Source organism: Macaca mulatta, chromosome 10 (assembly GCF_049350105.2).
Source record: "Macaca mulatta isolate MMU2019108-1 chromosome 10, T2T-MMU8v2.0, whole genome shotgun sequence".
Classification (NCBI taxonomy): domain Eukaryota; kingdom Metazoa; phylum Chordata; class Mammalia; order Primates; family Cercopithecidae; genus Macaca; species Macaca mulatta.
Genome location: NC_133415.1, coordinates 5,861,914 through 6,000,926, shown reverse-complemented (window position 1 = coordinate 6,000,926; position 139,013 = coordinate 5,861,914). Strand labels below are relative to the sequence as shown.

Sequence of the window (139,013 nt, the reverse complement as noted above, 5' to 3'; positions counted from 1 at the left end):
AGCCCAGGAGTTTGAGACCAGCGTGGGCTACACAGTGAGACCCCTGTCTCTACAGAAACTAGAAAAATTAGCCAAGTGTGATGGTGCGTGCCTGTAGTCCAAGCTACTTGGGAGGCTGAGGTGGGAGGATCGCTGGAGACTGGGAGGTCAAGGCTGCAGTGAGCCTTGATTGCACCATGATTGCACTCCAGCCTGGGCAACAGAGTGAGATTCTGTCTAAAAAAAGAAGACATACCAGCATGTGGCTAAAACAGTGACGGAGACACCCACTCCACCTACAGAGGCTAAGGCCTGTCTCCAAACCTTTGCTCTTCTCTGCCTCAGATGCCTCTCCCCTCCCATCTCTGCCCACAGAACTCATTGTACTCTTCCCAGCTCAAGTTTCAGAATCTCCGCCAAGTTTTCCAAGGTCACCTCTTCCTGCCACATCCTCCTCCTCCTCTATCATAGCCAACACTTACCAAACAGTGCCAAGCACATGGCTAGAAGCTTCCTATGTGTTATCTAATTTAATGCTCCCAATACCAGCGTGAGAATGGTGTCATCATCCTTTTGTACACAGAAGCCATTGCAGCTCGGAGCAGGTAACTGGCTTCCCCAAGGTCATTCAGCCGGTGACAGATAGAGGCCATGTTCAAATACAGGTCTCTGAGGGCAAAGCTCATTCTTAAGCATTAGGACCCCTTGCTACCCGTGAGACAGTGGACATGGCCCCCAACATTGTCCCTTGGTGCTCTCTCTTGATCTTTTTCTTTTAGGGTTTGTTTTATATACTTGTCTCCACCCAAGAGACCAGGAGCTGAGTCTCTTGAGAGCCAGGACCTTGCCCCAGTTGCCCAGATGGCTGCGTGCTCTCCTCTCTTGTTCCTAGCCCTCACCCATGCTGCCCTTCCCTCCCTTCCCTGCCCACCTGGCAAACCTGCTGGGCTCCAGGCAAACACAAGCTCCTCCAAGGGCCCTCCCTGCTCCTTGCAGGTCACCTCTTCTCAGGGATCCCACAGTTCTCCATGGCACTGAAATGACTGGTATAGGAATCTGTCTCCCTGAGACCATGAGCTCCTCAAGGAAGCTAGGACTGACACCTCCATGTTTCCAGGGCCCAGCTCAGGACCTAGCACGGGTCTGTGTTCAGTGTTGGTTGAATGGATGAATAGAGTCCACCATGAATTGATCCCGAAGTGGACCTAGAGTTGGAGGGACTAGACTATTGATTTTGCAACTTATTAACTATGTGATCTCAGACAAATCCCTTCACCCATTTGGGCCTCAGTTTTCTCATCTGTAGAATAGGGATGATTTGAGGAAAAGAGAGGTTGAAGCACTTCATAAACTGAGTTGCTGCATAGTTGTGAGGTGAGATGATGGAGGTCCCCAAGCCCAGGCTCCAGGGAAGGACTTTGGCACCTGCTCCTTGCTAAACAAGCATGCAATTTTAAAGGCTCACAGCTATCACAGATTTTCCTAAAACATGCGTCAATACAAAAGATTGTGGAGTTCCTTTAGAAATACACTGTAACAGAGACTCCCTGCACTGATAATTTAGCTGAGCAAGTTTGCTCTGGTTGTACAGGCCCCAGGGACTCCTCCATACCTGCAGCTGGAACCCATGAATAAACTTTAGGCTTTAATTAGAACCATTTGTCCTTCCAATGAACGGCAGGTGGCTGGGCCAACTTAGAAAGAGATGCTCATTAGAGCAGTATGTGCCCTTTGATCCATCCGTCTGACTGCTGGGACTCTGTCCTAAAGAAATAATCCCAAATATGGAAAGGCTTATGAACAAATAAACCATCTTTGGAGTATTTCTTGTAACAGCAGAGAAACTGGAATCAACCGGAATATCCAATGGGGAATGAGTTGGTGATGTTTCCTCAACGTGATCAGACTTTATTGCCCACTGAGAAGAAATGGCTGGGAAGGCTTTGGAGCAACATAAAGTATGTTTATGAAAGAATGTTAAGTAAACAGATCAGGTTACAAAACTATGTACCCTGAGATGAACTATGCAAACTATGCATATAAATATTAGAAATAGGCCGGGTGCAGTGGCTCATGCCTGTAATCCCAGCACTTTGGGAGGACGAGGCGGGCGGATCACGAGGTCAGGAGTTTGAGACCAGCCTGACTAACATGGTAAAACCCCATCTCTACTAAAAATACAAAAATTAGCCGGGCATGGTGGTGGGCGCCTGTAGTCCCAGCTACTCAGGAGGCTGAGGCAGGAGAATCACTTGAACCCGGGAGGCAGAGGTTGCGTGAGCCGAGATCACGCTGCTGCACTCCAGCCTGGGCAACAGAGTGAGACTCCGTATAAAAAACAAAAACAAAAACAAACAAACAAAATATATGTATATGTTAGAAATAAATACACCACAATTCTAGTTGTATCTCTTGACAGGATGGGATTATGGGTAATTTTTGTCTCCACATTCCAATTTTTCTGCTATGTAGTTATGGTTAAAAGTTAATTATAGGCCAGGCACAGTGGCTTACGCCTGTAATCCCAACACTCTGGGAGGTCGAGGCGGGTGGATCACTTGAGCCCAGGAGTTCGAGACCAGCCTGACCAACATGGAGAAACACCATCTCTACTGAAAATGCAAAATTATCCAAGCATGGTGGCGCATGCCTATAATCCCAGCTACTCGGGAGGCTGAGGCAGGAGAATCGCTTAAACCAGAGAGGCAGAGGTTGTGGTGAGCTGAGATGGCACCATTGTACTGCAGCCTGGGCAACGAGAGCAAAACTTCATCTCAAAAAAGAAAAAAAAGTTCGTTATAAAATTTTAAAAATCAAAAACATAGACTGTCTCTAAAATAAAATCAAGACAAAACAAAAACAAAATAATTAAAAATAAAAAAGAAACAAAGAAAGGGCTAGTTTTCCACGGGCAGAAGTAAAACCTGACTTTGTAAAAATATATTCTGGAGAATCATTCGTATGGCCTGTTTTAGATTTCTTTTCTTTCTTTCTTTCCTTCCTTCCTTCCTTCCTTCCTTCCTTCCTTCCTTCCTTCCTCCCTCTCTCCTTTCTTTCTTTCCTTTTCTTTTCTTTCCTTTCCTTTTCTTTTCTTTTCTCTTCTCTTCTCTTCTCTTCTCTTTTTTCTTTTCTTTTTTCTTTTCTTTTCTTTTCTTTTCTTTTCTTTTCTTTTCTTTTTTTGAGACAGAGTCTGATTCTGCCACCCAGGCTGGAGTGCAGTGGTACAATCTCAACTCACTGTAACCTCCACCTCCCGGGTTCATGCCATTCTCCTGCCTCAGCCTCCCAAGTAGCTGGGACTACAGGCGCCCACCACCACGCCTGGCTAACTTTTTGTATTTTTAGTAGAGACGGGGTTTCACCATGTTAGCCAGGATGGTCTCGATCTCCTGACCTTTTGATCCGCCCGCCTCGGCCTCCTAAAGTGCTGGGATTACAGGCGTGAGCCACTGTGCCCGGCCCTAGATTTTTTTTTTCTTTAATGAAAAAGTAACACATGTACAGGGTAAAAAATATTCTTTGTGAAAGATATACAAACACCACTATCCTAATGAAAGTGCCTTTTTCTTCCAATATTTTATCTATATTTGTGTATACTTTTACAAAGTCTAGTGTAGACACAATTCAAAATTCTGGCTCGACATGGTGGCCCATGCTTGTAATCCCAGCACTTTGGGAGGACAAGGTGGGAGGATCCTTGAGCCCAGGAGTTCAAGACCAGCCTGGGCAACATAATGAGACCCTGTCTCTATAAAATACAAAAGAAAAAAAATAAATAAAAGCTGGGTATTGCGGCATGCATCTGTAGTCCCAGCTACTTGGGAGGCTGAGCTAGGACTGCTTGAGACTGGGAGGTTGAGGCTACCGTGAGCTGTGATGGCACCCCTGCACTCCAGCCTAGGCCACAGAAGGAGACCTTGTCTCAAAAAAAATTTTTTAACTTTAATTTTTATTTTATATAAAAAACAAATACCTTGGCTGTAACAATCTTCATATTTATAGATTTAAAGAGTTATAGGATACTCCATAGTAGAAATATATTTACTTCACTGTTCTTTGATATTATATATTAGTTGTTATGTTTCTATTTATGATTATGTTTCTTTTATATATCTCATGGAAATACATATGGTTGTACTCAATGCATATATAGTTGTACATAATTAATATGTAAAATTCATATGTAATATGAAAAATGAGATTTTTCCTTTATATTAACAATAACAAATTAGAAAATACGATACAAAAATATACTCCAATCAGAAAGAAAATAAAAATATTAAGTGCTTAGAACTGAAGAAGGTACCCACAACATGGATGAACCTTGAGGATATTGTGCTAAGTGCAGTAAGCCAGACACAGAAAGAAAAATATTGCATGATCTCACTTATATACGGAATTCAAAGAAGTTGCAGACATAGAAACAGAACAAAACTGTGCTTATCAGGGGCAGATAGGGCGGGCAGGAAATGGGGAGATGTAGGTCAATGGATACAAAATTATAAGATTTAATGTATAATGTGAGGATTATAGTTAATAGTATCAAACTAAATTCAGAGTTTTTCTAGAACAGGGGGATATAGTTTGGCTCTGTGTCCCCATCCAAATCTCATGGTGAATTGTAACCCCTGCATCAACTGTGTTGGAGGAGGGGCTTGGTGGGAGATGACTGAATCATGGGAATGGACTTCCCCTTGCTGTTCTCGTGATAGTGAGTGAGTTCTCATGAGATCTGGTTGTTTAAAAGTGTGTAGCACTTCTGCCTTCACTGTCTCTCTCCTGCCCCCTTGTGAAGATGTGCTTGCTTCCCCTTTGCCCTTCCTCCATGATTGTAAGTTTCCTGAGGCCTCCCCAGCCATGCCTCCTGTACAGCCTGTGGAACTGTGAGCAGATACAACCTGTTTTCTCTGTAAATTACCCAGTCTCAGGTAGTTGTTTATAGCAATACAGACATTGGGGACCCCTTGTATTAGTCTATTCTCACATTGTACTGGTCCATGGTCTGTTAGGAACCAGGTCATAGAGCAGGAACCTGAGCGGCAGGCAAGCTAACATTATCACCTGACCTCTGCCTCCTGTCAGATCAGTGGCAGCATTAGTCTCACAGGAGTGTGAATCATTTTGTGAACTGTGCCTGCGAGGGGTCTAGGTTGCACGCTTCTTCTGAGAATCTAATGATAAGTGTAAGGCACTTGAATAATCCTGAAACCACCTCCCCACCACCACTGCCCCTCGTCTGTGGAAAAATTGTCTTCCATGAAACCAGTCCCTGGTGCCAAAAAGGTAGGGGACCACTGTTCTAGGGAGTAGATTTTGGGAGCTCTTGCCACACACACACAACGGAAAACTTTGTGAGATGATGGCTATGTTGATTTGCTTGACTGTAGTAGCCATTTCACTATCTACAGGTATATCAAAACATCATATCATACACCTTAAGCATATACTATAAAAAATTTAAAAGGTGCAAGATCTAAATATATACAACAAAAAATAAAGAAAAAAGGTGCAAGATTTATACTTTAAAAAACTGCAAGATTTTAATAAACACATATAAAAGAAGACGTGAATAACAATAGCTAGAGCAACAACTTCGTCACTGATAGAAAGAATCAATATTGAAAAGATGTGGCTGGGTGTGGTGGTTCATTCCTATAATACGAGCACTTTGGGAGGCCCACGTGGGCAGATCACTTGAGGTCAGGAATTTGAGACCAGCCTGGCCAACATGGTGAAACTCTGCCTCTACTAAAAAAATAATAATAATACAAAAATTATCGAGGCATGGTGTCAGGCACCTGTAATCCCAGCTACTCAGGAGACAGGCAGGAGAGCTGCTTGAACCCGGGAGGCAGAGGTTGCAGTAAGCCAAGATCACACCACTGCACTCCAGCCTGGATGACAGAGTGAGACTCTGTCTCAAAAAAAAAAAGAAAGAAAAGATGCTATTTCAGTCAAATATCTTTGCCATGAACAGGAGGCATTGCCTTAAACGTCAAGGGAGATTGATGGAAGGATTTTATAGAGCAGGGGTCTCAAACTTGCCCACATCCCAAGATTACCTGGGGATGCCTGACAGCCAGCCCTGGAGATTCTGGCTTAATTGGTCAGGCTATGGCCTAAGTATCAGGATTTCTACAACTCCCTAAAGCCCATTAGAACAATGTGCACTATGGTCAGGAATCTCACAGAGTCCAATAATCAGATTAGCTGGGTCCAGGGATGGGGGTAGGGGCCGCAGAGGGTCATGTAAGAGAAGCCCTGTGGTCAGTGAGAAGGGTGCAGTTCTCAAACAAAAGGAAGTCATGGGCTGGGCACGAGTCCCAAAAGGTGCCCACCACATTCCATCCCTTGGCTATGCAGTCCAGACAAACACCCTTTTCCCTATATGTACAAACTCGCCTTGGTTTAATTCAACCCAACCATCTCACACACACCTTCCAAGTTCTTAACTTTCTCCTTACCAGAGGCAACCAAAGTCATGTTCAGCTATTCCATCCAGAGGCAATGAAATTGGGGCCACTCTTCTCAGTGTCCACCATATTTGGGGGTGTCTACCCCTCCTCTATTTCTGTAACAGTCCTAGTATCAATGACGACTCTTTTTTTTTTGAGATGAAATTTCACTCTTGTTGCCCAGACGGGAGTGCAATGGCACAATCTCAGCTCACCGCAACCTCCACCTCCAGGGTTTAAGTGATTCTCCTGCCTTAGCCTCCAGAGTAGCTGGGATTACAGGCAGGGGCCACCACACCCGGCTAATTTTGTATTTTTAGTAGAGACAGGGGTTTCTCCATGTTGATCAGGCTGGTCTCGAACTCTCAGCCTCAGGTGATCCACCTGCCTCAGCCTCCCAAAGTGCTGGGATTACAGGTGTGAGCTGCTGCGCCCAGCCAATCATGACTCTTAGTTGCAGATAATGGAAACCCACTCTGGCTGCTGGAAATAGGAAGAATTTGTTGACATGATATTTGGCAGCTCATAAAATCATCAGGAATACTGCAGATTGAGCCTAGAAGCTGGGCTTATACAGGGACATCTGGAATACAGACAGGGCCATAAAGTCAGTCAGATGATGGCATGGCCACCATACCACCATGCCACTGTCACTCCACGCCGGATGCCACAGGTCACTTTGCCATTAGTGCTGGCCCTGAAACCCACTTTCCCACTGCTGCTGCTACATCAGGTGACCAACAAAATGGCCTGGCTACCAGCCCTGTAAGGAGCCCTCATAAGATAAATAAGCAACCAGGAGGAAAGGGCCCCAGGTCAGGGAGGGCTCTAGGTGGGGAAGCACAGTGAACAATTGTTCTGAGAAATGGCTAATCACAAACAACCTGAGGGCACGATGACTTCAGTGAACACAATGACCTCTGTCTGCAGGTAGCCCCCTCCAGCAGGACTTCCTGAAACTTCCCTTCAGCCCCTGCCTCTTCGCAGACAGCCCCTTCTCTGCTGTACTGCCCGTTGCAACCTTGCAACGTATTTTCATACCTTCTCTCATAAATCTGCCTTTCTTTACTTACCACTGTCTTCATTAATTCCCTTACTGCCTGCAACACCGGTCCTTACTGCCTGCGACACCGGCCCTAGCCAGTGACTACTTGCAACATTTTGGTGGCCAGTATGGGGACTCTCTCTTCTTCCAGGGAACCCTCTCCCCTCTCTTTATTTCTTTTATTTCCCAACTCAGGACCCTCAATGGACTGCGTCTAAACACAAACACAACTGAAAGTCTGTAGCCAAGGCTGCACTGTGGTGAGACTGGAAGGTGTCCACGTGGAAGCCTCTGACTGCTGCTGCTTGATTGGGTGAGAGTTCAGAGTTTGCTTTCCTTTTTAGTATCCCAGTGGACAAACTCTAGTATCCCTCTGGCGATCGACTGCAACTGGCCAGGGCCACTCCCTGGTTTGGCCTGAAGGCCAGCGGGTGAACAGGTTTGGCTGCCTTGTGCAGAAGGGAGGAAGGGCCTCTCCTGTCCTTGCTGGTCGAAGGACCCCAATCCCTCTGTGTGTTGCAATTGACACACATGTTTTGGGGAACTCAAACCCTTTCTTTCTCTTTCTAAATTCTTCCATGACGACAGTCACACCTCCTGCTCTGGACATCTCCAAATCAGGTGATCTCACGTGGCCTCAGAGTTTCCACATTCCTGCCCCCTCTCCTGGGCTGGCACCAAGCTGAGTTCATCCATTACCCTTTTTTCCTCATACCTGGGCTGATCACTCTGCGTGACAAGGCACCAGAGCTGAGAGGTCCTTTCTAATAGGTGGGACACCCCTTTAGAAGGTGTACCCGAGTCCCTCAGTGGACATGAGTGGAACCCTCTTCCTCAGTGCTAAGCCCCAAAGCAAAGTGCAATTCGTGTCCCAGCAGATGTTACTCCCTGGCAGCTCCTTTTCCAGCCCCACCAAGGGACAGAACCCATCTATTCCTTCAGATTCTCCTCTGGGTTGCATCCTAGAACACAGACAAATGTAACCCTCAGACTCTCAAAAAGAAACACCTACTTTTCTTGTGTAATACAGCATGGCCCCTATGCAGGAAATCCTCAAATTAGCCTCCTCAGTCTTTTATAACGGAGAGCATAATAAGGAGGACAGGGCTAAGGAGAAAGAAAAACGCAGGGACAAGAGGCAGGCTCAACTGTTGGCTGCTTTACAAACCCCAACCTGGCTCCAGGTTGTCCCAAGGACACTCCTCCAGGTAACTGGCATCAGTGCAGAAGGCCAGGCCACTGGAAGGCAAACTGCCCCAATGGGACACATGGAAAAAAACCCCACACAGCTCGCCCACTCTGCTACAAGCCCAGCCATTGGAAATGGGACTGCCTGAGGAACTGAAGGGTCCCCAGGACAGAATCCCAGCTGTTGATGGCCTTAAGCTGAGGGGGTCTCTCTGCCCTGGCTGGCTTCCAAATCAAACATCATCATCAACAAAATAAAGCCAAGGGAAACTCTGAAGGCGGCAAGTAAAATTATAAATTTCCCTATTGCGTTCAAGAGCTGCTTATCATAAAGATGGCTCCTCTACCCCTTTCCGCAAATGTATACCTTTTACCGTATATAAGGTAAAAACCTGGAAAATTACTATCTAGACTTAGGCTTTTAGATTGAGTCACTCTTGGAACTGTGTACATCATTGAATGAAAAAGGTTAAGTTAAAAGAAGGATGCATAACAATAACATGACTAGTCTTAGAAAATTCTCTTGGGCAGTTAAAATCTTTCGCAAGCTTGAAAATGCCCTAAAGTCCTTCTGGAAAAAACAACAGCGGTCACCTTGTGCTGTAGGTCAGTTGCTAAGGCTTTGCCCTTTTCATAGCAGTAACCTGGAAATTCCTGGCTTTGGAAGTGAGTCCTTTGAGGTTTGATACTTGTGGAACTTTTGCCATTTATTGATTCTTTTCCCCTTCCATGGACAGCTTCTGATTTCCTGTCTTGTCGCTGAGTTACGTTTGGGATCATTCTAGATGCTGTAAATTGCTTACTGTCTCTTTGGAGACACCTTGTGCATCAGTGTTTAGGATATTGGGTTAGTTAAGACTTGTTAGTTTCAGGTAGGAGGTTACCTTTAGTAAAATATTCAAAAGCCAGAAATATTGGCCATTTGTCCTGGCTAAAAGATTTTAAAAGGATTTTTCTTTCGAGAGCTCTGTAGTCAGAAATCCACTTAATTAAAGCTGACATTTGGGCTGTATGCATACAGATATTGTTTATAAAGCCTCTGTTTTCCCTCTAAAAACTTCTCAGTTGATGGAATTTTGTCTTGTATTTCTGTCTGTGTATTTATATGTGCTGTATGTGTGATGTCTATATAAAAGATCTCTAATTGGCTTAAAGAAAAATAAGCACTTAAACATATTGTCAGAAAAATAGAAACTTTTGTTTCTTTGAGACGAAGTCTCGCTCTCTCATCCAGGCTGGAGTACAGTGGCGTGATCTCAGCTTACTGCAACCTCCGTCTCCCAGGTTCAAGCAATTCTCCTGCCTCAGCCTCCTAAGTAGCTGGGATTACAGGTGCCCGCCACCACACCTGGCTCATTTTTATATTTTTAGTAGAGACAAGGTTTCACCATGTTGGCCAGGCTGGTCTTGAACGCCTGACCTCAGGCAATCCACCCGCCTTGGCCTCCCAAAGTGCTGGGATTACAGGCGTGAGCCACCATGACCGGCCCAGAAAAATAGAAACTTTAATGCCTTTTAGGTCACATGACTCTTATCTTTAAAAAATAAAGATAGTCTGGGCTGGCGTGGTGGCTCACACCTGTAATTCCAGCACTTTGGGAGGCTGAGGTGGGTGGATCACCTGAGGTCAGCAGTTTGAGAGCAGCCTGGCCAACATGGTGAAATCCTGTCTCTACTAAAAATTTAAAAATTAGCCAGGCACTGTGGTGGGCTCCTGTAGTCCCAGCTTCTCAAGAGGCTGAGGCAGAAGAATCGCTTGAACCCAGGAGGTGGAAGTTGCAGTGAGCCGAGATTGCACCACTGCATTCCAACCTGAGCAACAGAGTGAGACTCCATCTCGAAAGGAAGGAAGGAAGGAAGGAAGGAAGGAAGGAAGGAAGGAAGGAAGGAAGGAAGGAAGGCAGGCAGGCAGGCAGGCAGGCAGGCAGGCAGGCAGGCAAGAAAGGAAAGAAAGGAAGAAAGAAAGAAAGTCTGAAGATTGTTGGTAAAGTAAAACAAAAATGTCTTCAAAGTTCACACATTTGAACTAAATTTGGCAGGTCAGGTACTGTTTGCCAGATACTTTAAGGCCATAAACTGCCCCTGCAACTTCTATTAATAATAATAGTTTGACTTGTCTGTTTACGGCCATTAGATTCTTTTTTTTTTTTTTTTTTTGAAACAGAGTCTTGCTCTGTCACCTAGGCTGCAGCGCAGTGGTGCGATCTCGGCTCACTGCAAGCTCTACCTCCTAGGTTCACGCCAGTCTCCTGCCTCAGCCTCCCGAGTAGCTGGGACTACAGGCACCCACCACCACGCCTGGCTAATTTTTTTGTATTTTTAGTAGAGATAAGGTTTCACCATGTTAGCCAGGATGGTCTCGATCTCCTGACCTCATGATCCGCCTGCCTGGGCCTCCCAAAGTGCTGGGATTCCAGGCGTGAGCCACCGTGCCTGGCCGTTTACAGCCATTAGATTCTAGGTAAGGCCTGGAGAAATATGGAGTTAGTCTGGTTCCCTGGCTAGGCTGAGAAGAGTCAGACATGATCTGCAGCTCCATCCTTGTCCTGAGCTCTGCATTCCTGACATGGTTAAAACTGCTTGCTAACCAGGTTTTTCACCAAAATTAAAAGTTGCTAAGAGTTAACACTGTAGCATGTACTTGAGACTACAAGTATTAGTCTGTTCTCAAGCTGCTAATAAAGACATACCCGAGATTGGGTAATTTATAAAGGAAAGAGGTTTACTGGACTCACAGTTCCACATGGCTGGGGAGGCCTCACAATCATGGCAGAAGGTGAAGGAGGAGCAATGGCACATCTTACATGGCAGCAGGCAAGAGAGAAAGAGAGCCAAGGAAAAGTGGAAACCCCTTATTAAAACCATCAGATCTTGTGAGACTTATTCACTATCACAAGAACAGTACGGGGGAAACTGCTCCCATGATTCAGTTATCTCCCACCAGGCCCCTCTCACAACACATGGGAATTATGGGAGCTACAATTCAAGATGAGATTTGGGTGGTGACACAGCCAAATGTATCACTACTGGAGGAACAGTTTAGGTGCAAATTAGAGAAGGAAAGTTGAATGTGTTTTGGGGTGGGAGGTTAGAAGGAGGCATGGGAATATGGTTTTTGTTAAAGCAGTGGTCCCCTCACCTTTTTGGCACCAGGGACTGGTTTTGTGGAAGACCATTTTTCCATAGACAGGGGGCTAGGGGAATGGTTTGGGGATGAAACTGTTCCACCTCAGATCATCAAGCGTTAGAGTCTCATAAGGAGTGCACAATCTAGATGCCCCGCATGCAGAGTTCATGATAGGGCTCAGGCTCCTATGTGAATCTGCCGCTGCCACTGATCTCACAAGAGGCAGGGCTCAGGCAGTAATGCTCGCTTGCCCGCCACTCACCTCCTGCTGTGTTGCCCAGTTTCTAACAGGCCACAGACCAGTACTGGTCCTTGGCCTGGAGGTTGGGACCTGGTGTTAAAGGGAATGTAATCTTGTCTAGCTCAGAGGGTTTTAAGGATTGGCCTAACCTAAAAGAGTCATGAGACAAAACTGAAGGTTTAAGCAAGTTGAAAAGGGTTTGTAAAGGGCTAATCTTGTAAAAAGTTCTGTGGCTATAAGGAAGTTGGCTAAGATATAAAAGGATTATTTAGTTTTTCCATAGGTTGAACATTGAAATAAAAGCACACCGATGTAGAGCTGGAATCTGGGCCCATGTGTCTGAATAATAGTTTTCTTAGGAAATTGATCTGTTTAACAGAAAACTGTAAAGAGTTATAAGAGGTTTATGGAAATGTTACCTTATGGTCAAACTAATTAAGACTGTATAGATTTGTTGATAAGGTTTTATTAATAATTGGATTTAATGTTAGTAATACAGTAATGCAAAGGTGAAATCAGGTTTTCTCTTTTAAACAAGACTTTCATATAATATTTAAAAATAATGAAAGATTTTTGTTTACCTTTTAATAAACAACAAGAAAAGGAGGGGAGAGGAGACAGATTCAGTTGGCCTCATGGTGTCTTTATTGCATCCTGTTTGGAAAGTTATGTGTCCCCTCTATCAGCAAATAAAGATTTTTGCATTTAAAACATTTTGGAGTTATCATTTTCTTTAAAGAAATGACTCATAGTGATTCTATAATAGTCTGCTTTTCGGAGCAACTCTCCTCCAAATCCTGTTGGATAATGGGAACAAGTGGCACTCCCTGACTCCAAAAGAAAAAATGTATATATCTTTATATTATTTAAGGGACCAATTGCCATTGTTCCACCAGTCCCTGGTAATATCTAAATACCTCACACCCCTTTCGGCCAAAAATATACTTTCCAGGATAGGTGCCTGCTTCATATTTACACAACCTCTGAGTTCATCTTTCCCTCTAGTAGTCCTATTTCTCCCAAGAAAGCTACCTAAATCTTGAACCAATAACTTCAACCCAGATAGTCCTGTCCCAAGGGTTAAAAATAGCCCGCATTTATTCAGACAAGCCCTAGGAAGAAATCTAACTGAGCAGTCTCTTGAGGGGGGATAACATCTACAGTGTGTAGATAACCTCCTTAATCTGTTGCCCCTTCACATAGAAATCACACAGCAACATGCAGTACAAACCTTAATTTCCTAATAAATTATAACATGGTCTACTCTGTGTGTGTGTGTGTGTGTGTGTGTGTGTCTGTGTCCTCACCCCCTTTTCTTATAATCCTCTTCCTATTGGACTAGGGAAGGCCCGCTCATATACCTCTGCAGAGACCCTGCCTCCAAATACAGGCACATGCTGAAGGACTAGGGTTAGGATTCTAACAGATGAATTTGCGGGGGACATAGTTCAGCTCCTAACACTAAGCAATCATTTGGCAGTGTGCTGTGTGGGCACGGTGTGGTGGTGAGAAATGGCTCAGGTCCCAGGCATGCCTGGGTTGCATCCTGTCCCTGCCATGCGTCCCCATGAAGCTGGCTGGTTCCTTTATGATCCTGCCTCCCTTGTTGTGAGACAGGAGAGCATGCGTCTCTCACGGCTGACTGTGTAAGTGAAATGAGACCGAAGGCCTGGCACACGCTAGGGCGTACAACACATGGAAATTAACATCCTTAGATAGAAGTGCAAGACGGGCCTCCAGCAGGAGCTGAGAGGGCAGCTGGCTTCTGCCAAATTTCTTTTCTTTCGTTTTTTTTTGAGATGGAGTCTCGCTCTGTCATCCAGGCTGGAGTGCAATGGTGTGATCTTGGCTCACTGCAACCTCCGCCTCTCTGGTGCAAGTGATTCTCCTGCCTCAGCCTCCAGAGTAACTGGGAATACAGGCATGTGCCAACACTCCAAATTAATTTTTTGTATTTTTAATACAGACAGGGTTTCACCATGTTGGTCAGGCTGGTCTTGAACTCCTGACCTCGTGTTCTGCCCGCCTTGGCCTCCCAAAGTGGTGTGAACCCCAGCACCCGGCCTAAATTCTTAACCCTCTTTGAAGCCTTTGGGATGGGACCACTCCCTACTGTCCACCCTTCCTGTGGCAGCCCCACCCACCTTTCAGCCCCTCCTCTGATCACCCTTATCCCCAACCTCTGCTGAACTACACCTCTACTTAACCCAACATCCTTCCTCTAGACCTGTACACAGGCTGCTGCCTTATCTGGGATGTTCGTCACCCTCCCTGAGGCCACTTCTCCTACTCCTGAATCTGTTTAACTCCTACTCATCCCGTAGACTGTGACAGTGCCAATGTCGGGTCCCTCCTCCAAAAAGCTTTTTTTATTGTTTTGAGACAGAGTCTCACTCTGTTGCCCAAGCTGGAGTGCAGTGGCATGATCTCGGCTCACTGCAGCCTCCGCCTCTTGGGTTCAAGTGATTCTCCCACCTCAGCCTCCTGAGTAGCTGGGATTATAGGTATGTGCAACCATGCTCAGCTAATATTTTTGCATTTTTAGTAGACACAGGGTTTCACTATATTGTCCAGGCTGGTGTCAAACTCCTGACCTCAAGTGATCCACCCACCTCAGCCTCCCAAAGTGCTGGGATTACAGGTGTATCTGGAAGGCCACACTGGGTACAGGGACTCTGCCACCTCTCTAAGCCAGTCTCCCCTGCTGTAATATGGAGAGAATGCCTATCTCAGCAGTGGCTGTCTTGTCACACATGGCTCTGACTCAAAACACATGGCATTGCCAGCTGCCAGGCATTGCCCTCTCCATTCATGCACCAACAAAAATGTACTGGGCATCAAAGATGCGCTCAGTAACCCAGGGCATAGCAGCAAACGGGGCTGGCACTGTCCCTGCCCTCAGGGAGCCCAAAGACTAATGGGCAGAGGAAGAAAATCGATACATTAGCAAAGAAATAAAGGAATGCGAAGGGGGTATGTGTCATAAAGAGGGGGTTGGGTGTAGGGCACCAAGGTGCAGGGACTTGTTCAGGATGATGGGCAGGAAAGGCTCTCTGCAGAGGCGGCATCTTGGCTGAGACTTGAAGGACAGGAAGGAGCCTGGGTGAGCAAAGAGGCAAGGAAGGGAGGTTGGAGCTTGGGTGCTCTAGGAGCCCTGCAAAGGCCGGGGGCTGCTGCACGTGTGCAAGAGACGTGAGGCTGAGGTGCGCCCGGAGGGGTGAGCAGAGACCAGGGCAGCTGCTCTTCTCTAAAAGCCAAGAGAGGGAGCAGACGGGGCGTAGCAGCAGCAGCACCATGTGCAAAAACCGATGGAGGCCTGTGCTCCAGAGGTTGGGAAGCGTCAAAGCTGTCTGTATCCTGACTCAGGGAAAAACAGTCCACGCGTGCCAATAATGATCTTTCAAACATTCGGAGGGCTATTTGTTATCAGGGGAGAGTGACCTGTTGTTCTGCTTCTCTGGGATGGAAAAAAGCTGGACTGTCACAGCAGGACATAACGAATGACTTCCTGCTTGGAGCAGATTCCTTGGGGTGTGTGTCATCTTGCCCAGGACCCAGGGATCAAAGGGTGGGGGGGCCTCCCTCGCCCCTAAATCCCCTAATGGAACTTTTCCAAAGACCAGTTTCATTTTTTGCAAACTACAAGCAAATTTGCTGCTCATCAAGTCTCTTGACTCTTACATAAAGACTCAGGAGAGCCGGGCAAGCTGGCTCACGCCTGTAATTCCAGCACTTTAGGAGGCCGAGGCGGGTGGATAACCCGAGATCAGGAGTTCAAGACCAGCCTGGCCAACATGGTGAAACCCCATTTCTACTAAAAATACAAAAATTAGCCAGGCTTGGTGGCGCACACCTGTAATCCCAGCTACTCAGGAGGCTGAGGCAGGAGAATTGCTTGAACCTAGAAGGTGGCGGCTGTGGTGAGCTGAGATTGCACCATTGCACTCCAGCCTACTAGGCAAGAGCGAAACTCCATCTCAAAAAAAAAAAAAAGACTCAGGAGAAAAATGATGATAATTTAATGCCAGAAACAACCATGTCTCTCCTAATGGTGGACTGTCTTTGGTCAGGAAACAAGAGCAGTATAATCATAATTTGATCATGATTTGAATTTTGCTTTGGTTGCCAAGAAACTCAGTGTCAGATTGAAGTGCAGTGACTATATATGTCTCTATGTTTTTGGCACAATTATTCCTCCCTGACTCAATTGTTTCCTGAAACAAAAATCAACAACAAAAATTTTTCACTAGTCAAACACACCATCCACTTTCTTTTAGTTTCCTTTAGTCTTTAGCCACATGAATACAGCTTTTATGTAGTCCTCACTGCACACTCACACTCAATTTGGTTTTCTATTTTTTCACATAATATTAGTTCAAAAATACCATATTTCTATTTGTGTATCCTATTCTGTCTTTTCAACAATGGCACAAATATCCCACTGAATCATGAAATATCGATAGGGTTGAATCCAACTGTACATACCATAAATGGGCTATTTTGTTGAACTCTGTTTTTTTCCTAGATTTTCACTGTTCTAAATAATTCTATTACAAAAATAAACGAGTAAAAGTTACAAAGGGAGCCATCAAGAGAGAAATAGAAACGGCTAATAAGCATATGAGAAGGGTTCAACCTCTCTGATGATTAAAAACATACTTTGAAAGAAGATAAGGCTTTCTTTTCCCTGTGGAAATAGCTCAGATTAAACAATGAAGTGACACAATGCTGGCTAGAAGTGGACAGACTCACAGCTGCTGTGTCTCTCTCTGGATTGTGAATTTGTCAGTTTCTTGGTGCAGCACTTACTCTTCTAGGCCGTCCCTGCTAGGAGCCACAGAGGTACAGCAGAACCTGGAGCACACAGGTTTCACGGCAGCATACTTTCTAACCCTGCAAAGTTTAAATGACCAAAATGTCCCCTAATAGGAGAGTGTGTGGTTAAGTAAATGTGTATGTGACTTTTAAACATATCCACTCACTGGATATGTAATGGAGATTTCTAATGAGACAGGGAAATGTTACAATGCTGTAATGTTTAGTGAAAAACAGAACCCGAGATACAGAGGGAGTCAGATGACCTCCATTCAAAGAGAGGTGCTGCCAACCTCCAGTTCTGAGACTCCTGGGTCAGAGACAGGGACTTTAATAGTTGAAGTAAAATAATAGCTGGAGTTTCAGCATGGAGTTCACACAAGTTCCCTGTGTCTTCCAAGGCCTAGGGTCAGTGTGGGGTGGGCGAGGCCAAGGGCCCATCATGGATGATGGATGCCTGCACACACGATGGGCTGCATTACACAGCAGAACACTGAGTTTGGGGAATTTACTGCTTTTACGGCAAACTTGTCCAGAGGGAGATGGTACCTCCTCCTTTGAGGTTGCTCGTTGCAAACACGACCCTGAGACACGGGTACGGAGCGACCAGGGCTTTGCATTTGGGGCATACTCAGCAAGAATGTGCAGGAACGCCCGTGCCCATGATAGATTCTTCTCCCAACACCTGGGTGTAGCTCACCTGGACTGCAAGAATCTCGGGCCTGTGATCTTCCAGTGGGCCTCTGGAAGCTGGATGTGCTGAGAACTGGAGAAGGGGGCCAAGAGTCACCCTGGATTCTGGGGTCTGAAGCATGCTTAGAAGCAGCCTGGTCCGCCTCCTGCATTTTGCAGATAGGGAAACTGAGGCCCAGAAAGGGACTTGCCCAGAGCCAGACAGTGAATGAGGAGGGGGTCAGGACTGGTGCTCCCCTGCTCTGGTCCTGAGGGCACATCACCAGCACCACCAGCACAGCAGCTGACAGGGATTGAATTACCGAGTGTTCTCTGTGGGGCTCATGTGATGGCAATCAGCATCTCCTTCAATTCTCACGACCGTGCAAAGTCCTAATCCTTGCCCCACGTGACAGGTGAGGAAACAAGATACCAAGAAGTCAAATGCTCAATGCCACAGAGCCAGAGAGTAGCGAGCTTGGATTGGGACCCAGGTGGTCCGGCCTCAGAGCCTGTCCCAGGCTGTCAGGACCTCTAGCTGGTCCTGGGGGAGAGGGGTCCGTGGTGGTGCCTACTTTCCTGACACCCAGTGCCTGACTTTCAAAGTCACCAGCCACAGGGACAAGAGGATGTGGAGAGGCCATGGAGGACAGGCCTGGGACGAGGACCAGAGTGAGCGCCTAAAAAGGGGGGGCTCCTCGGCCGGGCGCTGTGGCTCACGCCTGTAATCCTAGCACTTTGGGAGGCTGAGGTGGGCAGATCACAAGGTCAGGAGTTCGAGACTAGTTTAACCAACACAGTGAAACCCCGTCTCTACTAAAAGTACGAAAAATTAGCTGGGTGTGATGGTGTGTGCCTGTAATCCCGGCTACTCTGGAGGCTGAGGCAGGAGAATTGTGTGAACCCGGCAGACAGAGGTTGCAGTGAGCTGAGATCGCACCATTGCACTCTAGCCTGGGTGACAGTGTGAGACTCGTCTCAAAAAAAAAAAAAAAAAAAAAGGTTGGGGGCACGCCTCAGAACAGGAGTAAACTCTCGAAGCTTCGGGAAAGGCTTGGGGAGGACACGTTTCCATGTCCTCTCTCCTGGCTCCAGCCTCCCTCTCCAGCTATTGCAGGCTTGGCTCAGCCCTCCTCCTCCCAGCAGTCCCTCTGCCTGCCTAGGGGCAGTGTCAGTGCCTAGCTGAATGAAGGAGAGTCACTGTTTCCTCATCCCCACTCCCTTCTCGGCCACCCACAACACAGCCGCTCCTTCCCCATCCCCAGAAAGGGCCCCAGTCATCACATCACCAGGGGCCACCTGCTCCAACCTCATTGGGACTTCTCAGTCCTGGCTTCACTGAGCACTGGGCCACACTGGGTGGTCCCAGCCAGAATCACTTTTTTTTTTTTTTTTTTTTTGAGGTGGAGACTCACTGTGTCACCCAGGCTGGAGTGTAGTGGTGCAATCTTGGCTCACTGCAACCCCCGCCTTCAGGGTTCAAGCAACTCTCCTGCCTCAGTCTCCTGAGTAGCTGGGACTACAGGCACGCACCACCACGCCCAGCTGATTTTTGTATTTTTAGTGGAGATGGGGTTTCATCATATTGGCCAGGCTGGTCTTGAACTCCTGACCTCAAGTGATCCGCCCACCTCAGCCTCCAGAGTGTTGGGATTACAGGCGTGAGCCACTGCGCCCGGCCCAGAATCACTTTTTGATTCCTTCTTGGATATTGCCTTCTCCTGGTTTCCTCCTACCTCTCTGCCTGTTTCTACCACTCTTCTTTCTGGATCCCCCAGGTCCCCTGGCTCCCCCTTCCCCCTCCACCACCTTCTCTTAGTCATCTAGACTCCTTACAGGGCATCCCTAGTCTCTGAAGGCTTAAGCAAATTAAGTTAATACTAAAGTAGTAATGAGTGCCCAACCTGTTCCAACTCAGAAATGCCTCCTTTGGGCCATCTGCTGATGTGCTGTGTTTCCACACCCCACACCATCCAAAGTCAAAACGAACCAGGATCTCTGGTGCCTCCAAACCTTTGCAGAGACATCAGGAAAGCTGGCACCACCAAGGAAACCCTTCCACCCCTGCTCACCTTTCACTGGCCAGTCGCATGTCACCTCTTCCTGGGGGGCCTCCTTAACCTCAGAGGCAGTGAGCATGCCAGTCCCCTTGGTAAGCTTTCCTGGGCTCTCTGCAAACTTCGACTTGTAAGACGCCCTGTGGGGAGATGAGTTCTTGTCCTTTTGATTTTCATTTTAAAATTTAACATGTGGCCGGGCACGGTGACTCACGCCTGTAATCCCAGCACTTTGGGAGGACAAGACAGGTGGATCGCCTGAGGCTGGGAGTTCAAGACCAGCCTGACCAACATGGAGAAACCCCGTCTCTACTAAAATACAAAATTAGTTGGGCGTGGTGGTGCATGCCTGTAGTCCCAGCTACTTGGGAGGCTGAGGCAGGAGAATCACTTGAACCCGGGAGGTGGAAGTTGCAGTGGGCTGAGATCTTGCCACTGCACTCCAGCCTGGGCAACAAGAGCAAAACACCATCTCAAAAAAAAAAACAAAAACAAAAACAAAAAACCATGTATTCAGAAAAGGGCACATGCCATAAATGAACAGCTCAATACATTCTCACAAACTGAGCCCAACCTTGTAACCAATACCCAGAGTGCAAAAGCTGAACCTAACCAGCCTCTGAAAGGCCAGCATGCTCCCACTCCAGGGTCACCACTCTCCTCACTCTCCTGACCTCTGACTTGTTCTTGCCTTTTTTTTTTTTTTTTTTTTTTTGAGACGGAGTCTCACTCTGTCGCCCAGGCTGGAGTGCAGTGGTGAGATCTTGGCTCATTGCAACCTCCATCTCCTAGGTTCAAGCGATTCTCCTGCCTCAGCTTCCCGAGTAGCTGGGACTACAGGTGTGCACCACCATGCGTGGCTAATTTTTTTGTATTATTATTATTATTTTTTTTTAGTAGAGACAGGGTTTCACCATGTTGGCCAGGCTGGTTTCCAACTCCTGATCTCAGGCAATCCCCCACTTCATCCTCCCAAAGTGCTGGGATTACAGGTGTGAGCCACCACCACCGGCCTGTTCTTGCCTTTTATGTAAATTGAATCATGCAGAGAGTGTTCCTTTGTGGCAGACTCTATTACTCTGACTTATGTCTGTGAGATTTACCCGTTATGTGAGGTGTGGATCATTCATTCCTGTTCAGTTTGTCGTGCTCCTAACCCCGAATACTCCACGATATTCATCTGTTTTGATGACGTTGGGCTTCCCAATTGGAAGAATGATGAATGCGCCGCTATGGGCGTTCTCCTACAGATCTTTCTGTCTTTTGGAGCACACATTGTGTGCGTTTCTGCTGAGTGTAAGGCTGGGAGGGGCGTTGGTGGCTCAAGGGGGTCCATCGTGAACTCACAGGAACACCGCTTCGAGCTCGGTGGCATTCCTATGCGTCTCATCCCGTTCCTCCGCATCTTCACCTGCACCATTTTATTTTTCTTCTTTGGAAAATAAATCTACTTGTGGTTCCAAAGACTAACTCACCCTCAGTAACCCCCTCAGCCATGAATTCCACAAGAAGCAGCTCCCGCAGGCCCAGCGCCAAAGCTGCCTCCCCCTGCAGCCTCGGTGACTTCCCAGGTCTCTCCCTCAGGCTCTGGTGTCCCGGGTGAGCCCAGCACACGTTGGGATTTTGGTTGTCTGTTGGCCTGGCCCAACTGTCCCTGTCTCTGAGGGCAGAGCCGGGTCCCACCCCGGGACACGCCTGGGGTCACCGACCTACAGCCTCCGGGCCGAGGGTGCGGGCTTGGCGGTAGGGCCCACCCCTGTCCCCCCAGCAGCCGGGTCTCTACTTCAGGCCCAGGTCCCCGCTCCTACGCGCAGAGTCGGGAGGGGCTAACCTTTGATCCTGAGCCCGCCCATCGAGAGGGGGTGGGGGGAGGAGGGGATCAGGTTTCACGGAGAGTTGGGGGATAGGGCTGGGGGCATTCGGCCCGAAGGCTCCCCCTCTGTGCCCCATCCGGGGAAGTCTGGGGTCCAGGCCCTCGCCCCCAGTCGTGGGCGCGCGCCCCTCGCAGCCGGGTTGCGGGGAGGGAGGGTCCCGGAGGGCCGCGGCAGGGGGCGCCGGGGAGGGAGGACCAGGCGACCCGCGGCCCCGCCTCCGCCGCGCCCTCCTCCCGGGCGGGATAATTGAACGGCGCGGCCCTGGCCCAGCGTTGGCTGCCGAGGCTCGGCCGGAGCGTGGAGCCCGCGCCGCTGCCCCAGGACCGCGCCCGCGCCTTTGTCCGCCGCCGCCCGCCGCCCGCCGCCCGCCGCCCATGGAGCGCGCCGCGCCGTCGCGCCAGGTCCCGCTTCCGCTGCTGCTGCTCGGCGGCCTCGCGCTGCTGGCGGCCGGAGGTAGGGGCGTCCCGGGTCCGCCGACCCCACTTAGGGTCCCCACCCCCTCGGCCTCGCGCTCCCTGCGAGTTTCGGAACCACGGGGACTCGGAGTCCGTACGCTGCCCTGCGTGGCGCCCCCGGACAGTCACCGCCGAGGCCCCGGCGACAACCTCCCCTCCCCCACGGCCAGCTCCGGCCCTCATCTCCTACTCGGCCTGGGGACTTGTTTCAAAACCGGATTCCACCACCTCTCAAACACACCCTTCTACCCCAATCCTGGCAAATCCAGCCGTCTCCGGGGGCCCCACCCCGGGCCCTGGGGGTTCAGGGGCGCTGGCTGGGCTGGGGGCCCTCTGGCTGGGGGTTACCGAGCCCAGGGCGCCTTGCACTTGGCGCTGGAAGCTCCCTCGGGTATCTTTCCTCACTGCTTCCCGCCTCCTCCCCCAGGTAGGGGCTGTTGTACCCAGCTTTCGGATGTGAAAATTGAGCCTGTTGGGTGGGAAGCAGTCATTTCCCCAGGAGACACTGGCAGTCTTGGGATAGGGGCTGGAGAGGAAGACACGAGAAAGCCGGGGAGCAACCTGGAGGTTTTGGGGGCCATAGCTGGGAGGATCGAGGGGCTGCGGACCTGGCCACCTCCTCGCTGCCTCCCTTCTGGGACAGAGGACCCAAGGCAGTGGTTCTGCCGGGCGGTGCTCAGCGGGGACTGAGGACAGGTCACTTCCACCAGTGGCAAGGGGGATGGAGTTTCCAATAGCAGATCTGATCGATGGCCCAGACCTTAGGCCTCAACCCTGGGACTGACAGTTCCGGGACAGTGCCCACCCAGCCTGCGCTTTTCTCCCTGCTAACCCTCAAGGCCTGGTCCCTGGGGGGACCACCACGAGGTGCTGTGATCAGAGCAGCTGCTGGGTGGCAGAGCCATGACCTGTGACCTCTCTGCTGACCCATGGCTTCTCAGGGCCACTAGCCAGGCCCAGCACTCCTGGCGTCTTTGTTTCTCCGGGGGCCCGGTCCAGGGGAGTGCCCCAGACCACCCTCGGAATCCTGAGTCTTAATCCCTGGTTTAGTTGAGTTCCTTTTAACCTCTGGTGACCGCCTTTGTTAGTCAAAGGGTCACTTGTCCCGATCAGTGCTCACCGGGGGATTCCAGGAAGGGGGTTGAAAGGGGCTGGAGGGGGAGGGGAGGCGGGGAGCTGAGCTCTACACAGCTTTCTGGACTCGCTGCAGCAGAGCCCCGTGGAGCTCTGATTGTTCAGGCGGTGCTGGGCACGGCCTGGGCACCTCCTGGGGTTGGAGACGGTGTGGGGAGGCGCAGAGCTCAGTGTTGGCACCAGGAGCCTTCTCAGCCCCTGGGGTCTCCCTGGTGGCTCCTTAGAAGAGATGGAGCTTGATGCAAGGGGAGCGTGGGAAGAGGGCATTCCAGCAAGCAGCAGGCGGCCGGGTGGCTGCCAGCTGGAGGGAAAAGCCAGAGGGGCCCTGGGTGGTGGGCGGGTGGGACATCGGAGACCCCTGTTAGAAAAGGAAGGAGGCTCAGAGACCCCTGATTGTATAGATGAGGAAGCTGAGGGCCTGAGAGAAGGCGTGGTAAAACTCTCCCCGGCCCGCGAGTCTCTGCATTCTCTCTCACTGTTCTTTTCTGTCTACGGTTTGCGAACAATTTCTCCCTGTGCGTGTGTGACTGAATGAACACCCCAGGACTTGCGGGCCGGAGTGGCTCACTGCGCCGCTGATCCTTTTCCACAGAGAAGTTTGTAAGTGGAAGGGTTTCAAAAAGCCTCCTAATTGCACAGTTCGATAAAAACAGCTGGATGTCCCGTGGGCCTTTTGTTTCTTTTGGGAAGAAGTGTCTTTGAGTTTCAGCAAGTTTAATCAGGTACGGTTTGGGAAGGGGCTTTGAGAGACTGCCTGGCCCCTGTGTGCAGCTGTGAGGCCCCCGGAGCCCTGTATGTAAGGACACAAGTGGCACCACCCCTGCTCTCCGAGAGCTGTGGGGCTGCAGACGGTGAGCCTGTTAGCTGATCTGCAGAAACTCCTTTGGTGACGGCCACTTAAATGGAGAAGGGCGCTGATCTTTCTTGCCAAAGGGCCGAGAGGAGCCGCCTGTCTGTCCTGCGTCTGTCCGTCCCGTTGGGCTTTACTGAGAGCTGGGTGGGAGGGAGAGGAGAGGAGGAGGTGTTAGGAAAAGACGATTGTGTTTTCTCCAAAGCTTTCTTGGCCTCTGGCTGCGGCTGGGCAGCATTTCCAACTGATTAAAAGAAAGTTGGGAGGGAGAACAAAGACCAGGGAGGACTTGGCTTGAAAACATGTGGTCTGTGCCGCCACTCCTGGAAATTTCCCAGTCAGGAGGTGGGGTTCAGGGCACCCAATGCGTGAAGATGAGACTCTGTGCCCTGGGGGTCAGCTCTGGGGCCTCTCCTGCCACACCCACAGCTCTAGCTCACACCCTGCTCCTGGGCCCCGCTCCTGGCCCTGCTGAGGGACCCCAACTCAGGGCTGCATTTGCCACCCCTGCAGGTGTGTGGGGCAGGAGGAGGGGCACGCGGCTGACTCACGTTCAGGTGCTGGAGGCTCCACAGGCCTTGTGAGACTAGAAATCAGTTTGCATCAGAAAAAGCCACGATATGCTTTGGTGGTTTTCTCATTTGTAAAATGAAGAGAACAAAAACCTACTTCTTCGGTTGCCTTGAGGATTAAGAGAGAGAACCTAGGATGGTGTCTACCATGGCAGCTATATTATTATTATTTTATTTTTGAGACAGAGTTTCGCTCTTGTCGTCCAGGCTGGAGTACAATGCCATGATCTCGACTCACTGCGACCTCTGCCTCCCGGGTTCAAGCAATTCTCCTGCCTCAGCCTCCCCAGCAACTGGGATTACAGGCGCCCGCCACCACGCCCAGCTAATTTTTGTATTTTTAGTGGAGACAGCGTTTCACCATGTTGGCCAGGCTGGTCTCGAACTCCTGACCTCTGGTGATCCACCTGCCTCGGCCTCCCAAAGTGCTGGGATTACTGGCATGAGCCACCGTGCTGGCCAGCAGCTCTATTATTAATGTTAGCCATTATTCCTGTTGTCCCCTTCCCTAGGAAGTGTTGGCACCAGGTGCTTTCGCAGGCCTTGGGGGCTCCCTGGAAGCTCTTTGGAGGAGATGGGGCTAGATGTGAGGGGAGCACGGGAAGAGCATGATTCTGCCAACACCCCAGAATCATTCTCCCCAAGATGCCTCTGAATGTTCTACTACTGCTGAATTTCCCAGCCAGGCGCTGAGAAGAAGGCCCCATGGGGCTACAGGACTGGCAGCTGTCAGTGCCAAACCCGTGTCGGGAAAGGTGGTGTTCTTAGCCGTTCGGTCATTCATTCACAAAGGGAAAGCTCAGTGCTAGACACTGCTCTATGTCTTGTGGCTATGGCAGGAAAGGAGAGATACCTGGTCCCGCCCCCCGCCCCCCACCGCCCATGCAACTCACATTCCCTAGGAGATCCAGAAAAATGAACTGAGCCCTACTGGCAGAGTCAGGGAAGACTTCCTGGAGGAAGCGGCATGCAAACTGGGAACCTGAGGAGGAAAAGGCAGTGGCTAAGTCTGTGGGTGGGGCTGGGAGGATGGGGGAAAGGGTGTTCCTGGCAGGGGAAATGGCAGGGCCAAAGACCTGGAAGGAACAGAAAACATGAGACTTCCAGGGAAACCCCCTCCTTCTACCCCCTTCCAGTTCCTTCCAGTTCCACCAGTTCCTTCCAGCTCCTTCCAGTTCCTTCCAGCTCCTTCCAGTTCCACCCCCTCCTCACCACTGGGGGGACTGTGCTGTCTAGCGACTTCTCCAGCAGCTTCCCCGACCTGGTGAGACTTTAAAGCTGGGCTCTGAGCACTGGGCACCTGGGCAGGGCCGCTTTTCAGGTGAAGTTTATTAGAACAGTTCTAAGAAGGCGTGTAGTTATTTTGCCAGCATATTTTATACAACAAGATTTTCCTTTTGCAGAATAGCAAATCATAACAATTTGATGAATGAATCCTTTTGTAGGCCCCATATGGTTCCAGTTTCCTTGTAATGATCTCACATGTGGCCCCATAACTGAACAGGGTGGGAGTGGGGAACCATTGTGTCAACTTCCCTGGGATCGGAGACCCCCTCAGGCTGGAGGGGAGCTCAGGGCTGGCTAAGTCATCTGCCGCAAGTCACCCAAGTCACCCAGCGAGGAGCGGGGCTGGGGCTGGGCCTAAAGCTGGGCTGTGCCCCACCTCCTTTAACCCCACAGTGGTCCTAACTAGAGGCTAGGGTGGGAGGGAGCAGGACGCCCGTCACCCTAGCTGCTTACAGGTTATTTGCGGGTTACTACACTGTGCGGAGCCAACTTTAGAAGGGGGTTAGGAAGCTGTGTGTTGGTCCCAATTCTGAAAGTGCCTGAAGAGATCTCGATGACACCCACAAACTCTCTGCCTCTGTTTCCTTCACTATGAGATGTGAAGGTCCTCTGGGTAATTATTATAGGTGAAATGCTTTACATTTAGTAATGAATGTCGTCTTCTCAGCAGCCCTACGAAATAGGTGATCCAGCGTTGTTTTGAACCTGTTTTTATTTTTTTATTATTATTTTTGAGATGGGGTCTCACTCTGCTGGCCAGACTGGAGGGCAGTGGTGTGATCTCGGCTCACTGCAACCTCCACCTCCTGGATTCAAACCATTCTCCTGCCTCAGCCTCCTGAGTAGCTGGGACTACAGGCGTGCGCCACCACATCTGGCTAATTTTTGTATTTTTAGTAGAGATGGAGTTTCACCACGTTGGCCAGACTGGTCTCGAACTCCTGACCTCAAGTGATCTACCCGCCTCGGCCTCCCAAAGTATTGGGATTACAGGTGTGAGCCACTGCGCCTGGCCCTATTTTTCCTTTTGGATCCCGTCACCCACTGAGTGAAAAGGTCCTGTGAGTTTTGCTACCTAGGTATGAAGCCTGGCTTCTTGTTTTGGCCTAGAACTCCTCTGTGGACCCACACAGTGCCATTCCTGAGAGCCATTGATGCGTGTGGTGGGTTGAGGATGGAAACCCAACACCTGTACACCCAGCGTGGTCTCCCCACAGCATGGGGACTCGCCCCTTCATGCCCCACCCCTGCCCCAGATCACCTGTGTTACTTAGCTATGCCCTCACCCTAGCCCTGCAAAGGAGGTGCTGTCATTGTCCCCCTCATCAATGGGGCGACATGGAGGCCCAGAGAGTCCAGGTAGCAAGCCCGTGGGCGCACAGCTGCTAAGTGGCAGCACCAGGATTCGAGCTTGGGCAGCTTGGCCCTGATGCCATACCCCTCACCAGCACACTGGACAGCCTCATGTATCTGTTTTTTTTTTTTCTGAGATGTAATCTCGCACTGTCATGGGCGCGATCTCGGCTCACTGCAACCTCCGCCTCCCAGGTTCAAGCAATCCTCCTGCCTCAGCCTCCTGAGTAGCTGGGATTACAGGCGCCCGCCATCATGCCCAGCTAATTTTTTGTATTTTTAGTAGAGACGGGTTTTCAGTATGTTGGCCAGGGTGGTCCTGACCTCGTGATCTGCCCACCTCAGCCTCCCAAAGTGCTGGGATTACAGGTGTGAGCCACCACGCCCGGCCAGCCTCACGCACCTTTAGAAGACTTGAATCTTTAAGTCTAGTTCAGGGGGAAGCCTATTTCCTTTGGAGTGTGATGGTGGGGTGTGTGTGAGCTTTGGAGTCACAGCTGGATCTGAAGCCTGCTTTTGCAGAGGCTGCATGGCCTCGGGCAACTCGGTGATTCTCTCTTTGCCCCCTTTCATAGAATAGCTAGGATCACGTGAGCTCATTTGTGCATTCATTCATTCACAGACGTTTATTGAATGACTGCTCAGGGCAGGCATGGGGGCAGGATGCAGAATGAGACTGTCTGGCTTAGCCTCGTGGCACTAAGTACAGAGTTAATTATTTGTGCCAAGTGCTGGGCAGCTCAGGGTACAAAGAGACCATGCAAGAAAGAAAACATATATGTCCCATGTGCATACGTGTGTATGTGCATATGTGTGTGCATTGGCAGTAGTTAGGGAGGACTTCCTGGAGGAAGGGATCTTTGAGCCGGTGTGGCATGAACAAGCTGGCCTGAGGAGAGCAAGTGTCCTGAGACCCTCCAGCCTGTGACGCTCCAGGTTCCAAATGCCAGGTGCGTAGGATGCATGACAGGTGGCCAGAGCAGCGAGAGGAACACCGGGGGAGATGCGTCCTGGAAGCCCAGGAGGCCCTTGGAGCAGGGTGGGATGTTGCAGAAGGATGAGGGTGCCCCTCTGTACACTGGGCTGATGTAGGAAGTTGCTGCCTGGGCCAGAGCTGCCTGGAGGGAGCTGTGGGGAGAATGCTTCTCACTTTCCCAGAGAGGTGTCTTCTGCTCCTTCCCTCTTGCTGCCTTCTCCCGGCTGGTTCACCACCCAAGACCCCTGTCATCTCTGTGACAGATGCTGGGAGCAGGCTCAGCAGTGGACACAGGCAGGTCTTGTGTTGAGTATGGGGCCAGGAGCCCTAAGAGCAGGCTCCAGTTTGTCCTGCTTCCTCCTTCAGAGGCCAGGTGGCCTTGGAGAGGGCACACAAGTCTGTCCTCATCCTGGACCTGTAAGGGATGCAGGGACATAGGCCAATCTGGCTGGATCCCTGCTGGCTTCCCAGGCTTGGAGGGGCAGGGCGCAGGTGGGGGTTGGGAGTAGTCGCCCAGTCCTGTTTGGCTGGAACTTTCCATCAGAGTCTCTGTGGTTGACATCTCGTTGCATTTCAGGCTTTTTGGTACCTTGGTTCTGGACACCACGGAGGCCACTCCAACTCTTTGCTGTAGCTTTAGACAACGCTATGAGGCAGGTGGGGCGGGGGCATGATCCTTTTGGGTGGTGAGTCCAGGAGGCACAGGGAACAAAGCCTCAAGCTCTCATTCACTTTTCAAAACTCCTGATGCCCTCAGCTGCCTCTGAGTGTTTGAGCTTGAGCAGAGGAAATCAAGGAAATTGAGGCTGGCTTCTCATCACATGCCCTTTCTTCATCCCCAGCTATTCACGGAGCTTTGCAACTTTTAAAATATCCTCGTTTGCCCGATGAGGATATTAAAATAAAAAAATAGACACCTAATCAACCACCATCTCGTATCGAAACAACTTCATAGAGGTAGGGAACATTTTGATGCCCCGGATTTTGGAAGGACGCGGTCTCACAATAAAAGACAGCATTGTAGATGGAATCGGGCAGGCTTTGTAGAGGTCCCTGGGTCCTGCTTTGATTTCACCCTATTTTGTTGCAACCCAGTGGAAATTTTGTCAGAGCAATGCCTGTACACGGGGTGGGATTTGGGAAGCCTGCTCTTAACTGCAGGCGAAATCCTCCATTCCTCCATTTACCCTCCATCTGCAGAACTTTTCATATTCCCAAACTCCATTCCGTTTGTAAATGAAAAAACTGAGGCCCGGCCTTGCTCCAGGTGGGAAAACTCTCAGCCGTGAGATCAGAAGCAGATTCCAGGCCTCTGGGTTCCCAGCCCCCAGTCTCCCCTCTGTGACAATCTGCATGGTCAGCAACCTGGGTATTAAGATCCTAGTGGCTCACGGGCTTCCAGGAATGGGATCAGACATTGCCCAAAGCTTCTGCGATGTTTACAGCTAGCGGGCTGACGTTCTGGAAGCTTCCACCCAAGGAGTGGTACAGAATCTCTCTGAGCATCTGTATTCTTAGAAAGAGCACGTGGCCATATCCTTCCCAGGCGTCTAGGGCATGGTCCCTGCAGGCCATGTGACCTGTTTCTCTGCATGCCTTGGAACCTGGGGCATGCCACTGATCTATACCATAATCTTTATGGACGCTTAAGTCACCTGGAAAAAATGTAGTTTTAGCAGCTGTCCCAGGCAACAAACGGTATCTGAGGCCTGTGAACTGAGCCATCTCCGTCCAGTTACTCTGGCAGGCATGTCTCTCTCCTGAAGAGAGGTGGTGGACGTGGTGGCGTATTGGCCGTTGGGCACCGTGTCAGCCTGGAGGAGTGTGTGGTTCCTTTGAAAAAGAATGTTCTCCCTATCCTGGCGCGCGGTAACTTTTCCCTTTGTTTAATTGTGAAGCTTCTGTTTTTTCTTGTGGTCAGTGCGCTGATGTAAGCACTTTTCCTGGATTGTCTCATCAGTCTTCCCCCATGCTTTTTTTTTTTGAGACAGAGTTTCACTCTTGTTGCCCAGGCTGGAGTGCAATGGCACAATCTCAGCTCACTGCAACCTCAGCCTCCCGAGTAGCTGGGATTACAGGCATACGTCACCACGCCTGGCTAATTTTGTATTTTTAGTAGAGACGGGGTTTCTCCATGTTGGTCAGGCTGGTCTCAAATTCCCAACCTCAGGTGATCCTCCTGCCTCCTCTGGATCTGGAGGTTGCAGCTCACTGCAACCTCTGCCTCCCGGGTTCAAGTGATTCTCCTGCCTCAGCCTCCCTAGTAGCTGGGATTATAGGTGTGAGCCACCACGCCTGGCTTTTTTTTTTTTTTTTTTTTTTTTTTTTTGACAGTCTCACTCTCACCCAGTATGGAGTGCAGTGGTTCGATCTCGGCTTACTGCAACCTCTGCCTCCCGGGCTCAAGCGATTCTCTCGCCTCAGCCTCCTGAGTAGCTGGGATTTCAGGCGCCTGCCAGCTAATTTTTGTATTTTTAGTGGAGACAGCGTTTCACCATGTTGGCCAGGCTGGTCTCGAACTCCTGGCCTGAAGTGATGACTGCCCACTTCGGCCTCCCAAAGCTCTGGGATTACACGCGTGAGCCAGCGCTCCCGGCTTCTTCCCCCATTTTTACAGATGAAGGAAATGAGGCACCCTGAGTCTTAGTAAGGGAGAGAGCCAGATTCAAGGCTGAGCAGTTTTAACCTGCAGTGTTGCCTTCCCTGGGAACGTTCGAGTTGAAGGTTAACAAGATTTTGAGAGAGTTTGCTCTTGGTTTATATCTAATATTATGCTTTGGATCTAACTCACGTGGTCAGAGGCAGGGTCAGATTGAGACTGGTTGATTGAGACTCCTGAGAAACAACAGGAAATGGTCTGGGAGAGAAGATTCTAGGTCCCCTGAGGCCCTGCTTCTCTCTTGAGCCCCCACATCCCAGCGTGGAGTTTCCAGCGAGTGCCTGTTCGGCTTGGGTGGGTGTCCAGTGTGGGACTGGTCAGAGGTAATTTTTGGATCTCAGACCTGCTCACAGCTGTCGGTGGTCGGGGATAGAAGAAGCAGGCATGGCTTCGTTTGGCCAACATTACCCTCCTGACTCACAGTGTTCCAGGGCTGCTCGGATGCCCTAGGGTTTGTGTACAAATGGTCTTGACTTTACACCCTTCTGAAGGTGGGGGGTCTGACTGATTAGGCACTTGGTTGGATGCTGTCGACCCCTGCAGAACTCTTGGTAGCCATGAGGTGTGGAGTTGGCGTGGGGGATCTTTTAGCCCCAGTCCCCTCTTTGCCCCCGCCCCAGCCTGGCTGAGGGTCCTGGGCAGGCACTGAGAAGGCACCACATGGGGTAGTACTTGATGAGCAGGTGGGTAGGAGAGTGAGGTGGGAGGTGCCTCCGTGGGCCTCAGATGGTCCCCAGCCTGTGTGATGGGGCAGTGAAGCTCAGGACATCCGGTGTTTGGATATCCACAGGTGACCCGATCCCCAGGTAAATGAGCAACTGGAAGTGCCTGCAGGGATGCTGGAGGCACAGCCGGGGTGGGGCTGGACCTCAGGCCCTTCCCCACCCCCATCTCCCCACCCTCACAGGACACACCGGGTAGCTAAGATCCTTGTTTTTAGGATTTTTGTTTGTTTTGAGATGGGGTCTCCCCCTGTCCCCCAGGCTGGAGTGCAGTGTTGCAATCATGGCCCACTGCAACCTTGAACTCCTGGGCTCAAGCCATCCTCCCACCTCTGCCTTCCAAAGTGCTGGGATCACAGGCCTGAGCCGCGATGCCTGGCCTTTTGTTGTTGTTGTTCTTTTAAAGTTGTTAAGTCATCTTTATTTTGGTTGCAAAGTTGCAAGCTGTTTTTTACTGAACATTTTAAGTCCCATTTGAAGTTTCATAGCTTGCCATGTAAACCATTGCATACATGGTCAAACTGCGGTACAGAACATTCTGAAATACAATCTATTAAATTAATTCACTTGACACTGTTCAGATTACTGCATGAAAACAACATTGATTGAAGAAGGCAAGTAAATCAATGGGCAAAACATCTGATTGCTTTCATAATGCAGGATGTTACAAGATGGCCAACAAACACTAAATTATTTTGCTTAAGAAATGTACTTTTTATTGTGGTAAAATATGTGTCACATAGGATGTGTGCCATTTTAACCATTTCCTTTTTTTTTTTTTTTTTTGAGACAGAGTCTCACTCTGTCGCCCAGGCTGGAGTGCAGTGGCGTAATCCCTGCTCACTGCATCCTTTACCTCCCAGGTTCCAGTGATTCTGCTGTCTCTCAGCCTCCTGAGTAGCTGGGATTGCAAGCGCACCCCACCAAACCCGGCTAATTGTAGCTGGGATTACAGGCATGAGCCACTGCGCCCGGCCCATTTTAACCATTTCTAAGTGTACGGTCCAATGGTATTAAACACAGTCACATTACTGTACAGTCATCACCACCCTCCATCTCCAGAACTTTTCACATTCCCAAACTGTTAAATACTAACTCTCCGTCCTCCCTCCCCCAGCCTTTGGCACCTATCCTTCTACTTCCTGTCTTTGACAAATTCCGTACAGATTTAACTCCTCTAGGGACCTCATAGGTACTCTTGTCCTGGGTCACTGTACCTGCCTTACTGGCCTTTCTTGATTTTCATAACCAGAGTAAAGCTTGTTTATTTTATTTTGTGACGGAGTCTTGCTCTGTTACCCAGGTTGGAGTGCAGTGGTGTGATCTTGGCTCACTGCAACCTCTGCTTCCCAGGTTCAAGTGATTCTTCTGCCTCAGCTTCCTAAGTAGCTGAGACTACAGGCGTGCACCACCATGCCTGGCTAATTTTTGTATTTTTAGTAGAAACAGGATTTCACCATGTTGGTCAGGCTGGTCTCGAACTCCTGACCTCATGATCCACCCACCTCAACCTGTTGGGATTACAGGCGTGAGCCACCGCACCCGGCCAAGCTTGTTTATTTAAAAGGGGACAGAGACAACTTTTTTTCCTTTCTAATCAGAATGTGTCTTGGAAAGGATATGTCTGAGGGATGGGAGTGGGGTTGGTTTTGTGCTTGAGGGAAACTGTTCCCACCCTGTCCCACGGTAAGCTTGTAAAGAGGTCGGTGCCCTTGTTTTGGAACACAAGTTAATGACACACCTTTTCTTGTGTGGGCTACACACATCTTTAACCTGCTGCTGATAGTACTTTTGTTGGCATCTGGAGCCATGATGCCAGGCCCCTCTTCCTGAAGCTCAGTTTTCCTTGAATGGGTGGGAGGTAACCAGTGCTGAGCCCACCAGGGAAATCGAGGCATATCTCCAAGGCTAAGAAACGCAGTTCTGTAGCCTCAGCCACTCCCCGACCCCCAGCTCATCCCTGGCCTTTGCCGAAATTCTAACGAGCCCCGTATTTTGTGTGGGTGGGCTCTGACCCCTAAGGATTTTCCTGGGGGTCACTGCCTCCATCCCCTGGGATGATGGAGGAGGAGGAGGCTTGTTTGTGGGGCAGAGGATCCTGCCCCAGCAGCCTTTGCATGTCAAGAGTGGTCTTGCTGATGGGGCCCCTTCCCCTGGCTCTGTTTAACCGGTGCTTACTGAGCCATGATGTTTGTGCTGGGCATGGGCAGGTGCGACATGGACAGTGAGAGGAGGAAGACACCATCTCTGGCCCCCAAAGGCGGTTTTAATTCAGGAGGAGCAAGAAAGAACAGTGTTGGAGGCTGCCAGGACTGAGCCTGATGCCAGAACCCAGGGCCCAGGACCCGTGGGTGAGAGCAGTGGGCAGGAGGGCGTGGAGGCCACTGAGCCCTGTGAGGAGCTGGCCGCACACTGGTTTGTGGTGGGTGCAGCACAGCCTGGGTGGGAACAGGGACACCTTAATATTTATGTTCATGTCACTGGTGACTTGACGCTTTTCAGCTTCCTCTGTTCTTAATTCCATGTGGAGCCCAGGCAGGATGATAGCAGAATGAATGGAAGGGGTCGAGGGGTGAGAGCCGGTGAATGAGAGTGGCCTTGTCTGTAGGCCCATGTGGGTCAGGGCCTGGCAGTTGATTGGTGAGTGTTACAGTGAGGATGATCGTCCCCTTCTCAGGCCCCCTCCCCATGCCTCTGCCTCGTCACCATCCAGCCTGGCCAGGGACCCTGCTCGGCTCGTCGTGGACTCTCTGATGGGGCTGTGCAGGAGCTCTCCCTTGGCTAATGATGGGGTGAGCTCAGCTTCCCTCGGGCACAGCCCCCAGATGGCTCTGCTTTGCAGAGTTCCAGCTCTGGGGCTGCTCAGAACATGGGAGCTAACTTCCGAGTTTCTGGAAGACCGAAGGACTTCACATTTGATTTTCATGGTCCTGCTGAGATTAAGGTTCACAGTGCCCAGGCTCCCCAGCAGGAAGCATTTCCAAACCATTTCTGCAGCTCTGGGTGCAGAATTCCCAAGGCCATGGGAGCCTGCCCTCCCATGTGTTTTCCTTTCTCAGAGTCCGAAGGAGGCTCCGGGGCCGCAGCTCACCCGCGGGGGATTCTGCACACCAGCACTCGGCTGTGTCTTCCCCATTTCTTATGAGCATCGATAAGTCAGTCCCCTTCGATGGTTTAATCCTCCAGCCAGTTTACAGAGAGCTTTCTGTGTGCTTGGAACTTTATAAAGTGCATCCCTCTTCTCAGCAACCCTGGGAAGATAGTGCAAGCCCCGTTCTCCCACTGGGGAAGCTATGGTTCAGAGAGACGATGCCGCCTGCCCAGGGTTAGAGAGCAAGAGAGTGCTGGAGCCAAAGGCTGTTTGGCTCCAAAGCTTACACTCTTTTCACTCAACTCTGTGGCTGCCACGTGCTGGCATGGATGCTGGGGGTATACAAGGACAGGAGTCAGAGCCTGCCCTCAAGACATTTGTGGCTATGAGTGTAGGGGAGGCAGGCAGGGTGCTGGAGGATGGAGACACATGCGCCAGGCACAGGGTGATGTGGGAGCAGAGGGGCACCTGAGCCATGCGGGGGGGCAGGCCAGGAGAAGGTGACAGGGCATGGGAGGTGGGCTAGGACAGGAGACAGGCTGCAGAAGACATGAGGGTGAAACTGCAGGCGGGGGCTCAGTGGGCCTGGCCAGAGAAGGGGTGAAGGGAGTGTGGGGGCAGACATGGGAACCGGGCTTGGCTGCAGAAAGGATGAAGGGAGTGGGGACAGATGGGAACTGGGCTTGGCTGCACAGGGGAAAGCAGCCTCGCTGTCAGGACACATGGCTGGATCACATCATGTTCATCCAGGAGTGCACCACGGCCTGTCTCATCTGTAACAGATAAGGTCATTGGCTTAGTGAGTGCTTTTGCTTTTCTTTTTTTTTTTTTTTTTTTTTGAGACGGAGTCTCGCTATGTCGCCCAGGGTGGAGTGCAGTGGCCGGATCTCAGCTCACTGCAAGCTCCGCCTCCCGGGTTTTTACGCCATTCTCCTGCCTCAGCCTCCCGAGTAGCCGGGACTACAGGCGCCCACCACCTCGCCCGGCTAGTTTTTTGTATTTTTTTAGTAGAGACGGGGTTTCACCGTGTTAGCCAGGATGGTCTCGAACTCCTGACCTTGTGATCCGCCCATCTCGGCCTCCCAAAGTGCTGGGATTACAGGCTTGAGCCACCGCGCCCGGCCGCTTTTGCTTTTCTTAATGAATTAGAGCAAGAATGAATGAATGAATGAATGGGAACATTCAAGGTTATCCCTATGATAACGTGGCTGTCACTCCGGATGACGCTTTGGTGCTGGGAGGCCCGCAACTCCAGACAATCTGACGTTATCTCTGGCTCCTGGTGAATCTCACGTTCCATCGTTGGAGAGGGGACACCTGAGGTGGGGGATGGGCTGAGTGGTCAGGCTGATGGACATTGTTGGGCTTTGCTGTGGGACGGACCTTCACACTTACCCACACCACTGCAGGGCTGTTCCTGCCAGCCTGGGGGAGCCGGGTGAGAGTAAGAAGGGTGGGTCTACCTTGCGCTGCAGAAAGCAGCTCTGAGTTTCCTGGAAGCCCTGGGGAAAAGGGAAAGCCCAGAAGTTGTCACTGGGGGGCATGGTTCTAGGTGAGACCCCCTCCTCGTGGCCGTCTGGAATGGCCTGGCTGAGCTCCAGCTCATTTGTGCACGGACCCTATCCATTCTGGAATGTTTCTGGAAGTTTCTCCTCCTCCCCTGCTGAGATCGGGATGGAGCATCTGAAGGCCGCATAGTCTAGAAGTGCTTACAGTGGTGGATGACCGACAGGGTGGTTTAGCAAGGTGCCGCCTCACCGAGCAGACAGCAGCCTCCCTCCGGGCCACCCCGAGGGCCCGGCCTGGAAGAAGAATGCGCTCAGGCAGAGCACCCACAGTTGTATGTGCGGAAACGGAAATGCTGCCAAGCCCAGTGGGATTTACCCTCTAGGGTCTGGAAAGCCATTAGGAAGGAAAAGTGGTGCTTCTTAAAGCCCAGTTTTGTAACGTCCTGCCGAGAGGTGACCTTCTGCCCAGCAACTGAGGCTGTCGGTGCTAATGCTTTCTGGCGTTTGAGTCCTTTAGACTGAGGGCCAAGTATGTGGGCACCTGGCACCCGGCTGCTCCTCCCTCGGGGCACAATGGGGTTGTCTCCCTTCCATGAGCTGAGGGGCTGGGAGGGTGCCCATTGGGGCTGTAGCCTGGGGTGGGGCATGGGGCACAAGGGCCTACGCGCCCAGCTCATTTGGGCTGTGGTCTGGCTCTGAGGGTGCGGGCCCGCTGCTTGGTGCGTGACCCTTTCATCTGCCCTTTTTGTGAGTGGGAGATAAGATGGCCAGACTGCTGTTCCTCCTGAACCTGTGCTCTCTGCTTTGCCAGTCCTGTCCTCACCAGTCTTCTCACAGGTCCCCGTTTCTGTAGAAGAGGGGGTCTTGTGGTAGGTCAAGGGCAGAAACCATCACCAGCCTTGGTTTCCTCATCTGTAGCTTGAGGCTTATGTCCTGGCTCCTGCCCCTTTGCTCCCAAGATTAAAGGAGAAAACACAGATGTGGGTCACAGAAGCTGGTTTAGAATTGGTGGTTTTTAGGCTGGGTACGGTGGCTCACGCCTGTAATCCCAGCACTTTGGGAGGCCAAGGCGGGCGGATCACCCAAGGTCAGGAGTTCGAGACCAGCCTGGCCAACATGGTGAAACCCCATCTGTACTAAAAATACAAAAAATTAGCCGGGTGTGGTGGTGGGCACCTGTCATCCCAGCTACTCAGGAGACTGAGGCAGGAGAATCACTTGAACCTAGGAGGTGGAGGTTGCAGTGAGCTGAGATCGCGCCACTGTACTCCAGCCTGGGCGAGAGACTCTTACTTGACTCAGCTCGAGAAACTCTTACTTGACTCAGCTCGTTGCATTTTGAGCCCCCTCCCTGTTTGCAGTCTCTCCTCTGGAAAGAGTGGTGTCGGCTGTTCCCTGACCTGCTGGGCTGGGCGGGCCGGCAGCGTGGCCCTGCCTCTGTCAGCAGGGGCTTTCTTGCCCGCTGGACTGTGAAGGCAGGGACCCGGCTGGACAGGGGCGGCATCGGCATCTCCATCGTGTGACTGGAGCAGGGATCATGTGTGCTTGGATCTCAGGGCTGAGCCGCAGCCCTGTCCCAGTTGGATTCAGACAGGGGAGGATTCAGGCCTTTCTTCTAGGAAGGAGTGGGGTGTGGGCTCCCAGCTGGGGCCTGGTGGGGCTTTCAGTACTGGTTTGCAGAGTGACTAAGGGATGTTAGTCACTAGCATCACCCCAGCCTGATGCTGTTGTTAGAAGGACGTGCATGTCCTGGTGGTGCACCTGGGAGGGGCCCGCCGCCCGTTGAGTGGTGAGCCACCTTCAGCTTGTTCTCTTCCCTGCACAGTGGATGCGGATGTCCTCCTGGAGGCCTGCTGTGCAGATGGACAGCGAATGGCCACTAATCAGAAGGACTGCTCGCTGCCATATGCCACGGAATCCAAAGAATGCAGGTACGTTTGCCAGTGGCCACTGTTTGACTGGAACAGTGTTCCTTTAGAGGAAAGTGGGGGAGGAAAGGACAGTGTGTGCCAGACCTCTCGGGAGAGGTTGGACACCAGGCCCGGATCCATCCAGGCTGGATGGATTTAAAAAAAGGGGGGACAGTTGTAGGGGAGCAGAGGAGATGATGTGACTAAAGAGCCTTGCGAACGGAAACACGGACCACCTACAGACCCCCAGAATGCCGGGGAGCCGGCACAGAGTGGAGCGTTTCACCAGCCGGTTTTTCACCTTCCGCACTAACCAACATCTGGATCGACTGTTTTTAGTCTTCTCTCCCTACATTGACTCCAGCTCTCTGAAAATTCTGAGACCATGTAAGCTTAGAATAAATGATGAGAGGCCGGGCACGGTGGCTCACGCCTGTAATCCCAGCACTTTGGGAGGCCGAGGTGGGTGGACCACCTGAGGTCGGGAGTTCGAGACCAGCCTGGCCAACACGGTGAAACCCCGTCTCTACTAAAAATACAAAAAAAATTAGACAGGCGTGGGTGGTGGGTGCCTGTAATCCCAGCTACTTGGAAGGCCGAGGCCAGAGACTCGCCTGGGAGGCGGAGGTTGCAGTGAGCTAAGATTGCTCCACTGCACTTCAGGCTGGGCAACAAGAGCGAAACTCTATTTCAAAAAAAAAAAAAAAAAAGAATAAATGATGAGATTAGGTCATGCTGGTCATCATCATAAAAATAATAGTGAAAACCCCAGCAAGCGTCTGGAGCACCTGCTTTATGTGGAGCCTTTGATGTACATGATCTCATTGAACTTTGTTATGAACCCCATTTGACAGAGCAGGAGACCAGGCTTTCCCCAGGTGTCCAGCTGGTAAGCAATGATGTGAGGATCTGAACTCGGGGTACGCGCCTGGGAGGCGAGGCTGTGGAAGCAGCCGGCATTTGCCATCCATTTGTTTTCTCTGCCTCAAGTCCGAGTCTAAGCAGCCGTGATGCTTGGAGCCAGGGGCGCGGGCTGGAGAGCTGTCACGGGAAGAATGCACGGGGACGGCTCGCCGGCCTCATCCCGGAGATTTGCGTTTGTGCTTCGGTGTGTGTGGGCTGCTGCCTTCCCGCGTGATGAAGAACGTAGATCCTGATGAAGGAAATTCTTGAAAAGTCGAAAGCATTATAGAGCAAACAAAGGAAAATAGGAAACTCGCGTGGCTTGAATTGACTGGGAGACCATGCAGTCGGGATTTATGGGACATCTGATGAGTGGGAGCCGTGATCCTGGCGTGCAGCGGGTGCAGGAAGTGCTGGAAGTGTCGTAGGGGCCGCTGGCCTTTCTGCAGTGAGGCTGGGTGATGAGCACTGAGCATTCTGTGTACCATCTGCACGGACAGCAGCCAGCCTGACCCTGGGAAGGACAAGGGCTGGGGAGGTGGACCAACCTGGGTGGGTTTCTGGCTGGGTGACCTGAGCCAGCTCAGAGGCACCATGATACCTCCTTTTCGGGGTTGTTATAATGATCAGAGATCGCCTGGGCGCGGTGGCTCAGCCCTGTAATCCCATCTCTTTGGGAGACCAAAACGGGTGGATCACCTGATGTCAGGAATTCCACACCAGCCTGACCAACGTGGTGACACCCCGTCTCTACTAAAAATTCAAAAATCAGCTGGGCGTGGTGGCGAGCGCCTGTAATCCCAGCTACTCGGGATGCTGAGGCAGGAGAATCACTTGAACCCGGGAGGCGGAGGTTGCAGTGAGCTAAGACCGTTCGTTGTACTCCAGCCTGGGTGACAAGAGTGAGATTCCGTGCCCCCACCACCAAAAGAAAAAAATCAGAGATCGTCTATGAAACCAGCACCACAAAGCCAGACCGCGGCGGTGTATTGGTTTTCCAGGACTGCCAGAGCAGAGTACAAGAGGCAGAGCGGCTCAACCGCTGGGTCCTCGTAGTTCCGGAGGCCAGAAGCCTGAGACCGAGGTGTCGGCAGGGTGGGTTCCTTCTGAGGCCCTTCTGGGCCTGTAGATGTCCTCTTCTCCGTTTGTCCTCATACGGCCCTCCCTCTGTGTGTGTCTGTGTCCTACTCACCGCTTCCTCGAAGGACACCAGTCCTATTGGTTTAGAGCCTGCCCTAACGACCTCATTTAACTGTATCACCCATTTAAAGTCCCTGTCTCCAAATAGAGTCACATTCTGAGATACTGGGGGTTAGGACTTCACCAGATGGATTTGGGAAGACACAGTTTAGCCCATAATAGGGAGCCACTGTTACTAATACTTACTGAAATAAAAGAAAATGAGGCATCAGCCCGTGTAACCCCTCTATGTGCAGACAGAGAAACTGAGGCCACAGATTCAGCAACTCTCTGGGCCTTGCTTGTGAATGGGGATTTTAGTTACTATCAAATGTATTCTGACTTTTACTCACCAATGTCTTTGATAAATTTGGGAGTTATCTTTTTTCTTTTTTGTGTGAAACAGAGTCTTTCTCTGTCACCCAGGCTGGAGTGCAGTATGTCGATCTTGGCTCACTGCAACCTCCGCCTCCTGGGTTCAAGCCATTCTCCTGCCTCAGCCCCTCGAGTATCTGAGATTACAGGCACGCACTACCACACCAGGCTAATTTTTGTATTTTTAATAGAAACAGAGTTTCACCATGTTGGCCAGGCTGGTCTCAAACTCCTGACCTCAGGTGATCCTCCTGCCTCAGCCTCCTAAAGTGCTGGGATTATGGGAGTGAGCCACCGTACCCGGCCAATTTTGGGGTTATCTTTAATCTCCTTTGGGTCCCAGAGGACAAACACATTGCCTTCTTGTAAATTTTAAACATTCATTAGATTTCCTGAAATGTAAGAAATACCATCAGAATGGCTGAGAGGGCATTCCTTCTCTCTTTAAGTGCGCGTGCAAGTCCAGACTCCTGGGTATCGTGAGTTTCCATATGACAGTGTCCCTGAAATGTGGCTTAATGCCTGGGACACCACTCAAAGGTCACCGGATGCAAGTGACTGGCCCTTTGACTCATCCAGTGGACACACAGACCAGGGGCCACATACTGTCCTAGGCTGCCCCTCCAGTGAGCCACTGAGCCACCCTGCTCTGCCTACGTCACTGCCCTGTGGCCCCAGGTGCTGTCTGCTGCCCTCCAGCCCTTCCTGCGTGCTTCCCCTTTACCCTGTTCTCATTGGGGTCCAAACCTCATGCAGCCTGTGCCAATCAGAGGCCGCGCCTGGACTCCAGCTCACAGTGAGACGAAGCCCACGTAAGGGTTCAGCAGGCAGGCACTGATGTGACTGTGGGGGTCCCCAGGTGAGCAGGACCCTGCCCCAGCCTCCCCAACCCGGGGAGGTCAGAGCTCCTATCTGGGTGAGGCAAGGGCTCTGGGTGCAGGGCGTGGCCAGCAGTGCAGTGATGCTCATGAAGGGACTTTCTAATGAGTTTTGTACAGATTATCATTTTTAGTGAAGGCAGGGAAGGGATAGGGCAGATCAGGAATCAAATCTGATTTACAAGAATCCTCTTAATAGTGATATTTAAAAGATGCAAGAAACAGGGGTCACTGACACCTGGTTTGCCTGTTGTGTTAGCCAGTTCCTTTTTTTTTTTTTTTTGAGATGGAGTCTGGGCGTGTCGCCCAGGCTGGAGTGCGGTGGCGCAATCTCAGCTTCCTGCAACCTCCGCCTCCTGGGTTCAAGCGATCCTCCTGCCTCAGCCTCCCGAGTAGCTGGGATTACAGGCGCCCGCCACCACACCTGGCTGATTTTGGTATTTTTAGTAGAGACGGGGTTTCACCATGTTGGCCAGGCTGGTCTCGAACTCCTGACCTCAAGTGATCTGATGCCTCGGCCTCCCAAAGTGCTGAGATTACAAGTGTGAGCCACTGCGCCCAGCCGAGTTCTCTTCTTTTGAAGTGGCGTCCTGTGAGGCTCACCAGCTGAAGTAAAATCAGTTTTTGTTCATTTGACAAAGCTGTATCGGCTCTTGATGCTCAGGAAGAGGCAGGATGAAAGCCAGGGGCAGGAGAGCCCAGGCCAGCCCTCCTGGGCAAGAGTCGAGGGTGTGAGGCCCTGAGGGTCCGCGGGGCCCAAAGGAGGGGGTGTCAGCTCCCCGAGTGGGTGAGAGGCTCAGAGAGGACTGCAGGGAGAGGCCGACCTCTCTGCAGCCATGGGCTCTGGCCAAGCAGGGGTTAAGCAGCCTGCAGCTTCAACAAGGACACGTTTGCGCTGGTCAGAAGATGGCAGCTTTGATGTTTTCCCATCATGTATCATCTTGACTCTAGGTCTCCACCAAGGCCCGACATTCCTTGGGATCCAGATCTAAATCCACCTAAAACCTTGGATTAGGTTAAACCCACATGCCCTTCAGCGTCTTTTGGAGGAATTTGAACACACCCAATGAAACCTAAAGCAGGTCCCAAGCTGACATTTTCCAGCCCAGCATTTCTCTAACCCCTTCTTTATCTTGCAAATCTCACTGAGGGCCTGCTAGGTGCCAGGCTCCGTTCTGGTGAGTGGGGATAAATCGGTGAACAAAATATGCAAAGTCCCCTGACCTCGTGTAGGTGGCATTCTACAGGGGATGTCGAATGCAAAGGAAGTCATAAGCCAGTTTGATGGTTTGCGGGAAGGCAGGGTGTGCCGTGAGGGAAACAGGGAGGGATGGGGCTTCTGCATGGCGGGTTTACAATTTTAGAGCTGTGGGGTTGGCCTCACTGTGCCAGGACCTGAATGGGGCAAGGGAGTGGGCAGTTTGGAAAGTGGGAAGAGCATCCCAGGCTGAGGGAACGGCCCAGAGGAGAGGGTGTGCAGGTGCTGGGCAGCACAGCAAGGGGATCGGGGTGGCTGGAGTGGAGCCAGCAAGAGCCAGTCCCAAGGAGAAAGCACCAGATACAAGGGTAACCAGGTGGCTGAGGGGGCCGTGAGATAGAGGCCAGGGGGATTGGGGGTGAGCCTGAGGCAGCTAGACACCCTGAGGTGCCTGGGACACTTGATTGCTTCCACCTTTTGGGTGTTGTAAATAATATTGCTGTGAGGCCGGGCGCAGTGGCTCACGCCTACAATCCCAGCACTTTGGGAGGCTGGGGTGGGCAGATCACTTGAGGTCAGGAGTTTGAGACCATCCTGGCCAACATGGCAATATCTCATCTCTACTAAAAATATAAAAAGTGAGCTGGGCATGGTGGTGGGCACCTGTAATCCCAGCTGCTCGTGAGGCTGAGGCAGGAGAATCACTAGAACCCAGTAAGCGGAGGTTGCAGTGAGCCCAGATTGCAACATTGCACTCCAGCCTGGGCGACAAAGCAAGACTCCATCTCAAAACAAAACAAAACAAAACACAACAACAAACTGCTGTGAACATGGGTGTGCAAGTATCGGTTTGAAACCCTGCTTCAGTTCTTTGGATATATACCCAGAAATGGAATTGCTGGGTCCTATGATTATTCTATTTTTAATTTTGTGAGGAACTGTGCCTCACGGCATCTGCCCCTTTTCCATTCCCACCAGCAATGCGCACGGGTTCCAATGTCTCCACATCCTCACCAACACTTGTGATTTTCTGGCCAGCCAAGATTTTTTGAATGGATGCATGCACGTCTAGTGGCTCGCTCTGGCAGTTTCGTGAAATGCCTGTTATTTGCAAATCCACCGAAAGCATGAGTGAAACGTGGGCTAGCTCAGCTGGGTAATTCCATCCCGGAGCCTAAAGGCAGTTTTGGAGACGCATGGGCAGCCGGGTGCAGACCTCCAGTCCCCCAGGGAAGGTTGGGGGAAGGTGCGCTGGCAGCTGCCATTTTTGTGCAGAGGTGACCTGGTTGGCAGTGCAGGGAAGCTGGGGAGGCCCCCACCCTCTCTCCTGGAGGCACGGGTTGGGTGACTCTCCGGTGACACAGTCCTCTTCTGCTCATTGCCTTTGGAGCCCACCCACACCAGCCCCTAACTGTCACAGCCTTGTGGTTGTGTCAGAGAAGCTGATTTTGGCAGGTCGAGGACCTCTCCCCAGAGCCCCGGCACGGCTGGGAGGCGTGGGCTGTGCAGCCAGGTGCCATTGCAGCCCCCATCCCTCCCTCTGGGGCCTTGGGCAGGCTACCCCACAGGACTCTCAGAAGCTGTTTGCTCTGAGCCTGGAATATGGATGAGCACTGAGAAGAGTTCGACCTGATAAAGGGATGGAAGGTCAGGCCCAGAGTCAGCCCCCCGCCGCTTTTTGGTTTTCAAATCAGCAGGAACATTTTGCGGGTGAAGCCTAGTGCTCAGAGGAGTGACATGGCCGCTCTGGAGACAAAACTGGGCCTCCTGACTCTGACTCCAGACACCATGCTGCATTCTGTCTTTCTTTTTTTTAAAAAAGAGGCCAGGCACGGTGGCTTACCCCTGTAATCCCAACACTTTGGGAGGCTGAGGTGGGTAAATCACCTGAGGTCAGGAGTTCCAGACCAGCCTGGCCAACATAGTGAAACCCCGTCTCTACAAAAATACAAAAATTAGCCAGGTGTGGTGGCACATGCCTGTAGTCCCAGCTACTGGGGAGGCTGAGGCAGGAGAATCACTTGAACCTGAGAGGCAGAGGCTGCAGTGAGCCGAGATCACACTACTACACTCCAGCCTGGGCGACAGAGCAAGACTCCATCTCAAAAAAACAAGTGAGAAAGAAAGAAAAAAACAGGGTCTTACCATGTTGCCCAGACTGGTCCCAAACTCCTGGGCTCAATTGGTCTTCCCGCCTCATCTTGTCAATGCGCTGGCATTACAGGTGTGAACCACTGTGCCTGGCCCAGCCTTTCTAACTAAATGCTAATTGAACTCCTTCTGTGTGACACTGGGGCGCTGTGTGTTTCTCTCTGTGTCTGTGGGAGCAGGGAAGGGGAGGCTCAAAGGTGAGAGCACCCCCACCCCCGAGGACCTCGTACCCTGGGTCCCCTGCCCACAGAGCCTTGGCCCAGCCCACCCCTCCCCCACAGGATGGTACAGGAGCAGTGCTGCCACAGCCAGCTGGAGGAGCTGCACTGTGCCACGGGCATCAGGCTGGCCAACGAGCAGGACCACTGTGCCGCGCCCCGTGGTGACAACGCTAGCCTGGAGGCCACGTTTGTGAAGGTGAGAGCCAAAGACCGTGTGGGGTCGCTGCCTGTCCTCACTAGTCGGCAGACCCAGGCCCTCCCAGCCGAGCGACACTGTCCGTCAGCGCTCCCTGCCTCAGGCCACCTTTCTTTGTGAGCAGCTGGGTGTAGGGGCAGGAGGGAGGTGGAAAACCCCAGTATTTCTCCCCCTCCCCTGTAGCCGTAAACCCCGGTGGACACCTGGGCCGAGCCTCCCACGAGGCGGTGGGGGTGAAGTGATCTGGCCTTGCCCTGAGAACTGCCTGTCTCCAGGCTTTGGGCAGACGCGGAAGTCAAAGCAGGGCTTCTCTTGGGCTTTCAGAATCATCTTCTCAGTTCGGGGTAGGCACCCTCACCTACCCAGGAGGCTCTCAGGCTTCTCTACCCACAGACTAGTCAGGGTCCAGAGGTAAAAATGGGCCCTCACTAAGACCTCTGATAAGATCTGACCTCTATAACCACCCTAGAAGAGGAAACTGAGGTTCAGAGAGGCCCATCCTCCAAAATGGCCTCTCTGCAGTCCTGTCAGGGACCCAGACGGGATCCTACCCTGAAGGTAAGCTGTGAATAAATGGCAGAGTCCTCTTCCCTGAGTGCTCCTAGGACCCTACGAGCTAGCAGGTCACTCAGGACGGTCACTCAGGACCGCTATGGCCATGGAAGGGCTGCGTTTTTGCAAGAGGTGGAAAGGAGTGTGATCGCACCCCCGGTCTGAACACTGGCAGTAAACCCGAGGTGTCCAGACCATCCCTCCCTCACCACCCCGCCAGCAAGGAAAACAAACCCCGCCAGGAGGAACTTGGGCCTGGAGGAGCTCGGGTTGGGAAGCTGGGCTCCTGTTGGAGGCGCCAGATGACGAAAATACATTCCCTGGAAGAAGCTTCCCGTTCCTGCTTAGGAAGGTGTTGGAATCATTTTAAGAAACAAGAATCTGAATGAAGTCTGGATTCCAGGAGGGGGTGTGGGAGCTCCTTTGTGGGGATTCTCCACATAGACGGGGCTGTGGAGGGCCTCTGTGTGGAGGAATTGGGGGTCCCAAGCCCCCTGCCCACCTTGGCCTGTGTGGGCTTTCACAGGGCAGGGCTCTGGCCCAGGAGGGAGCTGGGTGGGGTGAGGGTGGGAGTGCCTGGGAACCAGGACTTTGGACGTTTAATGACTGCCCCCACCCCCGGCACCCAATGCAAGGCTGGGCCTTGCGGATGCCGTCTGTCCGGCGCACAGCTGTGCCCATGTCCCCAGACTTGAGAGGTGTGTAAAAAGCACAGAACATTCTAGCAGCAGTGGGAACAGATCGCTTTGACAGATGAGCGATTTGTGTTTCCGGGAAGGATTACTCACACCCCAAAAGATGGACGAGGTAACGGATGCTCCCTACACTTTCTGGCAGCAGAGGGCGTAGGATACGCGGCCTGGAAGACCCGTCAACGCCACGTAACTGAGGCAGACACCTCCCGGCTCCTGCTGGGGACTGTTTGGAAAGTTCTGTGCTCCTTCTTAGGATAACCACTTAATAAAGACTGAAGCAGGGCTTTTCATGTGTCAGGGCAAATGTTGCTTCTGGGACTCAGGTGTGAGGCCACAGGGACTTGGAAGTAACTATGGGGACCTGGGTCCGGGTGGCAGAGAGCCACCCTGTCCTTGGACCTTGCTTGATGACTCGTCTTGAAGTTCCTGTGCTTTCAAATGCACGGTACGATTCCTGCTGCCTGAACCCCCCTAACTCAAAAACGGAGAGGCAAGATGCATGCGTGTCATTCTTCCGGGCATGGTAGAGAAACCTCAGACCATGCAAAGGGAACAGAACTTTGGAGCTGGTGCACGGTGCTATAAGAAGCTCCCTCCTCCTGGAGGTGTGTGAGCAGAGCCAGGTGGTCGCTGGGCAGGGCAGGGATGTTGAGGGGTGCAATTGCGTGTTGGGGTGGGGAGGGGAGGTGGATGCCAGGCCCTTTAAGGTTCCTTTCAAAACTGGGGCCTAGATGGTTTGGGGTAGGGGGATCGGCTTGCTTTGCTGTTTGTTGCTGACATTTAGAAGTGGTATCTAAGCCAGACTTGGGTCACCACTCTCCAGGTTGTGTGGACAAGGGGCTCAGAGAGGCACCCCCTGAAGCCTCTCATGGGCCCCACTGGGCTGTCTGTCCCACTCCTCCATCTGGGATCTCCACCTGTGTTTGCAGAGGTGCTGCCATTGCTGTCTGCTGGGGAGGGCGGCCCAGGCCCAGGGCCAGAGCTGCGAGTACAGCCTCATGGTCGGCTACCAGTGTGGACAGGTCTTCCGGGCGTGCTGTGTCAAGAGCCAGGAGACTGGAGACTTGGATGTCAGGAGCCTCCAAGAAACAGGTAAGTTTCCCCCTTCCTTCCCTTGTGGGCAGTATATTAAGGTTCTCCAGGATATGTATATAGAACGAGATTAGAGAGAGAGAGAGATTTTAAGGACTTGGCTCATGTGATGGTGGGGTCTGGCAAGTCCAAAATCTGCAGGGCAGGCCTGCAGGCTGGAGCCCCAGAGAAGGAGGGGCCTTGCAGCTGGAGTTCAAAGGCAGTGTGCTGGCAGAATGCTGCCTTCCCCGGGGGAGGCCAGTCTGAAGGCCTTCTGCTGATTGGGTGAGGCCACCCACAGTATGAAGATGATCTGCTTTTCTCAGCATCAACAGACTTACATATTAATCTCTTCTGTTTTTTTGAGACAGAGTCTTGCTCTGTCACCCAGGCTGGAGTGCAGTGCAGTGGTGTGATCTCGGCTCGCTGCAATTCCACCTCCTGGGTTCAAGTGATTCTTGTGCCTAAGCCTCCCGAGTAGCTGGGATTACAGGTGTGCACCACCACGCCTGGCTAATTTTTGCATTTTTAGTAGGGGCGGGGTTTCACCATGTTGGCCAAGTTGATCTGGAACTCCTGACCTCAGGTGATCCACCTGCCTTGGCCTCGCAAAGTGCTAGGATTACAGGTGTGAGCCATTGTGCCGGGCCAATATTAATCTCTAAAAAATAGCTTCACAGCAGTGTCCAGGCTAGTGTTTGACTAAACAGTTGGGGACCATACCCCAGCCAAATTGACACTTAAAATGAACCATTACAGGTAACATGTGCATCCATGTCACCATTGCCTTAACCCCGCATGGACTGACTCCAGTTGTCAGAGACATTCATGTTTGTGACCTTATCTGAGAGCCGCCGTCCTGGAGTGACGCTGCTTGCGTGGAGTCCGGGATCAGACAAATGCGTGTTCCCATCCCAGTCCTAATGTGCACCTTGGTCCCCTTATCTGGAAAGTGGGGATAGTTGCAGTCCTACTTCATCAGATACTGGGAGGATGGAGTGTGAGATTAGGTATCAAGGGTTGAGTGCAGCACCTGGCCCCATAAGCGTCTGCCCTCACTATCTCCCCTTGTCCCTTCAGCTGCCTGGGGCAGCGTGGGTGGCTGGCCTTGCTCTCACTTTCTGGGTGAGGGTCTGATGCTCAAGATCACACGGCCAGCATGTGGAGGAGGGAGACCCTGGCCTTCCACCTCCCGGCCAGTGCCTTCTCCATCTGGAGCTGATGACGTATGAATGAGCAGCTGGGGGCCATCGCTGGCTAATAGCTGGCTATGCTCTGTCAAATCATAGACACTTACTCAGCAAAGGGGCATGTGACCCCAAGAGCAGCTTCAAGATCACTCTCAGCTGTGTGACCCCAGTTCTGTGTCCTCGCCCTGCATTTCTGTGTGGTTCAGTTATAGGGTTCAGGAGACTTCGTGGCTGTCCAGTAGTCTCTTACACTTACGCCATGGTTTCGTGCTGTAACAGAATTAACCTGGAAGAAGGCAGGACTCTGCCTGGGCCAAGCTTGCTGTGTGGTTTTCAGGCCATTCCCTCTTCTCTCTGAGTTTTCCCCCCACTCTCTTACGAAATAAAGAGGCGCAAGACGGGCACAGTGGCTCATGCCTATAATCCCAGCACTTTGGGAGGCCGAGGCAGGCGAATCACCTGAGGTCAGGAGTTCGAGACCAGCCTAACCAACATGGATAAACCCTGTCTCTACTAAAAATACAAAAATTAGCTGGGCGTGGTGGCGGGCACCTGTAATCCCTGCTACTTGGGAGGCTGAGGCAGGGAGAATTGCTTGAACCCGGGAGGTGGAGGTTGTAGTGAGCCAAGATGGCACCATTGCATTCCAGCCTGGGTGACAGAGCGAGACTCAGTCTCAAAAAAATAAAAAAATAAATACAATAAAATAAATAAAGCAATGGGGCGGTACCTGAAGGGGTGAAAGGGAAGAACTCTCAGACCTGTAGTCTCTAAGTCAAGCTGATGGCTGTAGGATCCCAGGTGACGCAGGGAAGCTTTCACTTCTCGTTCTTAGCTTTTCAAGTCTAGGCTGTAGGGTCCCGGGACACAGGGGACCCGGGTCACCTGGGACTCATCTTTCACTTCTTGTTCTTAGCTTTTCAAGTCCAGGGCCCCATGGATGCCACTGAGATGATTTCAGATGTCACAGTCATCAAGTGGGATTGGGGCCACATTCTGCCTCCTTCCTTTCCTTGGGTTTTGAAATCAGAGATGACATTTTCACTTTAAACAAACCCAAACTTTTCGTGCTAGAGGAGGATTTCTCCTGCGTCTCAGGGGCGGATTTTCACTGATTTATGTCTGCAGCGTGAGCAATCTCTGGGCTTTTCTGCAGCTCCAGATGTTTGCTTTATCTCTCCATCTTTTATCTGCTTCAGTCCTTGCCCCAGACTTTCCTCGCATGCTCCCTCCTCTGGGAGCGCTTCCTGTCTTCACAGCCGCACCTTCCTCCTACTGCTACCTGTGCCGTGGACCCACTGTTTGCTTCCTCGGGGCCATGCAGAAGGTCCCCAGACCGGTGCTGGCCTGCGACAAATAAGTACCGAAATGGAGAGTAACCCTTTACAAACACATAATAGCATTTGCTAGAATCAGTCAGGAGACACAAGTTTTTACTGCGTGCATCGCTTTAGACTTGGAGGGCGCGTGTTAATTGTTATAGCAAGGCTGTGACTGCATTTGCTGAGCTGGTCGAGTAATCTGGACTATGGCAACAGCACCCAGCATGAAGTCAATGATTACAGGCCTTTGTGTCTGTGCTCTTTCTGTTATAATTGATCCCTTTTTTTGGAAACGGAGTCTCGCTCTTGTCGGCCAGGCTGGAGTGCAATGGTGTGATCTTGACTTGCTGCAACCTCCAACTCCTGGGTTCAAGCGATTCTTCTGCCTGAGCCTCCTGAGTACCTGAGATTACAGGCACATGGCACCATACTCGGCTAATTTTTGTATTTTTAGACAGGGTTTCACCGGATTGGCCATGATGGTCTTGAACTCCTGACCTCAGGTGATCCGCCCGCCTTGGCGTCCCAAAGTGCTGGGATTACAGGCATGAGCCACCACGCCTGGCCTATAATGGATCAGAGATCAATTATACATTTACAAGTGTAATTCTATCTTAAAGAGGATAAAGTTAATACTTAGCTGTTTATGTAAGATGTTCAGATGGGCATTACTGCCTGATAGTGACAAGAAGAGAGAATGTTGGGAGTTTCTTTTAAGATAAGATAGGTGTTTGGATAAATGTTTGACTTGGTCTTTTTCCCCCTTAGATAAGATCACTGAGGTGCAGGAGGAACAAGAGGACCCATACCTGAATGACCGCTGCCGAGGTGAGACTCCAGCGTCTCCCATGAGTTGGTATTTAAACAAAACCCCAAGGGGCCGGCTAGGTGGCTCAGGCCTGTAATCCTAGTACTTTGGGAAGCCAAGGCAGGAGGAGGATCCCTTGAGCCCAGGAGGTTGAGGCTGCAGTGAGGTATGACTGCACCTTTGCACTCCAGCCGGGGCGACAGAGCTGGACCTTGTCTCAAAACAAACCAACCAACCAAAATAAAGCCAAGGAATCTCAATGCTGATCTCATTGGAAGTTGGAACCCAGGTTTTGCTTCGGTTTACCCTGCAAAGTGCCCTTTGGCTGGGAGCCAGCCGTGAGCCACTTCCGCCCTGAGGAGTCCTGGACTCCCAGCTCCTCCTTCCCTTCCCCCTTCCAGATCTGGGGCCGGCTGGGGAGGGGAAGGGTGGGCTTACCGAGGAGGGGCCCTGGTGAGGGCTGGTGTGGAAAGCCTGCACATTACCGAGTCCCCAGGCCTTGCGAAGGTGACAGGGGCCTCCCCCAGGCTCTCAGGGGAGAGGAGGGGGTAAGTGTTCCTTGCCTTTGTACCCCTGGAGCCCCAGCCACGGTTCTGTCACCATTGGTGATATTCATTTGCCTCACAAGGAGATGTTTGCACATTTAAGTAAGGGCCTTGCAGGTTTGTTTTTCATATGATAAAAGTGTTTTTCTTTCATGGAACATTCCGGCATGTCTAGACCTGCAGATCTGCCCCACAAGCTCTTTCAGTGGTTCGCCTTGTGGTGAGGGTGTTAATTAGGAGCCAGTTTAATCCCCAAATGATGCAGTCAGTGCACGTTGATAGTCGGTCCAGGGACCTGGTAGAGGGAGGAGGGGAGTGACCGAGAGCCCCAGCCAGCCTCAGGGCTATGGGAAGAGCTTTCTGGGGAGGGGAGAGCTGGTCTGCAAGGAGGAGGCAGGATTAACTGGGAAAATAACCCCGAAAGGGTCCTCAGGGAGACCTGAAACCGTGTAAAGGGCACGGACCCACTGTAGCGGGGCTCTGGGTGGCAGTGGTCCGGGGAAGGAGGTGGGGTTAGAGGGCCAGAGGGAGGGGCCCGAGAAGCAGGCAGACTGGCAGCAGTTAGAAGTGTGTCTTGTAGAATCTTTCCCTGGTCGAGGCTTATCCTGATGAGATTTGCACTCTGAGCATCACTCTGGCCGCCCTGTAGGAAGAACAGGTTGTGGGGTGCTACTGGGCTATGCAGGTAGGAGGCTGTGGCCACAGCCAGCTGGGCAGCTGCAGGAGTTCAGGCCATGGTAGTGGGCTTGGAGCAGCGAGACAGCTCGAGAGTTCAGTGAGGAGCAGGTACATGAGGCCTAGTTGGGGCCTGACCTTCCACGTGGAGCCCACACCCGCCATGTCCGTGGCCAGCGGTGAGCTCTTCTCTGCCTCGCCCCTTCCAGGTCTACCCCAGCCTACAAAGGGCACTCTGCACACCACCTGATTTTTCCAGATGGGGAGGTTGGGACCTGAAGCAGCAGCCCCTGCGGGGTGTCCAGAGCCAGATCCTGGGGGTCTCCTAGGAGAGCTGCAGGTGGGCTCCAGCCAGGTCAGCCTGCCTTCCTGGGTTCGTGTGCCCAGAAGGCGTTTTCTGTGACCCAGCCTGAACGGAGCTAGAAACCACGCAGTGCCTGGGGTGCGTCCAGCCCTGGCTCACACACGCTGTCCTTCCAGGAGGCGGGCCCTGCAAGCAGCAGTGCCGAGACACGGGTGATGAGGTGGTCTGCTCCTGCTTCGTGGGCTACCAGCTGCTCTCTGATGGTGTCTCCTGTGAAGGTAAATGTCTCTGTCTCAGGTGCCAGCAGGACTGGCAGGTCACTGTGCTTGGGAGCCTGTGCTGGAGAGCTGAACAGAGCCTGCCTTGTACAGCCCAGACCCCATTCAGGGGTGGAGAGCAGCCCAGGACTCGCTTTCTCGTACCCTGGAGTTTGCAGTGCAGAGGCCCCTGCCAAGACTCCCCTCCAAGGCAATATAAGCACCGGGGTTGGGAAAGAGGACGGATTTGGGGCCTAACCAGGTTCTGGTTCCAGGATCTGCTGAGTGGCCTTGGGCACATCCCTCAGTCTGTGAGATGGGGGAGATGGAGAAGATGCTGCCTCCACTTATGGGGTTCTTGAGGACCCCATAACTCCAGTCTCAGAAAAAGCAGTAGATAAGAAGGTTAGCCTGGGAGAGAAATCACTGCTTTCGGCTCCATGCGGTCCACAGCCTAGATGTGCACATGGTGGGCCTCAGCTCCCTGAGGGTGCAGGGAACCACTTCCACCGCGGCTTCGGCACATTCCTCCTGAGGATGTATCAGGATGGGTCGTTCTTGCTGGTCACCCCTGCCCTGCCTCGGTCTCTCCTAGATGTCAATGAATGCATCACGGGCAGCCACAGCTGCCGGCTTGGAGAATCCTGCATCAATACAGTGGGCTCTTTCCGCTGCCAGCGGGACAGCAGCTGCGGGACTGGCTATGAGCTCACCGAGGACAATAGCTGCAAAGGTACAGCACGCGCTCCGAGTCCACAGACCTGGTCTCCTGGGTGTAGATACGGTGCGGTGGGAAGGGCAGCTCTGGGGTCTGGGCTCCCGCAGTCCTGCGCTCTGTGTGGCTGCCTGGGCCACTGCCTGCTCATCTGCAGGAGGGAGATGGTTATACCCACCAGGGTGTCTGGACGGGTGGGATGGAAAGTGAAAGTGCTTGCCAGTAATGTTCAGAACACTGAAAAAGTTGACAGTAGTGCACCAGTACCGGTTAGTTCTGCTATTAGGAAAGATTTATGTTCTTACGGTGTGGAGTCAATGATGGCAGATTTGGGTTTCTAAAAAGGCTCAGTGCCTGATTATTTAAAATCAAGACCAGAGATGAATTTCAGGTTCTTACATGTACTTTCTTAAAAAAAAAAGAAAAGAAAAAAGCAAAAAACAAACGAACAAAAAACCCCACAACTGTTTTTGCACAACAGCTGCCTTCCATCCGAATCCAGGCTTCCTTGAAGTTCAAAGCATATCCCCTTCCACTGCGTAAACACATGGCATTTCTGGCTGCCAGCCCTCCCCGCCAAGCCTTAGGTGTTATTTGGCAGATGGGGAGGCTCTGATGAGGATCGTTTAGAACACAGTTTTTGCAGAGGGTTTCAAGCCTTTCAGAAGGACAAATCCCCTTGTGTAAAAGTGTCACTCACTGTATCATGAGAGTAACTTCAAAGCACACATCCCTTCTGACATCTGAGGGCCACAGAGCAAGTTCTGTCCTCCCCACCCCCGCACACCAGCTGGGTGGTTTGGACCCCAAGAGCCCAGTGGCCAAGCCAGCTGAGTATACACATGTGACCATTTGACAGCCATGAACTTCAAGGGAAGGGCAGCCCATCACATCCTGTCATGACCGTAACCCTTGTTAATATTTGGAATATTGTGAAGGCTTCAGAATGAATATGTTTATAGAGACTGTGTTTGTTGCCACTAAGATAATTGCTTTATGATCTAAACTAAACATACACTTAGCCTGAATGAATACTAATATATATATACCTGCCAGGAAAATGCCAGGGTGATTTATTATAACAGACAGTTTGCCTCATAAGAGCCTTGGGAAAGAAGTCAGCTTTTTAAGTCTTTAGCAACTGGAGCACGATTTGGCTCAGTGAAGTCCTTTTTGTGTATGATTTCCCTATTAGAATGTTTTGGGTTATAGTCTGAGTAATGAGTATTAGAAAAATCTTTCTTGTGATTTTAAAGTGTTGTAAGATGCTTCTGGCAGGACTCTTGCTAACAATTTCCTTTTTTTATGATGTACCAGATATTGACGAGTGTGAGAGTGGTATTCATAACTGCCTCCCCGATTTTATCTGTCAGAATACTCTGGGATCCTTCCGCTGCCGACCCAAGCTACAGTGCAAGAGTGGCTTTATACAAGATGCTCTAGGCAACTGTATTGGTAAGACGTGTGCTGCCAGGACTAGTGGGTTATTCCAGGAGGGGCCAGCGATCTAGCCTTGGGGCAGGCCTCTGGAATCTGAGGGGCCGCATGGTGTACGGAACAGGGGTTGGCAAACTTTTTGTGTAAAGGGCTGGACAGCAAATAGAGCAAATACCCTAGCCGTTGTGGGCCATATGGTCTCCGTCATGATACTCAACTCTGCTGTTATAGTCTAAAGCAGCCAAGGGCCATCTGTAAACAAATGGGTGTGGCTGTGTTCCAATAAAACTTTATTTACAAAAATAGGCAGCAGGCTGGGTTTGGCCCAAGGGCCACAGTTGGCTGATCTGGGTTTAGATGAAAGAGCTTGGGTTTTGGGGTTAGAGACATCTGGTTTTAAACAGAGTGACCCAAGAAAATGACTTCTTCTGAGCTTTAATTTTTTCCTCTATAAAATGGGAGTAATCATAGTATCTGGCTTATAGATTTGAGGCCAGGATTAGGCGAGTCCTTGCGAAGTACTGATACACAGGAAGCACTCGGCGAGTGGTGATTCCTTGCCACAGGCATTTAGCCTATTAAAAAATTGTTTTAAAAAATACTTGGCTGGGCACAGTGGGTCACACCTGTAATCCTAGCACTTTAGGAGGCCGAGGCAGGAGAATTGCTTGAGCCCAGGTGTTTGAGGCCAGCCTGGGCAATATGGTGAGATCCCATCTCTACAAAAGATTAGCTGGGTGTGGTGGCATACGCCTGTAGTCCCAGCTACTTGATAGGCTGAGGTGGGAGGATTCCTTGAGCAGGGAGGTCGAGGCTGCAGTGAGCTGTGATCGTGCTACTGCACTCCAGTCTGGGCAACAGAGCAAGACCCTGTCTCAAAAATAAAATAAAATATAAAAGTAAAAAATAGTCTGTGTTAGTATTTGAATCATAGAGACAGAAAGTAGAGGCCGGGCGCGGTGGCTCAAGCCTGTAATCCCAGCACTTTGGGAGGCCGAGACGGGCGGATCACGAGGTCAGGAGATCGAGACCATCCTGGCTAACATGGTGAAACCCCGTCTCTACTAAAAAATACAAAAAACTAGCCGGGCGCGGTGGCGGGCGCCTGTAGTCCCAGCTACTCGGGAGGCTGAGGCAGGAGAATGGCGTGAACCCGGGAGGCGGAGCTTGCAGTGAGCTGAGATCCGGCCACTGCACTCCAGCATGGGCGGCAGAGCGAGACTCCGTCTCAAAAAAAAAAAAAAAAAAAAAAAGAAAGTAGAATGGAAGGTGTCAGCGGCTGGGCAGTGAGTGTTTCATGGGTGCAGTTTCAGTTTGAGAAAAATGAAAAAGTTCTGGAGATGGATGGGGGAGATGGTGGCACAACAGTGTGAATGCACTGATGCCCCTGAATCGTCTACTTAAAAGGGTTACGATGGCATGTAAAATTTGTAGTTCACATGTAGTTCATTTGGTAAACATGTAGTTTACCACAATAAGAAAAGCAACTCTGGCCGGGCACGGTGGCTCACACTTGCAATCCCAGCACTTTGGGAGGCTGAGGCGGGCGGATCACCTGAGGTCAAGAGTTCAAGACCAGCCTGACCAACATAGTGAAACCCCGTCTCTACTAAAAATACAAAAATTAGCTGGGCGTAGTGGTGGGCGCCTGTAATCCCAGCTGCTTAGAAGGCTGAGGCAGGAGAATTGCTTGAACCCGGGAGGCGGAGGTTGCAGTGAGGTGAGATCACGCCACTGCACTCCAGCCTGGGTGACAGAGTGAGACTCCGTCTCAAAAAAAAAAAAAAAGAAACTCTGCTGATATCAGAGAAATCCTAATATGAAAAGAGAGACTGTCATGTGAACTCAGTGTTAATGCAGGAGGCCTGGGAAAGACCGCTTACGCTAGAGGAGCGGCATGGGGTGCGAGCGGGGAGCCGGCTGGCCTGGGTTTCTAGTTCTGGAAAGACGGGAGGTGACTCTTGCTTTCCCCTGCCGTTGTCAGGTTAACTGCCTGGCTAGGCCACTGCGGTCAGCGCCTAAGTCCCGCTCCACCGGCTTTCCCTCGGCCTCTGCTTGGCAGACGCTCCTGGGTCCTGCCTTTGAGGTCAGAGAGACTTTTTAGGAGAAAAGATGAGGAATCCCAGCTACAGATCACTAGTCAGAACCGCTCCATCTGGGGTGGCCACATCACCTCTTCCCTGCCCGGAGCAAGGGAGTGTAAATTTCTATCTTACTTCTATTTCAACTTTTTCTTTTTTTTTTTTTTTTTTTTTTTTTCTTTTTTTTTGAGACGGAGTCTCGCTCTGCCACCCAGGCTGGAGTGCAGTGGCCGGATCTCAGCTCACTGCAAGCTCCGCCTCCTGGGTTCACGCCATTCTCCTGCCTCAGCCTCCCGAGTAGCTGGGACTACAGGCGCCTGCCACCTCGCCTGGCTAGTTTTCTGTATTTTTTAGTAGAGACGGGGTTTCACCGTGTCGGCCAGGATGGTCTCGATCTCCTGACCTCGTGATCCGCCCGTCTCGGCCTCCCAAAGTGCTGGGATTACAGGCTTGAGCCACCGCGCCCGGCCACTCAACTTTTTCTTAGAGAAATCTGTATTGATTGTTTATTTGAAATAGTGGTTTGGACAGAGCGCTCTTCCCCCACTGCATTTTTTGAATCACCGAGATATTTAAAGACAAGTGGTTGTGGCTGGGCGCGGTGACTCATGCCTGTAATCCCAGCACTTTGGGAGGCCAAGGTGGGTGGATCACTTGAGGTCAGGAGTTTGATACCAGCCTGACCAATATGGTGAAACCCGTCTCTACTAAAAATATAAAAATTAGCCAGACGTGGTGGTGGGCGTCTTGTAATCCCAGCTACTCAGGAGGCTGAGGCAGGAGAATTGCTTGAATCCAGGAGGCGGAGGTTGCAGTGAGCTAGGATCGCGTCACTGCATTCCAGTCCACTGCACTGGACAACAGAGCAAGAATCTGTTTCACCAAAAAAAAAAAAAAAAAAAAAGACAAGTGGAATAGTGAGCCCTTAGGACAGGGGCCGTATCTGAAACCCGCCCCAGCCTTCCACTGTTACAGCTTCCCTGTCATTCCCTGGGGGAGACTTCTGAGCTGGGGGCTGTGGCTTGGCTGCCAGTTGGCCCCTTGCCAGTCCCCTGCCAGCAGGGAAGGATGGTTGTTTCTCAGTGCAGGGGGTGGTGAGTAGGGAAGCCATGGGCTCTCCAGGGCCAGCGGGGAGGATAGTCCTGCTCAGACTTGCAGCCTGCCCAAAGGGGGGTCCGGAGGAGGCTGGCGTGGACTGCAGACGGAAACCCTGACTCATGGCAAAATCAGCCCCGAGGCAGCGTTTGCAAGTCTCAACCTAGCCCTGACTTTCCTCTCTACAGGGTGCAGCACTGTGTAGGGGCTGAGGCTCGGGAGCCGTCCCCTCACTGTCCTTCCAGGACCGGCAAGCAGGCTGTGGGCTGAAGGCCAGCCTGGCAGCCCTGAGCTGTTCCTTGCCATCTCCCTGGGTCCTCAGTGACGGCATCAAAAGCCAAATGTTCATCTCCCTCAGGGTCCCCTCAGCGTGGGATGCCGGGATGGGGGTGGGGTTCCCCTTTTCATGTACTCTCAATCCTTGCAGTCAAGCTCAGGATTCGTTGTTTTAAAAGATCTCTGTTTATTTCAAAAATTATGTGCGTCTTGATGTACAAATCAGCAAACAAAACCAAACCTAAGTGTAGGAAGTAAACGCTCCTGCCCCGCGATCCTGCCTGCCTCTTGGCAGAGTCCGTGAGCACTTACGGGCTCTGTTCCCTGGACACTTTTTGTTTTGGTTTTTTTTTTTTTTTTTATGAAAATGGGACCCGACTGTTCTGTCACTTGCTTTTTTCCCCTCTTGACAGGGTACTTAGAAATCATTTCATGTCAACACCTTTATGTTAAAAAAACGACTCTTAAAAAACGTTTCTCTTAAAAAACGACTGCATCAGCAGAAATATTTCTTTCTAACGAGGAAATACGTCAAGATAGAAGATAGTTTCAGGCCGTCTGGGAGAGGGCTGAAAGGTTCTATGTCAGGTCCTGGTCCCCCAGCACGCACCCTGGGTCCTCTGCTCCCACACCTCTGCCCGTGGTACCCGCTCCCTCACCCAGGAATAGCACGGTCCATGGTGGGAAGCGCTGATTCCCTTGTGTAGCCAGAATCCATCTTCCTAGAGCTCCGAGAACCATCCTGGGATCCCAAGAGCCCCTCTGAGCCTCCTGCCTGTAGCAGAAGAGCTCTTCCTGCAGAGCTAGCACAAGGGGTGGGTCAGGGTTCCAGGAAGCAGAGGTCTCTGCCCCTATCATACATGGAGAATTTTCTAGGACCTTAAGGTTGGGTCACTGAGGGCTTTGAGACCAGCATGGCTTTGTTCGGTTTTCTTTGCTCTTTTTCTTCGAATCCTTTCCTGCTGCTGCTGTCTTCCTTTCTCTTCCTCCTCCTCCTCTCCCTCCTCCCCTCCCCTCCTTCCCTCCCCCTCCTCCTCTTCCTTCTTCTTTTTTTTTTTTTTTTTTGAGACAGTCTTGCTCTGTCACCCAGGCTGGCGTGCAGTAGCACAATCTTGGCTCACTGCAACCTCCTCTCTTCTGGGTTCAAGCGATTCTCCTGCCTCATCCTCCCAAGTAGCTGGGATTACAGGCGCCCACCAACATGCCTGGCTGATTTCTGTATTTTTAGTAGAGATGGGGTTTCGCCATGTTGGCCAGGTTGGTCTTGAGCTCTTGACCTCAGGTGATCCACCCCTCTGCCTCCCAAAGTGCTGGGATTACAGGCATAAGCCACCACCCCCGACCTCTTCCTTTCTTCTTGAGTGGGGAGGAGGGAATGGGCCAGGACTTCCCACATGCCCCGGCTGACCTGTGCCTGGGATGTCGGCATGTCCTGGGGCAGGAAGGGGTTCCGCTGAATCTAGGAAGCACGTAGGGAAGCAAGTGAACAGGGACCTTGGCAGCTTGGGCTTTTCCCATGTGAATCCCTGAGAGGGAAAGATCGGGCGCCATGTTCCCAAACTCAACCGATGTTTTACATTGATTTTCTCTCTGTTTATTCATTCCCATTCATTCATTCATTCATTCATTCATTCACTCATTCATTCATTGATAGCCAGGTCTTACCCCTGTGGAGCACACGATGTTCTGAGGGACACTGTTGTTCTGGGGAACAGAGTTTGGGGAATGCAGTCTGAGTGAGGAGCCTGCAGCACCTGGGGGAAGGCAGCCACCACTCTGCTAAACGCTGCATTTATTCATGTTACAGGGCAGGGGCCACCCAGCTGTTTCTCTAGAGGGGCTAGATGGTAAATAACAACTTCAGTCTCTGTAGCAACCACTCGACTCTGCCAGTTGCAGTGTAAAAGCAGCCCTGAGCAATGTGTAAGACAGTGGGCCTGGCTGCACGCTAATAAAACTTCATTTACAAAAGTAGGTGTAAGCCAGATTTGAACCAAGGGCCATCATTTGCTGGCCACTGATTGAAGGGAGCTGGAAAGCAGGAGATCCTGGTTCTAGACCTAGGTCCTGGTTGGCTCCTGACTCCACCCATTCAGTCTCTGGACCTTGGTTTCCTGTTTATAAAGCGCAGGCAGTAATGATAGTGATACCGGCATCACCTCACTTGCAGGCTGGCTGTGGTGCTCGAGAGCAGTAATGGATATAAAAGCTTTTGTAAACTGTAAATTGCTGCATGGTCAATGCGAAGACGGACTCATTTGACTGAGGAGGGTGGACTTGGCTGGCAGGGAGAGGGGTACAGCTGTCCTCCTTTCTGACTTATGCTCAGGGGTCTTCTACCATCACTCCCTCTCTTTGTCCCCCGGCCCCAGATGCTTTGTAAGTGTCTTAGCAAGGTTCTCCAAGGTGATGTTTAGACACTGAGGTCCTTTTCCACTCCCTCTCTCAAGAAGTGCAATCTGTGCATTCTTCCTCCGAATTTGAGCAGAAGGAGGGAATCCATGTGTGGCATGGTCCTCCTGGACCATTCACGGGTTCACACGTGCTCATTGTATGTCATCAAAGATAAATGCCCTACGGTCCTCATGTCAGAGGTATGTCCACTCAAGGAAGGAGATTGCCATGCAGTGAGCTCGGAGCCATGGCACCTCCCGGGTGGGCCTGGGTCAGCATAGGCCCTGTGAAGCCCAGTCATTAGGGGGGGCCTAGAGCCTCGCTGGGAGCCAGAGTTGCTGGCACCACGTGGACGATCACCTGTCTCCTTAACACCTTGCCCAGTGTGTGGAGTAGATGAATGCAGGAAAAGCCAGGCAGGCAGGTCCCGATTTGGCACAGCGAACGGTGGAGGTGCTGGAGATTTAGGGACAGGAAGAAGGCCCAGAGAGGTGGTGTTTGAGGCAGTGTGCAGTGATAGAATTTGGGAGCCAGTTGGGAGACGGCTGTGTGGTCCAGGGTGAGGGGGTTGAGCCCCTCCATTTGTGGTTTTGCAAAGAGGTGGGAAGGGGAATTTCTTTGGAGATCCAGTTTTTGGGTTCTGGGACACCCTCCAGGTTTAACCACGTTGTCTCTGTCTTTTCCCGCCGTAGATATCAATGAGTGTTTGAGTATCAGTGCCCCGTGCCCTACCGGGCATACATGCATCAATACGGAGGGCTCCTACACGTGCCAGAAGAACGTGCCCAACTGTGGCCGTGGCTACCATCTCAACGAGGAGGGAACTCGCTGTGTTGGTTGGTATTAAGAAGCCAAATCTGAAATCCACTTTCCTGTCTGCTTCCAGCACACACCCTCCCTTCTCTGGAAGCAGAAAGTTGATCCCCAAAGCAAAGCCGTTTCTATCAGCCCATCCATCCCATTGTCAATTCCCAAGCATGGGGCTTCATTGTCTTGCCTGGACTGGTGCAGTAGAACACCAGCCCATCTACTGCCTCAACCTTGTCCAGCTTGTCCTGAGCCCAAAGCTCTCTCACCCCGTCCTGTTTACAACTCCATCAGCTCCCCACTGGTGACAAAGGACAGATGCCTCTGCTTACTGTCCAGTCCCCTAGAGCTGGGCCAATTCCACATACCTTGTAATTCAGGCAGTGTGGGTCCTGCCACTCACCACACAAGCACTGTCCTTTCCTCTCTGTGTGGGTGTTTGCTCTTACGTCATTCCCTCTGCCCACCTGCTCCTACGTTCCTTTGGATCCAGGGCACCCAGCCTGCCTAGATCCTGCCAGAGAAGGAGCCTTCCTCACATAATCCCCAGGACACTTCTTCAGTGTCTCTCTGGGTTCCTGGCCTACCAGCCAGGTAGGGCTGCCTCTGGGTCAGCTGTCTCCACAGTCTGGGACTCGCACACATTAGGTGCTCTGTGAAGTCGAGTTGAAATGGAATGCCCGTTTCCATGTGCTCGTTTCTTGCTTTCCTTTCTGATCATCTTGGGGGGAAAAAACCCAAACTAAAGGTTTTCATCATGGCTTTCTTTCTCCTTTGCAAGACGTGGACGAGTGCGCACCACCTGCCGAGCCCTGTGGGAGGGGGCACCGCTGTGTGAACTCTCCCGGAAGTTTCCGCTGCGAGTGCAAGACGGGTTACTATTTTGACGGCATCAGCAGGATGTGTGTGGGTGCGTGGGGGGCCCACAGGCCTTGGGGGAACCCGGCCACGTGGCACCAGGGACACATTCTGTGGCATCTCGAGCGATGTGGTCTGATCCTCATCTCAGATAATCCCAAGTGCAGACAGACCCCAAGAGAAGACCCTGAGTCAGGAGACCCCATTCTAGCCTGAGCTGTGCTGCTGCCCAGCCGGGCGGCCGGTGGCACAGCCCCCTGTATGTGAGCTTGCTCCCCACCTGTAGAAAGGGGTTCTGCTCGACCCAGGACCTCCAAGTGCTGTTGAGCCAGGTCTACACATGCGGGCAGCGTCAGTGATTTCCTGGAGGTTCACCGCTGAGCTGCAGAGCCACCGGAGCTGGAGTGTGCCTTTAGCCCAGGGCAGTGAGGGGAAAAGTTGACCAGGAGTGGGGTCAGGTCCTCTCCAGCCAGTGCCTGCTGTCACCAAACCTAGGTGCCCAGGGAAGCCTGGCAGCTGCCACCCCACTCCCCCAAAGCAAGCACTTTGCTAGATCCTGACAGACCCTCCTGTGGGCCCTGGGGAGGAGGACTGGCAGGAGGGCACAAGATCAGCTGTGCTGCCGCGGAAGGAGCACAAGGGTCGCCCGGCGGGCAGGCACACCGCGGCAGTCCCGGCTCTCCCACTGACTTCCTGCGTGCTTGGGACAAGTCACTTTACATTCCTTGTGTGAGAAATGAGGCTGGAGGCCGGGCGTGGTGGCTCGTGCCTGTAATCCCAGCACTTTGGGAGGCTAAGGTGGGCGGATCACTTGAGGTCAGGAGTTTGAATCCAGCCTGGCCAACATGGTGAAACCCCGTCTCTATAAAAAATACAAAAATTAGCTGGGCGTGGTAGCCTGCACTTGTAATCCCAGCTACTTGGGAGGCTGAGGTAGGAGAATCACTTGAACTGGGAGGCGGAGGTTGCAGTGAGCCGAGATCGTGCCACTGCACTCCAGCCTGGGAGATAGAGTGAGACTCTGTCTCAAAGATGAAGAAAACAAAAGAAAGGAGGCTGGAGGAGGTGGAGGACAAAGGACATGAGCTGACCTTGTTAGGAGGGTGGAATGTGGCGCCACTGTGTTGGACATTGCCCTGAGCTGACCCACCCCTCACTTTCAGATGTCAACGAGTGCCAGCGCTATCCCGGGCGCCTTTGTGGCCACAAGTGCGAGAACACGCTGGGCTCCTACATCTGCAGCTGTTCCGTGGGCTTCCGGCTCTCTGTAGACGGCAGGTCGTGTGAAGGTGAGGCTGGGGCCCCGTCCACTCACTTCCGCCACGTCAGCTTCCTCCTGGGGAAGCCACTGTTTTCCTGCAGCCCCGTTTGGAGCAGGTCTGCCTTGGTTTCCCCAGCACGTGTTAAGTGACATGTTAGCAGGGGAAGTGCCTGTAAAATATTGTTCATCAGAGGGGACTGCCCGCCTGCCAGCCCGATGTCTCCTGATGACATCCGCCCTCCGAGGCCGTGTCAGGGTTCACAGGCTGCGGCAGAGGCCATGTGGGATGTGGCTAGGATTGTGGGGCTTGGAGCATGAGACCCACCAGTCACAGGGCCTTGGTTATGCCCAACCTCTCCCTGCCTCCATGTCCTCACAGGGGAGAGGGGTTGATGTTTGAAAGAGCAGGGAAAACTGGACACTTGTTTTGCACAAAGACCGTGTGCGGATTTTAATCAGATGCTGCCTAGGGGAGAGAGGCCTCTGTGTCCATTGATCTCAAGTCACGCAAACAAAAGGAGGGAGGCTTTGTAAATGAGCCGTGAGAGGAAGTAGTGAGGTCCTTAGGGCATGGGTCACTGATTAGGGCACCTGCCTCAAACTTCTTTTTTTTTTTTTGAGATGGAGTCTTGTTCTGTCACCCAGGCTGGAGTGCAGTGGCACGATCTCGGCTCACTGCGACTTCCGCCTCCCGCGTTCAAGCAATTCTCCTGCCTCAGCCTCCCGAGTAGCTGGGATTACAGGTGCCCGCCATCGCACCTGGCTAATTTTTGTATTTTTAGTAGAGACGGGGTTTTACCATGTTGGCCAGGCTAGTCTCGAACTCCTGACCTCACGTAATCCACCTGCCTCAGCCTCTCAAAGTGCTGGGATTACAGGCATGGGCCACCGCACCCAACCTACCTCTAACTTTTTTTTTTTTTTTTTTTTTTTGAGATGGAGTCTTGCTCTGTTGCCCAGGCTGGAGTGCAGCGGTACAATCTCGGCTCACTGCAAGCTCCGCCCCCCGGGTTCACGCCATTCTCCTGCCTCAGCCTCCCGTGTAGCTGGGACTACAGGTGCCCGCCACCATGCCCGGCTAATTTTTTTTTTTTTGTATTTTTAGTAGAGACGGGGTTTCACCGTGTTAGCCAGGATGGTCTCGATCTCCTGACCTCGTGATCCACCCGTCTCGGCCTCCCAAAGTGCTGGGATTACAGGCGTGAGCCACCGCGCCCGGCCTGCCTCTAACTTCTTATTGGAGTTAGGCTTTCCCTTCCGATAGAGACAGGGAGAAGCACCCTGGCCTTCCCGATGACGACATTCCCCAGTCTCGTCCCCAGCCCTCGAGAAAGACACTTCTGGGTTGCACATCTCAAAGGGACAGAGAAACCATTTACATTTGCAAGTTTTTCTTTTTTTTTTTTTTTTTTTTTTGAGACGGAGTCTCGCTCTGTCGCCCAGGCTGGAGTGCAGTGGCGCGATCTCGGCTCACTGCAAGCTCCGCCTCCCGGGTTCCCGCCATTCTCCTGCCTCAGCCTCCTGAGTAGCTGGGACTACAGGTGCCCGCCACCGCGCCCGGCTAATTTTTTGTATTTTTAGTAGAGACGGGGTTTCACTGTGGTCTCGATCTCCTGACCTTGTGATCCGCCCGCCTCGGCCTCCCAAAGTGCTGGGATTACAGGCTTGAGCCACCGCGAAAGTAGATGCTTCTAAGGAAAATGGAGGTCAGCGCCTGTAGTCAGGTTTGGGCTGGAACCAAGAGAAAATTCTTTTGGCAGCATTGATCTTTCTCAGGCAGGCATGCCATGGGGGCTGGGTCTGCATCCTGGGTACGTGGTCTTAGGCCAGTGGCAGCCATGCTGAAGTTGGGTCAAGTCTCTTGGTATGTGGGGGTTGGACAAAGTTGTTCTTGCCAACAGTCTTGTGGTTCTCAGATAACACCTCCTGGGCTGATGGGAAGGTCACATGAACAGCCTGTCAGCCCAAGGCCTGGCACATACTAGGTGCTTGGCAGATGTCGTGTCTTATGCAGGGATTAGGTTCTGAGCTGAGCAGACACTGAGAGCTTTGGACGGCCCTCGACAATTGTCCACATTGCCCATGACACCCTGTTGAGTGCGGTGCACTGACCCAGAGGACGGCTTCTGTAGCCTGACTCAAACGTGGCAGGTCCTAAAATTCTGCCATGAGAATTTTCTTTCGTGATGAGATGGTCACAGGGGTTAGATACGCCAGGGTAAGTTGTGGTGTGCATAATTCTTCAATCAGAGGATGGACGGTGTGAGGGGGTCCTGGGATTAGTTCACAAGAACGTGTATGGACAAGGAACAAGATTCACGAGTTGAGTCTCTCAGGCTTGTGTTCAAACCTCACTTCTGCCATTTCTATGGCCTTGAAGAGGTAACTCAATCTTTCTGGGCCTTGGTGTGCTCATCTGTAAAATGGGCATAGTAGGACCAACCCCATAGGGGGTTGTGAGGATGAAACGAGATTACGCATGTGAAGAGCTTATCGCAGGGCTGAGCACAGGATGAAGAGCTGGCAGTGTGGAGGCTGCTGGCTTTATTATTATTTAGTAGAAGTAGTGGGATTCCTGGCTTGTGCTTCCTCTAGTCACTCGTAAATTACTGAAAAGTCGGCATTCATATCCACATTAGTGGACAATATTGTGGACACAGAACCAGGGCCTGGCCAGCCTTGCCACGTGACCTTACTAACCATGTGTTAAGCACCTGCCGCGGGTGTGTAGTGAGAGCTAGGTCCTGCACTGGGGAGTGTCTCTAGTGGGGGATGAGAGACCCCACTGGGCAGGTAGAGGCCAGGTCTGGTGTGTGGGGGCCACCGAGATGAAACACGGGCTGGAAGGCTATTGGACGTTCTCTGACAGCCACAGATTTAAGGCTTTTCCAGCCACAATCTCGGTTGCAACCGCTCAACTCTGCTGTGGTAGCAGAAAAGGGGCCAGAGGACCATGGTAAAAGAATGAGTGTGGCAGGGCGCAGTGGCTCACACCTGTAATCCCAGCACTTTGGGAGGCCGACACAGGCAGATCACTTGAGGTCAGGAGTTCGAGACCAGCATGACCAACATCGTGAAACCCCGTGTCTACTAAAAATACAAAAATTAGCTGGGCATGGTGGCGGATGCCTGTAATCCCCTAGCTACTCAGGAGGCTGAGGTGGGAGAGTTGCGTGAATTCGTATCCACGTTAGTGGATAGTGGGCTCCCAGAGGTAGAGATTGCAGTGAGCTGAGATTGAGCTACTGCACTCAAGCCTGGGCAACAGAGACTCTGTCTCAAAAAAAAAAAAAAAATTAATCTGGCTGTATTCTTTATTTTTTTATTATTATTATTTTGAGATGGAGTCTCTCTCTGTCACCCAGGCTGGAGTGCAGTGGTATATCTTGGCTCACTGCAACTTCTGCCTCCCGATTCAAGCAATTCTTCTGCCTCAGCCTCCCAAGAAGCTGTGACTACAGGCACGTGCCACCATGCCCAGCTAATTCTTGTATTTTTAGTGGAGACGGGGTTTCACCATGCTGGCCAGGCTGGTCTTGAACCCCTGACCTTGTGATCCACCCGCCTTGGCCTCCCAAAGTACTGGGATTACAGGCATGAGCCACCATGCCTGGCCTGGCTGTGTTCTAATAAAACTTTATTTATAAAAACAAGTGTTGGGACGAATTTGGCCCATGGACTGTGGTTCGCTGACCTCTGCTCTAGGTAAAGGGGACAGTTGAGCAGTAGTTCAGAGTTGCTGGGTGGCCCAGTGAGTTCTGTGCATTGGAGTATGAGGAGTACTGGGGTATGGGCTGGATGGCTGAGGTGTTCCTTGAGTGCCGTCATCTGTGTAGGATGCCATCTTGGAGGTGAAGTGAGGAGCACAGGATCAGATTTCCATTTGAGGACTAGAATGGACTCTGGCAGCCAGGTGGGGGCTGGCTTCCCGGGGCTGAGGCTGGAGGCTATAGCTGCCGTCCTGACAGGAGAAGGTGTGGTCAAAGCAGGCAGGGGCAGGGAGGGAGGGTCTGGAGTCACCAGTGATGACACCTCTCCCTCGGCCACACACCCCAGGACCTCCGCCTCTCCGAGTGTGTTAACCTGAGGGAGGTGGAGAGGAGGTTTTCTGTTCATTGACCCTGAGGGCTGCTGTGGAGGCAGGGACATGTGATGTCGCTCTGAGCAGTGACCCTCGCTTTGTATTTCAGACATCAATGAGTGCAGCAGCAGCCCGTGTAGCCAGGAGTGTGCCAACGTCTACGGTTCCTACCAGTGTTACTGCCGGCGGGGCTACCAGCTCAGTGATGTGGACGGAGTCACCTGTGAAGGTGCGGACGCCCCTGCTTGCTGAGGGGGAAAACCACCTGTGGCCTTTGACATGATATCCGCCATGACACCCGCCATGACACAGCAGCACGGCCTCTGACTTTCAAATCCACGGGAAGAGCCAGCTGGGATTTCATCACCTGGCAAACCTTCCATGTCCACCCTTGGAGGCTAGTGGGTGGTTTGCTGTTTTCCCTCCAACTGAGATTTTTTTTTTTTTTTTTTTTTTTTTTTTGAGATGGGGTATTGCTCTGTTACCCAGGCTGGAGTGATATGGTGCAATCACTGCTCACTGCAGCCTCAGCTTCCCGGGTTCAAGTGATCCTCCCACCTCAGCCTCCCAAGTAGTTGGGACCATAGGCGTACACCACCACGCCTGGCTGATTTTTTTTATTTTTTAAAAATTAGAGACGGGGTCTTGCCGTGTTGCCCAGGCTGGTCTCGAACTCCTTGGCTCAAGTGATCCTCTTGCTTCAGCCTTCCAAATTGCTGGGATTACAGGCATGAGCCACCGTGCCCGGCCCCCAACTGAAATTCTAATATACTTTTCCCATCCTTAAGCATGAGGGTGGGAAGGCAGCAAACCACTCCTGACTTGTTTAATAATGTGCATGGTGGTGATTGCGATGTGCCCTGGGACCTTGGGCTGCACATCTCAGAGCTTGGTGGTGGTGTGTGGCCGAGAGGTAGGGGAGGTCTCACGGACCACCTGTATCCCTGACTCAGAGCTCTAACTCTTCATCTGTAACATGGGGATTAACTCCAGCCTCACCAGATCATTGGAGGATTAAACCAGATGATAGCAATTACGGGCAATTAAGGGCAATTATGATGATTACCGTTTTCGTGTGTAAGGTGTGTGTATATTTTGTTTGCTTGTTTGTTTTTGAGACAGAGACAGCTCTGTCACTCAGGTTGGAGGGCAGTGGTACAAATACAGCTCACTGCAGCCTCCATCTTCTGGGATCAAGCAATCCTCCCAGCTCTGCCTCCTTGAGTAGCTGGGCCCACAGGCATGCACCAGTATGCTTGGCTAATTTTTTTGATTTTTTGTAGAGACAGGGTCTCACTTTGTTGCCGAGGCTGATCTCGAACTACTGGGCTCAAGTAATCCTCCTGCCTCAGCCTCCCACAGTGTTGGGATTCCAGGCCTGAGCCAGTGCGCCCAGCTGAGCTGTGTTTCTTATTGTGGAACTGCGGTCCATGTTTCCCCCTACCCGCCACATGCATACTTCACACCATGAACTTGCTGTGTGACCCTAGGCTAGTCCCATCGCCTCTCTGAGCGTGATGGTCTCTAAGGCTTCTTGTCTTCAGCTTGTCCCATGCTGCTGCCCTCCCGGGCCCCAGTGCAGCCCCCAGGGCAATGTAGCGTGGCCAGCAGCCATGGCCAGGTGCCAGGACACTGAGGCTGAGGTGGGCTTTGCCGTTGCAGACATTGACGAGTGTGCCCTGCCCACCGGGGGCCACATCTGCTCCTACCGCTGCATCAACATCCCTGGGAGCTTCCAGTGCAGCTGCCCCTCGTCTGGCTACAGGCTGGCCCCCAACGGCCGTAACTGCCAAGGTGAGCAAGCGGAATGCCCTGGCGTCCCTCATGCTGTGCTTGGGGCTCTGCAGTGTGGTGGGGCTGAGGCCAGGCTCGGGGGCTGTACTTCCCCAACCCAAGGGCCACAGCACAGATGCATTCAGGAAAAGGAGGCCCTCCCACCATCCAAGGGGTGTCCTGGGGTCTGCAGCACCCTGGTCTCCCACACCCAGGCCCCAGCATACTTGTCCTCTGGGTTGTCTGAGCCCCATGACGGCTGCATCCGGCAGGAACACTTGAGCCCTCCTATGCTCTCCTCAGCAGCCCCTAAAAGGCTGGAACAGAGTTCTTTAGGAAGATGCCCACCAGGGAGGAAGCAGTCCAGGCCAGGGGATGGTGTGGCCTGGTGTGGGATGGCCCAGGGACACTCATGACTGTGGGTCAGCTCCAGCATGGACTAAGTGATGGGGGCCAGTGGCATTGGTTCTGCATTCAGCCCCCATTTTATGAACGCTCTAGGGGGCTGTGTGTGCCACCCAAAGCCATCCGACGACCATCCATTCAGTCACTGACAGCAGGTGCTGAGTGGGTGTTTGTGAGCGTGTGATCCCCAGTGTACACGCTGGGCCCAGAAGCTGAGTCATGGAGGTGGGGCTGTCCAGCCAGTGCCTCGGGAGCCCCACACAGGGCTGTGGATCCTGGGGCTCCAGAAGCCTCCTGGGTCCCACAGATGTAGCTTCTGGTCATGAGGAAGGTGGGTGACTTTGATGAAAGGCAGACAGGAGCTGCGGTGTTTCCTGGGAGGCCCCCTCCGCTTGCCCCGGGCCTGAGCCTGGTTGTGTCTGCATTTCTGACGGAGCAAATGACTTTTCTCCTGGCCAGGCTCCCTCACCGCAGCCTGGGGTCCCGCCCAGACTCAGCGTAAACACATTCCTGAGCCGGGCCTTTGAGGCTGGGGAGTGTTGTCTTTGCCACCGATGCTCAGGCATTTGGCACCTCTTAATGGACGTCTCCCAGGGCTGGTGACAGCCCCTGAGCCCCGCTGTTTGGCTGCTCCAGAGTCTGTGGGGATTGGGCTGCTCACCCATCTCCAGGGGCCTCTCGGTGTGGTGCCCCAGGCCCCATCTCAGGAGTCCCAGTCCTGGTGGTTCCAGTCCCCCCTGAACAGCCACCAACCCCATCATACAGGGCAAGACGTATGATCCCTCGAAGCCTGTTTTTCTCATTGTTGTGTGGAGCTAGCAGCTCCTGCCCTTTTCTCCTTAGAGGTTGAGTCACACCTCGGGTAAGGGTGCTGTGGCTTGGGAGCCACAGAGAGGCCCTGGGTGGTTAGTGCATGGACTCTGGCACCAGCCCGCCTGGGTTCAAAGCTCGGCTCTGACATTTATAAAATATGTAACCTCAGGCAGGTCTCTAAAGCTCTGTGAGCTCCTCATAAAATGAGGATCATAACAGTATCTGCCTCATTGAGTTCTTAGGAGGATTCAGTGAGTTATCCTGCCTTGCGAGGCACTCCCAGGACCCGTCATGCAGTGTTTACTTTTACCATTGTCACACTCCCTCCATGGATTGCAAATGATAAGTTAACACTCTATAAATGTAAATATCCTATAAATGTAAGAACTGGCACAGGACACTGCTCTGAAGATCAGCCAGTGGAGGGCATGGATGGCCTGATCGCCACCCCTAACCCTAGTTGATGGGAGGCCTGGGCTCCTCCGTGTCCAGATGGGGATGGCTCCTGCAGCCTCTGCCTTCATTGTGCTGCTGTGGGGGTCTCTTGCAGACATTGATGAGTGTGTGACTGGCATCCACAACTGCTCCGTCAATGAGACCTGCTTCAACATCCAGGGCGGCTTCCGCTGCCTGGTCTTCGAGTGCCCTGAGAACTATCGCCGCTCCGCAGCCACGTAAGTCATCTGGACCATGCCATCGTCTGTCTGTGTTGGCCTTCCTGGTGACCCAGCTTCCGGGTGGATGGGTTATCAGGCTGTGACCTCAGTGTCCTCCCATGAGGGACACAGGGCACTCACCTGATCCCTGGCCCTCAAGCCTCTAAATGCTAGTGACACTGGTCTCAGAAAGTCAAAGGAGTAACTGCAAATGAATCTGGGGTCTATAGTCATGCTTTCAGGCCAAGGCTGTGCACAGAACCAGGCAGAAACCACAGCCCTCTGTTTTCCTAGGTGGAGCCTTGGGCAAGCTCTCTGGGCCTCGGTTTTCTCATCTGTAACATGCAGATGTCAGAACGTGCTCTGACTCAGATGTGTAGGTAACAGTGTCTCCATGTCAGTCCAAAGTCAGGGAGCCGATGTGACTTGTTGGACATTGTTGTTAGGTGCCTCCCTGAAAGCCAGAATTCATCCAGCCTGGTGACTGTGGGAACAGCATCAAAGATTCCAGATCCTAAACGGGGGGCTGCGTGCCCCTATGTCTTTGTAAGCTCACTCACTCCTAGGCCATCACGGCGTCCACTTGAGACCACGGTTCCCACTTCCTATCCCCCTTACCCCTAATTGTATTCGTCAAGTCTCATTTAGTGCTACTGTCAGTTGCTTCAGGAAAAGCTCCACGCTGGGACAGATCTCAGGACTGTGGACTTGTGACCTCCCCCAGCACTCTTAGTGTGCAGTGCAGGCAGCCAGCCGTTTCCCAGGCCTTGGCCTCTTGACCTTCAGCCTGCCTTGGGTTCTTGGCCAGCTGCCCCCACCACCTGAGGGTCAGTGGTAGTGTTCACCGCCTGACCCGAGGGGCAGCTGCCCTGGCTCATGGCATAGCAAGACTTCTGGGTCACCGAGCGGCCCCGTTGTCCCTGGCAGCCCTCCATATTCTTCCTGGCATTGGGATGGCCCGTTGGCTGGCCCGGCCGCTTCCCTGATCTGCTGTTTCCCAGCATGGGTTTCTGTCTGCTTGAAAACCCAACATCTTGTTTCCTTCCTGAGCTTGGGTTAGGAAAAAGCTGCCCCAAAACTGGGTTTGCAAGTCTGTAGCATCCTGAAGAGCTCATGGTTATGCAACAGCCTGGCAGGCAGTGACAGTGCTTCTCTGAGCCATTAAGAAAGTTCCATGGCCTCAGCTGGAGGCTGTGCAGCCGTCTGTCATTGTAAGTTCACTCTCTCCCCAGCCTTTGTCAGTGCCTGGGCTTGAGGATTCCAGGAGGCTGGCTGTGGTTGTGACCTCGATTTCTAGCTTGCACACAGTCATGAAACCACCTTTTGACGAGGAGGAGGCTGCCCTGCACAGGGGCCCTGGCGCCTTCTAAGCCCGAGGGTGGGCAGGTTGGCCATGTCTGCTAAGGTCATGGCTGAAATCGGCAGAACCCAGCTCCACCCCTCATGTTGGCTGTGGAAGCCTCTGCCACCCCTCAGTGCTGGAGAAAGTCATTTCTTCCTGGACCTACTGTGTGCAGGCACCTGGGTAGACAGTGAGCCCACAAAGGCCTTTGTCCCCGCACTGGCTCGGCCTTTGGAGCATGCGCTAAGAGGGAGGAGGGGCCCCGACGTGGCTGGGTGTGAGGGTGGGCAGGGGGCTGTCTGGAGTGGGCCATGCCGGCATGAAGGTGGAAGGGGAATCGAATCAGGCAGAAGGGGCGGGAGTATGGACACGCGTGGTGAAATGGGGAGTTCAGCCGGAAACCTGGGCCCTGTGTGCTGTGTAGTAAGGGACTGACCTGCCGGGCGCCTGGCTTGTTCCAGCCTTTGGACTCCCAGGGTTGATAGCAAGGAGGGGCCACGGCCGCTCAGCACTGCTAACCCCTCAGACTGGAGTTTTGTATTTTACAGCCCCTTTTCCTGCTCATCAAAAACCCAAACTTCTTAAAGCGTTTTTTCATCTAAACTTCAGAAAGCAATTTTTAAAATCTAAAAGAGCCATATTGAGGAGGGATCTGTGGCCAGCGCTTCTGTGGTTAACAACTCAGCAAGACTGCCTCACTCGGGAGCCTTGACAGACAGGACTGCAGAGTCCGCTTCTGCGGCTTTCTCTCTCTCTCCAGTCACACGGCTTCCATCTGGGGAACATCCCGGAGGCCGAGGGCTGGTAACTGGAGCATGACCCAGGAAGCTGGGCCGCAAACCACAGGGCTCGGCCTTGTGGACAGGACCAAGCTGTTACAGTCCTCCCCATACAATTCCCTCCTGCCCGCAGGAGGAAGTGTGCAAAGCTGTCCCACAGCCTTTGATGGGGCCGGACACATCCTCTTTATCCCCTCAGTGGGGCTGGCCCCTGATGACCTGTGGTCTAGAAAGCTGGAGCAAAGCCGGGTGGCCTTGGTTGCCGCTTCTTGGGAATGGGACGTGAGTGAACAGCTGTGGGCCTGAGGGTGTAACACGGTGACGGTGGCGGAGATAGAGCCGTCGATGGCCCCCCTGCCTTGGCCAGTTCTGGGGCTTGTCTCCCGGACGACGAGCATGTGAGTCACGAAAATTCCGGCAGGGATGTCCACAAGCACCTGGGGTGGCCAGAACTGCTGTGCCTCCCAGGAGAAGAAGGGGGCCTAGACGGCCTTTTCTCTCTGGTGCGTGGTGGCTTAGGATCATCTCCACAGAGCTTGGGGTGTTAGGGTCAAATATGTTGAACTGGCAAGTTGGAGCACATTGTTCTCTAACACGTGACATGGCCCAGGATGCGTGGCCTGCCGAGGGGACATGTCTGGAAACCAGGGCCTGCATGGCAGGCGGGGACGGGACGGGCTCGCCTGTGCCCAGCTCTGTAATAGATTCAGTGATGACAGCCCGTCCCTGACCTCGACACACTGGCTAAAAGGGATTTTTGGGCCGTTCCCAGTCTGACAGGCAGTTTGCCAGATAGTTATGTTTCTGGTGTTTTATTAAGTTCGAGTAGAGTGAAGTAGGATCATTGAAGCCAGGACTTAACCAGGAAAATCAAGGACGTGTTTATTTTTGTGCATTAGTCATTTGCTAAGCACATAGCAGGTGCCCCAGGCCCTGTTCTTGTCCAGAAGGAGCCAGCCCAGAAACTCCTAGTGTAGAGAAGGTTTTGGGGTGCTCTGAGGAATGACTGTGTGGGGTTGGAGGGGGAGCCTCCAGGGAGGAGTGACCAGCTCGCTGTGTGTGATGACGGCATGAGCTGCACCAGAACATCACGCACACCTCCCATTGCTTTCCTCCCATTGCTTTCCTCCGGCGTGCTGGCTGAACGCTTCCCTGTGGCAAAACAAAACCCCACCCCTGATTAGTACCGGCCCTGCTGAGAGACGCAGGGAAGCTGAAATCCCACCAGGGCGACTCTAGCGCCACCTGCTGATCAGCCTCATCCAGGCTGGTCCCGAAGCTGCTGGGGTGTGTGCGCGTGCGCGTGTGTGTGTGCGCGCGCGTGCCTGTGCGTGTACACTGTGTGTGTAAAAGCTTTGAAGTAAGACAGGCTGACTTTGAAAGCCAAGCCTGCCCCTTACTACACACCATGGAGCCATGAGCAAGTTCTGTGTCCTCACTGGGCATCTGTCTTCCCGCCAGTAGAGCGGGAGGACGATGGGAGACAGTGGCAGGAGCGAGTACGGTTCACCTGCAACCGGAAGCACAGTTCACGGGTCCCATGCTCCTCCCCCAGTTCATGGACGCTTCGGTCGCAGCTCCTCAGAGGCCCCCCTGGGGAAGGGCTCTCAGATCACCTGGAGCACTCCTGTTTGGCCTGGACCTGGGCATCTCTGGGGCAGGCTGCCACCAGCAGCACCCGTGCCCACCTTCTTTCCTGCCTCTGCTTTGGGCCCCTCCCAGGCAGGACTCCCCCTTCAGTGCCCCTGACTCCCAGGCCAGTCCTTTCTAAGAGCTTGGAATGGTCATTAGCCAAGTAAATGCAAGGCCTCCTGTCAGTCCCGACAAACCTGGAAAGAGGAGGTAAAAGGAGACAGTCTCAATAAATGCCTCAAGCAAGTCCAAGTAACCCAGCACGAGACACAGAAACTTAAAAAGCCAAGAGGGAGATGTGATGGAAAGCCAGGACGAGAGGATGCTCCTGGCTGCAGAATCCAGACACAGCCCAGATGGCGGGACTTCCTGGAGCACCTGGGCCAGGTCCTCTGGGGCTCTGCACCTGGGCCCTGCTTCTTAAGGCAGCCACCTTCAGAGTGTGATGGGCCAGGAGTTCAGGACACAGGAGACGACCCCTGTCCCATCTTGTGACAAGAAATTAGAACTTGTTACTATCCTGTAGCAGGAAGATAATACCTATCTTCATCCTGTCACAGGAAGTTAGAATCTGTAACAGGAAGTTGGAATCTGTGCTCATCCTATACAGGAAGTTAAGACCCGTCCCCGTCTCCACTGAAGGAAGTTAGGACCCATCCCCATCTCCACCCCAGGAGTTTGGAACCTGTCCCTGTCTCCATCACAGGAGGCTGGGACCCGTCTCTGTCTCTACCGCAAGAAGTTTGGACCTGTACTATTTAGGGTTCTCTAGAGGGACAGAACTAATGGAATATACGTATATATGTGTGTATATACGTATATTCCATTATATATATACACACCTATATACACATTATATATATCCATATATATCCATATATATACACATATATATACACACACATGTATATCTAATATATATACTAGATATATATATGTGTATATATATACGTGTGTATATGTATATATATATGTATTATATGTGCATTAGTCATTTGCTAAGCACATAGCAGGTGTCCCAGGCCCTGTTCTTTGTCCAGAAGGAACCAGCCCAGAAACTCCTAGTGTGTGTGTATATATATATAGTACATGTATATTCATATATACATATATATGTATATTCCATTATATATACAAAGGGGAGTTTATTAAGTACTAACTCACATGATCACAAGGTCCCACAATAGGCCATCTCCAGGCTGGGAGCAAGGAGAGCAGTCTGAGTCCTAAAAATGAAGAGAAATGAGTCTGATGTTTGAGGGCAGGAAGCATCCAGCACGGGAGAAAGATGTAGTCTGGGAGGCTAGGCCAGTCTCTCTTTTCACGTTTTTCTGCCTGCTTATGCTGTAGTCGTGCTGGTAGCTGATTAGTTGGTGCCCACCCAGATTAAGGATGAATCTGCCTTTCTCAGCCCACTGACTCAAATGTGAATCTTTTTTGGCAACACCCTCACAGAAACACCTAGGATCAATACTTTGTATCCTTCAATCCAATCAAGTTGACACTCAATGTTAACCATCACAAGTCCACCCCTTGTCAACTTGAACCCATGCACATCTCCTGAGATCATATAAAATCTTCAAATAAAGACAATAATAAGGTCATAATTATGCCTAACATAACACAACTATCCTTCGTACAACCAGAAACTCACCAATCCCCAACCTAAATACTATTATATAAAGTTAACGATATTTAAATGCTGATGTGAATTCAGTAAATCTTATGTCACTTGATAAAGGAGAAAGGAAATAAAATGAAGACATTTTTGTTAGTACAAGTGTATACATGCACAAACATTTTTGTTTGTTTTTTGTTTGTTTGTTTGTTGAGACAGAGTCTCCCTCCGTTGCCTAGGCTAAAGTGTGGTGGTGTGATTTTGTCTCACTACAACCTCCGCCTCCCAAGTTCAAGTGATTCTCCCGCCTCAGCCTCCTGAGTAGCTGAGATTACAGGTGTGTGCCACCACACCCAGCTAATTTTTCTATTTTAAGTAGAGACGAGGTTTCATCATGTTGGTCAGGCTGGTCTCGAGCTCCTGACCTGAAGTGATCCGCCCACCTCAGCCTCCCAAAGTGCTGGGATCACAGGCATGAGCCACAGTGCCTGGCCATGCTTTTAACAAAAGAAGGAGGAAATACTCATGACAATTACAGCCCTCGTTTCTGCAACTGGTCACATGGGTCTTAGCTGGTATTGATGACTACCTTCTTCTACTACCCATTCTGTATTTCTTTGCCTTCAGCAAGCACCTTGGCATATCGCGGTTTTTTTCCTGGTGGAGTGACCCAGACCTTCATTCCTAAAGGGTCTGGGTCATTTGTAGTCCTGCCTGGATTGGGCTATTGTAGTTTCCCTTTGACCTTAATCACAGGGCATGGTAATACTAAGAGATGCCCTAATGGATCTCCTGTGTTCCTTGCATACTCTAACTTATCTTCATTATGGAGTAGTAGACTGATTTCATCTTGATAGTCTGAGTCAGTCACCCCAGCCAACACTGTAACTCCCTTCTTAACCTGTTGACTTAAAGGTAGGAGGAGCCCAAAGTGTCCAGGGGGCAATCTTAACTTCCAGTTTAATGGAATCATTGTTGTGTCTCCTAGTGGCAGCTAAGACCTCTGAAACTAAGACCTCTAGGCCAGCAGAACGTAATGTTGCAGGAATAGGAAGAAAAAATTTTGCTAGTGGATCACTAGGGGTGATGATGAGTGGTGCCACTTCCATTTCCACCCTTGGATTCCTGGACCTGTGAATCCTGGCTATGGAAGAAACAGTGTCATATATTGGATGCTGATTCAGAGCATACATGGCCTTCTGGAGAACTTTGCCCCAGCCCTGCAAAGTACTGTCACCTAGTTGGCATTGTAATTGTGACTTCAAAAGGCCATTCCACCGTTCTATCAATCTGCTGCTTCAAGACAATGGGCAACATGGTAAAACCAGTGAATTCTGTGAGCATGAGCCCACTGCCGTACCTCTTTAGCCGTAAAGTGAGTGCTTGCATTCCGTGAATCCACGGATGGTAGTCTTGGCAGAAGCATTGTGTGCAGGATAGGCAAACCCATATCCAGAGTAAATATGTATTCCAGTGAGGACAAACCTCTGCCCTTTCCATGATGGAAGAGGTCCAATAAAATCAACCTGCCACCAGGTAGCTGGCTGATCACCTCGAGGAATGGTGCCATATCGAGGGCTCAGTGTTGGTCTCTGTTGCTAGCAGATTGGGCCCTCAGCAGTGGCCGTATCCAGGTCAGCCTTGGTGAGTGGAAGTCCATGTTGCTGAGCCCCATGCATAACCTCCATCCCTGCCACCATGGCCACTTCGTTCATGGGCCCACTGGGCAATGACCGGGGTGGCTGGGGAAAGAAGCTGAGTGGTGTCCACAGAACGAATCATCCTGTCCACTTGCTTATTAAAATCCTCCTCTGCTGAGCACTTTTAAGTGATATGGTGAGCACTCTCATGTGATACAAATATCTTCACAGTTTTTGACTCAAAAGAGGTCTATCCACATACCTCTTCCCCAAATTTCGTTGTCACCAATTTTCCAATCATGCTTCTTCCAAGTCTCTGACCATCCAGCCAAACCATTGGCCACAGCCCATGAATCAGTATATAATCGCACATGTGGTCATTTCTCCTTCCATGCAAAGTGCACAGCCAGGTGCATTGCTTGAAGTTCTGCCCACTGGAAAGATTTCCCTTTGCCACTGTCCTTCAGGGATGTCCTAGAAAGGGGCTGTAGTGCTGCAGCTGTCCACTTTTGAGTGGTGCAAGCATATCGTGCAGAATCATCTGTGAACCAGGCCCTAGTCTTCCCTTCCTCTGTCAGCTGATCATTGGGAACTCTGCATGAGGCCATCTGTGCAGGATGGAGGACAGAAGGCAAGTTGGCAGGAGTGGAGACCATGGGCATTTGAGCCACTTCCTCATGTAACTTAACTTGTGCCTTCAAGACCTGCTCAAGCCCGATCACATATATACCACTTCCATTTGATGATGGAATGCTGCTGTGCATGACCAACTTTATGGCTAGATGGGTAGAAAGCACCCAGTTCATGATGGGCAGTTCAGGTCACATGGTGACTTGATGACCCAGAGTCAAACATTCAGTTTCCACCAAGGCCCAGTAACAGGCCAAGAGCTGTCTCTCGAAAGGAGAGTAGTTATCTGCAGAAGGTGACAGGGCCTTGCTCTGAAAGCCTAGAGACCTCCACTGTGATTCACCTATGGGGGCCTGCCAAAGGCTGCAGACAGCATCCTTGCCTGCCACTGACACCTCAAGCAACATTGGATCTGCTGGATCATATGGCCCAAGTGGCAGAGCAGCTTGCACAGCAGCCTGGACCTGTTGCAGAGCCTTCTCCTGTTCTGGACCCCACTCAAAACTGGCAGCCTTTCAGGTCACTTGATAAATGGGCTGGAGTAATACTCAAATGAGGAATGTGTTGCCTCCAAAATCGAAATAGGCTCACTAGGCGTTGTGTCTTGGTTGTAGTGGGGGCCAAATGCAGCAACTTATCCTTCACCTTAGAAGGAATATCTCAACAGGCCCCAAACCACTGGACCCTTAGAAATTTTACTGAGGTAGAAGGTCCCTGAATTTTATTATCGGATTTATTTTTCATCCTCTGGCATGCCAATGTCTCACCAGTAAGTCCAGTGTGTTTGCTACTTCTCACTCACTGGAACCAATCAGCATAATGCCACCAATTTTAATGGACCAGCGTGATATCTTGCAGAAGCAAAATGCGATCAAGGTCTCTCTGAATAAGATTATGACATGAATAAGATTATGACACAAAGCCAGAGAGTTGATACACCCCTGAGGTACGACTGTGAAGGTATATTGCTGGTCTTGCCAGCTGAAGACAAATTGCTTCTGGTGGGCCTTGGAACAGGAATGGAGAAAAATGCATTTGCCAAGTCAGTGGCTGCATACCAGGTACCAAGAGATGTGGTAATTTGCTCAAGCAAGGAAACCACATCTGGTATAGCAGCTGCAATTGGAGTCACCACTTGGCTAAGCTTAACGATAATCCACTGCCATTCACCAAGATCCATCTGTCTTCTGCACAGGCCAAATGGGAGAGTTGAATGGGGATGTGGTGGGAATCACAGCACCCCTGAGTCTTTCAAGTTTTTGATGGTGACACTAATCTCCTCAGTCCCTCCAGGGATGCGATATTGTTTTTGATTTATTGTTTTTCTAGGTAGAGGTAGCTCTCATGGCTTCTATTTGGCTTTTCCAACCATAAAAGCCCTCACCCTACCAGTCAGGGAGCCAGTGTGGGGGTTCTGCCAGCTGCTAAGTATGTCTGTGCCAATTTTGCATTCTGGCACTGGGGAAATGACCACAGGATGGGTCCAGGAACCCCCTGTAAGTCAGACCTGAGCTAAAACTCCATTAATTACCTGACCTCCTTAAGCCCCTATTTAACTGGAGGGCCACGATGACGTTTTGAGTCCTCTGGAATCAACGTCAGCTCAGAGACTGTCCAGTATTCCCCTAAATGTCTGATCATTTCCCTTTCCCCAGTGCACAGTTACTCTGGTAAAAGGCCGGAGGTCTCTTTGGGGAAAGATGGGAGAAAGATTCACTGCATAAATTGTTGGTAATGTAGTGGGGTCCTTCCTCAAGGGGACCCGGCCTCCCCTCATTTAAGGGGTTTTGGGTCTGTAAACTGGTTCAAGTCTGGAAATTGAGGGGCCATGATTCTCTGTTTTTATAATTCAAATTAGTCTTTGTCCATGTGACCTAGAAGTTTTCTGCTTATACAAATCAAGTAGGAATGCAGTAGGCTTCCTATCAATTTCACTTCTAGGAACACTGTGATTAATTAGCCAATGCCAGAGCTCTACATGAGTCAGACTATTCCAATTGCCGCTTTGCCTCTGCTGTCCATTACAGTAACTACACCCACCTTGCCTTTGACGGTTGAGTGCTACCACTTGGCCACTGCCACCTCAGGATCCAATTATTTCCATTGTATTTAAATTTTGTAGTTGAGTGACTGCGGTTCCCACTGTTAGATCTGACATACTAAGAAGAGCAATTACAGGACTCTTCAAAGATGCAGGTGCTGCCTTCACAAATCTATTTTGAAAGGCATTGGTCAAGGGTATATCTTCTGGACCCTCCCAGCTTGGATGAGTAGGTCTAAAGTGACTAATCCACTCCACCATCCCAATCTCCCTAAGTCTTTGGATCCCTTCCTCTACATTAAACCAAGGAAGGCCAGGCATTTCCAGCTCGCTCACAGTGGGCCATCTCTTCATCCATATTTCTGCTAAACAAGCAAATAAACTGTTAGAACCTTTTTAAACTCCCTGAGTTGCAACATTAAATGCAGAGTCCCTGCTTAGTGGGCCTAAGTCAGTAAATTCAGCCTGATCCAGTGCTATGTTCCTTCCACCATTCTCCAACACCCTTGCTATCCATTCTCATGCCCGTTCTCCAGATTTTTGTTTCTATAAATTAGAAAACTCAAGCAGTTCTTTTTGAGTGTAGCTCACTGCCTCATGGGTCACACTCTCAACCTCATCTCTAGTGGCCCGCCACAACTTCAGTCTAGTTATATGTCTAGAGGCAAACGGGGGTGTTAGGGGTGGCTCCTGAGGAGAATCAACATTATCTTCCCTGGCAACTGCCTCACAGGAGGCCATCACTGTTGCCTCAGGCAGCGGGGTTTATCTTCTAGGACAAAAGTGGAAAGGCTGATGGGTAGGGGAGGGGATGTTGCCACTACTGGGGATGGGGAAGCTGTTAAGCTATTTCTTCTGGCAAAAAAGGTTCATCAGAGTTTACAGACTCAGTGTCCCTAGCTTCATCTGGCTCCTCCGACACGTCCCCATTCCAAGTTGCAGAGTTCCATTCTTTTCCAATCAGTGCTCTCACTCTAACAGTAGACACCTGGCGAGGCTGTGCATGCATCTTTCATTGCAGATCAGCCACTCGCATGATAAGAGCTGGTGTCTGTTTTCCCACAATTTCAGCTCTTCCTCTACGGGAGATAAGACTCTCACTCAGGGCAATCTTAGCAGATTTGAAGCTCAGTATCTGCTTCTGAAGCCGGGAGATAGAATCCCCGAGTTCATCATTTTCCTTCATCACTTTGTCCACTGAACTTAGGAGCAAACAACCAGCTTCATTAAGTTCCTTGGTTCTCCACATATGATCAAAAGTATTATGTATAGAGTCACTAAACTTGCCTCTCATGAGCGATGAATCAGGAGTTTCAAATGCATTTATTTTGCGTAACTTTCTAAACAGTTCATGCCAAGGACTATCAGTGTTCTCCATACTATTAGAAGTAGAGTCCTTAGCATTTTTGGGTCTAATCGTTAACCAGCCAACTCCAGAAACCCCAAAACCAATGAAAGAACTCCATCTTTAATATTCTGTTCCTCTAAAGCCACTCCTGGTACCCACATCTGTAGTAGTTAGGGTTCTCTAGAGGGATGGAATTAATGGAATTCGTATATATAAAGGGGAGTTTATTAAGCATTAACTCACATGATCACAAGGTCCTACAATAGACCATCTGAAGGCTGAGGAGCAAGGAGAGCCAGTCCGAGTCCCAAAACTGAAGAACTTGGAGTCTGATGTTCGAGGGCGGGAAGCATCCAGCACGGGAGAAAGATGTAGGCTGGGAGGCTAGGCCAGTCTCTCTTTTCACATTTTTCTGCCTGCTTGTGCCGTAGCTGTACTGGTAGCTGATTAGTTGGTGCCCACCCAGATTGAGGGTGGGTCTGCCTTTCCCAGCCCACTGACTCAAATGTAACTGTCTTTTGGCAACACCTTCACAGACACACCCAGGATCAATACTTTGTATCCTTCAATTCAATCAAGTTGACACTCCGTATTAACCATCACAGGACCCGTCTCCACTGCAGGAAGTTAGGACCCACCCCTGTCTCCACCCAGAAAGTTAGGACCTGTCTCTGTTTCTATTGCAGGAAGTTGGGATCTGTCCCCATTTCCAATCCAAGCCCTGAACTGGCCCTATGGACCCAGAGGTACTGGCCTGGAACACAAGGGCTTAGTGACAGGAAACTGGGAGCCAACCTCACTGGCTGAGCATAGATATGGCTCCCTCACTCACTTTGTGACCTTGGGAAGTGGGAAGGCCACATTCTCTCTGAGCCTCAGTGTCTTCATGTGAAAAATGTCACCGAAGCCACTGTCATGGTGTAGTGACAGTGATCACACTAGAGAGTATGTGGTGAGGAAAAGCTGAGCACTTGGTAAACGGCAGCAGCTCTGTTTGCTAGTGGCAGAGATAGTCATTTCACGGGTCACCTCCGAGACCCACCCAAGATCCCTGTGTAGCCCTGGCCACTGCCTGGGTGAGGGCCTGGGAAGGGCAAAGGTGTGCCTGTGGAGTGCCCGTGGGGTGGGGCTCTGCCAGTGAGGAGGGGACGCACCTCACTCCGGGCACAGCCCTTGGTCTCCCAGCCACCCAGTGCCCCAGACGGTGTTGGAAGAGGCTAGTGCCTGAATCAGCAGCCTGGAGGTCCACAGCGCCTCCCGCAGGTGAGTGAGGGGCGCCCTTCGTGTTGGCTGAATCAGCCAGAGGGGCGGCGGGAGGCCCCGCCTGCCAGCCCCGCATCCCTGCGCTCTGCCGTTTCTCCGCTTGCTGGACCGGCCCTAACCCTCTTCTTGTCTCTCTGCCCACTTTTCTTGCAGCCGCTGTGAGCGCTTGCCTTGCCATGAGAATCGGGAGTGCTCCAAGCTGCCTCTGAGAATAACCTACTACCACCTCTCTTTCCCCACCAACATCCAAGCGCCCGCGGTGGTTTTCCGCATGGGCCCCTCCAGTGCTGTCCCCGGGGACAGCATGCAGCTGGCCATCACCGGCGGCAATGAGGAGGGCTTTTTCACCACCCGGAAGGTGAGCCCCCACAGCGGGGTGGTGGCCCTCACCAAGCCTGTCCCCGAGCCCAGGGACTTGCTCCTGACCGTCAAGATGGATCTCTATCGCCACGGCACCGTCAGCTCCTTTGTGGCCAAGCTTTTCATCTTTGTGTCTGCAGAGCTCTGAGCACTCGCTTCGCGTCGCGGGGTCTCCCTCCTGTTGCTTTCCTAACCCTGCCCTCCGGGGCGTTAATAAAGTCTTAGCAAGCGTCCCACACAGTGAGCCTCGCGTGCCTTGGTTTTATTTGGCATGGTTGGGAGTCTGTGCCGCTTGTTACCTGGGGGTGAGCTGGGCACTGGCCGCCGCCTGGTACCCCCGAGGGGAGTGCTCCCCATTAGCGGGTGTGTACTCGGGGGTCCCTGTTCACAGAGCCCACTGTCTGTACTGACAGGGAGGCCGGGCCGGGCACATCATTTCACATGTGTTAACTCATCTTCATTTGTGTTGAACCCAAAGAATAAAGGTGGTGGTGGAGAAGGGCCCTCAGATTGCTGAGCACAGTCCCCTCTCATTTTACAGATGTGGAAACTGAGGCCCAGAGAGAAGGGGAAGGGTTGGCCAAGGCTGCTTGACCTGCTGTGGCCACGCTAGGTCGAGGAAGCGGGTCTGCTGGCCCCTGCCCGGTTCTCTGCTGTATCCCCGGAGGTGAGCGTTTCACTGAGACAAGAAAGCTCTCTCCTGAGATTCAAGCCTCGTGTTCTGTTTGTCTTGATCAGAAGCCCAAATCTGCAGTGCAGAAACACGGAATGCGGTTGTGGCTTCTAGGATGCAGCTCTTGCCTCGGTGAAGTTGTTTGCGCCCACTGAGAATGCTGGCCCTGTGCCGGGGGAGGCAAAGGACCACACAATACGTGTGGTGCTCACAGGACCCTCCAAAGGCCCTTACACCAGTCCTACCAGGCAAGTGGCCGTCCTCATGGAGACTCAGAGAGGGCAAGTGATTTGCCCAAGATTACACAGCTGGTATCCGAGCCCTGGTTTACTGACTCCACAGATCTGGCTGTTGCATTCTGCCACAATACCTCCACTGAGGGCCTTAACCAACCCTTCCTCCCTCCGTCTCCTCCATCATGGTCCAGCCAAGCCAGTTACCTCTCCGCCTCTGCTGCTCCCAGCGTCCATTCACCTCCCCTACAGCTCATTCTTTGCTTTGCAGCTGGAATCTTTTAGCCTCTGCCTAAAACCGTTCCTGGCTTCCTTACCATTTGGGTTAAGGCCTCCAGATCCTTAAGATGTCTGAAGGCCGTGCCTAATTTAGTCCTTGCATGCAATCTCCAGCCTGGTCTTAACTTGTTCTGTCCTTGCCCACGTCCCTTGAGCCATGCTGCAAGCTCTGCTGCCTCGGGCTCCTGGCCCGTGCTTTGCACCCTTGGCCTGAATGTTTAAGCTCATGTGCCTTCCTCAGAGAGGCCTTCGCTGCCACCCTGGCTTCTGTTTTCTCTGTCCGTCGTTCTCATGACCCCTTTCTTTCGTGGTGCTTGTGACAGGCTGCGGTTCCTGTTGACTTGCGTTTCACGTTTGTCTTCCCCACCTTCCAGAAGGCCCTGTGAAGGCAGGGACCAGGTCTGTCTCATTCAGTGTGGTGTTCCCAGCTCCTTGCAAAACATCTGACGTGCCGAAGGTGCTCTGTCAATGTCTGTCCAGGGAACAGATGACTCTGCCAGCCCTGGCTTATGTCACTAGCATTTCTGTGGCTGTGACACTGTGCTTACACCGTCTCCAGGCAGAAATCCAAGCGGGGAAGGCAGACACCCCAGCGGGGTCAAGCAAAGAGGACCGCAGGGTTCTTCTATGGAAGCAGGGATTGGGGGATGCCCACCTTGATGCCTAGTGAGGAAGATGGACCTGGACAGACAGATAGCCCCACACCTTGTGCTGAGGCAGCTGTGATTGTGCCATGGGAGCACAAGCCCTTTTCCCCGTGGCCCTCGCCACTTTGTCTCCTGGCCCTCTCTCTGATCATGCCTGGTCTGCACCAGCCTCGAGTCTCCCATATTCTAGTACGCATTCTCCAAGATGCAGTCCAGGAGCCTCTCTGAAGGACCAGTCTGGTTACGATGGTCTGATCTTCCTTAGAACCTTCCGTGGTTGTCTTTTCCTAGCAGATGAAGCATAGCCTCCTTGGAATGGCATTGGAGGCCTGGCCTGATCTGGCCTCTGCCCACCCTTTGAGCTGCACCTGCCCCGCTCCAGCTCATCCATGTGCTTGTGCCCTGGCCCCACGGGGGGGTTTGCGCTTCCCTGATCTGCCTTCTTGTGGCTTCAGCATGTGCCATGCTGTTCTCCTGAAGACTGCCATTCTCCTTGTAGACTCGGCTCGGGGACTGCCATTCTCCTTGCAGACTTGGCTCGGGGACTGCCATTCTCCTTGCAGACTCGGCTCGGGGACTGCCATTCTTGCAGACTTGGCTCGGAAGTGACCTCCTCAATGCAGTTAGCCTGAGCTCCCCTGGCCCCGGGCTCCTCCGTCAGAGCATTTACCCCATTGTGTTGTGGCTGTTTCTTAACATCCCCTCTAGACGGGCTCTTTGAAGGCGGGGATTGTGTCTGGTTAATTTCTGTATTCTCTGCAACTTTGCAGTGTTTGGCCTGAAGAAGGAGCTCAGTAAACATCTGAATAAACGTGGGTGGATGGATGGATGGACAGACCGATGGATGGATGGATGGGTGGATGGATGGATGGATGGATGGATGGATGGACAGACCGATGGATGGATGGATGGATGGATGGATGGATGGATGGATAGATGGATGGATGGATGGATGGATGGATGGATGGATGGATGGATGGGTGGGTGGGTGGGTGGATGGATGGATGGATGGATGGATGGATGGATGGATGGATGGACAGACCGATGGATGGATGGATGGATGGATGGATGGATGGATAGATGGATGGATGGATAGCATTTTTAAGGCTTAGTTCAAATATCTTCTCCTCGGCCGGGTGCGGTGGCTCACGCCTGTAATCCCAGCACTTTGGGAGGCTGAGGCGGGCAGATCACCTGAGGTCAGGAGTTTGAGACCAGCCTGGCCAACATGGAGAAACCCCGTCTCTACTAAAAATACAAAAATTAGCTGGGTATGGTGGCGAGTGCCTGTAATCCCAGCTACTCGGGAGGCTGAGGCAGGAGAGTCGCTTGAGCCCAGGAGGCAGAGATTGCAGTGAGCCGAGATTGGACTGTTGCACACCAGCCTGGGCAACAAGAGTGAGACTCTGTCTCAAAAATAAATAAATAAATAAAAATGGTCTCCTCTGTTTAGCCAGCAAGCCACAGCAGGGGTTCTTGTCCTATTCAGTCATCCATTTGTCATGGGCCGGATCACTCAGGCCGGAAGGAACACCTTTGCCTTCATGTGCATGGGAATGTGAAGAGGTGAGGGGAACCTCTCAGGAGCTTTGGAGGCCACCCAGTGACCCTCCACAGCTTCCTGTGGCTCCTCCCTTCCAGAAGCTCCTTTGCAACATTCCCACTGAGGGGCTCTCCTGTGTGGGTGGAACTCCCTGCCTCCTGAGGGGTCCTGTTGCATTTTGGGACCCCACCGAGGTTTGTGTGTGTGCCTGAGCGCACCGTGGGAGTGACCGCTGAATGGCCTGAGTGCTCACCCCTGTCCCGCAGCTCCTTGGGGCTCCTTAGCCATGTTCCCAGCTCATGCTGCTGAGAGAGGACACCGTGCAGGAAAAGCAAAATAAGAGCAGGAGGTTGAATTTCCGTCTTGCCATTTGCTAGTTCTGTGACCCTGGATACATTGGTCAGCCTTTCAGAGCCTCAAGGCCCACCTCATGGTTGATTTTGAAGATGGCCTGAAATAATCCAGCAGGCAGCGCCTGATACAGAGTAGGCACTCCGTAAGTGTGAATGTGGGTTTCTTCATTCATTGGAAGGCAACTGGGTGCTCGTGTAGCTCTTCATTGAAACGGGGATGAAGATTCAGAGGGTTTGGAGGGATCCAAGGTCACATGTGGAACTGACATCACTTTTGATTCCTAGACCTGTGCTTTCCTGGCTGTGTCACTAGTAAATCAAGCTCCTGAGGAGAAAAGACAGTAATAAGAGTGATTTTAGTTGTAATGATAATAATAACAACTCCAACAGCTATAGTGCTGACCATGAGACAGGTGCTGTTCCAAGCACGTAATTCGTTTATTCCTCACAGCAGCCTAGGGAGGCAAGCACTGTTAATATCCCCATTCCACAGGGAGGACCGGGAGGCACAGAAAGGTGAAGGAACTTGCCCAAAGTTCCATGGCTGGTATCCAGTGGGGCTGGGATTCGAACGCAGGCAACCTGGGCTGGGATCTGTGCTCTGAACCCCTGTCCTGCACTGTAGCAAATGCTGGGGAGAGGCAGCATCCCTGGAATGAATGAGACTGTTGCTCTAGCCCCATCTCACAGAGCCCGCTCTGCCATTCCCAAACCCAGAACAGGATATCTTACTAGCTAGAGGAGGCAGTGTGGTAAGGAGGAAAGGGCTGTGAGGCTGCAATGAAATAAGATATGCAAAATGGGCCAGGCGCAGTGGCTCATGCCTGTAATCCCAGCACTTTGGGAGGCCAAGACAGACAGATCACTGAAGGTTGGGAGTTTGAGACCAGCCTGGTGAACATGATGAAACCCTGTCTTTACTAAAAATACGAAAATTAGCCAGGCATGGTGGCACACACCTGTAATCTCAGGTACTCAGGAGGCTGAGGCAGAAGAATTGCTTGAACCTGGGACACGGAGATTCCAGTAAGCCGAGATTGTGCCACCACACTCCAGCCTAGGCGATAGAGCGAGACTTCGTCTCAGAAAAAAAGATATGCAAAACGTGTAGCATAGAGACTCTGGAAAGATGCTGATGCATTATTTCTGAAGTTCTCTGGATCCCAACCAAAAAACGCCCAGACAACTAGATAGGAAAATAAACCTCCATGGAAAATATTTACAACTAAACAAGGTTTACTGTTCAGGCCCACCTGCATGACTTTGGCATCTGTGCAGGAAAAAACAGTGGCAGAACCCCAAAATAATCAACAGGTATCCTCAGACAGTGCACTAGGCGCTTTGAGGGAACAGCAGCTGAAACTGGGGGGCGTTTTGCTCACTCCAGGGGCCAGAGTGTGCACAGAGCCAGTGGGAGGGAGGGAGGGGCTGGCGCAGGCTCACTCTTGGAAGCTTTTGAATGTTTGCCACCACAGCTCCCCCTAAGGTCGAGGGAGAGACTGCTGGAAATGGAACAGAAATTGTGTAGGAAAGAGACCACTGTGGGAAGAGAAGGGCCAGGTAAATGTGGAAGAATGTCAGGAGGTGAGCTCTGCAAAGTCAGGAAGATAACTGTGAATGAAACTCTCTCCCAAATTCCAGGGAAACTAATTTCCTCTAAAGAGGATCAACCCAAAAGCATCAAGTTCAAATTCCATGGATGAGTTTCTATAACAAAGTACCATAGACTGGGTGGCTTAAAATAATAGAAATGTATCATTTTGTGGTTCTGGAGGCCAGAAGTCCAAAATCAAGATGTCAGCAGGGCTGCACTTCCTCTGAAACCACCGGGGGAATGCCTCTTCTGGTGAGGAATGCTCCTTCTGTAGGGGAGTGCTCCTTCTGTAGGGGAGTGCTCCTTCTGTAGGGGAATGCCTCTTCTGTAGGAGAGTGCTCCTGTAGGAGCATGACTTGTCCCAGCTCCTGGAGGTTTTTTGGTAATCATTGGTGTTCCTTGGCTTGCAGCCACATTGCTGCAATCTCTGCGTTTGTCATCACATGATCTTGTGTGTCTTTGTCATCACATAGCCCTCTTCTTATAAGGATATCGGTCATCTTGGATCAGGGGCCCACCCTACTCCAGTGTGACCTCATCTTAACTAATTATGTCTTCAATGACTAGTTCCCAATAAGGTTACATTCTGAGGTACTGGGGATGGAACTTTGCCATCTTTCTTGGAAGGACATAATGCAAACCATGACACCAGTGCAAACTGTTAGGGGCTGAATTGTGTCCCCCCCAAATTCATATGTTGAATTCCTAATCCCTAATACCTCTAAAGTCCCTATCTCCAAATGTGGTCACGTTCAACAAGGTAATTAAGGTAAAAGTGAGATCATATGAATGGGCCCTAATCCAGTACAACAAGAGTTCTTATAAGAAGAGATTAGGGGCCGGATGTGGTGGCTCACACCTGTAATCTCAGCACTTTGGGAGGCCGAGCTGGGTGGATCACAAAGTCGAGAGTTCGAGAGCAGCCTGGCCCACATGGTGAAACCGCCTCTCTACTAAGAATACAAAAATTAGCTGATCATGGTGGCAGGTGCCTGTAATCCCAGCTACTCAGGAGGCTGAGGCAGCAGAATCGCTTGAACCTGGGAGGCGGAGGTTGCAGTGAGCTGAGATCATGCCACTGCACTCCAGCTTGGGTGACAGGGCAAGACTCTGTCTCAAAAAAAAAAAAAAAAAAAAGAGAAGAAGAAGAAGAGATTAGAACACAGTCATGCACAGAGGGAAGACCATGTGAGGAGGACACAGTAAGAAGTCAGACTTCTACAAACCAAGGAGAGAGGCCTCAGAAGGAACCAAACCTGCCAACACCTTGATCTTGGACTTTCAGCCTCCAGAACCATGAGACAATCCATTTCTGTTGGTTAAGCCACACAGTCTGTTGTATAGCAAACAAATGCACAGCTATTATAAGCAAAAAAGAGAATAAGAGACAGAATGATATCCCTCTGGGTAATGAAAGTACACCAGAAAGACATGCCCAGACTAAATGAAAATTCTAATATTCTATCTTGAAAGAAACCAAAAGTGTTAAGAAAATAAACAAAACATAGAAGAAAAATGGGGCCGGGTGCGGTGGCTCACACCTGTAATCCTGGCACTTTGGGAGGCTGAGGCAGGTGGATCACCTGAGGTCAGGAGTTCGAGACCACCCTGGCCAACACGGTGAAACCCTGTCTCTACTAAAAATACAAAAATTAGTCAGGCATGGTTTGGCAGGTGCCTGTAATCCCATCTACTCAGGAGGCTGAGGCAGGAGAATCACTTGAACCCAGGAGGCGGAGGTTGCAGTGAGCCAAGATTATGCCACTGTCCTCCGGCCTGGGTGACAGAGCAAGACTCTGTCTCAAAAAAAAGAAAAAAAAAAAAAAGAAAAATTGAGTCAGAATTAGAAGAAAACTGAGAAATAAAGTAATAGACCAAAAGAACAAAAAGTTAAACATTTTAGGTGTAAATACTAAACTAGACGGAACACAAAAGTGAATAAACAGATAAATATAAGTTGAAAAGGCCAAAATTTTTAAAAAATCAAGGGAGAAATAACAAGAGATGAAAAGCTTGAAGAAAAAGTAACAAATATTCAAAATCTATAAGAAGATCTGACATTTAGATAATAGGACTCCCTGCAGAAGAAGCTGAATCCATGGGGGAAAGTACTGTAAATGATCTCAAAGAAATTTCCCATAAATTAAAAAAGAGATGTGAAATTTCACATTGAGAAAACATATAGCACACCTGAGAATATCGACAAGAACAACCAACACCAAGACACATTCTTGTGTAATTATTGTACTTTAAAGAAAAGGAGGAAGGCCAGGTGTGGTGGTTCAAGCCTGTAATCACAACACTTTAGGGGCCAAGGTGGGCAGATCACAAGGTCAGGAGTTCGAAACCAGCTTGACCAACATGGTGAAACCAGTATCTAGTAAAAATACAAAAAATTAGCATGGTGGTGCACATCTGTAATCTCAGCTGCTCAGGAGGCTGAGGCAGGAGAATTGCTTAAACCTGGGAGGCAGAGGTTGCAGGGAGCCGAGATCACGCCACTGCATTCCAACCTGGGCAACAAGAGTCTCAGAAAAAAAAAAAAAAAAGCAAAAAGAAAGAAAGAAGAGGAGGGAAAAATAAACTATGAACATTTAAACAAAAACAGTAAGTGACTTACAAGGGAAAAAAAAATATGTTCTCATTAGACTCTTTGACAGCAACACTTTATGCTAAAATAAAATAAATAACATATTAAGGACACTCAAGAAAAGGTAAGGCCAGAATTTTATACCTAGCAAAACTGACTTTCATGTACAAAGAGCACAAACTATTATGGCCATGCAAGCATTAAACTTTCAGTTACTTCTAAAACTACAGCTAAATGAGTGTTATAAGGAAAAGAGTATAGTATGAATTACTGGATAACTCAGTCAATGTAGACATAGCACATTTTTTTAAAACTCTGAGCTGAATAGGGAGAGTATATCAAAAATTATTTTCAATAATTATGTTAGTCATGGTAGCTTTAGAATGGTCATCCTGAGACTACTGTGGAGGTAATGTGGGATAATGATGGAATACTCTATGTCCTTGAGGACCAGGATTCTGATGTGGAAGAAAGAATATGCCTTTGTAATACAGAAGAGATTAATTAAAAACCATATGGTGCTTATTTTGAATTGGATATCAGTATGAACTCTTGGTGTATATTATTTTTTTAAATGTCCACTGAAGAGGTCTAGAAACAATGACCAACCCCCTAGCACTGAGCCTCCCTAGTAACCAGACTGTGATCTTGATAAGCCATTTCTCACTAAAAACAAAAACAGGCTGGGCGCTATGGCTCACACCTATAATCTCAGCACTTTGGGAGGCCGAGGTGGGCAGATCACAACATCAGGAGCTCGAGACTAGCCTGACCAGCATGGTGAAACCCTATCTCTACTAAAAATACAAATATTAGCTGGGCGTGGTGGAGTGTGCCTGTAGTCCCAGCTACTCAGGAGGCTGAGGCAGGAGAATCGCCTGAACCTGGGAGGAGGAGGTTGCAGTAAGCGGAGATTACACCACAGCACTCTAGCCTGGGCGACAGAGCGAGACTCCATCTCAAAAAAAAAAAAAAAAAAAAATCACAATAGCACATGAAGGGAAGCATCTCTTTACAGGAGTATTCCAGCTAATAAATGGAAATGAAATGGTAGAACCAGACTATCAGCATTTTGCAATCCTTGATGAATCAGTGGGCATAAGCCTTGAGCATCAGTAGATGCTGTCCTCACAGACAGGCAGCCAGTCACTGTGTGGCTCTCACTGAAGACACACTACCACCTACCATCTTGCCAAAAGGGACTGGGCCTGCGTGGAATCAGGACTCTGGATTCGGCTGCCAATGTCCAGGAAATCCAGGGGACAGAGGACCACACTGAACTGCACCATGAGGATGCAATCAACAAAGTCCAGCCTGTAGGACGCAACAGCTCAAATTCTTCAGGTTATTTAATAGATAAGTTGTATGGAAAATAAAGGAGGCTGGGCACGGTGGCTCATGCCTGTAATCCCAAAACTTTGGGAGGCCAAGGCGGGTGGGTCACCTGAGGTCAGGAGTTCAAGACCAGCCCGACCAACATGGTGAAACCCCATCTCTACTAAATACAAAAAATTAGCCAGGCATGATGGCACATGCCTGTAATCCCAGTTACTTGGGAGGCTGAGGCAGGAGAATTGCTTGAACCCAGGAGGTGGAGGTTGCGGTGAGCCAAGATTGAGCCACTGTACTTCAGCCCGGGCAACAAGAGTAAAACTCCGTCATAAATAAATAAATAAATAAATAAATAAATAAATAAATAAAGGAATGGAGAAGAAACCTGTAGATTAAAATGGACTTAAAAGGCAGAGCAAAAACTTGTTGATGGAGAAGTCTGAATGACTGTGTCTAGAGATGCACGCTTATGTGAGAAAACTATAAAGAAACCCAGGTAGGGGACTGCCGTGGGACTCAGGCTAGGGGTCACTTTTGGGAAGCAGGAGGAGTTGAGCTCTGTCTGGCAGTCGTGGGGCCTTTGGTGGCTGGCCAAGTTCTCTTTCTTGACCTGGGTGGTCATTATAAAGGCGTTTGCCTTATAATAACTCGTTAAACTATACTTTCGTTTTGTGTAATTTTGTATCCGCGTTTTATTTTATGATCAAGAGGTTTTAAAAATCTATCTAGCACAGTAGCTGGAACCCAGACCTCTGAGACTTTAGCCTCTTCTGCCTCCCCATCGCCTGGTGATGTGGAATCGACTTTCCTGTGCTGGGCACCATGCTTGACGCTGTCTGCTCCTTCGTTTATTACCCTGCTGCCCAGCCTCACTGTGGGCTCTGAGAAGGCGGGACCATGTGTCCCTTGTTCACTTTGCTGTCCCTAGCACCTGGCGCCTGGCACTCAAAACATATTTGTTGGGCAAGTGAACCTGTGACTCTATTTTGCGGTTGTGGCTATTGATGCTCAGTTCGTGCAGCTGACAAATTCCCGAGCTGTGCTTCTCCGCCAGGGCCCACGGAAGCCAGAGGGTGTTTCTGGCATTTAGGTCCCGCTCCAGTTTGCAGGAAGGGCCATGAAGCCTCCGCACAGTGCAGCCAGGCTGCAGAGACCACTGTCGTTCTCTGACAGAGCTGTCTCTGGGACAGATGCCCCTGGCCTGGCCACCTGCCCCTCCTCTCTGGACCTCGGCCCCTGTAGGAGCTGCTGTCCCAGCTTCCCCCTCAGCCTCGTGTGCTGTGGTTCCCCTCAGGCTCCAACAAGAGAAGACAGACACGGTCCGCTGCATCAAGTCCTGCCGCCCCAACGATGTCACGTGCGTGTTCGACCCCGTGCACACCATCTCCCACACCGTCATCTCGCTGCCCACCTTCCGCGAGTTCACCCGCCCTGAAGGTGAGTGGAATGGGCCTGGGGGTCCCAGGGCCCCCTAGGGCCCCCCTCGGCTTCAGCTGAGGGCTTGGCCTACAGGAGCCATTCCTTGTAAGACGTGGCCCGAGCTTGGAAATGCAGAACTTTCTTTGCGTCTGTGTGTCGCCCCCGCTGCCTGCACCCACCGGCACGGCAGCATTTGTTGGCCCCTTCTCCGCTCTCTAAATGCCTCTTCTCAGCTCTCCGTTCAGGGGTCTTTGTTGTGGGTCACAGTTGTTCTGCAGCGAGCCATTAAGCGCTCATTCTGTGACCAGCACTGGAGAATCAGGGAGGGCCTCCTCCCGGAGGAGTGACGGCCAGGCTGGGTCCTGGGTGGTGAGGTATTCGAGTGAAAGGGGGAGAAGGGGAAAGGAGGGTGCCCAGTGGAGCAGGACGTGGCCAGAAGGGTCTGGAGGTATGGGGGACAGTGTGGGCGTTTGAGGAACTCAGCCAAGGTTTTCTGCTGGAGTGGTAGAGGCTTGGCAGGAGGTGGGCTGGAAGGATAAACAGGAGGCTAAAATTGGAGTTGGGCCTTCAACCCCCAGGCTTGGGGGAACCATCGGAAGGTTGCAGTGGGTGAGGTTTGCATATAGAAACATCATCCTGTTGACCCAGGGCCAGGTGAACTGGAGGGGCCTGACTGGAAGCAGGAAGCTCAGGTGTAACCCAGTCAGTGCTCCCACACCCTGGCCTGGCTCTCTGGGAAGCTCCTGGCATGCAGTGTAGACATGTTGTGTAGCCTGCCATCAGTGCACCGTTTCTCTGGAGCAGGGCCAGGGCTGCGTGCTCCCAAGCCTGGCAGAGGGCTATGGATGGAGCACTGCCCTGTTCACCTCGCTTTCGGGCTGTGCTGCCCGTGTGCCTGGTCCCCAGCCATCCCCGCCCTCTAGGGAGTCCCCATCCCTGGCCTGTAGAGAAGTTTGCCATGATGAGTTCATTCAGCAGCTGTGGACGGAGCCCCTCTGCGTCAGGCTCTGGGGACATGGTGATAAGAAGGGGTCCTCCTACCCTCTCAGGGGAGGCATACAACGGAGCCAGCCGTGAGGACACCGGTGTTTACACCATGACACAACCATGCAGTGGGGGATGGGGGAGGAGAGGCTCCCCCAGCACGTGGTTGCCCAAGGAGCGGTCCCCAGTCCCAGCCCCCCAGGCTTGCCCCTCCCGAAAAGGAACGGCACTGAATCGCCACAGGGTGGCACAGACTTGGGTCAGAGAAAATAACTAACTGGTATTTGCCTTTTGCAAAATGATGGGGTTTCACCAAACCACATACAAATCCTTCCCAAATCCCCAGTGGCTGGTTTTGTGGCCTCTCGGGCCAGCCCCGATCTGAGTGTTCGTTATCGCAGGGAGCTGAGTGCCGTTGGGACACCTGTTAGCATCTCGGGCCCAGGAAATCCAGACCCTGACCCTAAGTGCTGAAAGGACCTTTAGTGGATCCCCGCTGGCTTCCTTCCTCACCTTACAGGGTGAGGAAACTGAGGCCCACAGAGAGGACTCCCCCCAGACAGCCCAGAGCTGGGGCTGCCCTGCCTCACTGTCTGATCTGGGAGATGGACGCACCCCCCAGAGAGCCCAGGCCACCCTGAGCGGTGGCCCCCTGACCCGCAGCACTATAGATGGGAGAGGGGCCCACTCCTCTGGCCTTCCTGCTCTCTCCCTCTGTCCCCCCACTCGCTTCCCTCCTCTGGCCCCCACCTTCATGAATATTCACAGTGACTGATGACTTCTCACCAGCCCTGCCTCTGATTAGCTCTGGGTCCCCAAGGAAGATCCAAAATCTCTCAGTTTCCACCTCGATAAAACAGGGATAGGCTATGATATAGGAAGGTCCAGACCCCCTCCACCCTCCCCGCACGGGGGATCTCTGGCTTCATTGAATTTGCCTCATGAAAGGGCCCTGGGTTAGGTCTTCATTCCCTGAGGGCAAGTTCCTGGGGCGGAGTTACTGGGACTGGGGCTGGGGCCAGGCTGTGCTGAGCCCTTCTCCATGCTGTGCCTCTGCAGAGATCATCTTCCTCCGGGCCATCACGCCACCGCAGCCTGCCAGCCAGGCTAACATCATCTTTGACATAATGGAAGGGAACCTGCGGGACTCCTTTGACATCATCAAGCGCTACATGGACGGCATGACCGTGGGTGAGTGGCCGGGAATATCAGCTCTATCCAGGCACCCCTCCCCGTCCACCCCCAAACCTCTCTGGCCCAGCCCAACTCCCATCTGAGTCCCCTCCCCAGATCCAAGCCCACCCAACCTTCAGGGCCCAGAGCCGAGGCCACCACAGCTCCCAATCGGTCTCAGCCGGAGGAACGGCCAGAGTGGGGGCTCCTGCCTGGGATCCCACCCTAGCTGTGCCACCCGCTCTCTAGGTGACCCCTCTGGGTCTCGGTCTCCCTGCCTATAAAATGGATGGGTTCCAGAGAGCTCTGCTTCTCACAGCCATGAATTTCAAATGATACCACCCAAGTAAAGCGCTTGTCCTGGGACTGGCACAGTCCCGCGGTCAGTGGGAGCTAAGAGGATTGTCATTCTTGGGGTGCAATGGGAGGGATAGCAAAGTAGGAATCAGAGGACCTGAGCTCTGGTCTCTCAGCCTTGGAACTAGCCAGACTCACCATGTGGCCTTGAGCAGTAGTCGTCCCCTCCCCACGCATCAGTTGGTAAGAGGACCAAGGCCACTCTGTGTGCACAGCCCATCGGAACGGGGAACTCACTGCTCTTTCTCCCTGGAGATCCGGTGTTTGGGGAGCGGGAAGGGAGGCTGGGGCATGAGGGGACTGTGGAAGTCCTGTTGATGGATGCAGGCTGGGGAAGTTGTTTACAGGCTGGCGCAGGGCCCTCCCTGGCTAGGAATGGGCTTTAATGACAACGTACTCATGCGAAAAAATATCCAGGCCCACTCCACTCCGCACACTTGTTTCTGTCATTCACAGCCCCTCTCCCTGAACCGTCACATTTGAAAAGATTTACAGTCATGGGAAATGAAAACGGTGGCATCTGCCATTTTGGACTTAGATTTATACTCTGAACACTTTCAAAGCAGCTGAGCAACGGACGGACAGTCCCTGCCCTCCCCTGGGCCTCAGTTTCCCCATTGTGAACTGAGAGGAGTGGGCTTCATAGTCCCTTAGGCGCTGGATTCCGGGAGGCCCTAACCAGAGCCGGCGACCGTGCAGTGCGCACTGCGCAGAGCGTTTGGGGGCGCGGCCTCCAGGTGGCGCTGTTGGACCTTGGACGCTCAGCCCTTGCCGGCCAAACCGTGACGGTTGTTAAAACCGGCAGCTGGAGAAAGGGAATCGTTATTCCCCTCTTGCCAAAGAGCCATTTATAGCACCTTTACAAGCTTTTAAATGGGTTTGCATGTTGTAAACATGACTGAGTCACTGGAGGGGCTCCCCACGCCAGCCTCCTCCTGCGCTAACTGGCAGCAGGAATAATTAGTTAATTACAATTAATGGTGCATTAGCCCTCGCGTGATTCCAAGGGGAAGGCACATGGTTCGGTTATCGGCTGTTGTGAAACTTGCTGCTTGCCCTTGAGTCACTCCCCACTCTGGGCCTCAGTTTCCCCCATTGTGAAATGAGAGTTTAGATGAAGAGAGCCTTGAGGGCCCTCCAGGACCCTGTGCAGGAGGGCAGGCAGGAGGAGGTTGGATCAGGGGTTCGTCCTGCCCTACTAGGTGGGTGGAATATGCACCCTGACACTGGCCCACAGCCACCCCCCGGCCCAAAGGGGCCAGCCCTGTGCTTGATGCTGGGCTTGCAGGTGTGGCTGGGACATGGCCCAGCCCTCAGGTGATTTCCAGATCTTGGAACATGGGAGTGTGGAATCCTAGGACCTTCCAGTTCACTCCCTCATTCTTTCCATTTCTGAACTCTTCCTGAGCCCCTGCCTGCGCCTGACCCTGGGCTGAGCCTTGCAGATACAGAGAGGGATAAATACCACGTAGCCCCTGTGGGCTTTGCATCTCAGCAGCAGGGAGAAGCCACCCCATATCAGATCATCAACATGTGATGCCAAAATAGGCATGCACAGAGAGACAGGCCTTGACGGCCTGTGGAGGCTCTCTCAGGGGAAGTCTCCTGGCAAGTTTTGCGTCTTTAGTTCCCACCTACATCCTTCCTGGGGTGATCCAGGCCAAGAGGTTGGGCAGCTGCTGGGCCTGGAACCAGTGCCCACCAGTGCCTTTCTCTGGCTGCATCTGCTCCAGACAGAAACAACCTGGGAGTGTCTGTTTCTCAGCTTCCCATCCACTGGGGCAGAAAATCCTGGCATGTCAGAGCCTGGAGGCTCCTAGAGACCATCTCTTCCAACTCCTTCTTCTGTAGGAGGGGAAACCGAGGCCCGGAAGGGCAAGTGGGCTTCCAGTCTTCTCACAGTGAATCAGGGACACAGTGGGCAATGGAACAGAGTGCCAGGGTGTGAGAGATGATCGCAGGCACTGTCCCTGCAGCGAGCTACTGGGAACGGAATGTGGATGAGGCCACAAGGACCCAGCGGCTTCCCCCAGCACAGTTGGTCACGGGTGCCCTGGTCTTTGGAATTCTGGGCTGGGGCTGCGTGAGGGAGGGCCCCAGCCTGGCCCTTGGTATTGTCGTGCCTGTAGCCCTGTGTGCTGGGGAGGCCCCTGCCTCTTCCGCGCCTCGGTCTGTGTGCAGGATGCCCCACCTGGCTGGGCTCCTGGAGTTGACCTGGTGCCCATGTCATCTCAGGTGGAGGACTGAGACTAGCGGGGCAAGCCCTGCGTATTGGGACGTAGGCTGCGTTGCTGGCTGGCTCCTGTCTCTGTCCCCACTGCGCTGATCTTATTTCTCCATCTGGGATCTCTTCCCTGAGCTTCCATATTCCTACTTCCTTCTCCCTCCTCTTCTGCCCAGAATAACTTCCATACGTCCTAGGAGCTTCCTGGTCCCTAGGGGCAGCCATCCCGGCACATGGCTCCTGGCCTGTCCACCTGGCAATAGATGGTTCCGCTGTTGGACTCGAGCCCAGCCTGAAGAAGCCCTGGAAATGTGGGGTTGAAACCTCACCGGCTCCTTACCGTTGCTGGGCACCTTCACCCCCGCATTCCCCAGTCCTCACAGACACTGCCAGCGACGGGTCATGATTGTCTCCCTTGGGCAAAGGAGGGAGCTGAGTTAAATGACCGCCTGAGACTGTGCAACTGAAAAACCGCAGGGCCTGGGGTGTTTTCAGACTTGTTTTTAGCAGTGCGGTTCTGATTTCAAGCAGTGACTTAGACAGAAATTCTTGATGGTGGTGGAGAGGAGGAAAGCGGCTTCCAGGGCTGCTGCTCCTGAGGGGAGCGTGGGAGGCTCTTGAGCCTCCTGGGAAGCCCCGTGCAGCTCTGTGCTGCCTGCAGCGCACGGCAGGGAATGCCGCCTACTCACGGTGCTTGCTGAACACTTGTCTGCTCTAGGCCATGCCCTGTGTGGACACTGGGCACCGGATCAGGAGGGCTTCCTGGAGGAGGCGAGGACTGAGTTGAGTGTCCTTGCACGTGAGGGAGTGACACTTAGTGAGCACCCGCGATGACCAGGAGCCAGGGTTTCATCATCGCCAGGACTCCGTGACGTGGTGGGATTATCTCCTCTAACAAAGGAGAGAGCGAGGGCCAGAGAGGGCAAGAGACTTGCCCGAGGCCACTCAAAGCTGGGGCCGGAACGGGCCTGGAGCCCAGTCTTCCCCAGACACCGCACCCCCGCCCCCGCCAAAGAGCAGGTGCCCAGGGTTGACTGGTGCTGTCGTGGGCAAAGTTGCTGTGAGTTTGGATGTCCCAGAAAAACAATCAGTGCACAGGCCCCCGGGACTCGCCGTGTTCAGTCCTCCCAAAGTAACAGAAGAGGGAGAAATGCCCCGAGTCCACTAAGAGCCCGCAAGGGCCGGGTCTTCCTCTAATGTAGCCTTGAAAGACCCGTTCTCGGCGGGGATCGAGGAGCCCGCAGCAGAGCCCACGCCGCTGTCTTTGTAAAGCCCCCTTGCATTCCTCTTTAACCGGCTGTCAAAAGAAAGATGAAGAATGCGTTTTCGCCCTGTGCAAAAATGCTCCATTAATGCCCCAGGGATTCTCAGGCCACTACAAAGCCTCCTTATCCGGCTCTGGATTCATTCTCAGCTCTGTAGCCTGTAATCCGGGGTGCTCTGGGAAGAGAGCTTTCAGGTAATATCTCCTGAGTGATGACTAATGGGGGAGCCCTGGCTGCAGCAGGGGCGTGCTGTGTATCATCAGTGTGCGGATGAGACAGAAAGGCAACTCGGGGCAACCCGGGATACCCGGACCCCTGGGCTGTGGCTGCTGTCTGAGCCTCAGACCTCCCCTCCAGCCTCCAGATCTCTACTTCCTTTGAACTCTCAGGCCAGCCACGTGAGTGTCTGGCTCACTCCACTCACCCTCAAGACCCAGCATGTGTGTGATCACTTCCAAGAAGCGCCCCCTGACTGCTCTGGGGTCATGGCTGTGTGATAGGAGGGCCTGGCCTGCAAAAACGCCCTCGCTCTTTCTCCAGGGCGGGAAATCTGTGTGCCATGAGGCTTGGTTGTGGCCACATTTCTGTTAACATCCTGCCAGTGCCAGGAGGCGCTAGAGGGCCTGCAGGTGAAGTAATTCTTTGGCCTACGGATGCATTTTGCACGTGGACCTCCTGACCCTTGGGCCTACCAGGTTGCAGGCAGCTACAGAGTTGTCTGTAGTTTTTTGCAGGCCAGCCCCTCCTGTCACATGGACATGACTGTGGGGCAGTCAGGGGAGGCTTCCTGGAAGAGGTCACACACGTTCTGGGTCTTGAGGCCGAGGAGTGAGCCAGACAAGTGGGACACCCAAACTCACAGCCATGTCTGTGGCTGGCCCGTGAACAGCATGACGAGAGGCAGGGAGCCGGGAAGGGAAGGCACAGCATGCGGTTTGGGGCTACTGGAGCATCCAGGGTACAGGGAGGGTCGAGGGGAGGCTGAAAGGAGCTGCAGGGCCCGGCCTTGGTGGATGCTGTCCTGGGGGCCATGGGAGCCACGGGAGGTCTGTGCTGTCCCCTGGGAGGTTTGTGCTGCCCATGGAGCTTCCAGATCCTGCTGCTTTATTTAACCCGCCGGGCCTCCTGCAGCTTGAGGTTGCGGTTGAGGTTGTACCCGCTCAGCAGGTAAGAAGACTGAGGCTGGAGGAGCTAAGTCCCCAGGATCTCCCAGCCAGGAAGTGTTCGAGGATAGGGCTTAGACCTGAACTGTCCAGCTCCGGGACTCCCCATCCCCATGGCCTATGTTAAGCCCTGATTCTGGTCTATACCAGCTGGTATCTACACTGGCTGGCATCTGTCAGCAGTGGTTGAGTCTGAGTCCCAGCCATAGAGGATAAGTAGTGAAGCACCGCCTTTTACACAGTCCCAGTGCTCCCGGCCATGGGGTCTTGGGTCCTTGGCCAGTCCTTGATGAGGAAAGACCTCCCTGTATGTCCAGGCAGTCAAAAGATGAGGTTCAGATGTCACCATTCTGCGGAATGGCGGGGTCCTGGAGGGTTTCTCTCTGGCTCTTTACCTGCCGAGGGCCTACTCGTCCTTGGTCACACAGGCGACTCACAAGGCTGCTCCCTGGGACCCCCAGACCTGCCTCCTTTCCAGGACCCCTCCCAGCCTCAATGATTCCCCAGTGACAGCCACAGCCACACCCCGTGCAGATAGATGCTGGGGTTGGCTGCAATTTAGGGAGGCTGTTTCTAGGCTGGGGCAGGAGCTTCACGGCTGGGAATGGGCTTTAATGACAACCTACACGTCTTAGAAGACATCCAGACCTACTGCACTCTGCACACTTGCTTCTGGGCAAGCCCTCTGGTGTGACTTAGTGCATGTGTGGCTGGGTGTGGAGTGTGTGTGTTTGTGGGTGGGTGGGTGCGTGTGAGTGGTGAGTGCGTTTGCACAGGGTTTGATCTCTGAGATGTTTTATACTCTCTGGCTTGCAGAAAGGACAGTCCTGTAGTATCAAGACCAGACCTTGTGTCCTCAGCTCAAGGCTACCCTGGGCCCAGGGACAGTATTTGGAGACATTGCTGGCAGTTTTGCTTTGGAATCACCTGGTGCCTCCCTGTACGTCCACCCATCGTGTGCCCAGAGACCCTTCACAAGCACCATATGCTGTTAGATTCTTGAGCAGCCTTGGGGGACAGCCACCTGGGGCAGGCATCGCCATTTAGGTAAGAAAAAAGGAAGCGCTGGCCCAGGGCCCCACAGCCAGCGAGTTGGAGCTGCACTTCCCAAGCAGGTCCTTAAGTCAGCTCTGTGTCGTCCCCCCAGCCTCTCAGCCCCCCAGGCAGCTCTAAGGGCTCAGCTGCTGCAGGGTTCCTCAGAGAAGCTGAAGGGTTTGGGTCCTCAGCTCCTGGGAGCGGCAAGGCCGGCCAAGCAGCGTGGCAGCGATGAAGGCCACACGGTTGAAGGGTGGATGACCAGCTGCTCACCTTAGACATGGTCACCTATATTACATTTAGGAAGGAAATGCCCTCATTGGAGACTCTGCATCTCATTAATGGAATCAGATGAAACGACGTATGTGAAAGCTCCCAGCAGTGCCTGGCACACAGTGGGTGCACAGGATGTAAATACTGATGGAAACCTAAATGTTTTGTAAATATCAGTTCTTCCTAATTTGGCCTTGCTGTCTGTCTTGAGAGTGGCTGTACAGTCTAGCCCTGATCAGGAAGGAAGCTGGGTTTTGGTGTGCCAGTCAGGTGAGACGCGGAGAAGACAGCGCGATCAACACAGGAAGTAACAGAAGCAGCTTGTTACTCTCAGGGCCTAGAGAGGTGGGGAGCACCCCTTGCAGGGCCAGTGGGAAGGGGAAGCGCCTGCAGCATGAGAAAGAGAGAATGAGAGAGAGAGACAGAGAGAGACCTGTGGGACCAAAGCCTTTACTGGGGTCCAGGGTGTTATCCAGGCGGGTTTCCCGTGAGGAATTCCAACTGGGGGGCTTGGAGCAGGCAGGAGTTTCCTGAGGTCATGCGGTGGCGGATGGGAGTCACTGCTGCATAGACCTGTACCGTCGGGGTAGGTGCGAGGGTCTTTGGGTTGTATCCAGCTGTCCCATAAGGCAGGGGCCCCCAGGAGGTGGTGGTGTAAGGCAGTCATCTGGGTCAGCCACCTTGAGGAACTGGGAGGAGGTGGAGAACTGGAACCCGTAGCAAGGGTGACTGAACCCTGCTCTGGTGTGAGAGTTAAACGCATATTCAGAATGCATGCCGAGGCGACGTAGAATGAGAAGCCGGCACGACACCCAGGCTTTTCCGTGAAAGTGAACTTGACAGCTGCTTTCCCGCATTGTCTGTGCTGGGTCGTGGGAGCCTCTGAGTTTGGCCAGCGTGTCAACACGCTCCTGCAGCACTCACACCCCCGCTTAAAGGGAACTACCACGGTTTATGTTTGGAAATCGCATTTTAAATTCCATCTGTGGGTGTATAAGGATTATTACCCAATTTCAAGTTTACCATTTGAAAAATAGCAATGGCTTGGGTGACCCCTTTTAGGCAAAGCGTGATTGAGTCGGTGTGGCCGCGGCAGACTGCCCTGGGCTTGCAGCTTTGTTCTTTGTTTCCGGCTTTGTGACTTTAGGCAAGTTTCATAACCTGTCTGAGCCTCAGCTTTCTTCTCAGTAAAATCGCCATGATAATATTTGCCTTGCAGGGTAGTAAGGACTGATGTTTGTACCTATTTTAACATAAGAGTGGTCTAGTCTGGAGGATAAGTGAGCCGCTGGGAGGAAGCAGTTTGGAACTGGAGGACTGGTGGGAGCCCGGAGCCTCCTTAGGGGACAACAGGCCAGAGCAAGGATCATGGGACAGGGCCAGGACCGTCCAGCCCAAAGTGGCTCCAACTGCCCAGGACCTATTTAATAGGCAGATCTCATGGCCTGGGCTGGTGAGGCTGGCCTGGCCGGAAGCAGGTCAGCAAGCAGGCCTCCCAAGTCCTATCATCCTTGAATTATCATATTCATTCAACAAGAACATCCTGGGGTACTGTTCCATGCCAGGCCCTGCACTGGGTACTGGAGAACAAATCTACATCCCAACTTCGCATCCTGCTTTTGAGAAGCTCCCCACCAGCATCCATAGCATCCTGCCAGAGTTCCCACAGCTGAAAGTGCTTGTGGTTTAGGAGTGGGTGTCATCCCTGTTCATGTCTCAGAGGGAGAGAGAAGTGGTATGTGGCAGGGCTGCTATGTACAGTTGAATGTGTTGTGCACTGCAAAACCTAGGGAGCACCATTCACTGGTGAGTCTATTTGTAGCGCACAACCTGCTCAACTGTATGCAGCAGCCCCAGTACAAGGGCTTGTGAAAGAAGATATCTACCTAGCTGCACCTCTCCCCCTGGCCAGGCAAGGCCTCAGTCAAGGCTTGAGACCATCCAGTGTCCCAGCCAGCAGGGCCCAGATCACCTCGTTAAAATTATTACCTCTTAAGGGGTTAAATGTGCGCTGCTGACCGCATCCTGCAACCCATGTGGAGAGTTTGGCCCGGGATCAGTACACATTACAAATGAGATTCAGAAATTCCACCTAAAAACAACAGCGCAGCCGTCCCTGCCTGACGATGAGTGATTGCCCTGTCCTGGCTTTCACGGCAAATCCCAGGGATTAGGCGCTTTCTCTTTTCTGGGAGGCACAGCCCTGTCACCCCGGGGGCCACACCCTGGCCGGCAGCCAAGTTCTTTCCCAGGATGCCGGGCCCGGCCTCCTTCGGGCTGGGATCAGCTGCGGCCTGACTCCATCTTGAGCTGGGGGTGTCGCCAAGGGTTCCAGGAGGTGAAGGGCATGGGGAGGAGGGTCTCTCAGAGACTGGGAGATGGAAGGAGAACACACACCTTTTCTGCTCCCTATGTCATGACCCCATGGAGCAGAGGTGGGCTCTGGGGCATCAGGCCCCGTGCCCTGCATGACTGCGCATAGCCCCTCTGAAACAGCTGCTGTTATCCCTCCTTGAGGTTATCAACCCCCAATTCCCTAGATACCAAAACTCTCAGAAGTCACCCCCGTCACGAAGCTAGTGACCGTCCCCGCAGCAGCTCCTGGGCTCAGGCCAGACTCCTCAGAGGGCTTGGTTGTGTTGAATGGAGCACATCCTCTGCTTTTGAACCTACCTCAGTGAGACACACAGGGGGACCCAGGGACCAGTCCCGGAAACCTCCCTGCTGTGGGTGGCTCCTGGACGGCCTGGGCTGGACCTGCAGTGACACGGACAGCATTCATTCAGAGCTCTAGGCCTCAGCCCCAGGAGACGCTCTGTCCACATGAGTGCCGCACTCCACACCCCTGATTGGTTTTCCAGCCCAGGACCTGGCTAGGAAGGGTTGGTGGGGTACAACCTGCCCAGCACCCCCTGCCATGGCCGCCCCTGCAGGAGGAGACAGCGTGGTGGGGAGAGGGGGCCATCTTGCTCCACTGAACCCCCAGGGGTCAGCTACACCCCTCTCTACAGGCCTTTTTGGTGCAGCTCAGGTGAGACGATGCAGCCAAAGAGGTTGGGAGATGACACAGCTCCACATCTGCAGTGTCACCCTGGACGGGACCATCATGGCCCCAGCGGGAGGGTGGAAGGAAGCCAAACTTGAGACACCTGCCTTGCACAAAGGCAGTGGTGCTCATCAAGGTTTGGGCTGGAAGACTTAGCACCTGGCGGGCATCTGAGAATTTCCATCCCCTGTGCCTGCTTGGTCCCCACGGACACATGCCTGAGCCATCAGGGGCGGGAAGACAGGGCTGCACGCTGGGCAGGTGAAAGGTGGTGGGGGATAAGCAGGTGTTTCGGAAGGAGTAGAGGAGGGCCCGGAGCGGGGCAAGGGTGGCATCCGCTCACCCTGCAGTCAGCCCAAGGGCCCAGGCAGGATGGTGTCCCAGTGATGCCTGATGGTGGGTGACATCAGGCCAACCACAGCATCGGGAGCCAGTAGGCAGGGCTGGGCCAGGCCATGTGGACAGGGTCTAGGGACAGTGCAGGGGCAGAGGTCCCTATTCTGGGACCTTGATGTGCTGCTGCTCTTGTAAGCTTCTGGGGGACTCCTGCGAGGCATGTGGGCTGCTTCTCAGACCTGCAGGTACCCCGCCTCCCAGATGTCGTCACCGGGATGTGAGATTCACGAGCACATCACAGAGCCTGACTAGATTATCTCCCTTCTCGTAATCCGCGTGCGTATCACAGCGAAATGTGCCTGGCCACTGCTTCCTGGTGCTGGAAGGCGTGGACCCACTCCCATACCCACAGCCTGTGTTGCTGTGACTGCTGTGTTCTAAGCCCCACTTTTCACATCCATCCCTGCTGCCGGGCCAGAGAGATGTCCTCAGCCCAGAGCTTCCCATCTCCCTCGCCTGCTCCTACCCTCCAGAATAAAAAGTGTACAAGGTAGGGAATTTGTGCTTGTCTGCCAGTTGTGGTTACTGCTGCATCTCTTAGAGTGGGGCTTACCCCTGGGGGCTCAGCGCTCAGGGGTGCCTGGGCTCCAGGCTGGAGAGAAGCACGCGGATCCGCCCACTGGCCCTCTGGCTCTGCAGAGCCACTTGCATCTTTTTTTTTTTTTTTTTTTTTTTTTTTTTGAGACGGAGTCTGGCTCTGTCACCCAGGCTGGAGTGCAGTGGCGCGATCTCGGCTCACTGCAAGCTCCGCCTCCCGGGTTTACGCCATTCTCCTGCCTCAGCCTCCCGAGTAGCTGGGACTACAGGCGCCCGCCACCTCGCCCGGCTAGTTTTTTGTATTTTTTAGTAGAGACGGGGTTTCACCGTGTTGGCCAGGATGGTCTCGATCTCCTGACCTCGTGATCCGCCCGTCTCGGCCTCCCAAAGTGCTGGGATTAAAGGCTTGAGCCACCGCGCCCGGCCGCCACTTGCATCTTACTCCTTCCTCTTCCCTCCACTCTGCTTCAGCCACTCCAGCCCATGCCTCAGATCCCAAATATTCCATGGCCTCTTCCCTCTCCTGGACTGTAGCCATGACATTCACTTCCTTCTCCTCTTGGTGAACTCCTATTCATCCCTCAAAGCCCATGTCAGCTGTCACCTCCTCTTGGATGCCCTCCACATGCAGAGTGTGCAGCTCCTTCTTTTGTGCTCCTGCGGCCCCGGATGAACCCCTTTTGCAACTCTCCTCATATTCATTCTCCCAACGAGTAATGTGTGTATCCCTGGGGGCAGGCCCTGCTCTGAGGAATGCAGCAGTGACTAAGGCAGACATGAATGCCTACCTCATACACTTTTTATTCCAGAGGGTGGGAGCAGATGAGAAACAAGCATAATATATACACGGTCAGATGGCAGTGAGGGCTGTGCAGAGCAGGGGAAGGGGATGGGGAGGCGGGGTGCAGCATGGCGGTACAGCTTTATATCTGGTGGTCAGTGACATTTGTCAAAGACTCAGGAGTTGAGGAAGTGGCCCATACAGAGATCTGGAGGAAGAGGGCTCCGGGCAGAGGGAATGGCAGAGCGCCAGAGTGGCCGTGCCTGGGGAACTCCTTCTAGAAAGTCTGCCGTGCTTGTGCCGGGGGAGGGGTGTTATAAACAGGGAAACACCAGCAGTTGTGGCACTGGGAGTTTTTCTGCTTGACTTTCGATTCCACCGAACAATTCCTGGACGGAAGAGCCTCCAGGGGTTCATTCATGCAAGGCTGCCCTCTTGTTACCCTGTTTGTCCTTGTTTCTTACACACACAGAACAGATGCACCCATTGGGGTCACCCCAACCCAGCCCCCGGCAGGTGCCCATCACTGGCCGCAGGATCCCACACACCTGCTGACTTCCAGAGTCACCAAGGGGTTAAAAGGAGCTGGGAACAGCCTCTTAGTCTCCAGAGCCTCCCACAGGAATGATTTGTGACCCTCTTAGGCTGCTGGTCTGCACCTTCTGAAAAGCTTTTAATATCACTGGGCACATTCATAAATTATTCTTTTTAAAAAATGAAATGTTTTAGCCAAACAGCAGTAAAGGCATGTTGTGCAAAATTAGCAAAAAAAAAAAAAAAAAAAAAAACAAGAATGATGATGGTATGAATCTTTTGACGGCCTCTCCTGACTGTCTTTCCTGACTGTCTTTAAATCTGTGAAAGGACCTCAGTGCCTGCCATTACCCAGCCAGCACAGGGCCGGGTGGGGGTGGGGCGGATGTCAGGTGTTTCCAGGCGGACTCTGCTAGGAACGTTCCGTCTGTGGCCAAGGCTAGAACCCCAGCTATCACAGTCCTTCAATTAACAGCAAAGCCTGTGTGGCCCTTGTGGTGTGCCAGGCACCCTTCTGGGCATGTATGTGTGTATATATATAACTTGCTCCTCATAGCAACCCTGTAGATCATTATCCCCATTTTCCAGATGAGGAAACTGAGGCACACAGGAGCTTCCAGGCTCAGGTGACATGACTTAGGAATATGCACATCGTGTTGGGACTCTGTGGGGTTCCTGCTGTCATGACTTTCCCCAGCAACCTCGGAGAGGGCAGAGTTCTACTCTGTGAGGCCTGACCCGGTCCTGAAATCTCAGCTGTCGCCTCTGCATCCTGACAACGTGGAGCATGGTCCATAGTGTAGGTGTACCATCAGTGTTCAGTCTGTGGCAGTGCAGACAGTCATCTTTCTGAAGATTTGCGAGCCTCTGGGATGACAGCCTGGAAAAGGGACATTGGGGACATGGTCTTGCTCCAGCCTGGGGGGGCTCTGCGCCGTGGCCCTGCAGCAGGGGGCCCCTTTCTGCCCTGAATTGGCTAAGGAGAAAAGGAGAAGAAAGTGATGGTTCTCCGCCAACCTCACCTGTCCCCTCCTTGCTGAACTCCAGCAGTAGCTCCCATGGCTCCAGGAGAGAGAAGGGGCATGGCTGGCTTGCCCCTCTCCTCAGCCTCTCCCCTCGCCCTCCCTCCTTTACTCATCTGCTCAGGGAAACTGAGAGCACCAAGCGGCCTCGTGTCTCTCCACCCTCCCCGCAGAGCACCCTCCCACCACCTTTTCCTTGCTGGGCACCTCGTTCTTCAGTCAGTTCAAGGTTAACAACCCCTTGGGGAAGCTTCCGTGAGCACCAGTACCTGATTTGGGGTGCGTATTTCTCTGAAGCTCTCCCAAAGGAGCTTTGCTTACCTTTATCAGCCTCTGCGGCCCCAATCCCCTGTGCCTGCTCTCCCAGCGGCTGAGAGCCCGTGAAGAGCCAGACCAGGGCCGGGCGATGTTGGTAACCCCAGCACCCAACGCTGCAACCACCCACAGCAAGCGCTCCGTGCTTGTCAGATAAACAGAGAAGAGAGGGCTCTGCTCTGACTTGCAGGTGTGGGGCTCAGGACCCCCTCTCTGCACTCAAGGGCTGCCCGCCAGGCCGGCCTGTCTTCCCCTCCCTCCCTCCAGACCTTCATTGTGTCTGTAGAAGGAGGCAGAGTAGCCTTCACTCCCGGAAGGCAGAGGGCAGGACTTGGCCCCTCTGGTGTGCCCAGGTCTTTGAGTCAAGTTGGCAAGACTTGAACTCATCCTGCCCTTCGTGGCCCCCTCACCTTGGGGGATTGCGAGGGATTCAGTGTGGCTGGGGCAGTGTGCTGAGAGCGGGGCTGGACAGGGCCATGGGCCTCAGCAAGGTGCGTCTCACCTGCTGTGAGCCCGGGTGGGGGTAGGGTGGAGGGTGAGAAGAGCCCCCTGCAGAGCCACAGCGGGCCCCATGGTTGGATTTGCCTCCTGGCTCTGAGCATGGTGGGAAGGGGCATGGGAGGGGTGAAAATGAAGGTGGTACACGTATTCAGGTAGATGCGATGAGGCCGGAACTAAGGCCGGGCGGGATTGTGGGGAGAGAAGGGAGGAGAGTCTAGAGACCTTTGAGAATAGAATCCATTGGCCTCAGTGATGGTTTAACCTGAGGGATGGGAGCAAGGGGCCTGTCAAGGGCGACTCCAAGTTCCTGGCTTGGGGGTGGCTGCCTGGAGGGTGGGGTAGGGGAGGAAGGGAAGTGGGTTTAGGGGAGGAGCGTGGGTCAGTGTTCGGTGTGCTTGGGTTTGAATTGTCCGTCTGGGAGAGGCGTCTGCAGAGATTGGAGTGGACTGACAAGTTTGGCTCTGGGGCCCAGGAGGACCCCACCCAGCAAGTAGGTGGATGGAGGCTGAGGCTGGCGCAGGAGACACACAGAGGGAAGGGAAATGCTTTCTTATCCCGCTTGTCTCAGTCCCATGTTCATTTCTCCTAAAAGGAGGTGCCTCAGACAGCAGATCCTTCCAGAACTCTCCCAGACCTTGTCTCCCTTTGGCAAGGCCACAGAGCTTGGTGGAAGGGGCAGTGGCCCAGGGCCTGGGCTCCAGTTCTGGTTTACTGCTTGCTGGCTGTGTGATTGTCAGCAACTCACGTAACCACACAGAGCCAGATTTTCTCCCCTGTGGGCCCCCGCCGCCTGCGTTTGCGATGAGGGGAGAGACAGTCGATGTGAGCGAGCTCTGTGATGACGAAGCACTGCAGAAATGTTAGCTCCCACGTCACAGGCGAAGGCTGAAGAGCTTTAGTCCAAAGCTGACATTTCCCTTCATATTTCTCCCCGAGGGGAAAGCTGCACCCTGGGAGCTGTGTCTTTCTTTCAGCTACCTGCAGCTGTCCCCTCCAAACCGTCTGATGTAGCTCACGGGAGACCTGCGGAAGGAGCACATTTATAACAATCAAGAAATACGGATGATGAGTTTTGCTGAGACATGTTGACTGACACTTGGTATTTTAAATATGCAGCCCAGACACCTGTCCCCCTTGCTTCCCCGCTTTTACGGCGTTTCTCAGGCAAGCAGAGAAGACCAGGTTTCGACTGCACCACCAGCTCCTGATGCGATTCTCTCTAATTGCTTTCTGCTGTTTTTGCCGTGTGTTTACAACTCTGCTAAGGGCAGTACAGTCAGGAAGTGTCCTGCACGTCATTTTGCAGATAGGAGGAAGGAGATACAGTGGGATGGGAAGATCTGGGCTCTAAGGTCAGTCCCAGCCGGACAGAAACCTGTGGCCTGTTTGCTCCGTGATCTGGAAGGTGCTACCCGTAGAGACTCATTTTTCTCCCCAGGAAAAGGAGGGCGACCGTGTCTCATCACTAACTGCGATGGGGGCTGAATGCGGCTGTGGGCACGTAGGGTCTCTCTGTCTCCTCCCATGTCCCCTGCTGTGTGGCCTCTTTCCAGCCCATCCACACTCTAGTTGGTGGCTTTGTGAGTGCTGACAGTATTTCCACATGGTTTTTTTTTGTTTTTTTTTTTTTCTTTTTTGAGACAGAATCTCGCTCAGTCACCCAGGCTGGAGTGCAGTGGTGCGATCTTGGCTCACTGCAACCTCTACCTCCCATGTTCAGGTGATTCTCCTGCCTCATCCTCCCGAGAAGCTGGGATTATAGGCGCTCACCACCATGCCCAGCTACTTAGAGACAGGGTTTTGCCATGTTGGCCAGGCTGGTCTCGAACTCCTGACCTCAGATGATCTACCCTCCTTGGCCTCCCAAAGTGCTGGGATGACAGGCCCGGCCCCACGTGTTCTCAACGTTTCCTCTTTGCCGTTGGTCTCTGCTGCTCATCCTCGCCTGCAGGAACTGTGGAGCCTCTTGGGGTGAATTACTGAGGCCTGGTGACTGTTTGCACCACGGTTGCCCATGGTGCTTGTGATGGGCAAGCCTGCTTGGGTCTCCTCGGAGCTCCTGGCCTCTCTGTTCCAGCACCTTGTCCACATAGCCCTACACTTCCCTTCCTTTCTGCTCATGGCTGGCCCCACATGGTGGCCACAGTTAATTTCCACTGGTATGAGATATTGTACCGTCTCTTGACTCATCATGTCGTTTGCTAACATGTTCTTTGACAGCCCTGTACACTCCATTACACTTTGTCAGCTAGAATCACAAGCCTCATGTTGGAGGCTGCACTTTAGAAGGGAAGATGACTTGCACAAGGTCACACAGCTGGTCAGTGCAGAGCCACCTAGGAACTCGAGGCTGTAACTCTAGGTCTGTTTATAGACCGGTGTCTAAAGTCAGGGATATGGGACTCAGGCAGAGAGACACCGCCCCCCACCCCACCCCGCCGCCACTGACTTTCATCATTTCAAACAATGGAGAGGCAATCAAGTGCAACGTCAAATAGCAGAGCTGAAAGATGCCTTCCAGATGGGGCAGAGAATGTGGACCACAGAGCCCAAGAGGCAGCGAAGGTCTCCTCACTGGACCTAAGCATTTCGTGTTCAGGATCCTGGATCCCCAGCACATCAGCTGCAACTTACAAAGCAGAGCCAAGACATGAAAGTGAAGCGCCCGAGGGGACCTACATTTTTCAACGGGGGAAAAAAACTGCTTAATTATATCTTTAAGAGGCACAGACACGCCAAGGGATACCAGCAGCGTCTGAGACCTGAAGCAGAAATGCCAGGGATGAGGATTTGGAAGATTAACACAATTGAACTCAGCACCGTGGCCTTTTTTTCTTTCTGGGGCTTCAGAAAGGTGGGAGGCAAACACCCCTGCAGGTAAGACAGACAAGCCAGGCGTGATGAAAATGCACCTCTTTGTCCTGCCTTTTACTGCTGGGGTGGTCCTTCCAACGAAACAGCTCTCACCTGGAGCCTTCAGTGGCTCCCCTTTCCTTCAGGACAAAGTGTTGCCTTCGTTCCTAGATTGTGAGGCTTCAGGGACTGATCTTCCTTCCTCCTTCTTCCTTCACTCTCTTTTCTTATTCTTCTGCCGTCATCTTACAATGCGATCGTGGCAGAAGGCCACGGGGTTGGTGGGGCAGAAATGAGCTGACGCTATCCCTGAACAGGCAGGCGGGCTGTGAGCATCCCCTGCAATAAGCAGATGCAGTGTTGTAGCGGAAAGAGACCAGGTGCCAGGTGACACAGGGGACCCAGAGAAGACTTCTATGAAGACTTCTATGAAGCAGTCCAGCTGGTCCCAGTGTCTGGCACATGAGACATGGCAAAGCAGAGTCTGTAGAATCAAATGGATAGATGAAACTGGGCCCCTGGTGGCAGCTCTCTCACGTTTGCGATGCTGCATATGGGCAGTGAGTGTTCCTTGCTACTTCTTCCTCCTTCCCTTGCCTCCTGTGATAGAGAAGTTGGTGGTGGTTCTGAAAGAACAGTGGTATAGAATTGGTGATGGGGAGGCAGCCAGGAGATGACCCAGTTACTTGGTTCTCTGAGACTGACAAAGTGAGGTCCTGGGGCAGTCCCGCACCAGATGAGGCACATGGCTCAGCTTCATCTGCCTGCCTCTCCCCAAGATTGATACTGTTCCCAGAACTGGCCTGAACCTTCATATTTTGGGGCTTTGCACATGTCCTTCCTGCTTCGTTGACTCCGATTTATTCCTCAAAACCCAATTTAAAGCTTCCTGTTTAAAGCTCTTCTATGCAGAGTAGTCTCTAATGGATGGATGGGTGGATCCATGGGTGGGTAGCCTTTAATGGATGGGTGGATGGATTCATGGGTGGGCGAGTGGGTGGATGGACAGATGGGTTGAGGGGTGGGTGAATGGATGGATGGTTGGATCCATGGGTAGGTGAGTGGACGGATTGGTGGATGGATGGATGGATGGATGGATGGTTGGGTTGATGAGCGGGTGAATGGATAGATGGATGGGTGAGTGGATGGTTGGGTGGGGGGATGGATGGATGAATGGATGGATGGATGGGTGGATGGATGGATGGGTGAGTGGATGGTTGGGTTGATGGGTGGGTGAACGGATAGATGGATGAATGGATGGATGGATGGATAGATGGATGGATAGATGGATGAATGGATAGATGGATGGATGGATGGATGGATGGATGGATGGATAGATGGATGGGTGAATGGATGGTTGGGTTGATGAGTGGGTGGATAGATGGATGGATGAGTGGGTGGATGGACAGATGGGTTCAGGGGTGGGTGAATGGATGGATGGTTAGATCCATGGGTAGGTGAGTGGATGGATTGGTGAGTGGGTGGGAAGATGGATGGATAGATGGATAGGTGAGTGGATGGATGGGTTGATGGGTGGTTAGGAAGCTATGAATAAAAGTGGTATTAGAAAGATTCTGCAGGCATTTATTTGGCATCTATTATGTGTCAGGCACTGAGGACCAGCTGAACTGTTTAAGTCCTCTTTCATGAAGTCCTCCCTGGCCACTGGCCTGGGTTCAGTTGAGGTGAGGGCAAGGAGGTGTAAGTCATGCTCAAACTAGCCTGGGGATGGAGGAAACCTGTTCCCCAAACCAAAGGCTAGGAAAATGTGGCTAGGCTGGAAGAGTGTGGGCAGGTCCACCGATAGGGCATGGCCTGGGAAAGGGGGTCCTGGGTTGAGTGGGGTTGTGCACAGACTGGGAGATGCAATGTGGATTTCAGGTCAGAGGGGAGGGATAGAGAAGCGGATCTGGGAAGGGCAGGAAGGGGTGCGCTTTCCTTGAGTGCCCGCTGTGTGCACCCATACAGTCTGCTGTTTGACCCTCGCAGCATTCCTATTTGTTCTACCGTAATAACTTGTTAAATGCAAAGAACCCGAGAAAATCCAGGCCCCGAATCTGACCATCAGTGATTCAGCCTAGTGCCTCCCTTCCCCTGCGCAGCACCCTTTTCCCTAGCGCTTCCTTTCTTGTTTCACCACGCAGCTGTTTACAATCAGCTTGGAGCTCCGGTCTTCAGCCATTGTAGAGACTAAAACCTCATGAAGTACCCTGGTGCGATGTATTTAGGGACAACCATTTTCTATACGTTCAGGGCTTCCCTCTCATAAATCAGCCCAAGAGAAATACTTAACACCTGCGGTATGTTTCTAAGAATTCAGCCACACTTTGACTGGGAGTCAGATCACTTTAAATATCGGAATGCTTTTTGATAGCCAGTCGTCATTTCTCAGTGGAGAGAAAAAGGATGATATTGAGTTTGATTTGTTTCTGATTTTGAGGTTGCTAGATTTTTTTTTTTTTTTTTTTTTTTGAGACGGAGTCTCGCTCTGGTGCCCAGGCTGGAGTGCAGTGGCCGGATCTCAGCTCACTGCAAGCTCCGCCTCCTGGGTTTACGCCATTCTCCTGCCTCAGCCTCCCTAGTAGCTGGGATTACAGGCATGTGCCACCACGCCCGGCTAATTTTTTGTATTTTTAGTAGAGATGGGGTTTCACTGTGTTAGCCAGGATGGTCTTGATCTCTTGACTTTGTGATCCGCCCGCCTTGGCCTCCCAAAGTCCTGGGATTACAGGCATGAGCCACTACGCCTGGCCAAAGGTTGTTGTTTTTAATCCCTGTTCACAGAAGAGGAAATTGAGACTCAGGAAGGTCAAATAACCCATCTGGGGTCCTACCACGGAGCCAGGTCAGTTTGTATCCTGCAGGTCTCAAAGGGCCTATTTAGAACATCTGTGGCAGGTCCCCGTCCCACATGGAGCTCACTGCATGAGCACTTTCTTCTTTCTTTCTCTGTCCCAGACTGACCCCCGAGGACAGAGCTTCGGTTTCTCTACATTCTTATTTAGCCAGTGCCAGGCACACATCGTGTGCGCAGACCCTCTGTGCGTCGGACCTGCTGATAATATTAACGATCCCACATGCAGCCAGGAAGCTGTATTTAAATATAGACATTTAAGATACATGTATACATATATCAACATAATAATATGGTATTATTACATATTTTATCATGTTTATATTTTATATATAAATTTTAGAGTAAATATAAACATTTTATAAGAATATAGATATTATATATCATTTATATTTACATGTAAACACACTTATGTGTAAATATAATTATATATAAATAATTATATAAATTTATATGTAAATTTGTAAAATACACTTTATCTAAACTATTTAAAATACATTTATATAAATTTGACATACTTTATATTTTAAATAATATATTAGTGTTTTATAATATGTTTTATATGTATAATAGTTATATATCATGTATGAAACTACATAATATACAGAAATATAATAATGACAGAAACAGATCCCTTTTTTTTTGAGACAGGGTCTTGCTCTGTCACCCAGGCTAGAATGCAGTGGCACAATCTTGGCTCATTGCAACCTTGACCTTCCCGGGCTCAAACAATCCTGCCACCTCAGCCTCCTGAGTAGCTGGTACTACAAGCACATACCACCATGCCTGGCTAATTTTTGTATTTTTTGTAGAAACGGGGTTTTGCCACGTTGCCCAGGCTAGTCTCGAACTCATGGGCTCGTGATCTGCCTGCCTAAGCCTCCCAACGTGCTGGGATTACAAGCGTGCGCCACCGCACCCAGCTGAAACAAAGACGTATCTGACTGTGTAGTTTGTGGCGGCGCCTGCCATTCCTCCCTACAGTGATTCACAGGCTCACCCAGCCTCTCGCCCTTCTCCTTCAAGCCCCAAACCTCTGAATGCCAGGAAAGGTGGTAAGAACCATCTCTGCGCCTAGAACCAGTGAAGTTGGCAGGTCACTGTGGCGGCGGGGGCGCCATTGGTGGCCTCAGGCCTGGGGAGAGAAAAATATGACATATAGGGGATCCACGGGGGTGTGTTTGGGTTCAGCCCCGTGAGCCCACACTGACCCTGGTGGGCAGACCGAGCGCAGGGAGGGGCGGGCGGGAGCGACCCGGTCACCAGGGCCTGCTGGCAAGCCCTGGGTGGTGACAAGTCCGCGTCTTTTGCCGGGAGCTGAAGATGTTCATGGGCTTTCAAGCAGGACAAAGCTGCCATGTCATCACCGCGTAGCAGGCAGAGCAAGGGTGCTGACAGCCTGCAGAAGCCTGCGCTTATCTCTCCATCGGAGCTAAAGCCCGTGTTTGCTTAGGGAACAGCCTGAAATTCCACCCCGGCTGCTGGGCCTTTCACTTTTGAAACATAAGCCCAGAGAGCGAAAGAGGGAACGTTGCGCTCAGATTCTCCTTCTGAGCGTGAACTTATGTTCCCGACCAGGAACCAGCCGCTCGTACCGAAGGCCTTCCTGACCTCTCAGTTCTCCCCTGAACCTTTGCTGTGTCCTGGGCACCAAGAGCTGGAGATAGGCTGTCCCCGTGCACGTTTCCTAAGCCTGCAGAGGAACTGTTCGCGGAATCCAGCCTGGAATCAGCCGTTTGTGGCAAACAGCCGGTAGCTATTTCTCAATGTGTGGTTGTGAAGCTGTAGGCTCCATATTTGCTCTTCACAGAGCATCCAAGCAGGTGTCTCAGAGCCAGCTCACACCGGTTCACACCGCTCACACCAGCTCTGGACAGCTGCTTGCGCACATCTCTCCACGAGTCCACTTTCAGTGATGCCACGTGGTACCTGAAATTGGCCATAGAAATTGGCCTATGGTATGATCAGAGAACCAGTTGTTAGGTAGTTACCCCACATCCGCACCCTTCACACCACTTTCGACAAATCCTACTGTCAGAACATGTGGAACAGAGAAGGGGCCTTGGGCGGTTCATTCACAAATGTCAGCACCCGTAGGTCTGCCTGTTTGGCCACAGACACTGGGGAGCAGCCTGCAGCCTTGGCTTGTGCAGCTTCCTCTGCAAAAGGGGAGTCTCCTCCAAGAAACCTGTCCTGACTCCCCAGCCCTCCCCACCTCCATTCCCACCCCCGCTGGACAGTGCAAACCCTTCATCAGAGAATGGCGCGTACCTTTCATCCTAGATCTTCCAGCAGCTTTGAAGCCAGCATCCTGTTCGTGATGTCTGGAACCCTGGGAACTGTCCCAGCGCCTGTTGAGCACATGTGTGCATGCGAAGGGGATCTGCTGAGCACTCTGCTCTGGCGGGAAGGCCGCCCTGCGCAGCTGGAGCTGATGCCTTGGCAGATGCTGGGCATCTGGATCATGCAGTGCAGGAGCACAGGGGCATGGCACCATTGACTTGCCGGGGAACCTTGGCCTCAAAAGGGCCTCAGCCTCTCCACAGTGCAGTGAAGACTGTCCCATACTCTCACCCCGTACAGAGTATGGGAGACTCTCTGTGAGCCTGTGGGTGCCCTGCAGAGGGAAGGCAGTGCCAGCCAGGCCTGGCCGGGGGCCATGGAGATGGCAGGCCCAGGCTGGGGAATATTTGTGGCACCCACTCTCTTGCTCCCCTGGAATCTGCAGAATGCCTGGGGTTGCTCCTCTTCCTCCCTGACGTGGCTGAGCTTTGTCTGTGCCCTGTCCTTTGGCCATGGTGTTTGCCCGGTCCCTACCCTGGTACAGGCAGAGCTCCCTGTGACCCCCAGCTGTTTCCCCAGAACTGATACCAGTCTCCCTCCACCACCCATCCTCCTTTTGACTGCCCTGGGGACTCCACTGCTGCTCTGATCTTCTGTTACTCCAGCCACTTCTTGCTTCCATGTTATCACAAACACTGAACAGTGAGCTCAGGTGTCACCCTCCACAGAGGCATGCACAGCAGGGGGTCCAGAGGCATGTCCCATGGGGAACTGGGAATTCTCTGCTTGCAGAAGGATGCAAGGCCCACTGCAATCCTCAGATGTCCTAGGGGAGAGGATATACCTGCTTCGTTTCTTCTCAGGGGTCAGAACTGGGCACAGTGGGTTGGAAGGAGGGAGAAAGATTTCTGTCAGGCACTCACTCCATGCCAGGCCCTTTTCTAGGCTCCCTTAAAACCTGTCAGGTAGGCCGGGTGTGGTGGCTCATGTCTGTAATCCCAGCACTTTGGGAGGCCGAAGCGGGTGGATCACCTGAGGTCAGGAGTTTGAGACTAGCCTGACCAACATGGAGAAACCCTGTCTCTACTAAAAATACAAAATTAGCCAGGCATGGTGGTGCATGCCTGTAATCCCAGCTACTCGGGAGACTGAGGCAGGAGAATGGCTTGAACTCAGGAGGTGGCAGTTGCGGTGAGCCGAGATTGCGCCACTGCACTCCAGCCTGGGCAAGAAGAGTAAAACTCCGTCGCAAAAACAAAACAAAACAAAACAGACAAAAAAACACCTGTCAGGTAAATGGTGGTAGAGCAGAAAACCTGGGCTCAGAAGCTGGCATTGACCCCAGAGCCATCCAGTTTCCAAGCCCACACCCACAGCTTTCCTCCGGGTTGGGCAGTGCGTGATGGAAAGGCTGTCTTAGCAAGTAGTGAGTTCACTTTCACCAGTCCCTGCAGGCGGGAGCAGAGCCTGAAGTGACCACTTGGAAGGGGATGTTATTCAGGGGACTCAAGCATCTGGCACAGAATGGGGCTCCATGAGGTCTAAGCCCCCTTCTAGCTCTGAAACTCCTTGAGGGAAACCATTTCCCAGATCTCTACATTGCTGCAGTGCCTTCTAACTTCCGGCACACCTTCTGCTCTCTCCGCAGGTGTTGTGCGCCAGGTACGGCCCATCGTGGGCCCATTTCATGCCATCCTGAAGCTGGAGATGAACTATGTGGTCGGGGGCGTGGTCTCCCACCGAAATGTTGTCAACGTCCACATCTTCGTCTCTGAGTACTGGTTCTGAGGGCTGGTCTGCATCACAGCCACGGGTGCACCTCCAGGCCAAATCATTGCTGCCAGTGACTGTGGCCTGTGCTTGTTTGTACTCTCAGACTTGTTTAATGTTAGGCATTTGTTTGTAGCATTAGGCCAATATGTATTAAGCTGAGCCAGATGAGTAAGTCCATCTGACGTATTTTTGGTGTTTAAAAAATGAGTCCAACTGCTCAACTGTTTGGTTGAAAACCTTGCTCATTTTTTAATGCAAAGGCTAAGTGTCGCCCCCTTTCTCTGCCTCTGGGCTGGGCCTTGCTAAGGGCCAAGGAAAGAAAAACATTTTTTAGGGGGCAGCCAGTCCAAATGCCAAAAGAAGACCAATTCTTGCCCTGATTGTATGAAATTTGACATTTTGGTACTTTTTTTTTTTTTTTTTTTTTGGCCAATCAGATTTTCTGTGTTCTAAGGACATGGCTGCTGTAGAATAGCACAGAAGTGGACGATACATTCTCCCCAGAAGCAGCGTGACCGAATGCCGCGGGGAGCACTTGGAAGGGAAATTGCAGTTCTGTTGAAATAGAGGAAAATCCCTTGCTAAAGACGCAGCCTGTTAGGCTCGTGTGGGGCTCCAGTACGTTCACCAGGGGAATGGCTGGGATTTCTCGGCACTCTGCATCATCCATCTTTTCTTATAGGTGGGGAAATAAACAACTTTGTGATCCTCCTGATGGCCTGTGCATGACAGTCTTTCAAGAAGAGGGCTCTCTGCCAGCTCAGGAGTCTGCCACCAGCTAAGGGATTGGACATCTTCCCCCCTCCCGCCCCCCTGCCTCACCCCACCCAAGGATGTCTCAATGCTCCTCCTGCCCCTCAAGGTTCTGGGGCGGGGCCCAGCTTCCTACACACATCGTTTTCAACACCATGCCCACCCTCTGAGAAGTGCGGCTCAGGTTCGTTCCCTGCCCCATGTCCAGTGCTGCTAGGCAAGCCCAGGGCTCTGGCTTCTGTGTGACTTGCTTCCAGTAGCATCCTTCGTGGCATCCTGATCCTCTCTAGAAATCCCTGGGGGGAAGTAATGACCCTTCAGCAGCCGTGAGTCCCTGCCAGACACAGGCCGGGGCCAGGCATCTGGCATGAGGTGCTTCACTCATTCCTCCTGGTGGCCCAGTGAGGTGGGTATGATCACACACAATATTGAGATGGGCAAACTGGGCTCAGAGAGAGAGGAACTCGGTTGCCAAAATTCACACATTTGAGAGACAAAGAGGGAATTCAAATTCTATCTGAATTTGAGCCCTCTCTAAACCCTGTGTCAGCAATAGATGTGGACAGACTGAATTTACTGGGAGACTGACACCCCAATTGGCATCAGTGGCGGGGCCAGGAGCTCCCAGTGCCCCAGGGCCCACTCTGACCTCCAGGGACTCAGCATCCAGGCTCTGTTTCCACACATGCCTCTCCTCCAAATCCTTCCCTGGGTTGCTCCCATCCTCTTAGGTATGGACCCCATTTGTGGCTCAGAACCTCTCTCATCCTATGCCTCATTTCACAGCCTGGACCCTAGCACTGGTGAGATCTCAGCCCCACACTCAAGCCAACACCCACTCCCAACTTTCAAGAACATGGTCTCCGCCACCTTTGGGAAGACCTCTCCAAGGTCACTTATTTGGGTCACTGGCCCATCAAAGCCAAGCCTGGGCCAACCAGGTACAAGGCCTGCTGGAGCCTTTTGGCCGCTGCAGCTGGTGAGAAAGAAGAGGCCGGGTGTGGGGCTGGATGGTCCAAGGAGCCACATCTGGGGACAAGACCAGTGCAGGGAACATCCACGCAGCTCTTCGTGCCAGGGAATTAGGGAATTGGGGTCCTGGCACGGAAGTAGGGCTGGGAACTGACTGCAGGAATGGAAGGAAGCCTCAGGGCGAGGGGCAGGAAACAGAAAGGGACATGGTGTTGGGGGAGCGCTGCCACCCACTTGCAGTCTTGGGGGCAAATCTGCCAGAGCCAGGCCATTCTGGGCTCAGCAAAGTTGGTTTCTGGGAGCCTTCTTCAGTAGGGTGGGGTGCGAAGACCAAGGTGCAAGCTGCTTTGGAAAAAGAGTTTCCCATACTCCCAATAGGAACTAGGGCAGGCCAGGCACGGTGGCTCACACCTGTAACCCCAGCACTTTGGGAGGCCAAGGCGGGTGGATCACGTGAGGTCAGGAGTTCGAGACCAGCCTGGCCAACATGGTGAAACCTCCTCTCTATTAAAAATACAAAAATTAGCTGGGCATGGTGGCGGGCGCCTGTAGTCCCAGCTATTCGAGAAGCTGAGGCAGGAGAATCACATGAAACCAGGAGGTGGAGGTTGCATTGAGCTGAGATCCACTCCAGCCTCGGCACAGGAGTGAGACTCTGTCTCAAAATAATAAAAAAAATAATAAGGCAGCTGCCCTGAGGACGGCAAATGCCGAGCCAAGCCCCCTGCTGCTGATTGGCTCTTGAATGAGCACATGATCCAAGCTGTCCAATCAGAGCCCTGCCTCTGTGTCCGTCTGCAGCGGAAGAGGGCAGGAGGGGCCCGCAAGTGGGCGGTGAGGGCGCCAGGTTGAGGAGCCCAGGGGAAGAAAGAAGTTCTGACCGTATCTGATTCAGAATCAGGGAGGCAAAAGCAGACCTCTCTCGGCAGGGCTAGCAGGGCGAGTCCCTGCCATCGTCTGAGCTTCAGTTTCTCCATCTGCAAAGTGGAGATTCCCAGATGGCAGTGAGGAGCGCTGGAGAGCATGAGTGCAAGAGGGTTTTGTGCATTGCAAAGTGCTGCATTCGTGTGTGAGGGCTTTTTGTCATTAACCGTTAAAAGCAGCAATGATGGTGATGACGATAATGGTTGTCACTGTCAATTGAGCCACATGAATGTGCTCTGGAAGCTTGGCATCTTTTCAATCCGGCATTTCCTTTTCTTAATCATCCTGGAGAGACTTGGTAGACAGTTGTGTAAATTACCCACCAGCCTAACTCTTCATATTTCATATCATGCTATGGGTTGGGCACCTGATGGACCCATAAGTATCTCATTATACTTGCAAAGTAATTACTGTCAGAGCCTAGCATCAGCGGCATTAAGGCACCAGCTAACGGGAGCTGGAGGTGCCTCTGAGTTCCTCCACAACAGTGATTCCTTCTTAATGGTAGCCTTAGAACAAGATAACTGAGGGGAATTGCTAAAGGCAAAGCAGTTTATAAGCAGCATGAGACAGCAAACACACAGAGACACCAAGTTGAATCCTTCTTGCTGATCTGGTAGAAGAAACTTGGAAGGAAAATTCCAGAAGGTCTCCTAGAGTGGTATTCCACCAGAAAACTCCTGGTGTTTTTTTTTTTTTTTTAAATTCCCAAAGGAAATCTATTCTACTGTACAGAGGAAGTCTGTGGCATGTGTCAGAAGCGCCTGGGCCACCCAGGGTCCTAGTAGGACCCATTTTAATATGCAGGTGGATGTTGAGTGGAGGGTGCCAGGACCCACCCAGCCAACACAGCCAACTAGAACTCGAGGAGGGAAGCCAGCTTTTCCAAAGTTCTCAAGTTTGTCCAGTTGAAAAAACACCTGGAAATCAAGTTATTTTTTCCCCTAATATTGTAATATGGAAATTTTCAAATATACAGCTGAGTCGAAAGAATTTTACCATGACTACCAGGGCACCTTCCACCTAGATTCTGCCACCGACATTTTATGAGATTGAGTTGCACTTTGAAGAAATGACAGTATGATGAGATAATAAATACAAATAAGAAACTGCGTGTTTTGTAGGCTTGTGTTCAAACCCAGCCACTTACTAGCTGTGTGGCCTTGGGCACATTGCTTAATGTCTCAGAGCCTTGGTTTTCTCTACAATGAAATGAAAATAAGGACACATACTTCACAGGAGTGATCGTTAGGATGAAAGGGGATGATTACGTAAAACAGTGCAAGAACTTCTACATAGGAGGTCCTCCATAAATAGTACTGTCATGACACACACACCCAAAAGGATAGTCTTTATTCAGTTAGATGCCACATTTTATTAAAGTCTTGTGCGGACAAGCAGTGAAACCTCAGAAGAATGTATAAAGAATAACTGGAGGCGCTTCCATGTGACTTGGCTCCATCCAGACAAGATGACTTCCAGGTGCCAGCAACAGCTCCCCATTTCCATTCATGTTTCTCCACATCATTCATGCCAAAGAGATGGGTGCCAAGAGGCCATCTGTCTTCATTCTGGACATGGAATGAGACGGGAACTCACTCTCGAAGGACTTTTGAAGTCTCAGAGAAGAAACGGAGCCACCGTCGACCTTTTGAAATATGGCCTGTGAGAAGCACGGTGACAGTCACCATTACTCCCAATAATCACATTACTGTTTGTGGGAAAAAAGACCTACTATGTGCCAGGAAGGCTTCGGTAATCATCCCCAACACACACATTCTCTCACACACACTCACAGGTGTGCACGTGTGCACACACATACCACACACACACACACGTACGCTTCCTCCTCAGCCCCTCTGCCATGCCCAGCTCAGGGCCATCTTCTCCCACGAGGTTGCCGGTCTCATCTCCTGAAATGACCCTGTCCTCCCATCACTGCAGAACTTACGGTGCCACCTGCTGTGGTTATCTCTGTGTAGTCTAGTATGTATCAGCGATTCTTTGTGTGAATGTCTTTCCTTCCCCAAGATAGTGGATCTGTGACTATTACTTTAGTCTGTCTATCTATCTATCTATCTATCTATCTATCTATCTATCATCTATCTATCTATCTATCTATTTATTTATATTTTGTGTAGAGACAGTGTCTCACTATGTTGTCCAGGCTAGTCCTAAACTCCTGGCCTCAAGCGATCCTCCCACCTCAGCCTCACAGGTGTGAGACACCATGCCCGGCCACCTGATCTGTGTGGTGTTTTGTTGTTTTTATATGGAGTCTTGCTCTGTCACCCAGGCTGGAGTGCAGTGGCTTAATCTCGGCTCACTGCAACCTCTTCCTCCTGGGTTCAAGCGATTCTTGTGCCTCAGCCTCCCAAGTAGCTGGGATTACAGGTGCGTACTGCCACACCCAGCTAATATTTTTTGTATTTTTTAGTAGAGACGGGATTTCGTCATGTTGGCCAGGCTGGTCTCTAACTCCCAACCTCAGGTGATCTACCCACCTCAGCCTCCCAAAGTGCTGGGATTACAGGCGTGAGCCACCGCGCCTGGCCTGATCTCAGTCTTTAAGAGAGCAGCAGCTCATCTGTGGCCACTGCTTCCCGGGGACTTGCCAGAAGGGAGGTGCAGGGCACAGGGAAATAACCCGCCTCTATCTGACGGCTTCGATGGTATCGAGCGTCCTCAGTGGCAGCGCACAGCACGGAAGCCGAGGTGTGGCTGCGTTCCATCTGGAGAATTCCACTGTGATCCATGGTGTCAGCTGCAGGTTCAAGGGTGTCACAATTTAATTATTAAACATCATGAGGCATTAGGAGGCTTGGGCACGCACTGATAAGTGATCCATTTCTAACACAGCTGGTTTATTACTGTTTGTGGCAGCTCCTGCACGAATTGGTGTCCATTAACTAAGCAATGGTATTATAATTACACATTTAAATTATGTATGGGAAGGCTGTCAGTGGTAGAAGTCAGACTGCAGTGATTACTTTGAGTCGTCAGACCTCCTGGATGTAGTCTCTTTGCAGATAGCTGTAATTCTGGCTTGTTTTCTGCTCATTTTCTGCAGACATGTAGAATCCACTGCTAGGGTCCACTGAGCTGTCTCCTGGGTGGTTTTTGATGCTGCAGGAGATAAACGTGTGTCTTCCTGGCTGGACCCAGTTGATGCACTATCCTAAATTCTGTCCTTTGCCTGCCTTGATCTCCATAGCCTGCTTCTTCCTGGAAATTTTCTTCCTCCTCCTCCTCCTCCTCCTCCTCTTCCTCCTCCTCCTCCTCCTCTTCTTCGTCCTCCTCCTCCTCCTCCTCTTCTTCTTCTTCTTCTTCTTCTTTCTTCTTCTTTTTCTTTTTTGAGACGGGATCTCGCTCTGTCGCCCAGGCTGGAGTGCAGTGGTGTGATCTCAGCTCACTGAAATCTCTGCCTCCTGTGGGTTCAAACAATTTTCTCTGCCTCAGCCTCCCGTGTAGTTTGGATTGCAGGCACCCCCCACCATGCCTAGCTAATTTTTGTATTTTTAGTAGAGATGGGTTTTCACCATGTTGGCTAGGCTGGTCTTGAACTCCTGACCTCAAGTGATCCACCCACCTTGGCCTCCCAAAGTGTTGGGGTTACAGGCGTGAGCCACCGCGCCTGGCCAGAAATGTGCTTCTTTAGAGGAAAGCACCGTTGATCCTACCTCCTTGATCTAGTTGGTAAGACCGTATACAAACTGGGCCCATTGGTCTCTGCTCCCTGATACTATCTGATACCATCTGGTCTCATTCCTTCCTGATACCAATTCCATCTTGTTCATTCATTGGTTCACTCATTCATTCACTCACTTTGCGCCCTCCCTGTGGTGAATCAGTTCCCCTCTGTCCTCCCCACTCTGTCCAGTCCTCCCCTAGGCTGCCAGGTTACTTTTCCCAAACTCTGATCTGATGGAGGCCCTTTTGGCCTCAGATCCTCCAAGGGCTCCTGCACCAACCTCATGGTGTGGCTATGTGACATAATAAGAAACATATACTTCTATTTGGTCTCTTTCTGGGTTCCTTCTCCATGGGGACAGAAGCTCCTGTGCTCGGGGCCCTACCAGAGCTCGCCTTGTGTGCCTCTTCGTCTGCCTGTTCATCAATAATGCCCTTTACAATAAACCTATACGTGCAACTAAAGTGTTTCCCTGAGTTCTGTGAGCCATTTTAGCCAATTGCCAAACCTGAGGAGGGGTTCTGGGGACCCCCGATGTGTAGCCAGGTCAGACGGAAGTGTGGGTAACCTGAGCACCCAATCCTTGCAACTGACGTCTGAAGTAGGGACAGTCTTGCAGGATGGAGCCCATATCCTCTGGGGCCTGTGTTAACTCTGGGTGGCCAGCGTCAGAATTGAATTGAAGTGTCGGACACCCAGATGGTGTCTGCAGAGAACTGGCCGGGCATAGTAGCTCACGCCTGTAATCCCAGCACTTTGGGAAACCGAGGCGGAAGGATCACCTAAGGTCAGGGGTTCAAGATCAACCTGGCCAACATGGTGAAACCCTGTCTCTACTAAAAAAATACAAAAATTAGCCAGGTGAGATGGTGGGTGCCTGTAATCCCAGCTACTCAGGAGGCTGAGGCAGGAGAATTGCTTGAACCTGAGAGGTGGAGTTTGCAGTGAGCCAAGATCGCGCCCGTGCACTCCAGTATGGATGACAGAACTAGACTCTGTCTCAAAAAAAAAAAAAAAAAAATGCGGGACAGACAGGAGTGGGAGGTGGGGGAGGGGGCTCTGGGAGGGGGGAAGAGGTGGGTGCCCCTTGTGACGCTAAGAATAGGGGAGTGGCAGAGGGCACAAGGTCACAGAACTAGGCTGAGGAAGAAGGGGTTGGCTGGACCCAGAAGCTATTGAAATGTCACAGCAGACATGTCCATTGAATGCCCCTGCTGAAGTCCTCGGTGGGGTAAGGTAACAGTCAAGTCCTAACATCCTACATGGGAAATCTACACAGTTAGCAGAGCCAAATATGACAGCAACATGAGCCAACCACTTTGAACCTGACATTTTATTGTCACATGAGACTGTAGCTCTCTGAGTCCCATGCCCTGGCCACCTTGTCCTGGTTCCTGCTCCTTTGAGGGTGGGTTATTCAAGTCAGCCAGTGGAGCAGACAGTGTTCCTGATCATTCCTAAAAGGCAACAGCCTTTTCTGCACTTCTTGCAGGCAAAGTCAGACAGATCTGGGGAGAAATCTTCAGATTCCCCAGAAAGCACTTCCTTGAACATCCTTTCCTGTGTGTACACAGCAGGTGTTTAATTCTTGCTCTAGGGAGCAGAGCCCGCCCCAGTGTGAAGAGTGGCTTTGCACACAAGAAACTATTTCTCCATTGTCTCCCTAGATTAGAAAGGCCCCCAGTTGAAATTGCTTCCCCTGAGCCTTCGGTATTAGAAACTGGTAAAACCCTTCCAGAAGCATCGCCCTGGAAACTTGAGCACCTCAGCCCCCAGACCCAGATCCCAGCAGAGAAAGCCTTTGGTATCCCGGGACCGAATGCTAATGGCATTGAGGTCGGGGGGAATCCGCTCTGGCCTGTGCTGATTGTGACTTACTGTTGAGAACGTCAGTGTTTTGGGTGAACAAGAAGAAATCTATTCCAGCATAATTATTCCAATTGGGATTTAGGAGGACTGGGCATTCTCCACATTCCAGGCTTCTTCAGTTCCACGGGGTTAAGAGGGGGCTTATTTTTTTCTTTCTGTGCCACAAAAACTTGGCAGTGATGACTAACCTAGGGTAACACGAGAAAGCTTACTAGGTCGGTCTGTGGCTTTCCTGCTAGCTTTCCTGTTTGTCATACGACAGTGAGACCAATGCCAGCTCATCATGGCACAGAGAACTTTCGGTGATCTTCGCAGCTGGATGTGAGGCCCAGCTTGGTGGGCTAACACCCTGGGGAAAGGGTACCTTGGGTGTTCAGTGAGAGGCATGGTAGGAGTGGGGTAGGGGTAAGAGGAGACAGGCACACGGAGCGCAGAGGTAGAAGCACAGCCTATTTCTAATAGACATTAAAAAGAAAGGACACTTCTGGCCGGGTGCTGTGGCTCACTCCTCTAATCCCAGCACTTTGGGAGGCCGAGGCGGGCAGATCACCTGAGATCAGGAGTTCAAGACCAGTCTGGCCAACATGGTGAAACCTCGTCTCTACCAAAAATACAACAATTAGCCAGGCATGGTGGCACATGCCTGTAGTCCCAGCTACTCAGGAGGCTGAGGCAGGAGAATCGCTTGAACCCGGGAGGCAGAGGTTGTAATTAGCCGAGATCGTGCTACTGCACTTCAGCCTGGGTGACAGAGTGGACACTTCCAACTGGACGAGGATGACCTTCGTTAGAGAAACAGCAGCAACTTGACCTTCACCAGCTCCAAACAACACTGCCAGGTCGAGATCATTACTACCATTTTGCAGAGGACAAACGTGAGCCTCAGAAATGAAGAAACTCCCCCAGAGTAGGACACGGCCAAGCTGTTTCTTACCCTCTGGCCTCCTATGCTCTTTCCACGACAAGCAGAAAGAGGCTACCTTTGGTTTAAGGTCTCGATGAACTTTGACACTGTGGAGCCAATCCTTCCTCCCCGCAAACAACATTCAGTTCAACTTGGTGAATCTCTATTGAACATTTATGACATGCAAATCCCTGTATGCATGAAGTAAAATTTAAAAATAAAATATGCATGAAATAAAAACAACAGCACAACAATAACTAAGCCACCAGGCATGGACACAAGGCCTAGGAAGGGCTTGGCATGAACACACTGGATCAACTTAGCCGAGGAGGCCATTCCCAATATTCCAGAGGGGGCAAGTCTGATATTAACTCCCTGGGGAAAGAGCCCTTTCCTCGCTTACTCCTGGTAGGACCAAACCCCACGTCTAGCACGTTTTCCCAACTCTTTCAAGATCCTCCCAAAGAGTTTTTTCATCTGTATCAGTTTGCTCATCCGAAAAGTGAGCCTAATAATTACTACCTTGTAGGAATTTGGGGAGTATGAAGCAAGATGGTGACTATAAGACGTGGGCATGATGCATGGTCCGGAAGAGGAGCTCAGAAAATATCTGTTCCAGTTCTTCTCTTCCTTTCCCAGGCATGTGCCTTTGTGAGTTCTCAGTAAATGTCACCTCACTCTCCTTTTTTTAAAAAATAAAAATTTTTTGGCATGTCTCCTATAACCCAGGCACAGAGTTAGGCCCAGAGATACAGTGATGAATGAGACACGGTGGTGATTATGGGACTCACCAGCAGGACAACATGAAGTCTGGCATGGGGTCTTTCAGGTCCAGTAAAAGCAAGTTTCTTTCACTGTTTATTGCAAATTTACTGAATTACATTTTGGTTTCATCATTTGTATTTTCTTAGTTTTCTCTCAATGTACCAAACTGTTTAAGACAAAGAAGACAAAGCTGGTTTCAATTTCATAAGAGAAATGAATTCTAGAAGCAGGGTCCAATGAAGCTGGCCATAATTTAACTTGACTAACTTTAATAGAAGCCACCTACGCTTTTAGAATCCTAAGAATCAAAGTATCCCTTTTCACTTTGGCTGCTGGGAAGCTCAAATCTAAATTTATTTATTTTTTGTTTCTTTTTTTAAAAACATCAAATCTAAATTTAATACCCAATTGAATATACCCTATCTGACTTTTATTTATTTATTTATTTTTTGAGATAGAGTCTCAAAAACTGCGGTGGGAGGACCACTTGAGCCTGGGGAGTGAGAGGTTGCAGTGAGCAGAGATCACGCCACTGCACTCCAGCCTGGGCAACAGAGCAAGACCCTGTTTCAAAAAAACACAAAACCAGGCCTGGCATGGTGACTCTCGCCTGTAATCCCAGCACTTTGAGAGGCCGAGGCGGGTGGATCACTTGAGATCAGGAGTTCGAGATCAGCCTGGGCAACATGGTGAAACCCCATCTCTACTAAAAATACAAAAATTAGCCAGGCATGGTAGTATGCACCTGTAATTCCAGCTACTTGGGAGGCTGAGGCAGGGGAATCGCTTGAACCCCGGGAGGCAGAGGCTACAATGGGCCGAGATCGCGCCATTGCACTCCGGCGTGGGTGACAGAGTGAGATTCCGTCTCAAAAAAAGACAAAAAAACAAACAAACCCAAAATGTGGTCTGTTCATACCATGGAATATCATTCAGCCGTAAAAAGGAAGGAAATTCAGACACAGACCACAAGACGGATGAACATTGAGGACACTGTGCTCAGTAAAATAAGAGTCTAAGTCACAAAAGGACAAACACTATATGATTCCACTCAGATGAGGAACCTAGAGGAGTCAAATTCATAGAGACAGGACGCATTCATAGAATGGTGGGTGCCAGGGCCTGGGGCGAGGGGGATGGAGAGCTGACATTTAATGGGGATTTAGGGGAAATGAGAAAAGTTCTGGAGGTGAAGGGTGGTGAAGGCTGTACCACGGTATGAATGAACTGAATTATTTGCTCAAAGATGATTAAAATGGTCAATTTTATCTTATGTATATTTTACCACAATGAAAAATGTTTAAAATTTTTTTAAAAAGTCTGGATGAGGTGGCTCACACCTGTAATCCCAGCACTTTGGGAGGCTGAGGTTGGAGGATCACCTGAGGTCAGGAGTTCGAAACCAGCCTGACCAACATGGTGAAACCCCGTCTCCACTAAAACAAAAATTAGACTGGCGTGGTGGCAGGCACCTGTAGTCCCAGCTACATGGGAGGCTGAGGCAGGAGAATCGCTTGAACCCAGGAGGGGGGCGTTGCATGAGCCGAGATAACGCCACTGCACGCCAGCCGGGGCAACAGAACAAGACTCTGTCTCAAAAAAACAAAAAAACAAAAAAAAAAGAAAAAGAAAAAAGAAACACCTGAAAATGAACATTGTAAAACCTCTGTCTTACGGAAAGTTGCCCTAGGCCGATTTCTGCAATTTCTTTTTCTCAGTAGAGGGCTCCTGTCGCAGCTTCCAGGTTTTCATCTATCTCCCTTCCTACTGAAGTGAATCGCGTTCCAGGCTTCTCCCAGGAGGTGCCCAGAGTGCAAATGCTGCCCGGCTATCAGCTGCAGCCGGCACAAGCCTGCTGTAATTTGATGAGCGAACAAACTCCTGTCCCAGAGCAGGAGGTGAGATCGCTCGTGCAACAGCAGGAGGCAGCCTATTGCTAGCAACAACTCGTGACCCGTCCCTGCGCCAGCGGCGGCTAGCCCACAGGCCTCGGTGGAAAGAAATACCGTAAATGTAGCAGCGACTGTCATCGCTGTTTTATTTTCTCTTTGGCCTCTGGGTATTCACACGGCTTCCCCATTATTAGTCATATCATCAGCCACAATTGTGCTTGTCAACCACTGGGGGAGGGAGCTACCATTAGAATACAGGGGCATGGAAGAAAGGAAAAAGAAGCAATCCTTCTCTGGGGAAGGAGGAAAACAGGAAGAGTGGCTGCTGCATGACGGTGCGCCCGCCGCGTAGCTGTGGCTGGTGACAGACGAGGCAAAGTGGGAGATTTCATCTGGTCAGGACCCCATGCGGACTTGCTGTTGTTTTTCCCGGGCTCAGGGGCCCTCAGAGCCAGAAACAGCACAGTTGTGGACAGAGGTGGACAGAGGCCAGGCCCGCCCATTGGCTGGTGCCTGACTCGGTGGGTCTGTGGGCTGCCTCCTGAACAGGAGGTGACTGTGGCCAGCCTGATGCAGGGCAGAGACACCGTTTCCTTGGCAACCGTATCTAACAATAGTGATGCACATTTCCTGCCGAAGCACAGTGGTGGGAAGAACTCGGACTGGGGAGCCAGAATGGCCTGGATTGGAGTCCAGTTCTGCTACTGACAAGCTGCGTGGTGGGGGCGAGCTCTTGAGCCTCTCTGAGACGGATACGGTGGCAGCGCTGGTGGAAGCGCCTAGCATGGTACCCGAGACCTGGTAAGGCCTCGGTGATGCTTAGTCACCTTCTGCCATCCTCCTCCCCTTCAGCCTACGGTGAAAAATACAGTCCTGTCCGTTTTGGTAACAAAACTCCAGACACCATCCTGCCCGTTCGGAACAGTTCTGTACTTCCCTCCATTCATGGAGAAAGGAGCCTCGAAGGTTCAATGATCTCTGTCTCCTTCTGAGAACTGGGCTGGCTGGCATCCTGCAGAGACCGAAGGGCCAGTTTCTAAGGACGTGGCCTGGGTGTTCTGCCCATCTAGTCTCTGCTGGATGGCAGGCCATGACCCCAAAACCAGCAGCGATGATAATGAAGCCAGTGAAGCAGTATGGAGATGGAAAGTGATCACAATCCAGGATAAGTAAAGGCAAATCTGTGGCAAGTAAACTCAGTGACATGTATGTGCTTACCGCAGCGTTCAGTACGCAGTTAGCACGTAGCCAGTGCCAGTCCCCTGGCTTAGCCTCTCCTTTTCTTTTGGAATATGAACAATCCACTTCATGCATAAGAACTGTCAAGCATGGCCGTGCGCGGCAGCTCACGCCTGTAATCCCAGCACTTTAGGTAGCTGAGGTGGGCGAATCGCTTAAGGTTAGGAGTTTGAGACCAGCCTGGCCAACATGGCGAAACCCTGTCTCTACTAAAAATACAAAAATTAGTTTCTACTAAAAATACAAAAATTAATCGGGTGCCTGTAATCCCAACTGCTTGGGAGGCTGAGGCAGGAGAATCGCTTGAAACCGGAAGGCTGAGGTTGCAGTGAGCCAAGATCATGCCACTACACTCCAGCCTGGGCAAAAGAGTGAAACTCCATCCAGAAAAAAAGAAAAAAAGAACTGTCAAGCATGAGGCAAGGTGAGGCCAGTGGCTGGCGGAACCAGCAGTACAGGGGCAACGAGTCCTCTTTGGCCTTGGTTTATTGCTTGCTTAGAGAGTGAAGGGAAGAGCAGCTGCAGGCGTCAGCTCCCCATGGCCCTTGTGCAGGGCAACGGCACAGACAGCAGGGCATTCCACTGCACAGGAGCCCACTGAGACTGCAGCTGAGAGGTTCAACCTCATAGAAAGCTTGTTTTTCTTGTTTTTTTTTTTTTTTGCTATGAAATTTCTTTAAAACGTGATTTCTATACTTGGGTCTTAGTTTTAGGGGTTTTTTTTGGTTTGTTTTTGAGACAGCATCTGTTCTATTTATTTATTTATTTGTTTTATGTATGTATGTATGTATTTATTTATTTTTTTGAGACGGAGTCTCGCTCTGTTGCCCAGGCTGGAGTGCGGTGGCCAATTCTCCGCTCACTGCAAGCTCCGCCTCCCGGGTTTATCACGTTCTCCTGCCTCAGCCTCCCGAGTAGCTGGGACTACAGGCACCCGCCACCTCACCCAGCTAGTTTTTTGTATTTTTTAGTAGAGACGGGGTTTCACTGTGTTAGCCAGGATGGTCTCCATCTCCTGACCTCGTGATCCGCCAGTCTTGGCCTCCCAAAGTGCTGGGATTACAGGCATGAACCACTGTGCCCAGGCAGAAGTTCTTAATGTTGATCAAGTCTAGTGTATCAATCTTAATCACTAATCTTTGGGTTAATGATTTTTGTGTCCTGTTTAATAAATCTTTGCCTTATCTCAATGTCATGAAGATATTATATTTTTTCTAGAAGCTTTATTATTTTACCTTTTACATTAATATAGGTCATCTTGAATTAAAATTTGTGCATAACTTGGGGTAGGGGCCAAGATTCATTTTTTTCCACATGGATATCCAATTCGGCGTCATTTTTTGACAAGACCATCCTCTTCTCTGCTAACTTGCTCAGGTAACTTTATTGTTAGTTACATAGCCATCTATGTGTGGGTCTGTTTCTGAACCCTCGATTCTATCTTATGGCCTATATGTCCATTCTCATACCAATATCACACTGTTTAATTACCTTTGCTTAATTAGGGTTGCTTTATAGTAGGTCTTGATATCTAGAAGAATAAGCCTTCCAACTTCGTTCTTCAAAACTGTTCTGCCTATTCTGCTAGGTTGTTTGCGATGCTGTATAAATCTGTTTGTCAATATCCATTACAAAAGCACCGCTGGGATTGTGACTGAGATGACGTCTGTTGTATTTTCCTCTAATTTGCTCATAGGGTGGCTCCCAGTTTACAGAGGGGCTATGAACTCTAGCCCTGCCCTGACAGAGTGCAAGGGCAGGTGGCTGTGGGTGTCACATGCATCTCTCAGGGATCCTTCTTCATCCCGACGGACAGTCTGATGCCTCAGTGTCTGACTGTGACCAGGTGTCCCTCTCACAGGAAACTCGTTTACCCTGGCAGATGCCCTGTGGCTCTTGTTGGACCTAAGTCCAGTTTATTTCCACCAAGACAGACACTCCCTGAAAGAGCCCTGGCCAGGAGAGAGTTAGGTCTGGGTGCGTTGGTCAGGTGGGCCACAGGAGACACAGCACAACAGAACACATGAAATAACAGAAGCAGTTTATCAGCCCAGGTCCACAGAGAAGGGGGCCTCCCCTCCGCAAGGAACCAGGGAAAGTCTGGAGATGGCAGGGAGCTCAACCAGCAGGTGGTGGGGGGTGGTGGAGAGAGAGCGAGAGAGACCTTCGGACTTTATAAAGCCTTGTTTGGAATCCAGGTCGTTACCCAAGCAGGATTTCCAGTGGGGGGTTTAGGGGATGCATGAGGGCATAGGGTCGCCCTGTGACTGAGAAAGGGTCACTGCTGCATAGACCAACACAGTCCCTGAGAAGGTGGGGACCTTTAAGGCAAGTCCAGTGGGTTGTATCCAACTGTCCCTTGGGAATGGAGTCCCCGGGAGGTGGTAATGTAAGGCAGACAATCTGGATTGACCATCTTGAGGAACTGGGAGGAGATGAAGAACAGGAAATTATGTCAAGGCTGACTAAGCCCTGTTTCTGGTATGAGAAAGCTAAGCCTATATTCAAAATGAATGCTGAGGCTGGGTGCAATGGCTCACACCTGTAATCCAATCCCAGAACTTTGGGAGGCCAAGGCAGGTGGATCGCTTGAGCCCAGGAGTTCAAGATCAGCCTAGGCAATATGGCAAAACTCCATCTCTACAAAAATATACAAAAATGAGCCAGGTGTGGTGGAGCGCATGTAGTCCTAGCTATCTACAAGGCTGAGGCGGGTGGATCACCTGAGCCCAGGAGGTCGAAACTGTAGTGATCATGCCACTGCAGCTGGGGGACAGAGTGAGACCCTGTCTCAAAAAAAAAAAAAGAATGCTGAGGCAATTTACTACAATATTGAATCTATAGATCGACTTAGGAGATTGACATAACAACAACATTGAGACTTTAAATTCATAAATGTGATCTATCTCTCCATTTATCTAGGTTTTTTCTTTTTTCTTTCTTTTTTTTTTTTTTTGAGACTGACTCTTGCTCTGTCGTGCAGGCTGTAGTGCAGTGGTGCGATCTTGGCCCACTGCAACCTCTGCCTCCCAGGCTCAAGCGATTCTTCTGCCTCAGCCTCCCGAGTAGCTGGGACTACAGGCATGCACCACCATGCCCAACTAATTTTTGTGTTTTTAGTAGAGACAGGGTTTTACAATATTGGCCAGGCTGGTCTCAAACTCCTGACCTCATGATCTGCCCACCTTGGCCTTGAAAGTTGGGGATTACAGGCATGAGCCACCATGCCTGGCCTTTTTTTTTTTTTTTTTTTTTTAGAGACAGAGTCTTACCCTGTTGCCCAGGATGGAGTGCAGTGGTGTGATCACAGCTCACTGTAATTTCAAACTCCCGAGTTTGGGCAAGCATCCCATCTTAGCCTCCTGAGTAGCTCTGAGTATAGCTACGTGCCATAGTGCTTGACTAGTTTTTTAGTTTTTTGTAGATTTGAACTCTCTCTATGTTGCCCAGGCAGGTCTCAAACTCTTGGCCTCAAGTGATCCTCCCACCTTGGCCTCTTAAAGCACTAGGATTACAGGTATGAGCCACTGCTCCTGACCTTATCTAGGTCTTCTTTAATCTCTCTTAGAAATGTTTTGTAGTTTTAAGTGGAGGTCTTACATATCTTTCAAAAGATTTATTCCTAGCTATTTATATTTTCATGCTATTGTAAATTGTCTTTAATTTTGTTTTCTAGTTGTTTGTTGCTAGTATATAGAAACAAACTTAATTTTGTATGTTAATATTTTATCTAGTGGCCTTGCTAAATTTATTAATTCTAATAGTTTATAGACTTTTTTGGATTTCCTATCTATACAGTTATGTCATCAGAAAACAAAAGCAGTTTTACCTTTTTCCTTTCCAATCTTCATGCCTTTTTCTTTTTCTTGCCTTATTGCACTGGCCAGGACCTCCAGTACCAGGTTGAGCCAAAGTGGTGATCATGGCTGACAAGAAGAAAGTGCTCAATAGTTGCATTTATGTTAACAATAGGGTTTTTAAAAATATATACTCCTTATCAGATTAAAGAAGTTCCTTTAAAAATGTATTCTTAATTTTCAGAGAGTTTTTATCATGAACAAGTGTTGAATTTTATCAAATTTTTTTTGGATCAAAGGGCATGATCATGTGATATTTCTCCTTTATTCTGTTATTATGGAAAATTACATTGATTTTTTTTCAAATGTTAAATCCACTTTGTATTTCTGGAATAAGCTCTACTTGGTCTTGAGGTATTATCTTTTTAATATATCTCTGGATTTGATTTACTAACGTTTTATTTAGAATCTTTCATCTAGGCTGGGTGCGGTGGCTCAAGCCTGTAATCCCAGCACTTTGGGAGGCCGAGACGGGCGGATCACGAGGTCAGGAGTTCGAGACCATCCTGGCTAACACGGTGAAACCCCGTCTCTACTAAAAAATACAAACAACTAGCCGGGCAAGGTGGCGGGCGCCTGTAGTCCCGGCTACTCGGGAGGCTGAGGCAGGAGAATGGCGTAAAAACCCGGGAGGCAGAGCTTGCAGTGAGCTGAGATCCGGCCACTGCACTCCAGCCTGGGCGACACAGCGAGACTCCGTCTCAAAAAAAAAAAGAATCTTTCATCTATATTCATGACAGATATAAGTCTGTGTATTAGTCCATTCTCACACTGCTATAAAAACACTGCCTGAGACTGGGTAATTTATAAAGGAAAGAGGTTTAATTGACTCACAGGTCAGCAGGCTGAGGAGGCCTCAGGAAACTTACAGTCATGGCAGAAGGCAAAGGAGAAGCATGTACCTTCTTTTTTTTTTTTTTTTTTTTTTTGAGACGGAGTCTTGCTCTGTCACCCAGGCTGGAGTACAGTGGCCGGATCTCAGCTCACTGCAAGCTCCTCCTCCTCTCGGGTTCACGCCATTCTCCTGCCTCAGCCTCCCGAGTAGCTGGAACTACAGGCACCCGCCACTTCGCCCGGCTAGTTTTTTTTTTTTGTATTTTTTAGTAGAGACGGGGTTTCACCGTGTTAGCCAGGATGGTCTCGATCTCCTGACCTCGTGATCCGCCCGTCTCGGCCTCCCAAAGTGCTGGGATTACAGGCTTGAGCCACCGCGCCCGGCGCACGTACCTTCTTTACAAGGCGGCAGGAGAGAGAGCGAAGGGGGAAGTGTCAGACACTCATCAAACAATCAGATCTCATGAGAACTCGCTTACTATCATGAGAACAGCATGGGGGAAAATCGCTTCATTATCCAATCACCTCCCACCAGGTCCTCCCTTGACACATGGGGATCACAATTTGGATTACAATTCGAGATGAAATTTGGGTGGGGACACAGCCAAACCATGTAAGTCTGTAAATTTCTCTTATTGTAAGATTTGTGCCCAGCTATAATATCAGAATTTTTCTGGCCTCATAAAATGAGTTGGGAGGTGTTTTTTTTTTATTTCCTGTGTTCTATTTCTGAGTTTGTATAAGATCAGTATTATTTCTTAAATGTTTGGAAAATTACCAGTGAAACCACCTGAGTCTGGGATTTTCTTTGTGAGAGGGCTTAAATTACAGATTTAATTGTTTTTAACAGTAGAGGATTATTTGGATTTTGCTAAATTGTAGGTTTTTTTTTTTTTGAGACGAAGTTTTGCTCTTGTTGCCCAGGTTGGATGCAATGGCATGATCTTGACTCACTGCCACCTCCAACCTCCACCTCCTGAGTTCAAGCGATTCTCCTGCCTCAGCTTCCTGGGTAGCTGGGATTACAGGCATGTGTCACCACACCTGGCCAATTTTGTATTTTTAGTAGAGATGGAGTTTCTCCATGTTGGTCAGGCTGGTCTCGAACTCCTGACTTCAGGTGATCCGCCCGCCTCGGCCTCCCAAAGTGCTGGGATTACAGGCGTGAGCCACCGTGCCCAGCCGCTAAATTGTAGTTTTTAAAGAACATTTCCATTTCATCTAGGTTTTCACTTTTATTGGCACAAAATTGTTTTTAATATCCTCTTGTTACATTTACAATATCATTAGGCTCTACCATAGTGATGGCCTCTTTTTATTTCTGGTATTAGAATGAAAAAAAATCTGAGTTTTTTCCTGTTTTTTTTCCCCTTGGTCAGTATTGATGGAATTGTCTATTTTATTATATTTTATTTTCGAGACAAAAGTCTTGCTCTGTCACCCAGGCTGCCATGCAGTGGTGTTGATAGTGGCTGCTGCCATCATG

The 139,013-nt window shown here is 51.5% G+C and overlaps 1 protein-coding gene across 2 annotated transcripts; it reads left to right on the top strand.

The window, feature by feature from the left end:
• Positions 1-21,724: 21,724 nt before the first annotated feature.
• On the top strand, positions 21,725-120,539 carry FBLN1 (fibulin 1). Of its 2 annotated transcripts, XM_015150566.3 has the most exons (17): positions 21,725-21,906; positions 37,886-37,991; positions 44,936-45,071; positions 47,248-47,410; positions 50,670-50,729; positions 52,410-52,511; positions 53,086-53,223; positions 54,523-54,660; positions 61,181-61,324; positions 62,077-62,205; positions 63,317-63,442; positions 67,605-67,724; positions 69,158-69,289; positions 71,037-71,160; positions 94,334-94,476; positions 96,502-96,633; positions 119,703-120,539. In XM_015150566.3, exons 1-17 carry the CDS (start codon positions 21,828-21,830, stop codon positions 119,840-119,842), a joined length of 2,112 nt encoding a protein of 703 aa, XP_015006052.2. In that variant the 5' UTR covers positions 21,725-21,827; the 3' UTR covers positions 119,843-120,539. The 2 variants fall into 2 exon arrangements, with proteins under 2 accessions (XP_015006052.2, XP_015006053.2); XM_015150567.3 differs by lacking the exons at positions 94,334-94,476; positions 96,502-96,633; positions 119,703-120,539 and adding an exon at positions 83,589-84,039.
• The last annotated feature ends 18,474 nt before the right edge of the window (positions 120,540-139,013 follow it).

What these genes read in the sequence shown, in the direction of transcription:
- FBLN1 (XM_015150566.3), top strand. Translation starts at nt 21,828, where the DNA reads ATGGAGCGCGCCGCGCCGTCGCGCCAGGTCCCGCTTCCGCTGCTGCTG. An exon ending in ACGGAATCCAAAGAATGCAG is followed by an intron (nt 37,992 to 44,935) that starts GTACGTTTGCCA and finishes CCTCCCCCACAG; the next exon opens with GATGGTACAGGAGCAGTGCT. An exon ending in CCTGAATGACCGCTGCCGAG is followed by an intron (nt 50,730 to 52,409) that starts GTGAGACTCCAG and finishes CTGTCCTTCCAG; the next exon opens with GAGGCGGGCCCTGCAAGCAG.